The 143,389-nt window shown below is 49.3% G+C and overlaps 1 protein-coding gene and 1 pseudogene across 1 annotated transcript; both read left to right on the top strand.

Moving 5' to 3' along the window:
- Window positions 1-56,997: 56,997 nt before the first annotated feature.
- On the top strand, window positions 56,998-113,804 carry LOC134434770 (cytochrome b-like; annotated as a pseudogene).
- A 10,375-nt stretch (window positions 113,805-124,179) lies between these two features.
- On the top strand, window positions 124,180-124,783 carry LOC134413652 (olfactory receptor 14J1-like; the record flags this gene model as incomplete). Its single annotated transcript, XM_063147714.1, has 1 exon — window positions 124,180-124,783. A coding segment is annotated over one exon (552 nt), but the record flags the coding sequence as incomplete, so codon positions are not given.
- Between the last annotated feature and the right edge of the window lie 18,606 nt (window positions 124,784-143,389).

Below are 143,389 nucleotides of genomic sequence, written 5' to 3'. Positions count from 1 at the left end.
AGACCACCTCAGCGTGTCGCCGTTGCCAGCCCTGCGCCTTTCCCCTCAGCACAGCAGTACCCTGGGCAGCAGCGGAGACCAGCAATGGTTGAGCCCACAAAACCATGCCTGCTTTGTAACAACCTAGGGCACTGGAGTAACCAGTGCCCCCTGAAAAGGGAATTTCATGAATTTAGAAATGGCAGGGGAGGAGAACTCCAAGCCCTCCCTGGGGGTCAACAACAACAAAAAAACTGAAGAGCCAGCGCCGGCCTGCCAGGCGCGCAGACACAAAAAGAGCAGGCCAAGGGAATAAGGGTAGCAAAACAAATCAAGCGCGCGATAATATTAATGTTTGTGTAAGTGAAGCAGGTGCTTCAAAGACTGTGTATGATTTAAGTGATCCTGTGTTAACCACGTCTTCTGTCAATGAGCCTTACAGGTTGCAGCTGACTGAGTCACTCCATCTGGAGGACACTGATTGGCATTTTGTGTCTGTAAATCCTGAACAGAAAGGTACTTGGAACCGGATTCGTTGTAAGTACATCGTCATTGGGGACACCAAACACACACCACAAGAGATCGAAATTGCTCCGGGAATGACAACATCAGATCCTGAGCCATTCGTTCTCGGCCTGCATTGTTTCCACCCACCCCTGTTTCTTCCCAAGGGACAAATTGTTGCACAAGCTATCCCTGTGCCATCTTTACCTGAAAATATCAAAAAACAAGGGCCCACAGTCGCCCGGGTCCAAGTTATTGGGAAAGACAAACCCAAATTATGGTGTAATGTCAGTGGGGGTGGGGAGTCTAAACGCATTGAGATGCTTGTAGACACAGGTGCAGACTGCACAGTAATTCCAGTACAAGACTGGCCAGCACATTGGCCTTTGCAAAATGTTGCCGGTCACCTTCAAGGTGTAGGAGGTCTGCAATTGGCAAGACAATCCAAAAGCATTATTCAATTTGAGGGACCAAACGGACAATTGGCTAATATCCGTCCATTTGTGTTGGATTATTCAGAACCTTTGTCAGGGAGAGATTTAATGGCCCAGTGGGGTGTCACAATTGATATTCCAGACTCTCCACAGCATATTTGTGCAGCAGTCACTGAACAACAGCGCCCCACCCAAAAACTGAAGTGGATAACAGACAAACCAGTTCAGGTGAAACAGTGGCCGCTAAGTAAACAAAAAATAAAGGTGCTTGAAGAACTAGTGGAAGAGCAACTAAAAAAGGGCCACATTGTGGAGACCATGTCCCCATGGAACTCTCCACTTTTTGTCATCCAAAAAGCTGACAAAAAGAGATGGCGGCTCCTCTGCGACCTCCGACAAATTAATAATGTAATTGAAGATATGGGTTCTCCCCAACCTAGTATGCCATCCCCAACAATGCTTCCCCAAGATTGGAAATTAGCTGTTATTGATATTAAGGATTGTTTTTTCCAAATCCCCTTGCACCCTGACGATGCACCGCGTTTTGCATTCTCAGTTCCTTCTATTGATATAGAATCTCCTATGAAAAGGTACCATTGGACCGTTCTTCCTCAGGGATTAAAGGTCTCTCCAGCTATCTGCCAGTGGTATGTGTCTTCCCTGCTTTCCCCAGTACGTGCAGCCGCAGAGAAGGCCATTATCTATCATTATATGGATGATATCCTTGTGTGTGCCCCCAATGATGACTTACTCACACATGCGCTTGACCTAACGATTGATGCATTGATTGTTGCAGGGTTCGAGCTCCAGGAAAAGAAAATTCAAAAGATGCCCCCTTGGAAGTATTTGGGCTTAGAAATTGGAAATACGACCATTGTTCCTTAAAAATTAGAAATCAATCCAAAGATCAAGACCCTTGCGGATGTCCACAGGTTGTGTGGGTCTTTGAATTGGGTAAGACCATGGCTCGGTCTGACTAATAAAGACCTTGCCCCTCTTTTCAATTTATTGAAAGGGGGAGAGGACCCAGGTGCTCCTAGGTCTGTTACCCCAGAGGCACGGAAAGCTCTAGAAAAGGTTCAGATTGCAATGTCCACAAGACAGGCCAACCGATGCCGGCCTGACCTGCCATTCAAATTTATCATCCTCGGTAAGTTGCCACACCTCCATGGAATTATTTTCCAGTGGGAGGAAAAACAAACACCTAAGGCAAGGAACATACCAAAAAAGGACCGGGACCAGAGGGACCCTCTCTTGATCATAGAATGGGTTTTCCTCAGTCACAAAAGGTCCAAGAGACTGACAAAGCCTCAGGAGCTGGTAGCAGAACTGATCCGGAAAGCAAGGACCCGGATCAGGGAGTTAGCAGGATGTGATTTTAAGTGCATTCACATTCCAGTTGAGTTAAAATCAGGTCAAAATACTATGAAAATACTGGAACAATTGTTTCAAGAAAAGGAAGTGTTGCAGTTTGCTCTGGATTCCTACTCAGGACAAATTTCGGTAGCGCGGCCCGCTCACAAATTGTTCGAACAAGATGTTCAATTTACCTTAAAACTGAGAAGTGCTCTAAGTAGGAGACCTTTAAAAAGGGCTCTAACTGTCTTCACAGATGCATCTGGGAGGTCCCACAAGTCCGTTATGACTTGGAAGGATCCTCAAACCCAGCAGTGGGAGACAGACATTGCTGAGGTGGAAGGTTCACCTCAGGTTGCTGAATTAGCTGCGGTTGTTAGGGCCTTTGAAAGGTTCTCAGAACCATTTAATCTGATTACAGACTCTGCATACGTGGCAGGAGTAGTATCCAGGGCAGATCAAGCAATACTGCAAGATGTGTCTAACATCGCACTTTTTGAATTGCTCTCAAAACTGGTAAAGTTAGTCACTCACCGAGAGCAACCATTTTATGTGATGCATGTCAGATCACACACTGACTTGCCAGGGTTTATCGCTGAAGGCAACAGAAGGGCAGATGCTCTTGCTGCACCTGCAGTGATGGCCACTCTCCCAAATGTTTTTGAACAGGCAAAAATCAGCCACCAGCTTTTCCACCAAAATGCACCTGGCCTGGTTCGTCAGTTTAACATCACTCGAGAACAGGCCAAAGCGATTGTGGCCACATGCCCAAATTGCCAACAACATGCACTCCCTACAGTGAGTACGGGAGCAAACCCAAGGGGACTGAACAGTTGTGAACTGTGGCAAACAGATGTAACACACATACAGTCTTTTGGACGGCAAAAATATGTTCATGTTAGTGTAGATACCTTTTCTGGAGCGGTCTATGCTTCTGCCCACACAGGAGAATCATCTATTGATGCTATTAAGCACCTCTTACAGGCTTTTTCTTTCATGGGCATCCCCAAGGAGCTGAAAACTGATAATGGGCCTGCTTACAAATCCAAGGAATTCGGGAGCTTCCTGCAGCAATGGGGAGTAGAGCACAAAACTGGCATCCCCTACTCCCCTACAGGTGAAGCCATTGTAGAAAGAACTCACCGTGATATTAAAAGGGTCCTGGACCAACAACAACATGTTCTGAAGGTGGAACCTCCCCACATCCAGTTATCCAGGGCGCTATTCACAATCAATTTTCTGAATTGTTCTTTTGACAGCCTGAACCCACCCATCCTACGCCACTTTGGGGGGAGCAATCATAAGTTAATGAAAGAAAAACCTCCAGTTTTAGTAAAGGACCCTGAGACTTGGAAAATGGTGGGACCCTACAAATTGGTTACTTGGGGACATGGATATGCCTGTGTGTCCACCCCCTCTGGTTTAAGGTGGGTTCCTTCCAAATGGGTAAAGCCCTATGTTCCCAAGGTCTCAGAGAAATCTACAGAAGCACCCCAGGTTGCTCATGCTGCCTGGAGAAGAAAACGCCGCACGTGTTCTCTGGAGGAAATTCCATTTAAGCCTCCTATCTGGAACAGTTTGTAATATATGTTTGTTTCAAGTTTTTGTACCAGTTTAGATCCCACTGTTCGTGTGTAGCCTCGAGACACCATGAGACCGAGCCTGCTTCTCGTCCTACTCGTGATCATCCCACCTGCGATCTCCTGCATAGTGCCTCAGCCCAAACCACATATGGACTACCTTGACAAAGGCTCTCGGACATCAACAGAGAAACTGACAACGGGCTGAATGGACTGTTCAAAGGCTGGGGACTCTCGGGCTGGTTGGGATCTATTCTGAAAACTGTGTTTTTAGTGCTGTTTATTTTAGTTATAGTTATTGTAGTTGTCAGCATTGTTTTTGGACTAATCAAACGCCTGGTTCTCAAGTTAATTTCAAGCTCATCTCCCCTCCTGAGGTCTACCATTTGGAAGCCCTCAGTGCTCCAATGGATGACCTAGAAGCCTCAGTGGAAAACACTGACCCTCCTGTAGAGGAAGAACTGATTTACCAACCATGGTTTGGCAATCATTCTGCACCACAAACACAGTCCTCTTCTTTTTAAACAAAACTAGGGGGAGATGTTGTGGTGTGCTGTAATGTCCCATTTTGGCCTTCCAGGTCACTTTCCCAGGTGTGCCAATACCTCTCTCCCTTCCCCCTTGCCCCCATGCTGAGTGAGTCCTGTCACTCAGACTTAACATTCCAGCAAGGCGTCGTGTGGTTGGTCAAGTTCAAAGGATGCCACTCAGGCCCAGGGGTCATTGGCCTGTCTGGGTGTCATCTTCCCCTGAGACCCTGCCCCTCTCACCTGGTTGGTGGCTCACCTGTACCTCCCCTCCCCCTGTCCCTGAGGTAAAAAAGGTCATCAGACCATGCGGTCGGTGTTCTGTTGGAGCAGGTCCTCACGTTCAGACCTCTGTAACCATGGAATAAACCTCTGGACATTAAACCCTCCAGCAGAATCCTCTCCTTTTTCTCTTCACCATCGCCTGAAGCTATCCTCCTGAGGTAATGGGGTCCCTTACAAGCCTGGACTTGTTCAGTGCCCAGCTGCAACCACCAGCAAGCTAAGGGATCTCTGGGGTGACACACCGCAGTTGCTGCCTTTGGCCCAGCAGCGAGGGTCAGACTGGCCCAGGCACATAATAACTGGTAATATTGGGAGCGTTTTTTTCCCAATAGTACACTTTCTAGGATTTGGTCATGGGTAGTGGCAATTGCTAGGGGATCACCCCTTTCCAAGGGATTTATTCCCCCAGCTCAATAGGCTGCATGTTGTGTTAGAGACCAGGAGTCACGCTTATCTCCTGTTGTTAGGAAAACACCATGTCCCCAGTAACCACTGGCTTCTTGTTCAGTTAACTTAATCTGGTCTCCGCCAGTGAGGGACACACGGAACACATATTTCATTTCTGATTTGTGGCGAAGGCGACTGAATTCCTTTTTCCATTTAGCTAATTTGGTAGCGCTGAATGGTGTTTGTTTGGTTGTTATGTGGGGATCTAGGTCTTCATCATTAATATAATTATATTCAATTTTAATAAAAGGTCTCAAATGGGGACAACAATTTTCCCCACAATTTTTAACTGTTTCAGATTCTTTGTAAGAATAGTTTTGTTTTTCTGCCTCGAGCTCTTTGTATGGATAAATTTTTTTAATGCAAGGTGCTCATTTTCCTTCCTCCTCTGTAGAGGAGTTAATTTTGTGTATGGTTTTGGTTTGTTCTTCCCTAAGGGCAGCTCGCAGTGTGTAAATTTCATTTCTGTCCTCATTTAATTGTTTTTGCAAAATTTCAACGAAATTTTGAAGGGAATCTATAATTACCATTTCCTCAGTTCTCCGTTTACAGCGACTTTCTGTGGCTGCAGTAAGACATGCTCCGAGGACTGAGCAAAGAATGTTTTTATTTTTACCCATTTTGAATTTTGATTCATGTTGCAGAGAACATATTCTATCAATGACATTTTCCAAATTAAACCAATTGTTCTCTGCCCAAGTTTCTCCACCAGATGACGGTTTGGCATTGTGTTTACCAAGCAACGAGTAAAAGTCAGCTTTTGCTTTAGGATTGAGATTTTCATTCATTTTGTGTGAAGGGACTAGGACTATACCAGGGAGCTGATTTGTGAACTCAAGTTACACAATCATACACACCTTTTGTTCTCCTTCGTCTCCCTAGATAGCTGAAGAAAACAAATCTGTCTGGAAGGCACTGTTTTAATTGCTTCAGTTTGTCCCTTCCTTTCCAGCCAATCCAGATACACACACTCACACACAAATGTTATCTTTGTGAGGGGACCAGAAACCTAGAATAGGGAAAAAGCCACTCAGCCTTCCCTGGGCCGCCCCTCGCTCCCTGTGTAGGTGAAGGGACAATATCTGTCTAAAAGGCACAGCTTAATTTCTTCAGGTCTGTCCCTCCCCTTTTAGACAGTCTAGGTACACAAATACAGCAGTAACAACTGTAACAGGTTCAGGTAAAACTCCAAGACAACAATAACAGCATCAATTCCAATATCAATATCAGGATTAGGAGGAGTATCAGTGTCGGTGTCCGTGCCGGTATCAAATCAGTAACAGAAATGACAGTAACAATTTCCCCTGCTTTTGCACTGAAAAATCTTTTGTGTCAATTCCGGAGCCTGTGTGCTCAGTCGAGGGTGAGATTTGGCTTTGGCGTATGCAGTCTGTGGGAGATTACAGACTACACAGTACCTGCAAAATCTCACTGGCTACCAGAATCCTGTCCATGACGCCAGTTATGTGAGGGTCCACCCCAAATGAACGGGTGATGAATGATTTTTTGGTGCAAAGAATAACCAACAAAGGCACAGGGGTTTTGCAGTAACAAATCAACAAAATGCAATTTTATTGATGATAACCACAACTGAATATGCGTTTGGTTAGGGAATCTGGGGAAGAGAAGGGTAAGACAAGGGAAAGAGGGAGGAAAGAAGGTTAGGGAGGGGCTTATAGCTACCAAAACGTGATGTATTTGGCGGTCCCACTGCCGAAACTTGCTGGTGCACGCTTCGGAGAGATCTCAGAGGACAGTCGAAACCGAACCCCAAATATACTGTTCTTGGTTGGGGGAAGGGTGGCCGAAATTAGGTTTCCATGGAGGGGAAAAGAATGGGAACAGCAGGAGGGGGAAGTTATTCCATTGTTTTCATGGCCGAATGCTCGCAGGTACATTTACTCTGGGCAGTTTTTCCCCCTTCCCCGAGCTGGGAGGGGGTGCAGTCCCAGTCTCTGGAAGGAGGTTGCCAGGGGGGTGCCAATAGGGTACCATGGGGGTGCCAATAGGGTGCCAGGGGGATTCCTTGTCTTGTCTTGGTTCCTTGATGAGGGGACTCGCATCTCTGTTTGTCTGTCATGATGGTTGAAGGCAGGCGAGAGGGGTCTTCTCTTGGAGGGGGGGAGCCACCCCAGAGCTCAGTCCAGCCAAGTCAGGAGGTTGGAAGAAAGTCCAGTTCCATTGTTCAGAAAAGGGCAGCATGCCCCTTCGAGTTTAGCATGGCATGTTCTGCAAACACCACCTGTGAACACACAGAATAAGCATGAGAATTTCTTTCCCAACTGGCTCAACAGTTTTTAACCTTTCGGGGGTCTTTTCTCATGACAATTGTGAGGCAAAAAATGAAGGATTTTCGGATGGACTTTCACAACCAGAAACTGCTGCTCCATCCCACGGGCTGCAGGCCCCCATGGGCAGGGCTGGGCCCTGGGGGCTGCTCCCCTGCACGGCCTCCCCTTCACATCCCTGCCAGAGCCATGGGCAGCTGCCTGTGGCCCCCGAGCGCGCTCAGGAACTGACCACTGCTGCTGGAGGCCTTGGTGCTGAGCCCCTGAATCATCTCTCACTCGGACATGCTCACAAACAAAGGAGGAACAGGGCCTCAGTGGCCCGAAGAGCTGCCCACAGAACCAGCAGGACCTGGACGAGTGGGATTGCAGAAGCGGCACAGGGAGAACATCCAGGCAGGCTGCCAGGGGCTGAGGCTGGGGCAATGGAAAATCTGCAGTGGGAAGGAAACAACACAGCATCTGGTATTTTGAAAGAGAGCTAGAGATTTCCTGTGCATTCTGACTGAGTCACCAATGGTAGGCTATGAAATTCCTAATACCTGTCTGGCCCTTGGGACTGAGCTGTGGGATGAAGCTCTGGGAGGAGACCTGGGAGAGATCCTAGAGCGAGCCAGGGTCCCCCACGTCAGAGCAGAGCCCGGAACAGCGTGAAGGGATCCATGGCAGCCTCGCTCTCCCTCTGCCCTTTCCCCACCATGGGGTAAAAGACATCCTGAAGCACATTGTGAGAGAACCGCTCAAAGGGAATGGTGGGTGCATTTCCCTCAGCCTTGTCCTGGGGCTCAGCAACCGAGGGCTCTGGCTGCACGTCTGGACACGGCAAGCCCGGCAGAGCAGGAAGGGATCCATGGCAGCCTCGCTGCCCCGCTGCTGCTTCCATGCCCTGCAGGGCTGTTTCCCAGCCTGGCCTGGCTGCAGCTTCTCCCCAGCCTCTGCAGGAAGGCATTGGGCATCAGCTGCCACGCAGCCCCAACTCACCAAGGATCCCCTGCATTTTCTCGGTCCCCAGGCACATCCTGAGGTGTGGCTGCTTGGAAGAGGGAGGGCCATAGCCAGCCCCAAACGCCTGGAGGGATCAGGATTTTCCGGATCCTTATCCATGTTTTGGAGAAGTATTGCCTCCTGAAGAGGCCACCTCCTGGATGTGCAATGATTCCATCTGATCCAGCTGTGCCTCTTCCTTTCTCAAGGGATGGACAGAGGGGCTCTATGGAAGGTGGCATTTCCTGCAGGAAGGGATGAGATGCCAGGCACAGCCACAAGCACATCACAGCAAGGAGGTACTTGCTGTGCCTCTGGGCCTGAGCCCTGCGGAGGCTCGAGCTGCCCTCTCTACTGCTTGGAACTGCGGGCACAGCCCGGACAAGATGGGCACAGCCCAGAGGAATTATCCCGAGCAGGCTCAGGGCACGCGGGTACTGAGCTGTCCTGCTGGGCTCCCTCCGTGGGAGACACGTCCCGAAACCTGGGAGCGGCTGCACGTGGTGCCCATGGTGGGGAAAGGGCAGAGGGGAAGAGCAAGGCTCCAGTGTGTCCTGAGAGGGCCTGGCTATGTGCCCGTGGGCTGTGCGAGCTGTTCCATGGGCAGGTGGGCAAGCAGGAGGGAGGGACGGAGGTTGAGAGCGACAGCTGTGGCCCTGCAGATTTCCCCAAGCATTTAGTGAGGGTTTCCTGTGTGGGAGGGAGAGAGCCCCAGGGCTCTGGGCTTCTCCAGGTGCCCCTCCAGGCATGTTGCACAGGACCTGCAAAGAGCGTGGAGAGTGACCAGGAGGCACAGGCTCCCACAGCCTTACCCCACCCCCTTGCAGTGCCCAATTCCCCAAGGGAGAAGGGGATCCCATCACACCATGGAAATGGTTCTGTAACATCTGTGCTCCCTTCTCGACTGGCACGTGACTTGGATTACTTGGAAATGCTGATGAATGGTGCTTTGAAGACCTTGCCAGATGTTGGAGGCATGTTTTGAATGTACTTTTCCTGACAGAATAATCCGTGTCAGTGTGGCCCGCTGGGGCTGCAGCCAGTACTGGCTCCCACTGAGGCTGCCTGGCCAAGGGCAGTCTCAGGGGCACAGGGCAGAGACAAAGCACGATGGGGAGGAGCAAGAGCAGGGACGAGATTGCCCTTGAAAGGCAGAGGCACTTTGGGGCCCGCTCCTGGCCAGGGAGCCTGCCCAGAGCCGTGCCCTGCTGGCCGGGGCCTTGAGGGACAGCTGTGCAGCTGGGCCAAGCTGTGCCAGCAGCTCCAGCCGTGCTGGGGAGCCTTGCCAGCTCTGGGCCCATCTGTGCAGGAGGCTCCCTGTGTGCCACTGGCAGCTGGGGCCTCAGCCACTTCCTCTTTCCACAGTTCCACCTCTGGACAGGAGTTGTAAGACGGTGGCTGCACCTCACACCCAAACAGCAGGAGCAGCTCCTTCCGCAGTAAGAAGGGCCTGGGCATCCCTGTCAAGAGTTTTGAGCTGAAGACTCCAGAACAGCCATCTATGAGGAAACCTCTTAGGCCCCTGTAAATCCCACTGCCACCTCCTCTCCCCATGTGTATCCCCGAGCTGCCTTTATCTCTTTTTTGATCTTCCGCTGTCCAATCCCAACCCTTTCCCGAATTCTTTTAGACACCCCAGGAGCAGCCCAGCACCCTCCAGCCCTTCCTGAGTCCAACATGTCGTGTCCTCTGCCCCCGAGCGCCCTGGCCATTCCCTCTAAACAACACAGACATTGACCCACCTCTGCAGGAGTAGCTGATGGCCCCTTCTTCTATTGCAATAAAGAGGTGGAGCTGACAGATAGTGTCCGGGTGGCAGCAGCAGCAAAGCCCAGCCGGCAGCAGCACTGGCTGAGCTCTATGGCCAGGAGTAGCCGTGGATGCCCACGGTGTGGGCAGGCAGGAGCCAGGCAGGGGCTGCTGTGACCAGAGGCGGAGTCCCTAGGGCTGGGGGAGCCCATTGGTCAGGCAGCAGCATGGAGCTCCCGTGAAAAAGCAACCCCATTTGCTTAGTTTTTCAGTTTTAGAAATTATAAATTGGTAGAAATATTTCAAAATATTTTTTCTGTAGAGAGACATCCCTAAATATTTCTTCTTATTTCCTATAGTCATTAAAGATTTTTCTGAGTAGTTTTAGAATCCAGGAAAAGTGACCTCATTTTGTCTTCACTTTTCATCTTTAGAAATATTTAGAAATATCTTTTATAGAGAGAAATCCCCAAATGTTTCATTCCTGTTTCCACAACACATCTGTATTTTTGAAACTGGTTTTAGAGTTCTGGAAAATGTTTTCCCCCTAATACAATAAAAATAAAATTGCATTTCAGTGGTAATCTTTATTCTAGGATTAAGTAAGGCCCCTTCATCCACCCAGCCTGCTGCAGAGGCTCTTTTCCCGCAGGAGCTTTGTACCTAGTCACAACAAACATACATAAAACCTTTTCCCAGGTATTTTCTAGGATTTTTGACAAGCTCCTGTCTTAGTCTTCTCAGACAAACTTTGAGCATGGTGGGAATCTCTTCAAGTTACCATCTTTGTTTGCTTCTGGTGGAACTCCCTCGGTTCTAGAGCAGGGCCTTCTCTCAGCTTCCTGCTGTCCCCAGGCTCTCCTCCTGGCCTGCTGGGCTTGGTTGGGTGGCACAGCCTGTGACGTTGCTCCCACATGTGACTGAGGGCACAGCTTAAGCAGAACCTATCCATCCTCTCTGCAAAAACATTTATCACTGAAAGACACCAGGTTTCTGAAATAATTTGAGGAAAGTCTTGGTCATGAAGCTTCTCCACCAAAGGTGGGGCTTTCCAGGTGATATCAGCACGCCTTTCAGGGTGGGCAGGTGCCTTACTGCACAGAGAACTGTCTCCCAACCCACTGGGCCTGAGGGGCATTTACTCTACCACAATGCCAAGATTTCGGCTGCAGCAGGAGGAGGAGCTGTGCTGAGTGAGAAGCTGAATCAGAAGCTTCAGAGTGCTCAGAAAGTCCTCACAAATAGATACATGTCAGTGGGGATGTGGATCATTCCTCTTGGGTTCAGGTGCAAACAGGGCATTTTGAATAATATTTGCAGCCTGTACCGGCTCCCTCAGGCCTTACACAGGCCAAGGCAGCAAAGGAAACTTGGAAAAAAGCATTAATTCCATAAAAGTGGTGTTGGGAAAGCAGGAGATAGCAAAGCACTGCTGAAAGCACGCAGTGTATATGATGTAAAATTATTGTTTATTGATATACTGCAACATATTGTTCTAATGGTGGGAGGGAAAAGAAATAATGATCAGTTATTTCATTATTAATGTTCATTTTCTCTTCCAGTATTGCCAGCGGGTTGAGTTAATTGTTAAGCATGACAGTTGGGCTTTAATGTATCAGCTGTAGATTCCAGTCACAGCAGTCTAGTTTAATAATTGGGTTTCTTTCTCCCTCATTTTGACTATAGCATACTTACAGCAATTAATAAAATTCAGCATAGCACAAAAATAAACCATTTGAAACCTCACCAAAAATGGCAGCACAAAAGAGGTCTTCTAAGCATTTAGAGGAGAATTCAGAACAGTTTCTTGGAAAACAAGGAACAGCTTCTCTGATAATTCAACAGCCACAATCTGAACATGGACACTCAGTGAAAGCCAAGAGTGCTTCAGGTGAGCCAAGGCAGTGTTGAATAGGCTGCTGTCACTAAAAAAGCGCATTCAAACTTCACGGAAAATTCCCTCTGAAAATGCAAATTCCTATGTGGTTCTTTAGCTATAGGTAGTTCAGCCAAGCCATGGCAGTTCACCAGCACTGGCAGAAATTTGTTTTAACACTGCATCATCAAACTGTTCTGGAGACTTCACAGTCTGCCTTGGAATGGCTGTAGGTGCCAAGTGGACACAGCTTCTGCTGTGAGGAATTTAAAATCCTCCTTACTGCTCTTCCAGATTCTTTAAAGACAAGGTTTACCTTCCAGCATGAGCACAGCTCTGCAGAAGCTCATTGACCCCAAAACCTATAGGCATCAAGGCACCCAGCAGAAATCCTGCACATTCCGAGCATGCCAGAGAGAAATGGGACTTATTCAAGGACTGACAAATAGGCAAGACTTTGAGGGGTGAGAGTGGAATGAAAATAGAAAACTTGAGAAAAGCCTGGTGTTTATAGTTTTGGGAGAAAGGGCAGCAGGACTGTAAGCTGCATGCTCACCGTCTCCTCCTCCAGGTGCACACAGGAACGGAGCAGCCCCAGTGAGTGGTTTCAGGCATTGAAACCACTGTAGACTTGGAAGCAATTCACAAGTGAAAATAAAGACAGAAGAATCACAGAATCCCAGACTGGTTTGGGCTGGAGGGACCTCAAAGCCCACCCAGTGCCACCCCTGCCATGGCAGGGACACCTTCCACCGTCCCAGGCTGCTCCAAGCCCCGGTGTCCACCCTGGCCTTGGGCACCGCCAGGGATCCAGGGGCAGCCACAGCTGCTCTGGGCACCCTGTGCCAGGGCCTGCTCACCCTCACAGGGAGGAATTTCTTCTCAATATCTCACCAAGTACCTGGTTACACAGACACCAGGAACTGTCTCACTCTGCAGCAGGCTGCAGTGAATGTCTGCTGAAATACGATGCACAGAATCCACCCCAGGTTCCGCCTGCACGCATTGCCTGCACTCCTCTCAGGACACAGCTCTCACAACCAGTCCCAGAGTGCTCCTGCTGCCCAGGAGGAGATGGGAAAGGGCTGTGCCCTGGCTACAGCCTTGGCAAGAGCTCAGCAAGAGCCATCGGTGTCACCGCAGCCCGAGAGACAGAACAGGGAGAGAATTTCTATTTGCCCTTTGAAGCTGAGAAGGGACCAGTTTGTGTCTGAACAGCATTCCTCCCCATATTATCTAAAAGTAGGAGACTTAGCAATTAAGCAACCCTCAGATGAATAATTGAGGAAAACTAAAGACTGGAAAGATACCAAAGGCTTCCCTCACAGGACTGCAGAGTGATGCATTGCTTTGGAACTGCAGATAAGCCAGGCCACAACCAACCTCATCCTCTGGCCACTATTTAAGAGCCAGGAGGAAAAGACTGGAAGCAAGAAAACACCAGCTTACTACAAGTTTTGCCCTGAAACTCTATTGGCACAGGAGCCCCAGGCTTTCCTGCATGATGCTTCGTGACTCCACAATGCTGTTACAGCCTCGCTCAGCTGCTTCACAGCCCATGCATCGTTCACTTGAGCAGCCTGAGCCTGGGAACACCAGAGAGTATTATCAGAGCACAGGGAATGCTGCTCTAATTGTTGGTTTGCAATGTTATGTGGATAAATTATCATCCGGGGAAAGAAACATGGTGTATGTACAGCTAATCTACTTAGATTTTGTTGTAAATTAATCATATTGAATATTAAGACTATTCCCTATTCTCACGTTAAAATGACTCCTCAGTATTTTCATCTGATCTTACCAGAAATTATGAAGCTGGACTTTGCTGTCCACCTCTCCCATTCTTACCTCTTGCATTATTTAGCCAGGAAAGTGCTAAATAGATGACTTGCCAGCTCCCTGCACCAGAGAGCGGATCTTCTGGGCCCTGTGACACACAGATGAGGGAGTTAAACCACAGAGGTCTTTGGAGGCTAAAATCCTGTGTCTCTGTGGTGCTCACAGCAGCTGGTGCCAGGCAAGAGGTCAGCAGCTGCACAGGGAGCGGGCGCTGCCGGACGGGCGCGAGCTGCGCAGCCCCCGGCCCGGCCGCCTCCAGCAGCACCCCAGGGAGCGGCCGCTGCTCGCCCGGCGCCCGCCCTGCGGCTTCCACCTGCTGCACAGGGAGCGGCCGCTGCCGGCCCGGCGGGAGGGGCCGAGCCACTTCCAGGAGCTCTACGGGGAGCGGCCGCCGCCCGCCGAGCGGGAGGTGCTCGGCATCCCGCCCTGCCACTTGCTCGGGCTCCACGGGGAGCCGCAGCCGCTCGGGCGGGAGGGGCCCCGCAGCCGCCTGCAGGAGCTCTACGGGGAGCAGCTGCCTCCGGCCGAGCGGGAGGTGCTCGCCATCCAGCCCTGCAGCTTCCAGCAGCTCCACAGGGAGCAGCAGCCCCCAGCTACCTACGCACGAGGTAGGAAAAGAGTTGTAGCCTTGTTTTTCCAAAAGGTCCTGAAAAGTGACCGTTTGAAGTATTTTCCCACAAGGCTCTGTCATTCTCGGCCAGAAGTTGTCAAGCCTACTAGGAAGGGGCACCTACGAGGCCAAAAGATTCTCTGCCTGGTTTTGCTGTGTGCTTCCCGTGATGTTTGATCCACAGCAGCACTAGAGCTCTGTGTCCCACAGCCACGTTGTGGAGCCTGACCAATGTGTTTGGATTCTTGCAGCCACCCCGGGCACTTCAGGGCCCAGCACTCCACCCGGCAGTGCAGCTTGTGCAGCATGGACGGCCTCCAGCTCAGCACAGAACGCACCTGGGGAGGAGGAATGGCCACCAGCAGATCTGGGCCTTGCCGTAGAGAAAATGATTCGGGAGATCAGGAGGTCCCTGTCTGAAAGATCTCCCTCTGCACAGGTAATTCCATTGGATGGGGATAAAAGGGGCTGGACTGAGAGCTTTTGAACCTTGTTACACGGTTGAGAAGCAAAGGCTTCTTGAATTGAACTTATTTCATTATTATTTAGTTATTGAATTATTCTTGGTAAATAAAGATTTCTAAAAGAGGAGATGAAGAAGAAATGAAGAAGAGGTTTTACTTGCTGGGAAAGAGGAGAAGAGTGTTTGGAGAAGTGGCACTGAAGGCCAAGTGTCCCGTGCAGGGAGGGGCATGCCAGAGGTGCCTCTGCCCCAGCTGCAGCAGATGTGGGCTGTGCCTCTTTTGGGTGGGAAGGCCAAGGCAAAGCAAGGGCTGGGCTGCAGCTGCAGCTCTCTGTCCTTTGCAGATTCTTACACGTGTTGGCCAAAGAATGTCTCTCTTTTTGTTGATGTGCTGACCAATTGCCTGCAGTACATTTGTGATTATGACTCAAGGGGGGAGTGGGATTTTTTTGATTTACCAATACCTTATTTTCAAGTGGCATGACTTTTGTCTTCTGTAAAGTCACACATAGCAGTTTAGAGAAGCATTTTATTCCATAATAAAAGGAAACATTGCAGGCTTGGAACCATCTTTAGAATCTTTAGGGTTCTGATGGATGGGCTATGGCAGAAGAGATGAATATTCTGAAACTGGTCATGGGGAGAATATCTTTGTGTCCAGAGGTAATTTGCTTAATTGTGGACATTTGCTTTCTCAGTGGAATAGAAACACTACTTGGTTGTCTGGCTTTTCCTGTCTTTTGGGTTGGTTTTTTTTTCCTACCCTAATGATTTACCGATTTTTGCCACTGATCACAAATGTGATCCTGGAAATAGCCTGGGTGCATCAGTGTTTGCCTGGATGACACACGCGGGGCAGCAGCACAGGGCTCGGAGAAGCAGCACCTTGTGATGGGTTGTGTGAGCGCTTGGCTGGGGGTGCTGAGACTGCCACGCAGAAATGTGTGCTTTGCCTGTGGGTTTGCAGCACACAGCCCTGAGCAGGGCTGGGAGCCGTGCTGGCAGCAAGGAGAGCCCCTGGCTTTGTGCTGGCTGATTTCTCACAGCTCTGGGATAAGGCAGGGTCAGAGCGTGGGGGCATGTCCCCTCACTTGGTGTCTTCTGGTTTTCTGTGTTCATGTTTTGTCTCAAAGGTCATTTTGTAAGAGCTTCAGTTTCACCTTGGCCCCCTGAATCCTGAGTTTAAAAGGCTTGTCATGTGAACCATGTGGGCAGTGTTCCCTCCTCTTTTGGGAGTGAAGAAGGACAGTTATTGTATCCCTCTTATGATTCCAACAAAATAGTGAGTGATCTTTGGGTTCCTTTCTTTCTGTTTTTCTGCTCAGGGCAATGTTGGTGTTGCCCCTGATTCTTCAGGAGGGGAGCCTGTGAACAGAGCTGCAGCAGAGGAAGCTTCATCTGGCACTGAGAGCTGCAGGAACAGTTCCCAGGAGCCCGAGGAGCCTGGTAAGGACAGAGCCCTCACTGGTTTAGAGAGCTGTGAGATGGCTGCTCTGAGCAGGGTTGGTGCTTCCTGGTGCCTTTAGTTCAAATCCTGCACTGGCACAACCTGCCTGAGCCCTGCCCTCCACGCTTCTCCAGAGGCTCTGACACGGAGTCCTCTGCTGGGGCAGAGAGCAGGGAATAAACCTGACCTTGTGGGAGTTGTGTCACCAAGCCGTGTGTCCCAGTTTTGTGCTGAAGTTGGTGGATAAATTTACTGCAGGGTGCCAGGGGAGGCTAGGCTGAGCGACTCTTAAAGGAACAGGGGAAAAAAAGAGCAAAAAGTCAGGGTAGAAGTCCAAATCACTGACTAAATGTAGTACCAGTCTGCTGGTATTGGTCCTGACCCACAAGAAAAACAAGGAGCACAACATCAGAGGCCAACCAATTGAAAAATCACGGTAACTCCAGTATCAGAAGGAAAAGCTTGAATGACCCCTGATTAGGGAGGCCTAAGAGGTGAGAAGGAGCACTGTGGATCCATTCCTTAGCCCAGCTGGTGCAGCCTGCAGGCCTTGTAGGGAGCTCTGTCCCTCCCAGCCCTTCCTGCCAGAGCTGATGATCAAGTTGGAGCAGCTGCTGCTCACTGCAGAGGGCAGTTTGTAGATGGCAGGTAATGGAGCTGGTTCAGGACTCAGCTCCCAGCACCTTCAGCTTCAGCCATTTCAGTGAGGACTGAGGTGTCTCTGTCAGCTCAGAGAAAGAACAAGGCTGGGCTTCCTTGTGGCAGCTGGGACTGTCTGTGTTTCAAGCTCTTCTGGGTGCCCTTTGCACTGTGGGGGCTGAGACTTTATCAAGATACTTCAGTGTTTTGAAACACACTTTTGAACACTTGGAATGGTCCCTGTTCTTTTAAGGACAGATTGCTTTGAATTGCCAAGTGAGAGTCTGCCTGTCAGGCCATCTTTGACAGCCCCTGGTAGAAGGACAGGGCCAATATTGACTGAGCATTCCCTTTGCTTCCCAGATGCCATCTGACCAACATCTCCAGGAGGGCTGCCCTGCATGGCAGGTAGAGACAGGGGAGAGCCTGTGACCATCGGGCAGGTAGAGCTCCTCTGTTTGTAGATATGTTTAAAAATTTCTGTGGTTCTATTTATTAGTGGTTATAATTCCATTTATAGATGATAGTGTTCTATTTATATGGGCATATATTGATGTGTATATAGTTATAGATGGGATATAATTATATTTTATTATATATTTACATTTATAGATTTTCAGAGTTAGATTTTTATATGTGTAGAGTAAAAAATATATATATGTATGAAGTTGGATTTATAAGTGTGTATAGTTATATAGTAAGAGGAATAGGAATGTTTAGATGGAGAGATTAATGGAAGGATTGCTGTTTGTGTAGGCCTAGGCTGCATTTGTAGCTCTTTCCCTCCTCAGCTGCCTTTTTCACCTCTTGCTTTTCACCCGGTGCCCGCTGTGTCCCCTGTCCCTGTGCTGGGTCCGAGCTGGCGGCCGGGCCGGGCGGAGCAGCACTTCCAGCCCCGGCTGTCCCTGGAGCGGTGGGAGCTGCCGCTGGCCCCAGGCACTGTCCCTGAGGAGCTGCTGAAGGACGGTGAGACTGAGGAGGCTGAGGGGGCCGTGGCGCTGAAGGGACGGTGACCCTGAGCTGCTGCTGGGGCTGAGGGCTGTGGGGCAGCCGAGCGCCTTGGTGGCACTGAGGTGACAGGGAAGTGGCACAGGGTGGCAGGTCTCAGGGGACGGGATGGCTCAGAAGGGACTGAGGCGGGTGAGAGGACTGTGAGGGGCTGAAAAACTGAAGGTGGCTGGGGCTTCACCGAGAGCATGGTGGGGATGAGGGGATGGAGGGGGCCAGCAGGGAGCACAGAGGGCTCCAGGACTGCAGCTCTGCCATGCCTTGGAAGCAATTCCAGAGCCTCCACTTTTGCCACAGCAGCCATGAAGACCGTGAGGACAGCTGGAGACTGAGAGGAGCCAGCAGGGAGGAGCTGAAGGCCAGCAGCGAGAGCAGTGAACGGGGCCCTGCTGCTGCCAGCCTGGAGAGAGCCCGGCTGAGGCCACAGGCCCAGGGAGGCAGGTGGGTCTGAGGCTGCCATGGGCTGTGGCCGTGGGCGCTGCCCGGCGGGGCAGGAGCGGGCCCTGCCTGTGCTGGGGCTGCTCAGCGCAGCTGCCCCGGCTGGCACAGGGGCTGTCCTTGGGCAAGGCAGCTGTGCCGCAGGGCCCGGGAGCTGTGCCGGCTCTGCCGGGCTGCCGGGGCTGCGGGACAGTCCCGCTGCGGCTGCGCTCACCACAGCCCGGCCCGCCTGGCTGCTTTCTCTTTCTGACCCCCTGGGGAGGCTCTGACATTTCCTCTGCCCTGATGGAAGCGCAGCTGCTGCCAAGGGAAACGTCCCCACACTCACTCCGTGTTCCCATTGCTTGCCAGATGTCCCATCTGCTGTCCCTGTCCAGGGGAGCTGCTCTGCACGGGAGGAGGAGACCGAGCGAGAGGCTTTGAAGATGGGGCAGCTGGGATCCCTCTGCCTGATGTTCTCTTTACAGATACACGGACTTGAATGTAGACAGGGATTATTACATGTGTATTTCCATATGTGGCTTGCTATTTGTATGTGTTTATTTCCATGTGTATATTCTTATATTTATGTATATTTATTTTGTTATGAATGTATGCTATGTATATATATTTGTTTTGAAATTACATATGTGTTTATAAATTTATCTGTGTATACATGGATATTGTTATATCTGTATTAATTTCTATTTCCTGTGGGTAAACTTGTGTAGGTATCTCTTTTGATATAATTTTTGTTATATGGCTTTTGAAATAGGAATATTGGTATTTGTATAGGTATATGTCTATTTTTATATGTATATTTATCTGTTTCTATATATAATTCTCTTTACATATCTATGGAGATATTTTTGTATTCCTAGATGGGCCTAATCCTTGTAGTAATAGGTAATAAATTAAGTTGTTAAACACCTTATTGATATTTGTGTATAGTGAGTTGCTGTGGAGGTTGGCAATAAATTAACTGAAGTTGGTATTTATATATTATTACATAGACAGGTTGTAATAATATAATAAATTCCTGTTTTTAACCTAAGTTGAGATTTGTATAGTTCTGCATTGTCGGTGTGGGTGTAGCACTTTGTAATAAATGACATTTTGCAACTGAAATTGATTCTCGTGTATTTGTGGATCAGCAGCGTGGCTGTAGCAATCTGCAAGAAATGCCATTTGTCAGCTATGATGGGTGTTCTGACATTTGTGCTACCCAAAGCCATGGGCAGATGTAAATGCTGGAGGATTTTGGCCATGCCAATCTCCGGCCATGCCCAGCACATGCCCCACCTGCACTCAGGCTGGGCAGGGGAAGGGCAGATTTGGGCTGGCAGCAGAGCCCCACGTTGGCTCAGAACTCGCTGCAGAGGCTGCTGAGCAAACTCTGGGGCTCCACTGAGAGTAGAACTCCAAGCAGGAGCAACCCTGGCAGGAGAAATCATTCACAATGAAAAAAAGAGAGAAAATGTGGCAAAGCAGATGTGGGGATACTCTGTGAGGCTGATAAAATGCTCTGAATCACCCCTGCCTAGGCACGTCTTCTGCAAAAATGTTTTGTTAAAAACTGAACACCTCCCATAAAATACAGATTGCTCTTTCCCCTTCACTTACCTTGCTGTGTGAGTGGAGACACTCCTTATCAATGAGAATTTTTGCCCTTCAGCACCTCACATTTAATCAAAGATGATATACTACCTTGGCACCATCAATGAAAACAGCCCTGCCCTCGTGGCAGTGTTTGCAAAGTCTTCCCTCCTCCAGTCTCCAGGTGTGACAGACGGAACCATCCCCTTCTGTCCAAACTGTGCCTGAGCTGAGTGAGGGCTCCAGGAGCTCAGGAGGGTGCAAGAGCACTGCACGTGGGAAGGTTTTGCAAAGCTTCCTAAGCACCAGTAAACTCTGGGTTTGCCAGTCTTCCCCTGCAATATTATCCTACTCAAGAATGATCTTGGAGGACACTGTGCCTCCAGCTCACTCAAGTAAAGTTTGTTTTTTTCAAGGCTTGAATAGAGGAAAATGAAAATTGTGGTTTTTAGAGTGAAATTTGGGGGTTGGTGCAGCTGGGTTTTGTTATGAACAAAAACTCGGTTAATATTTTTTTTATGTGAAACAGTTTCAAAAAGGCAGCCAGACCACTGGCCCTGCCCAAGTTCTGTGTGTTTTGTTATTGTAATCACGGGTCGTTGAGGCTAATCGCTCCTTTTGTATCAGCAGAGCCTTGCCCGAGGCTAAGTTTTACCTTTCTCAAAATAGAGAAGACACCTGAGAAGGTGGGGGGGGGTTATGCAAAGTGACTCCAAGACCAATGCAGCATGGTCCTCTACTGTACTGAGAAGACCCCAAAAACAACGAGCCAAATAAGAGTTGAGAGACTAGAGTGATGTCTGGATGTGAGGAGCAGAGCGCTGGGCCTGCAGAGATGCGGGAAACCTTCATCGTTCCTCACCCTGTCCTCGAGATCCCCCGGGCCAGGACTGGGAGGTCTGGGAGAGCCGGACCGAGGTACCATCTTATGGGATCAGGAGACCCTGAAGGCTCCCAAGAGGATCTGATCCCCAGCTCTGCCCCTGGTGGACAGAGCTGTGCATATCCTCCTCCTCTGAGTCGCCCTGGGAGAGACGACGGACGCTGCAGACCCGTCGAGCTGCCCAATCCTGAGCTGATCACTTTTTAATAAAGGCATTACACAGGAGAAGAAGTCTCCTGGCCCTTTTTGTTTATTTCAGCTGGGGGCTCTCGTCTGGAATAGCCACGCCGCAAGAGGACTCAGGACTGGCCATCTTGGATCTTCAGAGGACAGCTGGCTACCAGGACCAGAGGGACCAGCTCAGGACAGCGACGCAGAGGAGCACTGGAGCACTGGACTGGTGAGAAACTCAGTGGCGGGAGTGGGAGACGTGCGCATGTGTGTGTGAGTGAGACGAGGGCCGGCAGCCGGACCTTCGAAGCGAGAGTGGACCCCTCAGTACTGCGGTTCCGTCTTTTCGCGAGAAAAGCGGCCAGGAACAGGGGGACGCGAGTGGAATTAGCGTGAGCGAAGTCGTCTCTCAAGGGGGAATAAAGGGACCCCCCACTCCGGGCGTGCGGAGTGAATTACTGTGTATGAGTGGCACGCACCCCAAAGTCCTGACAAAGGGAGGTCAGGCACTTTTGTAAGTCTCGAGAAGGATCCGAGTAAGATTTGTCAGTCCCGAGAAGGATTCGGGTGTTTCACAAGCCCTGCAGGCAAAGTAAGTCCTGACAAAGGAGTCAGACACAAACCCCAGCCAAGGAGGCTGCGGTTTGCTTTTAAGTCCTGATACGGCGAAGCCTAAAAATCGGCAGGTTAGGCAAACTAAAAATCAGGCAGTTGTTTTTCCTGACTGAGGGTGTCAGGCACAACCCGGATTCTTGGCCGGGGCTTCGTGTGTTCAAGTCCCAATAGATGTAAGACCTGACGCTGGGAAGTTGGGCAATCAAGAGATTGGGCAGTTGTTTCAGTATAAAGTCCTGAGCATCAGGCAGAAATTTGAAGTTCAGTGGAGGAGGCTGGAGCTCCTCAAACAAGGTTTTTTTTAAATTCCCGGTCAGTAGAGGCACCTTTGGGACTTTTTTTATTGAGACTTGAAAAATGGGATGTTGTAGTAGTAAAAAGACCGGCAAGAGACTGAGGTATATACATCCCAATAGTCCCTTAGGAGAACTGTTAGTAAAATGGGATTCTATAGAGGCCACGGAGGGATTAGATAAAGTGAAAATGATCCATTATTGTATGGAAGTCTGGCCAGAATTAGAGGTGCAAGGAGGATGGCCTTGGTGTGGGACAAAGGATAAGTGGATGTGCCAACAAGTAAATAATTATCTGACAGCTCGAGGTGATACTGATCCTGAGCAATTACTCTATGTATCTTGCTGGGTAAAGAGCACTGTTGAGGATGAAGGGGTGCGAATTTGTAAGGTACAGAGGAAGAAAGAGGGGAATGAAGGAGGGGATGATAGGACTAGTAAAAGATGGAACCCCCTGGATTATTTGCCTCCTTCTGCCCCTCCACCTTATAATCCTCTTCTTCAAGCACTTCAAATGGCAGGTCCGGTTCCTCCCCCGGCTGCCATCTCATTGCCACCTGCTCAAACTCCTCCTCCTACCTCTTCAGCTTCTGCTATGATGAACCCAGTATCTCCTCCAGTTCCTTCTGCACCACCACAAGTGCCTACTCCACCTGCTGCATTCTCCACCCCTTCTCCAGCTCCGCTTAATATGTACTCAGGTCCCTCTCCCCCTCCTATTGCTGTCCCTTTACCTCCTTCTACCTGGGACACAAATGCCTCCTCGCCCGATAGACAGCTATCAGCAAATACACCTGCTGATGGGCAGAAAGTTCAGGGTAACCCAGATGTCCCTCAAAGTAGTTTGGCATCTGAAGATGGGCCGTACTGTAGCACCAGATCCAAGACCTCCAAGGCAGAGAGACTCTTTCCCCTCAGAGAGGTTCCTATGGGAGGAGTGGCGGGAGGTGTTGGCTTTGTGAATGCTCCCCTAACTGCTTCTGAGGTGAGAGGATTCAAGAAAGAGTTGGGGCATTTAGTTGAGGACCCAGTTGGCATAGCCAACCAAGTGGATCAATTTCTAGGTCCAAATATCTACACTTGGGGGGAGATGAATTCCATTCTGAGTATATTATTTTCCCCAGAAGAGGTCCAGATGATAAGGGCGGCTGGCATAAGAATATGGGAGAAAGATAACAGTCCAGGACCCCAGGTGCCAACAGGTGAACAGAAATTGCCACTAACGGATCCCAGCTGGAACCCTAACCAGGAAGAGGGCCATGAGGGAATATAGGTCTTTGATAATACGGGGGATCAAAGAGTCAGTTCCCAAAGGAACTAATACCCAATTGGCATTTGAGGGTACACAGGAGAAGGATGAAGCTCCTGCTGCCTGGCTTAATCGCCTAAGGCAGAATTTCCAGTTGTACTCTAGAATGGACCCAGACACCCCGGAAGGTCAAATGCTACTAAAAATTCAATTTGTTACCAAATCTTGGCCTGATATACAGAGAAAACTGGAAAAGATGGAAGATTGGCAAGAGAAGGACATTAATGAGTTATTAAAGGAGGCATTGAAGGTGTATTTAAGGAGGGAGGAAGTAAAAGTAAAGGCCAAGGCTAAGATCATGGTTGCTGTAGCTAGAGAAAGTGCAGGGTGGGCAGGTCCACCACCAGGAGGAGGCAGAGGTAAGCCAGTACTGACCGGTGCACGAAGGGTTGAGAGACCTCAAGAAGTCCCTTTGAGAGGACGACAGTGTTATTACTGTGGGGAGGCAGGACACACCAGGAGGTTTTGTAAAAAGCTCAGTCTCGATGAGGCAATAGCCAAGGAACAGGACAATTTAGGAAGGATTCTTAAGGGGGAGGACTAGGGGTGTCAAGGGCTTTTTACTATAGGGGACCCGATGAAACATCTAGAAGAGCCCTTGGTAAATTTTGAAGTGGGACCCCTAAATGAGGAATTTGAATTTTTGGTTGATACAGGGGCAGATAAGTCCTGTCTCAACAAAATACCACAAGGTATGGAAATTGGGAGACAATTTTGTGAAGTATTGGGTGCAGAGGGGAGACCATTTAGAGCATCGGTGATTGAAGAAGTGAAAATAATTGGAAACTCAAGGCAATGTAAAGCTAATTTTCTTTATCTGCCTAACTTAGAAAAAAGTTTGTTAGGAAGGGATCTGCAAGTCCATTTGGGGGTTGGGATTGTTCCAAGGGAAGGGAGAATGGTAGTACAAGTGATGAATCTGTCTCAAGGAGATGTTGCAGAAATAAACCCTGAGGTATGGGCTGAGGGGGGAAAGAGAGGCTTATTAGACATTCCAGCGATAACAATAAAAATGCAGGATGATACCTCACCCATACGGGTTAAACAGTATCTGATTTCCCTAGAAGGAAAGAAGGGGCTTGCTATAGTCATGGAGCAACTGTTGCAGGAGGGAATTTTAGAACCCTGCATGTCACCACATAATACCCCTATACTGGCAGTTAAAAAGGCTGAAGGGAAATATAGGCTGGTACAAGATTTGAGGGAAGTCAACAAAAGAACCATTGCCAGACATCAGTTGTGCCCAACCCATATAGTCTGCTAAGCAGAATTCCACGAGAACATGCTTGGTTCACTGTCATAGATTTGAAGGATGCTTTCTGGGCATGTCCTCTGGCAACAGAATGTAGGGATTGGTTTGCCTTTGAATGGGAGGACCCGAGTACGAAAAGGAGACAACAGTTAAGGTGGACCCGATTACCACAGGGGTTCACTGAATCCCCCAATCTCTTTGGACAAGCTTTAGAGAGTTTGTTGGAACAATTTGTCCCTGAACAAGAAGTGCAGATCTTGCAGTATGTTGATGACCTGATGGTATCAGGAAAGGAAAAAGATCAGGTCAGACAAACTAGTATTAAACTTTTGAATTTTCTGGGGGAGAAAGGACTAAAAGTTTCCCAAGGGAAACTACAATTTGTGCAATCAGAAGTAACATACTTGGGGCACATAATAGTGGGGGGGTATAAGAAACTAAGCCCTGACAGGATTTCAGGTATTTTAGCTCTCCCGGCCCCAAAAACGAAAAGAGATGTGAGAAAACTCCTGGGCTTGTTCGGGTATTGTAAGTTATGGTTGGATCAATACACACAGAGTGTGAAATTTCTGTATAATAAACTAGTAGATCCAGAACCCCTAATTTGGACAGCTGAAGATGATCAACAATTGGAAAACTTAAAAAACAAATTGTCTTCTGCCCCGGTCCTAAGCTTACCAGGCCTCAGGAAGGGCTTTGACCTGTTTGTGAGTGCAGAAGGAGGTATTGCCTATGGAGTATTAACTCAAGAGTGGGGAGGGTGCAGGAAACCCGTGGCTTACATATCCAAATTGTTAGATCCAGTGGCTAGAGGCTGGCCAGTTTGTATACAGGCAGTAGCAGCAACTGCAATCCTGATAGAGGAGACTCAAAAATTGACCTTACAGGGAAAAATTAAAGTGCATACTCCTCATGATCTTAAGGCAGTACTGAGACAGAGAGCTCCGCAGTGGTTAACCGATGCTAGACTATTAAAATAAGAGATAATACTAATGAATACAGAGGACTTAGAATTTATCACATCAAATGCCCTCAATCCAGCACAATTCCTAATGGGAGAGCCTATAGAGAATTTAGAACATGATTGTCTAGAATTGGTTTATCTCCAAACAAAAGTAAGAGAAGATTTGGAAGATCAGCCTCTAGCAACTGGAAGAAGCTTATTCATAGATGGCTCTTCGAGGGTAGTAAATGGAAAAAGAGCTTCAAGTTATGCCATTATAGATGGAGAAACATTACAAATTGCAGAAAAAAGGAAACTATCCCCAAGCTGGTCAGCCCAAAGTTGTGAAATATATGCCCTGAAAAGGGGACTGGACTTACTGGAGGGGGACCGGGGAACCATTTATACGGACTCCCAATATGCATATGGGACAGTTCATACATTTGGGAAAATACAGGAGGAATGTGGGTATTTAAGTTCAAAGGGAAAGAGCTTAGCCCATGAGAACCTAGTCCGATCAGTACTAGAGGCCCTACAAAAACCTATAGAAATAGCAGTGGTCCATATAAAGGGGCACCAAAGAGGAGACAGTTTAGAAGTTAAAGGAAACCGACTGGCTGATCAGATAGCCAAAGAAGCAGCTCTAGAACCAGGGGATCCAGTAAAAATTTTGAAGACAAAAATGACACCTGAAAAAGGGGAGGAACCTATATTTAGTGAAGAAGAATTAGAAGCAATAAAAGATTTAAAGTTACATCAAGGACAACAGGGAGAGTGGTTAACCTCAGATGGACGGGTGTTTTTGAATAAAGCACTGGCTCGGACAGTGCTAACAGAACTACATAAATTAACTCACTGGGGAGTCCAAGGACTATGTGATCATTTCCTAAGAAATAACCTATGCATCGGAGTATATAGCCTGGCTAAAGCTGTTACCAGAGGGTGTATCATTTGTCAAAAAGTGAACCAGAAAGTTATGAGAAAAGTAGCACCTGGAGGAAGGGAATTAGCCTTGAGACCCTTCCAAAGCATACAGATAGATTTCACTGAAATGCCCCCAGTGCAAGGATACAGATATTTACTGGTTATAGTTGATCATCTCACACACTGGGTAGAAGCCTTCCCGACCAGGAGGGAAACAGCTCAAGTCGTGGCAAAAGCAATCCTAGAGAATATTATCCCCGGATATGGTATTGTGAACACCATAGACTCAGACCGAGGTCCACATTTTGTGTCCCAAACATTACAAAATATAATTGAGGCTTTAGGAATGAAATGGAGGTTGCATACTCCGTGGCACCCCCAGAGTTCTGGGAGGGTGGAGCGAATGAACAAAACTCTCAAAAATGTAATAACTAAATTGATTGAGGAAACAAAGATGAATTGGCTGAAGTGTTTGCCCCTAGCACTATTGCGCATCAGAACAAGACCTCGGGCTGACATAAGAATTTCACCTTATGAAATGATGTTTGGGCTGCCATTCTTGTTAACACCTTATAGCACAGGAGACTATCTGGAATGGGAAGAAGCTACCAGAAAGTATTTAGAAATAATTGGAAGAACTCTGGAGGGACTTAGAAAGAAAGGATACCTTCCTCAAACTTCCCCTCTCGACACAAAAGTTCACAACATTAGTCCAGGAGATTGGGTTTTGATAAAATCATGGACTACGGGAACATTAATGCCTAAATTTGAAGGCCCCTTCCAGGTGCTCCTGATCACAAATTCAGCTGTGCGGACCAAAGAAAAAGGTTGGACTCATATCACAAGAATAAAAGGGCCAGTCTCACCCCCAGGTACAGGACTGGATCCAACATCAGCTTCCCCGTCTGGCATTGGACCAGAGTCTACACCACTCTCACCCCCCGGCGCTGGACGAGATTCATCTGCTACACAAGCTAAATCACCTGAGTACACTGTGGTAAAAGGACCAAAGGATTTAAAGTTGACTCTCAGAAGGAAGAGTCAAAAAGACTGAACTGTGTGGGAAAAAAAATGTTTGTTAAGAGTTCTAATATTGCTTAAAATGTTTTAAGACTGTTCTGTGTTAATTATGTTGGTAAAAAGTTTAAGACTGTAAATAAGTAATTCTGGTTAATTCTCCAATTTATTTCTAAAGACTCCAGGTTAATCCTCTATAGAACACTCCCCTGGGAGGGGAAACCAAAATTGGTAGGGAACAGACCAAGAGAGGTTTAACCAGAGAAACGGGTAGAAGGGACTCTGAAGAGCTTGGAAGCTTCTTCTCAGTAAAATTCCCCAAGAGGCAAGGCCGGGTGGGCAGGCTGTGTGAGATGACCCATACCGGACTCTTGGGAAGGGTAGTGCTGATGGCTCTGATTGCTGGTAGTGCTCAGGGGAGCCCAGCTGAGCCGTGCAATGAATGCTACCAACCCCTCTATGAGGAGGAAGTGAGCTCCTTGTCGAGAGTCCACATCAGTTCTAACCCTGATTGTGTTAACCTCTCCCAATTGGTCCTTTATCAAAAAAATAAGAGAGTGTATTGGATAGTATACAATACTGCCGCTTTTAGGCAGCCACTCCTAGGAAAGTGCCCTATAGGGGAAGCCTGGTTGTGCTTTGAATGTGATGCTGCTGAAACAAGCTCAGCAGATCTAGTAAAAAGCAAAGAAATGGTGAAAATGGTAAGAAAAATTGTTTGTTACAAGTATTTATATGAGTGTACTGGAAAAGAGATAGACTCCTCTTGGAACACATTTCAGGGGAGCCTTAAACCCCTAGATTTGATCTCGTCTGGCAGCTGCACCGCTGGAGTGATAAAACCAATTTTCTTATTACCCAAAGAAACTGGATCAAGTTTGGGAGTTCCTATATATAATGATTTAAGAGAAATTAAACAGAACAGGCACAGTGAAATAGAAATTGAGAAAATCCAAAATTGTAAAAGCCAAATTCGGATCCCAATATCTATGTTAAACAAAGTTATCCGGCTCCAGGCAGTATTAAAAATTAAGAATTCAATTATTAGGAACATTTCAAACGAAATAAAAAGGTGAGCATGTGTAAATAATGAAGATCAAACTCCTACACTTGATCCCAGTGGGTGGGAGAACCTAAAGATTTTCAAAAAAGATGTATGGGAGAAGGTAGTTTTTCTCACTGTGTGTGTACTTGGAGGATTGCTCTTTTTACTATGCTTGTTTATCTGTTTTAGTAAAATAGTACTGGCCGTGCAGACCAACATGAAGAAACCAAGGAAAGTAACAAGGTTAAGTAACCATGACCACCAAAGTGCACAAGGGATTTATAGTAGATTCAAAACAAAACATTGGGAGTTGATGCGAGCTTAGAATTTAAGCTCGATCAAAGAAAAAGAGGGGGGACTGTTATGAACAAAAACTCGGTTAATATTTTTTTTATGAGAAACAGTTTCAAAAAGGCAGCCAGACCACTGGCCCTGCCCAAGTTCTGTGTGTTTTGTTATTGTAATCACGGGTCGTTGAGGCTAATCGCTCCTTTTGTATCAACAGAGCCTTGCCCGAGGCTAAGTTTTACCTTTCTCAAAATAGAGAAGACACCTGAGAAGGTGGGGGGGGTTATGCAAAGTGACTCCAAGACCAATGCAGCATGGTCCTCTACTGTACTGAGAAGACCCCAAAAACAACGAGCCAAATAAGAGTTGAGAGACTAGAGTGATGTCTGGATGTGAGGAGCAGAGCGCTGGGCCTGCAGAGATGCGGGAAACCTTCATCGTTCCTCACCCTGTCCTCGAGATCCCCCGGGCCAGGACTGGGAGGTCTGGGAGAGCCGGACCGAGGTACCATCTTATGGGATCAGGAGACCCTGAAGGCTCCCAAGAGGATCTGATCCCCAGCTCTGCCCCTGGTGGACAGAGCTGTGCATATCCTCCTCCTCTGAGTCGCCCTGGGAGAGACGACGGACGCTGCAGACCCGTCGAGCTGCCCAATCCTGAGCTGATCACTTTTTAATAAAGGCATTACACAGGAGAAGAAGTCTCCTGGCCCTTTTTGTTTATTTCAGGTTTGCTCCACTATTTGCTATGGAAAGTAGGGTAAAAGCTTTAAATTCCCAGCAGAAGCTGACTACCAGCCCAGACAGACCTGAATGAGGCCCAGGTGGGCTTGCTGCACGCTGGTCCAAGGGAAAAGCTGGAAAAAAGTCCCCTTGTATTGCAGATGGGCTGTCTGTGGTACTACACGGCAATCCAGCCAGAAACTGTGGATATGAGAGTTCCAACAGCAACCTGCTTCTCCAGGGTGAGGGATGACGCCGGTCCAAAAGCCTGGAAGGTGCTCTGGGCACTGGAGACCGCCAGGCTGTCCTTGTGCAGGGATGGCCTTCAAAGGGTACCTCACACCTTGTGCTGCTGACCAAGGGCAGCTGGTGCCCTTCCACAAAATGCTTCTTTTGTCCAGCTCTTGGAATAGTTCCAGCCAGCAACAATTCCTGCTGCTCACACCAGCCCTTTCCAAGCAGGAGGAATTTCAGCAGCAGCCTGACAGCTTAGTGGCAGGAGAATAAAATACTCAGCTGAGTGTTATCAACTCTCTGTCAGAAGCCACATCCTCAGCCCCTCATCTCCTCCAGTTGTCTCAGACGTGGAGGAAGCAGCAGGAAATCTCTGATCCTGGAAGGGAAAGCAGAAGGAGGAGAGGCAGTGGCTGGTCCCTGGGGCCTTGGGAGCAGTGAGAACCATCCAAAACAGGATCTCTCCTGGGCTGTGGAGATAAGAGTGGCCAATCAGCAATGCCCTGTGTCAGACTGGAGCCATCTGTGTCGACGGAAGGGAACCAGGACATCAATTTGATCATCACAGGCTCAATTTTATTGATCAGTACGGCGGGTTAAATACAGTTAATAATGAGCTTCATACATATTGCAAAAGTTGAGCTCAGGATTGGTCAGCTTGCATATCAGCACCTATGCCTACTTCTACATTCCTATGGTTCTACTTTTGATACTTTCTACATATTCTTAGGATGTATTCAGGACTAATCTCAACTCCCTATCCTCATGTTGCAGCAAGGTCGCTGCTGACTCTTCCTTTTAGCTTGCTGACTGCTGACTTTTCTCCTTCAGTTTAACCAGTGGCATTATATCAGTGTGGCCTTTCTCAGCCAACCAATTATTAATAATGCTCTCCACATTTCCCCCGTTTTCTTCTTGTGCAAGGAGATTAGTTTGCCATGTTTTTGCTATTGAACGGCTGACCATGTTTTGGATACAGTTAAAGATACAAGGCAAAATAAGCAAAAACAGTAAAATTACACCCAGCAATCCTATAGCATAGATCACAAGGTTCCTCAGCCACGGTCCGAGTCCCAAGCCTTTAAGCCATTCGTCAATTCCTAAACCGTCTTCTTCTTTAAGTTTGTGAAGTCCCTGTTGTAATTCTTTTATCTTAGTGTGAATGGACACTGAATGATCAGACAGATTCGTGCAACACATTCCCTCGAACTCTTCACATCCATGCCCTTGTGCCAAGAGCAAAAAATCTACAGCAGCTCTATTTTGCAAAACAGCATGGTTAACACTTTGCACATCTGCAGTTAACATGTCTAGAATTTGTGATGTCTTGTTCAGCTCATCCCTTGCCCAGCATCCTAATTGTTTTGCCAAATTCATGGCTTTATTGGCAGATCCTCCTGGTAAGATAGTTGAAACCACCACCTGTTTGAATGTGCCCCAAAACCGTGGATCTCCTATCTGGCTGCAGTCTAAGTCATGTATGCTACGTTTTCTCCTGTTTGAATTTCGACTCAGCTGCATTAGCAAGGACACATTAGGATGAAACAATGACAATTTTCCCAAAAAACAGGGTCCACCTTGTGGTTTAGCTGGTATACCATTCCATGCCCTGTCTCCACAAATCAAAAATATTCCTGTGGGTAATTTCATTGGTGCTGTGATATTTGTGCTGTTACATTGACTGTAATGCTGTGGAGAGAATTCACTCACATTCAGGGATGAATCTAGGGTGGCCCATGTTTCTTTAGGTTGGTTTAAATTCTGAGCACCCGAAAGTTTGAAGCTAAACCATCCACCAGCTGTAGTGTTAGATATGCTGGCATTTGTACTTCCAAAAAGATCCAATTCTTCAGGAGGAGAATGCAAAGAGGTGTTAAGTGATTGGATTAGTAAGCATTGACGATAGCCATCACTCTGACCTGCAGTATACCCCTGTTGCACTGGCAATGTGATGTTTAACATGTTAGACATACATAAGGTTTGATTGTTTATCAAACTGCAAAATTCTCCAGGAGACCACACCGGAAGTCCCACCAGGCATGTTCGAAATGGGTTAGTGACTCCTCCAAGACTAAGACAAAGTGATGATTGGTTAGTTTGATTAGCAAGCGTTACCCATAAATTTTCCCTTAGTTGACTAAAGTGTGTTACTCCTACTGCTTCACTTGCTACAGCATTGAGCAGTATTACAAAAACAAACCTCATTTTTCTTTCTGCTTACTTTGCTTCTCCTTTTCTTCCTTCTGCTTACGTTGTTTTTTCTTTCTTCGCTGTCTTTTCCCTGGTTTGCTAGATTGTCTATTGTAAGGCTGAGTCAATTTTTGAATATACTGATCTAATTCTAAATCAGCATCCTTGCTCACAAGTATAGCACGAGGTAAGTTTGAAGGCAAATCAGCTTTGCAGCGAGCTGCTATGATGCGTGAGGCTTTAGTAATTTCAAATATTCTAAGGTTTTCCTGTAACTTCCACCTAAGATATGCTATAACCACCTGTTCTGCACTCTCAAAGAGCTGTAATCCTGTCCGTCCTGGCAGGCCAGTACTTTGTTCAAGAGCTCTAACCCAGATATGATTTCGAATCCATTTTCCAAAACAAGATGTACACCATAAATATCCCAATGACTTCTGTGAATACCAATAAACCTGATTACAATCTGCACAATGCAAAGCTACCCATGCATAGCATTTATCTTTATCCCTTTTGCAAACATAACAAGGAAGCGAATGTAAGTAAGGACCAGTATAAAATTGTGTATCTTCAACCCAAAGCAACCAATTCAATGGTGGTGATCGCAAAGCCTCTTCAGCCTTTTTACTATATGAGGCTAACAGCTCAAGGTCTTTCTTTAACACAAGGCGTATCTTATTTCGTAATCGTAGTTCTTGTTCGTTATCCTCCTCAACAACTATATCCTCCCGAGGGTCCCACAACAGTAAAATTGTTCTAATCATAGAAAATTAATTAGCAATCACTGATACCCCTTTTCAAATGAGACCATTCCCTTTTTTGCCTTCTTTTTCTTATCTGTCTTCAATCTTGCTGCTCCTAATTTCACTGGTCCTGCCACTTTCAAACTTAATTTTTTCAACTTATCAATGCAGCAATCTAATGCTCTATCAGGATCCCCTTGGAAGGGTCCTACAACTGAATGCTGTGTTAAAGGCACTAATTTCCTACACCTTATAGAAAATATACGTGATTTACTTTGAACCTTAATTCTGTTTACAATACATTGTATTTCCCATCGATAATAAGCAAGAACCTTCTGTTCAGGAGACTCATAAAGATTTAAAGCTATATATGCGTTTTGCCCCGTTTGTCTCCTTAATTCATCTTGCCAGCTTTTTCCCCACGTATGCTCGTGTTCACAAGTATGACACCACAAATCCCGTAATAATGATTGTTCTATCCAAAAAGTTCTTTTACAACCCCCACAACGTAGAGCTATCCAGGCAGCACAATGTGGATTGTGACAGTCAAGGCAATGTAGTTTCGCTGGATCTGTTAAGTGAAAAGTTGATAATGAGTCAATGAAACCAATCAACTCCTGGGCTGTCCGATAGTGACGTGTCAGTGCTCTGTCCACCGCTTCCGAGTACCCCTTCAATTGTAACAGTAGTGGTTGTAGGACTAGAAGCAGTTTCTTCCCCAGTCGCTCCTTGTCCTCCTCCGTAAGGTGATCCACCAGAGGCTGCATCAAAAACAGGTTTAGTCCACTTAGCAGGCACCCACAAAGGCCCTGTAGGTGAGGAAACACAAAGATACCCCCGACCCCAATATAATACTTTTGCAGGTTTTTCCCATAATCCTGAACTTGGGTTCTTATACTTAACCCAGACCTCTGTTTCCTTAGTATTTTCCTGACCTGACCTCGGATGATGTTTCATTGCAGGGGGGGTATCATCTTCCCCAAAAATGCATAAATGATTAATCACATACAAAACCTTAGCCAAACATGCTTGTGGATCTGTCAAATCCTGATGTTTCTCAATATACTGCTTAAGGGTACCATTTGCTCTTTCCCGTAAAGCTTTCCTTAACTGTATCAGTAACTCATACAATCGTTTATTATTCACTTCCTTAATTGCTGCTTCCTTTATTCGTTTGACTACTCCTTCAACATACATAGAGTCTGTGACCACATTTAAAGGCTCCTGTAAGTTGGACACCGCCCATACTACTGCTAACAATTCCAAAGTTTGTAAGCTATCTGCAGGGTCTGCTATGAGGAGTTGATGCTTCCATTGTCCTTTTTCTTGCCAGGTAACAGCAGCACGCCTTGATTTCTTTCCTGCATCTGTAAAAACTGTAATAGCTCCTTCTATGGGGTTTTCTTCTCTCAAAGGTCGAGTAATCCAGTTCCATTCTGTCATCCATTGCAAAACTCTAGGCACTAATTTACTAGTCTCTACTTTAGCAGGTGACATCAATAATGCTTCTTGTAAATTCTTTGAATTTATCAAGTACCAGTCCAAGGTTTCTTTTTCCATAGGCAATCTAATAGTAGCAGGTTCTCTACCATCCACTTCAAGAATTCTGAGACGCCCCTTTTTGATTAATGCAGCCAATTGTTCAATTTTTGAAGATATTGTTTTCTTATGCTGTAGTGGTGGTGACAACCATTCCAACACCCGTATCTCCCCCGTTTTCTTTTGCAACTGAGAGAGAGCACCAAGCAAGTGGCAAGGGCTATTCCAAATAGTAAGGTCAATGGGGTGGTCGAGTTGTCGACGAGACACATACCCTTGCTGTACACAGTTACTAATTTGCTGCAAGGCAAGATGATGCTCCTTTGTCAGGTGTACAGGAGTAGTAGGGTCCACACCTTTTAACAAAGGCCGTAGGGCTTCTAATAAGTGATTTGGTATTCCCACAATAGGCTTCAGCCACTGTAAGTCTCCCAGCAACTTCTGTGCATCATGTAGAGTTTTAATGTCCAATTGTAATTCCAATTTTTGTGGTATCACTATTTGATCCGCCAAGTCCATCCCAAATATTTCCAGGGCTTTGTAGTCTGAATTTTCTCTGCAGCAATAACAAGTGAATACGCAGCAAGAGTATTTATAATGGTGTTAATCTGTAAAGAGGAGAATGGCTGTTGCTGTGCAAACAAAATATCGTCCATGTAATGATATATTATAGTTGCTGGCCATTTACGACGTAGTGGCTGTAATGCTGCATCAACATAAAGCTGACATAAAGTGGGAGAGTTGCGCATGCCCTGCGGAAGAGATGTCCATTCAAATCTTTTATCTGGTTCCCCACGATTTATTGCTGGTAAAGTAAAAGCAAATCTCTTCATGTCATCAGGATGCAGGCCAATAGTGAAAAAACAATCCTTTAGGTCAATAATTAAAAGTGGCCAGTGTTCTGGGATCATAGCTGGATTTGGAAGACCAGGCTGTAAGGCCCCCATAGGTTCCATTTGGTCATTTACAGCCCTCAAATCATGTATCAAACGATATTTCCCTGATTTCTTTTTGATTACAAAAATAGGTGTATTCCAAGGGCTTGTGGACAGTCGCAGGTGTCCCTTTGTATATTGTTCCTGTACCAATTCATGGGCATGCATAAGACTCTCCCCTTTTAATGGCCATTGCTTAACCATCACCGGTGTATCCGTTTTCCAGGTGAGTGGAATGGGGAAAGTCCAAGCAATGGCAATTACCCCAAAGGGTGCTGATTAGTTAACACCACTCCCAATTGTGTTAAAATGTCCCTTCCAATTAAGCAGGAAACTGTAGGAGGCAGTTGAACAATTGAAAACACAGCAGATATTTGTTGATTCTCAATGCACACAGACAAAGACGGCGACCTGCTTGCCAATGTAAATCCTCCCACTCCTGTGAGCATGTTTGATGAGGGAAATAGAGGCCAATGTTGTGGCCAGGCTTCTGGAGAAATGATGCTAGTATCTGCTCCTGTATCCAATAATCCATAAAGGGTTATGCTTTGATGCCCATAGGTAATTTCAACTTTTTGTTTTGGTCTATTTTGTAAATCCACAGTTAAAAGTGTAACACCAGTAGAGCCAAAACCCTTTTCATCCCGTGCTTGCCCAGTAAATGATTGTATTCCTGATGTCATTTGTGACAGTGGTACCAATTGTGCAATGCGTTGTCCTTTTGTAATTTTAATCGGAGGATAAAGGGTGTAAGCCATAATTTGTATTTCCCCTGTAAAGTCCGCATCGATAACACCAGGCAAAACAAATAATCCCAACATAGTTATAGAGGAACGTCCCAGCAATAATGCTCCACATGTTTGTCCATTTAGTATAAGAGGACCCTTTATTCCAGTGGGTATCCTCTCAGGCCGGTTCGTCATTAGTGTGACGTCTACTGCTGCTGATAAGTCCAAGCCGAGGCTCCCGGTTGTTGCAGGTTGCAGACAGGAGGTAGCAGCGATGTCACGGCAGCAGCTGGTGTCTCCGATGTCACGGCAGTAACTTGTGTCTGTCCCTCATTGCCGCATCGGTAACACTTGATGAATGGTCTCGAGCCTCTTTACGTGACTGCCATTGAGCCGCTTTGGAGAGGAGCAAGAGCAGCTAACACCTGATTTTGAGTAGACTATGCTTTTGCAACCCTAATCCTAATTCCTTTAAGGCTTCTGCTATAAATGTCTGTGAAGCTGTTGGCATTAATGCCATTCACTCTAATGCTTCCTCAATAGTCCAATTTGCCCCTAAAGTAGCTAACACTCTTTGGGTTGCTGGATTGCTATTTTGCAAGGCACACCTGCTTCAATAGCGCCCTGCAACACCAGCCCGATCTATAGCAGTAGCTGTTCTATCGATAAAATTTCCAAATGATTCTTCCCTTCCTTGCTTAATACCCATATAAGCCGGTAACCCTCCTGGCTCTTTAACCATATCTATTGCAGCACGCACTAACCACATAGACTCTCTAAGTTTATCTTCTCCCGATATCATCTGTGCCTCTGTACGTAAAAATGCCTCTAAGCCCATCAGCTCCTTTACTGTTACTCCATGTAATGGGTCGTGTGCATTAAACAATAACTGCTGATGCTGAGTGAATATCAACCGAACTATTCCTCTTAAATCATTAGGACATAAAACCTGAGTATTAAAAAGATAATCTAACATTTGCTTAACAGGTTCACTTTTTACTCCAAACTGACTAACCGTAGAACGTAGCTGAGTTAACAGCTTCCAATCTAAGGGAGTATATTCTGCTATATTATGCGTAAGGTTCCCCTGTGCATCATACTGTGGTGTGTATGTAACTGGACATGCAAGACTAGAAGCTATTTCCACCGCCTCACCATCCCCCATTTGCATTACTTCTTTCGCCAAAGCAGCCCAAGCTTCCCTCCTCTGTTTAGCCATCTCCCCCCATGGATCACGGTGTGCCTCTGGGATGGGATCTGGCCCTTTAAGGGTGCTATGCTGCTGGCGCTTCGGTGCAGACACCGAGGTTTCGCGCGGGGGGGGCAGTGAAGCAGAGGCTGGCTCGTGCGGGGGAAGCGGGAGCCCCCCCTCCCCCGCTGGAGCTGACAGTGAAACCGGAGCCGGCTCACGCGGAGCCAGCCTGCGAGGGGGAACCAGCCCCCCCGCTGGAGCCGGATCGGGCGGGGGAGGTGACCCCCCCACCGAAGCTGTAACCGGAGCCGGCTCATTGAGGGGTAGCGGCGAAGGCAAGGCTGGCGGCGGAGGCGAAGCTGGCTTGCCCCTCCCCCCACCATCCGACCCGTCTGAAGCTGGTGGCGGAGGCAAAGCTGGCTTGCTCCTACCTCCACCATCCGACTCGCCCTCCCCCTCTGACAGAAAAGGTGCAGACGGTTCCACTGCGCCTATAGAGAAATCCTCCACACCACTTTGCTGGGGACTCTTAGGCATAAGTACTTTAGTTACAGAGGGTGCCAGGAGATCATCTTCACGACCATACCCTATATTCCTCTTATGAGCTTCTGTTGCCCTTTCTGCTGCCTTTCTCTCAGAGACCTGCTGAAGTAACGTGTTATACACCACCCGCCATAACTTCCCGAATTTCTTTGCTGACTTATCATCGTCTAGTACTGTATCCCACAATATTTCCCCAAACTTTCTCCACTCTGATAACTCATGAACTGTATGAGGATTAGAAAAGATACCCTTAGCATGGCCATAAGCTAATAACCCTGGTAACTCCTTTTTTAAATCTAACCCTTTTATCCCACGCCGCTCTAAATAGGCGGTAAATAAATCATATGCCGCTTGCCTATCCATACCTATTAATCAGCGCGCGCTGTTGCAGCTCTCCAGGCTCCGGCGACACGTATTGGCTTAAGTCACAGTTGTGAACCTTAAGGGTGCTTCAAATTCCGGCACCGTCCCGGCTGCTGGGACCCAAACCCAACTTCCGGACCGTGGCGTAATCCCTTTTTCTTTTAATCTGAGAAAAAGGGCAGAGATTCGGTTATGCCCGCATTCTCCACCATTTGTCGATGGAAGGGAACCAGGACATCATTTTGATCATCACAGGCTCAATTTTATTGATCAGTACGGCGGGTTAAATACAGTTAATAATGAGCTTCATACATATTGCAAAAGTTGAGCTCAGGATTGGTCAGCTTGCATATCAGCACCTACGCCTACTTCTACATTCCTATGGTTCTACTTTTGATACTTTCTACATATTCTTAGGATGTATTCAGGACTAATCTCAACTCCCTATCCTCATGTTGCAGCAAGGTCGCTGCTGACTCTTCCTTTTAGCTTGCTGACTGCTGACTTTTCTCCTTCAGTTTAACCAGTGGCATTATATCAGTGTGGCCTTTCTCAGCCAACCAATTATTAATAATGCTCTCCACACATCTGTGAAAGTGAGCATGGAAATCTGACCTTGCAAAACAGAGGAAAAGGTGTCCTTGGGTATTTGCCAAAGCTTGCAGGGGCTCTGAGCCACCTGGTCTAGTGGAAGGTGTCCCTGCCCATGGCAGAGGGGTTGGATCTAGATGGTCCTTAAGGCCCCTTCCAACTCAAGTCCTTCTGTGAGTCTGAATTACAAACCCACAATGACAAAGAGAACACAGCAAACCTGGCCTCCACTGCATTATTGGAGGTTGCTGCAGTCACTTGTGTCACCTGGAGACTAGTTTGGATCTGGAGACATTTTCATGGTCTCACAGTATTTCAGTGTGACTTTCCTGGTTCAGGGCCCCAAAAGATGCCAGAACAGATTATGTGCAAGCACAGAATTGGTTAAGCTGCCCGTGAACCTGATGGGAGAAGTGTATTCATGTTATTGCAGCATTTACCCTGTACAGGTGATATTTGGTTTCCATTTTGAAGATGCAATGTTCTTGCACAATGCTTGTATATGCAAAAATACTGGTTTTAAATCCTAATTCCATCTTCACACAAGGATGTGTAATCCATCAGAAATGTTTAACATGGAGCCATATAAGCTTTGGGCTCGGTGGTATGGGTTGTTTAAAGTGTGTGATGAGTAATGGCAGCTCTTACAAATACCCCTCTTGTTAATTTGGGTCTGCCCTTTATCAGCCCTGTTGCATAGAAATCACTTCTTTACAGCAGAGACTAAATGAAATTCCTTCATACAGATGAGAATCATGCAATTCAGGCTGATTAAAGGGGAAGTTTCCTGTTATTAAGAAAGGACAATCTAGATAACCTGCTTGCTGTTCATCCTGGAGGGGCTTTGCAGTTAAGAGTGAAAAGGAAAAAGACATTTCTCTTAAGAAGTGTCTTGAAGGAGCTTTTTGTATTACCAGAAGCAGTTACACTGATATTGACCTCCACAATTAGAAATGCACAACAACCACTTAGGTGACTAAATCTGGCCATGACTTTTAGCTGCAATTCCAAAATCTCATCAAATATGTTGCTATCCTTTAAACAAGGAAGGACAGCACAAATACCAACAATTCTCATCAGCCTTCTGGGTTGGAAAGACCATTTAATTTACGCTCCCTTAGCTGTCAGCCTAAACTCTGCTGTGCAAACCTTAGGTCTATGTTGGACCTTATAAACTTCTTGAGCATCAACTTAGGTGCAACCCTGCTACAAAACCCTTCAGGTACCACACTGATTTAGAGTGGCAGGACTTCACTGTTCTAGCAGAGAATTTTATTTACTTGCTCCTGCAAGTCATTTCCAGAGTGGAAGTGAAATCAGTGCCTTGCTATCTGGATGTGATAGGATGTTCCTCCTGTCCCAACAGACAACAGGGGAAAAGATTTGTTTCTATTATACCATTACATCTAAATCTTTGGTTTGAGAGCAAAAGGAAAATGCTCCTTTAAGAAGTAAGTTCTGCCTGGACTTTTTGGCATGAAGACAAACTGTGGTGTGTTGGCAGGAGCAGCACTGTCCCTGTGGGTGCAAACCCCCTGAAGGATGAACAGGCTGCTGTCACTGGGGCCACACCTGCAGCATGAAAACCCACCATGCCATTAACTCGATGCAAACTAAACACAAGTGACTCAGCTCTGCATCCTCTGCAAGGACTTGCCTCTGCAGAGATGTTACTGACAAACTCAGCTCTTGTTTGCAAGGGCTGTTAGATTGTCACACAAATCAACCACCTCTCCCTCTCTTGTCCTTCTTGGCGTCCAGCTGCTGAGCTGCTGCTGAGAAAGAAGAGGCAGAGTCCTTCAGGGCAAACGGGGACTTTCCAATGGGCAGAAACTTCCTCCTTTCTTTTGGTTTCAGTGACAACAGAGGGGTTTGTCATCAGTCCCTGTGTCAGCAGGGAAATTGTGCCTGCCCATCACACCTAGGTGTCGAAGGAAGGAGAACAGGACACAAGATTGTTCCTCACAGGTCCAGTTTATTGAAGAAAGCATCAAACACTTATACAGCAAATAATAAGCTTATGAATATTCTGTAAGCCAAGCAATCTATTGGTTAAACTATACCATTAACTCTTCCTCATTCCTTAGGGGCTACATCTCTCTTTTCTCGTGTATCTTTCACTCTTTGTTATCCTACTACAGCTAGGCCCAAGGACACACTATCTAGCAGGTGCAGAACTTGGAATTAGCCACGGCTTTGTACTTTTCCAGTCTCTAGTCAGCTAAATTTGCCAACACCTAGGATCTGAACAGCCTGGATTTTTATTGGTGTAAAACCCACAGTGACCTGACCTTCTGCAGGAATATGGAGAGAAGAGTCAAAAGGGATTCCTGGAATGTTGCAATAAGCAGATAGTGGTATTAAACATATATAGATAAAAAGGCATAAAAGCTCATAAAAGCTCATAAAAGCATCTGGAACTGATGTAAACCTAATAAAAAAAAGCATTTTATTGTAATAAAGAGTGAGGGTTGCAGACCACAGTGTGAGAAATAGCTACCCACTTTTCATAGTTTAGGAAGGTTTATTAAAGCTTATCAAAAATGCAACAGAAGATTGAATGAAGAAAAAAGGTTACAGCACCAGGAGCAAAAGATTTTCCTCGCCGTGTGCTCAGCCCCCTCACAATGGAGGTTTTCCCTTTTTAACCCTTTAACCCCTCCTGAAGTTCTGTCCATCAACCCCTTCTTCGCTGTCCACTGGTGGAGATCTCTTCCTCAAATCCTGACTGGGGGTCAGGTGTGGCCATAGCGACACGCCAGCCCTCCCAGATGTCCCAACCCCAGCTGTCCCTTGATAACCATGTGAGGGGTACAGCACAACTATAAATCTATAAACTTTTCTTAACCTATATACATTGTGAAAAATGCCAATCACTTGTTTTTAAAATTTTAAAAGTTTAATAGTAATAAAATGGTTCTAAAAATAGTAATGTGATTAGAATAATTTGGCCGAGTTGAATTAGGACAATATGAGACAATAGAGACAAAGAGTTACGGATGTCCAGGTACCTTTTTCTGGGCAGCAGGAGCCTGAAAAAGGACCCCCGTTAACGAAGGATTAACCCTTAAAAACAATAACCCATTGCATATTCATACACTTCACACATGATGCATAAATTCCATTCAAATACAGGATTCTGTCTGGTCATCATCAACTTCTTCCTTCTAATCCTTACACTGCCTTCGAGGCAGGAAGAAGTTCGTTTCTTCTGATAAGAGAGCAATAAATTCTTTTTCTCTGAAAGATTCAGGTGTCCTGTGGCTGCTATCTGGTGCAAGTGCCTCATTCCTTCCTTAAAAAACTCCCACTGACATAGTTCTTATTTTAACTACAAAAGCTACCTTTTAATTACAAGACTACATTTATCATATTATTAAAATGTTAATACAGCACTACTAATCAATACATCAAAATACATATGGTAAATATCTGCATAGAGCCATATAATATGCGTTTTTCACACACATTATCTTTCTCTATTAATTGTGAGAGTCAATCATCACATGACTCAACTGCCACAACAGGAAAAGAAGTTTCTGGTGGGAGGAACACTGGTTTTTAAGGTAGGACCTGTTCTTGAGGTTTGATTTGTTCCCTCTTTCAGATTATAAGGAAGTCATGGTGTTCCAGAGTAGAAGCTGGTGCCAAAAGTTTGAGAACAGGGTGAGATAAGATCACCAGAGTATTTTATCTGTATCTAGGAAGAAGCCCTGCAGAGCTTCTTTTTGCCTTTTCCTGAAAGTAGAAGTCCTATTTTTACCAAGAATTTTGATCTCTTGGTGTTTTGAGGAAGGAAAAGAAAACAACAAAGTACCTGAAGTGTGCATTGAGGTGAGGTATATCACAGAGGGCTGAGGGCTCACCAAGGCAAGAGAGACCCTCCTGTGACCGTGGTGACAGGGGTTTTCAGGTGAAGGGAGAGACGAGAATATTGACTCCATGTTCAGAAGGCTTTATTTATTATTTTATGATATATATATTACATTATAACTGTACTAAAAAGAAAAAGAAGGTTTCCTCTCAGAAGCTAGCTAAGCTAAGAATAGAAAATGATAACAAAAGGCAGCTCTCTCGGACTCTGTCCAAGATAGCTCGGTCCTTGATTGGCCATTCATTATAAAGATCCAAGATGGGCCAATCACAGGTGGACCTGTTGCATTCCACAGCAGCAGATAATCATTGTTTACATTTTGTTGCTGAAACTGCAGCTTCTCAGGAGGAAAAATCCTAAGAAAGGATTTTTCATAAAAGATGTCTGCAACATGTCACCTTTTTTATTTAGTTAAATTAAAAAGAAAAGTGTTTGTAATTTTCTCTGCTGGGCTCATGCAGAGGAAAGGAACAACACTTGACAGGTTATCTGTTGCCCATCAAACTTCACTCAAGTGCTCCTGTGGAATGAACAGGGAATTTCTTCACCTGTAGAACATAAAATTCTATTATATCACTAAAACAATTTTACAATATAAGAAAATGCAAAAACAATGCAAAGAAAATCCAAGTCCAAGGAGCTAAGTTTCAGGAAAAGTCCATGGACGGAATATGTTCCTCTTTGCCATCTCTGAAAGTCCCTTTTGGTCCTGAAACAGGCTTGCTACAGAAAAGTCCATTAATAGTTATCAAAATCCGAGAAAATTTCTGGAACGTGGAATGTCTTAGCCATAGCCCTTTACTGAACAACTTGGGCTGAAGCTCATTTTTGGCCCCTTCAATGCCTTTGAGCTGCTGCCAGCTCTTTCAACACTTTTTATTTAAATTTTTTTTGTTTTGTTTTTTTTTTTTTTTTTGGTTTTTTTTTTTTGGTTTTTTTTTTTTTTTTTGTTGGAAAGAGCAGCAGCAGAGCAGCCAGAGAAAGACCCTGGGGGCCCTGGCCCATGTGGAAGGATCAGGAACCCCAGGCCTGGCCCACAAAACGGTGTCCCAGGACCAGAAGGGGGAAGCAAAACCCCCAACCCATCAGGAGGCCGGGAGGTGGCCCTGGCCCAGGGACCCGAGCCCAACAGCCCAGGCCCAGCCCACGAGGCAGGCTCGGCCTTGCCACAGGCCTGCACCCTGCTGCCAGGACGATGGCAGAACGGATGGGGAGACGCTTCTTTTCCCCAAAATCACCAAGGCATGCCAGCAGCGGGGGAATTGAAGCTGCCCCAAGGATCTTCATCTCGGGTCTGGAAATGTTTGTTCCCCACAATTGTTCTTTTTATGCTTTTCTGCAGAAATATTGTCATCATCTATTCCTTCCAAAGAATCTTTTCCTACTTTTTGGAGAACTCCTTTTGCTGCCCTCCCAGATCAAGCCAATTCCCAGGGTTCCTTCCCAAAGTGAGGTGCAGCCCATGGCCTCCACTCTCCAGCTAGAACAGAAGGAAGCACAGAGTTTGCTGTTGTGGGAGAGGAGCTTCTCTTTCCTGCCTGCTTTTCGCTCTGGGACAGGTTGGTGTGTGCTCATTTGATAAAGGCAGGTTTAAACCCTGAAGCAGTTGGGTTTCAAACTGCTCACTTCTCCAGCTCTTCTGTGGGTATCCTGGTTTCTGGAGGTGTCCAGAACTGGAAGTGGCTCCTTTTCTCACCTGCCTGCAGAAAAGGAAGTTGCAAAGTGGGAATTTCATTTGTGGAGATGGCCACCAGGGGTGTGTGCCAAGAGATGGGCTGGCAGAGAGGCAGGTCTCATGCTAAACTGGCTGTGTGTTTGTTTTGATGGTGGAGAGGGTCAGAGATGCAGACACACCAGCTGAAGGAAGAGTGTGATTTCCTGTAATGCAGAAGTGCAAAAAACAGTCAGGAAAGGATAAGCTAAGCAATGCACCTCAGCATTATTACAAAAGGGTGCCTCTGGTGATTAAGTAAGATCCACCACCAGGTAGCCCAATGGTTTCCCCTTCATCCAGAGCTGCACATCAGCTGGGGGAAGCTGTCCCAGCCCAGCCCTGCAGAGCCACGGCCGGGAACCGGGAAATCCTGCGGTGCCTCCACCTTTGGCGGCCACGAGGCTCCCGAGTGCGCTGTGAGAGTAGCCCGGCTCTGACAGTGCTGGACGAGCAATGTGCCAGAGCTTCTGCTGGGGCACAGCTGGTGTCAATCTCCTCTTGGTTTTCTCCCCGAGCCTGCCCAGGGCTCAAGGAGGAACCAAGGCCAGGTGTGGCCTTGTCCATTTTCCTCATGCAGAAAGGTGAAGACGTGTTTCACCAGTGAATGGATGCAACATTCCTTTTGATAATAACACTTGGTTAAGGAGCAGGTACATAGAACATTGGGTTGGGAAGGTGATCTAGAGGGCAGCTTTGGCTCAGGTCCTGTTGTTGAGGCTTCAGTCAGGAACTGTTGTTCAGGCCTTAGTCCTTCAGTATTTTGTGGTGCAAATTACACCTGTGCAGAGCTGCAAACAAACAAGTCTGTCCATAGCACATTTGAGACAGGAACAGCATTAGCCCTGCAAGGCCAGGCTGGGGCCAAGAGCAGAAGGCCAGCATCCTGCTTTGCCCACAGGCAGCCCTGCAGAGCAAGCAGCCCCTCCTGCCCAGGGGCTGAGGTGCCCGAAGCTGCCTCCCCGCTGTGCAGCTCTGCAGAGCCCGCGGGGCGCAGGGTCCTGGGCAGCCAGGGCAGCCCGGCTGCCTTGGAGCACAAGGAGTGGCCCAGAGAGAAGCTGCTGCCCTTTGCTTTGGAACTGTTCCTCAGAGTCTTGCCATTAATCCACAGTGTCTGATGTGTTTTCCTTTCTTCTCCCAAATTTAACACAGCTTTTTGAGAAAATTGAGTGATGTAGCTGGTGCTGGTGGTGGTGCTTTTGTCTGCAGGTGAGGGCAGGTGATTTGGACCAAGGACAGAGTCCATTGTTAACACCCCAGCTTTGCCAAGTCAAGAAAACCATTCACAATTGGGCTACCACTACTGAGCTGTTTTCCTAGGTTTTGGAAAGCTACCACCTTAAGAAACCCAACAGATTTTTTTCTCCAGGAGGACACCAGCAGTAGCATGATGCCAATGTTTTCCACCCTTTTCTGTGTCTTTTAAGAGTTCCGCAGTGCCCAGCAGGAATGAAATGACCTGTGATAATGTGATTTGAGATCTCTGTGTTGTTCATTGCCACATGAGTGTTCATGACAAGCTGGACATCCCACTCGTGGCTCTGTTGAGTTAAATTGATCCCAATTGTGTGCAAACAGCAGCCATGAGATGCTGAGAAGAGCAAGCACAGTGGGTGGGTGTGCATGCACGCCCCCGGGGGCTGACTGCTCTGTGGGCAGATGGTTTTGCACTGTTGTAAATCTTCACTCTCCCAAGCTTAAAGACTATTTCAAATATATATCTTTAATGAAAATATATATAAAAATATGAAATTGTCCAAAAATACATGTGCATTAAATTTCATGCATATTATATATTATATATTTTGATTAATATAATAATAACTTAACATAACATAATATAATGTAATATAATATAATAAATGCATGAGATCATTTTTGAAGCCATTGCTTGTGGGGGATATTAGATGATCTCCTAGTGTTTGTACATTTTAGTTTCTGCTACTGCTGATCCTAGCAGCAACTCCCTGTCAGTTCCTCCAGGTCACTTGACACATAGGGATTCCATCATTTCAGTGCCTGTGAGAGCTTGGCACTGAAATGCCAAGTTGATTCCCAACTCTCCAGCCTCCCTCTGGATTTTGGGGCATCTCAGCACTTGGGTCCATGGCCCTTCCTTCATCCCCAGCCTGCAGCAGTCACAGTCGCTGCTGCCTCCCCCTTGCTGCAGCTCATTTGCCAAAGTGCTGCCAAAGGCAGCAGGGCTGGCTCAGGATCCCTGCTGGCTTCTGGTCTCTGGGATGAGCTTCAGGGGGACACTTGGAGCACTTTCCTAAAGAGCTGCCTGTGGGATGAGAGATTTGTCCTCCCTGGGTGGCTCCTGCTTGGATTCTGTGCTCAGTGGAGCCCCGGAGTTTTCTCAGCTGCCTCTGCAGCGAGTTCTGAGCCAACGCGGGGCTCTGCTGCCAGCCCAAATCTGCGCTTCCCCTGCCCAGCCTGAGTGCAGGTGGGGCAGGTGCTGGGCATGGCCGGAGATTGGCATGGCCAAAATCCTCCAGCATTTACACCTGCTCATGGCTTTGGGTAGGATAAATCTACACTTACTTCAGCTGAAACACTGCATTTATTGCAGATAGTTACACCCGCACTACTAATGTACAAATACACAAACATTAACTTACGTTTAAAAATGAAATTTATTTTAAATTAAAACACCTGTGTTACCAATATAGAAACACAGAAATATCAATTTATGATTAAAACTTAATTTATTCTGAGAATTGTGCTATGTAAATATATAGAGATATCAACTTCAGTGAAAAAAAAATTACTTCATTGCAACCCTCTGCAACAACTCACTGTACACAAATATTGAAGTTACTGAATTGAAGTTTAACAAATAAATTTATTACATATTACTACAACTGTACAGCCCATATACAAATACAGAAACATCAATAACCCTCTTTAAAGAATCTCAGATTCAGAACTAAATAAATAGAATTTTAGAACTATACAACTCCATACATAATAAATAGAAGTAAATGTATATATAGGCATAACAATATAGAGATGTAAACATGCATTACATATTTCATGACATATAACATGACAATATAATACAAACATAACAAACCTGTCTATAAGTACACAAATATCAATGGACCAATAGAATATTCTATACATCCCCAGCAATAGAAATGCACAGCTACAGAGCTGTACAAGTATGTAAACAGATGAATATACACGCATCAATATAACAATATACACACATACTATCCCTACACAAATATCAGTCTGTGTATATAAATATCCCTATACTTGTAACTATCCAAATCTAGCTACACATCCATAAACAGCGCTAGATCAGGAGGGATTGCAGCCGCCAATGTTCCCAGGCTCTTGCTCGGTCTCCTCCTCCCGAGCAGAGCAGCTCTCCTGGGCAGGGACAGCAGATGGGACATCAGGCAAGCACAGGGAACACTGAGTGAGTGTGGGGACGTTTCCCTTTGCAGCAGCTGTGCTTCCATCAGGGAAGAGGAAATGTCAGAGCCTCCCCAGGAGGGTCAGAAGGAAAAGCAGCCGAGCGGGCCAGGCTGTGGTGAGCTGTTCACTTCTTTCTGGCATCCCAGTTGCTCTGAGGGAACTCCCTCATGTCAAGTCATTGAACCACCTCTGCACTTACCAAGACTGTGGCCCCCAAATCAATCAGCATTTATGTCTCCAGCTGCTTGCACCAATGACAGGGAATGTCCTCTAACAGTGCTGGGGCACAAGGTTACCTTGCACAGATCATCTGACAGGGCCTTGTTCTTTCTCTGCTTCCTGTCTTTCTCCCTACCTTCCACTTGGAATTTCTACAGCATTTCTTTTTCTTTCCCCTTGATCAGTGCTGAAATGCGTGTTTCTCTTCCAAGTTTCAGATTGTTCAGTGATCCTGTCAAGCCTTTTCTCAGAAACTTTTATCATGGAATTGTGTGTTAATTTCAGCAATTTTGGTGATTTTCTGTGAGATTTATGCGAGTGTCCTGTTCATTGGGCACCATTTAGGAAGGTACAAAAGAGAAAAAGGATGCTCTGTAGGTCAGTTCACTAGTGGAATATCCATGGATAGAGAGAGTGATTAGCTGAATTTTACATCTACTCCTAACCTGAAAGTGCAACAGGTAATTTGGGGAGAAATTTAAGCCCGATTTCTGCTTCTACCAGCCTGTATTCAAATGTAAAATAGAGCAGGGTGAGAAGGTCAGTGTTCAGTTCCTGAAGTGCCTTATTAAGGTGTTCTTAAAGTAATGGAGATAAAATCTGGGTGGGCATTCCTAATTTCCAGCCACTCATTGTCAATTTCATTGACTCTGAAAACAGCAGAGATGAGCACATCATACCTTATCAATCCATTTGGGGATGTTTTAGGTTCAGATTCTCTGAGGCTTTAGATTTTTAGATCTCTAGACAATGCTTCCAGCAATCTAAATAGCATTCAGAAATTGAACTTTTTTCCTTTTTTCCTCAGTCTTTGCACTCATGTGCACCAGAGACCTTCAGTGAATGGATTCCACTCTAATCCATCTCCAAGCTGGATCTCCCAGCTGTGTTCACACTGGTGGTTCGTGTGTCTCTTCTGTACAGCGCAATTTTAAAATCTTTGTTCCTTATTATCTCTGCCCTTCTTTTTCTGTTTTAGCTTGCAAATGCATGCAGATGTATCAGAAATGATACATCTAATTTCTGATGCATCAGTTCCTGTCTGGCAATTTCATTTTGTCCTGTTCTGATGTTCTGCTAGCCTTATATGTTTTATTCTAAGTGGACTCCTGTTTTCTTGCATGTGGAAGTTTTACAGCGCAATGCTCTCATTCACCTGCTTTCATGAAACCCTTCATTAACATTAGCACAAGTAACTGTGTGGTTCCCTTCTGCTTTGTAGAAGATTTGGGAAACTCAAGTCCTGCTCAGCTACAGAAAAACATACATGGTGCTTGGTCATTCCCCTAAGGGCTTAAGCTAATGGTAAACAACTGCAGCTTATTCATTTCACAGAAATTGGGAGAAAAACATTGCAAATATTGAGGAATGTAGTGCAATATTGATGGGCATCCCTCAGTTATCCAGACAGACTGATGTCACTGGCAAAATTCTCTCTTTTCCAAAGGTTTTCATTTGCTTTGGCTGTACTTCGTATGGCTGCAGGTCACATTTCCCTTGATTTAAGGAAGTATCTTGGCAGGTATTCTTGGTGATATATCTTGCTAATTCTGCCTTGGAGGAATTATTCAGTTCTGCAGTCCTTATTACACGCCCTGTTCTGTTTTCCCTCTCTCTGTGTTTTCACACTTGTTCAACAAGGTTTTCTTTCTAAGAATATTAATCACAATATCCCAAAGGATTAAAAAATGCTTAGGTATTTTTTTCCTAAGTATCTACTAAAGAAAAATAATAATAATAAAAAACCCTGTATCCATGCTGGATGTAAAATACAAACAGAAATAAACTTGAGAGTTCTCCCAAAAACCCTTAAGAAAAAAACACCATGTATTCTATAAAATCCAGAGTATTCATCTACAGAATACAAAAATGGGCATGCTCTAGAAGAGAAAATTTGTGCAACGGTTCTACACAGAATTCTATGCTTTCAAGCTTTTTGCCCTTCAGGGGCAGTGCCATTCTCTGAACTGCAATGCTCTGAGCATGTTCTGCTCACCATGGCAGCTTCTGCTCTGCCCTGGTACAGATCATCCTCCCAGCAAAGGGGGAGTGCAGCCACCACAACTCGCAGCACCTTCCCACACAGCAGGAACCTGAAGGAGAGAAATGGCTTTCACCAGCTGCTGCGGGATCTAATAGTGCCACCTCTCAGCTGCTGAAAGCCTGAATTTCTGTGTTGCAGTGTATTAGTTTATTGAGTCAAATGTTCTGTTATATAGTGGTATGTTCAAGTGTTCCCTGAGATATTACAGTTAGCTTCTCCCCTGTGTTGTGCCCTCCTACCCAAGTGTCCCTCAAGGAATCCCCTCCCTCCTCACCAGATTTTTCCCTGTCTGTCAAGACAACCTGGCCCCTTTGCCCCATCCCTCAGCCCAAACCCTACCCTTTGTTCCAGAAAGTTTCCTGTCCCTCACCCCAAGATCCAATCCCTATCCCAACGCTCTCTTTTCCCCTTGTTCTGATTTGTTGTAGCCCTCAAAATCACACCCCAAGTGTCACTTATTGGTTACTATATGGTGTCCACCCCCTGTTGTGAAAGATTTTAAAAATGCATGCACAGGGGTGGTGGAGGTTCTTTCAACATCTGTTCTGTTTGGGAATTCTCTCCTGTGAACCTTTGCCCCGCCTCTCCTGATGAATTTGCTGCACTTTACGCCGCAGAAGAGCCTCCTCTGCTTCCTTCACTCGGCCCTCCAGGGGTCTCTACTGCTCGGCATTTGGCCTAGAGGTTCTGGCTCAGGCAAAACCCCAACCTAGCCAGTTCCCTGCTCTTGCCATTGTCCCTGGAGCATCACAGAGCTAGCCAGGGCTGCGGAGGGCAGTGACAGTGACCCATGCCCTGGCATGTCACAGCCGCCAGAGCCACACCTGCCAGGCCACAAGCCCCAGCCCTGGTCCCCACTGCCGGCCTCAGGGGCTCCTGGGCATCCTCACCCTGAGTGCAAAGGCAGCCTCAGGAGCCCCCTAGGGCACTCTGGATCCAGGCTGCAGACACCCTAAAGCCAGCACTGAAACGGACATGGATGGGGACTGCAGCTGGATCTTGCAGTGCTCACCGCTCCTGACTACTCTCTAAGTGAACCCAAACCTCATTGGCAGCACCTTGAGCACATTGACCCTGCTCGCCCCTCCTGGAATGTGTTCTCACATCATACAGCAGCCCTTTGCAGGGAGTGACCAGCTCCCAGCTGCTCTGCTACCCTGGCCTTACTTTCTGTTTGCCAGCAATGAACTTAACAGATACGCTCCTGAGAAACCTAGCACAACATTTGCTTCTCAGGAGCTCTTTGGCAAAAAAACTCCACTAATCCCTAGTTTTGCACTGAGAAGGAGGTCCTGACATAAGGCACAGGCACAGGCAGGGCTCTGGCATACGAATTCCTGAGCCACAGGATTCCACCCATTGTTGTTCCTAGCTGCTTTGCTGATATTTTAGAGCCAGTTCTGGACAGGGGCTGCTGCTGACAGGGTAGGAAAATTTGGAGAAGAAAAGGTGCAGGAGACAACTAAAAACAAACAAGGGGGAAAACCCTTAGAAATACAGAGCACAACAGAAGTCCTTGGAGATGGTTCAATAGAAAATGCCAGCAGCAGTGAGCAGAGCCCGAGGTTGCTCACTGCCACCCCAGGGACTCCTCATTCCCCGTCTGATGCAGCCCTGCCTGGAAAGGGCTCCAGGCTCTGGTGTTCCCAGCTTGCTCCAGGCTACATTCTTAGCAGCACTGAAAGAAGAGGTGAAACAAAGAGACATTTTCTGTGCTGCCTGCAAACTCTTCTCCTTCAGTGCCACTGCCAGAGATCATCCCTCTGTCAGCTTGGCACTGTGCCTGCTGCATCCTCGTCCCTGTCCCTTGCATCAGCTCCTGCACCTCATCAGGACTCACTGTCCCACATCATGAACAGAGAGAGCTGTGTCAGAAGAGCAAGGAGTGCATTTTCTTGGCCTTTTTAACAGACACAAGAAGCATGAGTCCAAATAACTTTGTTGTTTGTTCTGCCCTCCTTTTCTATAACTCTTTACTCTTTTTTGCTTTAATGTAAAAGCCTCTTTTCCTGCATGGATGGAATGATCTGGAATTGGCAGTTGCCTCAGGCTGTCAGGCACCATGGGAGTTTTCTCTTGTCTCTGATGAGGATTTGGTGAATTTTCCATTGGTCCCTTGGTGGTGTCACCATGGGCTGAGGTCAGCGGCCAACTCTGCTGTCCCCAGGGGATGCATTGGAACGCCAAGCCCCTCAGGGCTGGGATTCGGGGTTGGGTGTGTTATGTTTTGCCCAATTACCCCATCATAAAAAAACCAAACAATATTTAAGGTAGCAGCAATTTTAATTGAATAGTTTAGGAAATATATAAATATGGGAGAGTTTGGTTCCAATAATAGCGCATAAGCAAAAGATATTGCGTGGTACGGAGGGCAGAGTTCAATGACCCTTGCCACTTCACGTACAAGCTTGCCAAGTGAAAATCACCCCTTATATGCCATATGTGAATACCATTTCCTCCTATTTTCGGTTCGTCACTTTTCTGTCTCTGCCCTCCTCACCACTTTACCACACATGCGCCATCACTCGGTATGGTGGTCGCACAAGTCTTTGCTGGTCATCACTGATGAAGGCCCTGTAGTCTTCTTCGTTGTCCTTCAATTCACCTTTGGGTTACACATGTGCACCAAGCCAGTATAATGTAAGCCAAAACTAACGTATCACTGCATCTACATATCAAGGCAATAAATCCCTTATAATTAGCATTTTTTGGGACCGAACCAGGTTCTTGGTCATTTTTAGCAATTGTATCTTCAGCTTCTTTCCTGTGGTGCTTGATGAACATCTGCTGGGAAGGGGGGGGGGTGGGGTGGAGCCCCTCCTCTCCCTCTCCTCTTTGGCATTACTATTTTTGACTTATTTTATTATTTCCAGATATTAGTTACTGTACCAATATTGATTACTGTTTCAATTTTTATCAGCATGAATCATACCTCTTTACCACAGGTGGGCTCGGAGCGCCTGGAGCCTGGGCCCGTGAGGAGCTGCTGCTGGCGTTGGCTGTGCTCAGCCCACTGTGCCGAGCAGCCGCGGCCATGGAGAAACAGGCGGGAGCTGTGGCCGAGGCCGGCAGGCGGCCCGGGCCAGCTCTCAGCTGCAAGGACGCCGGCAGCCTGTGCCCTGAGGCCGAGGCTGTGGCGGGCGGTTTGCGGGCAGGGCTTTTCCGAGCCGGCCGAAACGTGCTGCCTCCCGTGTGGGCCTGGCTGCGGCAGAGGCAGGCGGGAGCGCGGTGGGGCTGGCAGCGGTGGGCAGAGGCCGCAGAGAGCAGCAGCCCGGCCGGGCCCGCTGAGCAGCGGCAGGGAGCTGCCGGGCAGCCCTCGGCCGTGTCTGTGCGCACAGGGCAGGAGCAGAGGCCGCAGCAGAGGCAGGAGCCGCGGCAGGAGCCGGCCATAGCGGCAGCTCACCGTGCCCAGGGCCGCAGCCGCAGCTCTCCCCTGCCGGCCACAGCAGCAGCCGCTCGCCTCCGAGGCTCCAGCGCTTCCCGAAGACGAGGGGCCCGGCCCAAGCATGCCCTGGAGCCCCACAGCGAGAGGAGCCGCCAGCGCCGCAAATGGCAGCGCAGAGGGTGCAGGGTGAGGAGGAGGACATGAGGCTCACTCTGGGCTGCGCTGGGGCAGTTCTGCCCTATCAGCCTTTGCCTTGAGCCCTTTGCTTCTTTGTCATGAGCCCTGATCCCCGTCCTTGGCCAAGGGCCCCCACAGCCCTTTCCAGGGCTGCAGGAAAAGCTGCCTCAGGCACAGAATCACAGAATCACTGGCTTGGAAGACAGACACTCTCAAGATCATCGAGTCCAACCCATGCCCTAACATCTCAACTGAAGCACGGGACCGAGTGCCACATCCAGTCGTGTTTTAAAGGCTTGCAGGGATGGTGAGTCCACCAGCTCCCTGGAGGGGTCTGTCCCAGAAAGAACCAGGATAACACTGGGGCCTTCTACCCCTTGCCACTTGGAGCTCTGGAAGTTTGTCTTTCTGCTTAGGCAAAGGCCATGGAAAAGGACTGGGAAAAGTAGTCACAAATCGAGTAGCCTACAGAGCTCTAAATTTATGTGCAAGGAATACAGAAAAGATAGAAAAGAAAAAATGGCCAAACCCAAATGGCATCAGCAAAGTCTTGTGCATGAACACATAGCTGCAGAGGGTCTTCTCCGCCCTATTTCTTTGTATTTCTGGGAACCAGAGAAATCCTGCTTGAGCCTCTGGGGAGATGGGTTTGGGAGGTAAAAGTTCATTTCTTTTTTCTCCTTGGGGCAGCTCCTGTTCCTAGCATCAGCTGAGCCTCTCTCCAGCCTGATGCCTGTTCTGATTGTTGCAGCAAAACAACTGATGTCAGACAGAAGACACTGCCGCTTGCAGAGATGTGACTTTTTCCAGTGCCAGCTGTGAGTGGGAGTCAGAAGAAAAACTCCTGAAAGCACAACTCCATTGGAAGATTGCCTTCCTTTTCATTCCCATGCTCTAGATCCACTTCTGAATTGTCAGTTGTTCGTTAAGGATTGGAAGTTCTCTTTCATTATTTTTTTCATGTGGTTTGGAAGTGGAGGAAGCTCTCGTTCATTCACAAACTCCAGACCAAAGTGCCTTTGGAAGATGCCCCTCGTGGCAGTTTTTGCCCAGCCATGGTACTTGTGGATATAAGAAAGAAAGGGCAATGGTATTTGCAGCCAAAACCCAGCAAAGCTTGGCTCAGCCAAAACATCCTGGGGAGATAGAGGCCTCCAGCTGTTCCTAGAAATCAGCAGAGTTCCAGCAAATGGTTGTGTAGCACTAAGTGCAATCTCTTTGCCTGGATCAGAGCCTTGCTCAGCTGAAGAAGCAGAAAGATCAGCAAGGAGCTCCCAAAGGCCTCTCACATCATTTTGATTTTGCTCATCTTGTGTAAGTTCGCAACTAAACGTGCATTTGCATTTGAGCTAACGAGAGAAAAAAAAAAAAGTGAAATGAGGCTTTATGGCAGGGCCATGACATTGCACAAGAGGAATCACTGGTGTGCATTTCATTGGACCTCTCTCAATCCTATAAAAGTATTGTAGCCCTGATTTGAAATAGGCTGGTATGAACCAACTTGGAGAGACAGAGACTAAAATGGCGTATGGGTTTTTTTTTTTAAAGTGAGAAAAACTACCCAAAGGGTGTTGTTTTGTGACATTTTAAAATATATTACCTCAAAATTACAAACTGCAATAAATTAAGAATTTAAAAAGGTGTGTTTTGGTATATGAATAATAAAAACTACAAAAATGTGCAGATATGAATGCATGTTTTCATAAAAATAATGAAATTCTAGACAAAAAAAAAATACATGCCCTGAAATACAATACAAAGGCAGATAGAACTGTACTTGAATGATCTCTTTTTAGATTGCTGGAGTTTATTCCTTGTGAAGAGAAGCTAGGGTATTGCTGAAGAAAAGTGGCACAAGCAGGACGGGGCAGCGCACCGTGCTCCGTGCAGAGGCTGCCAGGGGCTGCCCGAAGAGTGCCCTGCTGCAGCCAGAGCCCTCCTGGCCTGGGGCCCGGGAGCAAAGGGCCAGGGCAGCCACCTCCTCCTCGTCCTGACCCTGCCACCGCTCCCTGCTGCTGCTGCTGCTGCTGCTGGGGGAAAGAGAAGACTCTCCTAAGGCCCCATGAATGAATGCACTTACACAGCCCTGGGGATGCCAGCGAAGGAAACCATGTGTCATGTAATGCAAATGTGACCAGAGTCACCAAACACCACCTAAACATGGAATTGTTGCACCTCTCTCGGACAGGCAGAAATTTAAAGAATTAACTGGAGACTTCAGGGCACAAGAGGCCAGAGGAGGGAAACAACTCTGAAGGGAAAAACCATCATATCTGGAGGGGAAAACATCTCCGCCTGCTCAGAATTGGTTGAGGGAACATGTCTCTAATCCTCTCCAGAAAGGGATGCTTTAGGTGACCTTTGCACCTCCAACTGCCTTGGACCAGAGCCAGGAAGATTCAATTATGTAAATGTTACATAGATAGATAGATAGATAGATAGATAGATAGATAGATAGATAGATAGATAGATAGATAGATAGATAGGTAGATAGATAGATAGATAGATAGATAGATTTCGTTACTGAAATCTCTCTTTACTGTCCTCTCTGTTGCTACAGATATCAGAACTTGGTAGCCAGTGCCCTGCTCAACTACAATCCTGAGATTGCTCTCCTGTTGCTTCAAAAAAGCACACTCTTGGGGAATGTGGAGCATGTAGGTCCTTACAGAAAGGGATCAGACCCAGAGCATTGCACTGGGAACGGCACTCTTTGTGCATCTGTGCTCGGGCAAGTTCTTTTCTTGGACTTGACCACACTGGTAGAGCTAAACTGGCTGGAATCAGAAATGCAGCCCAGCCCCTTCCAGCTCCTGTGACCTCTGAGGAGCAGCTGGAATGCAAGGGCATTGACCTCCTGCTGAATTCCCAAACACTGATTCCCTGGGCTGCAAAAAGGCATGAGCACTACTAAGCTCAAAGTGATCTGTAAGGCCATACTGGCTGGCCTGGAACCACAACAGTTCCTTCTGCACCAAGGTCCCTGCACAGAATGATGTGTTCTCATGCAAAACTACTGCATTCTCCAGAAGTGATACCTTGGAAATTAAAATTCTAGCAGACCCAGTCCCAGTGCTATAAAAGGGCAGAAAATAATGATGAAAAGAACTTCAGCTGGGAGAAGAAGAAAATGAACAGCCTCTTCCTCCAAGCAAACAAACAAAAAAAAAAAAAAAAAAAAACAAAAAAAAAAAAAAGAAAAAAAGAAAAAAAAAGGGAGAAAAGTCATTTCCAAAAGTGGCTCAAATATTTGGATGCACTGAGGAGATGCTGAAGGCCCCTCATGAGGCTCCTGCTCCTGTTGTCCAAGCTAAAGCTTTCTCATCCTGACCAAACAAGCCCCCTTCTCAAACTTCTCAACATCCCTAGGATACTTTAACCCCCTATCCCACCGCCTAAGTATAACCAACTTCCTCAAAGGAGGACAGAACATCGCATCCCACCTAATTGACCTCTCCTGATACAAAACAGTAGGTCCAGAGGGGCTAGCCAGCCTACAACTTACAGCAACCAAAACTGCCACCACCCTCCACTGAGGCCTAATCAAAGCTTACTTAGGATCATTCACCTTATCCATTCTCAATATCCTCGTAGCCACATACAGAAATAACCAATGGCCCTCAACCTTCGTAAAAACCACCAAATCCTCAAAATCATCAACAAGCCCTAATCGACCTCCCAGCGCCATCAAACATCTCAACATGATCAAACTTTGGGTCTCTAGTAGGCGTTTGCTTAATTACTCAAATCGTCACAGGTCTTCTGCTAGCTATGCCCTACACAGCAGATACCAATCCAGCCTTCTCCTCTGTCGCTCACATATGCCAAGACGTACAATTCGGCTGACTCATCCGCAACCTCCACGCAAACGGAGCCTCCTTCTTCTTCATCTGCATCTACCCACACATCGGCTGAGGACTCTACTACGGCTCATACCTAAACAAAGAAACTTGAAACATTGGAGTCATCCTCCTCCTAACCCTTATAGCAACCGCCTTCGTAGGATACGTCCTACCATGAGGCCAAATATCATTCTGAGGAGCTACTGTAATCACAAACCTATTGTCAGCCATCCCTTACATCGGGCAAACACTAGTCAAATGAGCCTGAGGAGGGTTCTCTGTCGACAACCCCACACTGACCCAATTCTTCGCTCTCCGCTTCCTCCTTCCCTTTGTCATCGTAGGCCTTACTCTCATCCATCTCACCTTTCTCCACGAAACAGCCTCAAACAACCTGCTAGGCATTCCCAGAGACTGTGACAAGATCCCCTTCCACTCATACTACACCATCAAAGACATCCTAGGATTCGTACTAATGCTCTCCCTACTCGTCTCACTAGCCCTATTCTCCCTCAACCTCCTAGGTGACCCAGAAAACTTCACCCCAGCCAACCCACTTGTCACCCCTCCTCACATCAAACCCGAGTGATCTTTCCTATTTGCTTACGCCATCCTCCGATCCATCCCAAACAAACTAGGAGGCTTACTAGCTCTAGCCGCCTCAATCCTCGTCATATTCCTCACCCCACTACTACATACATCAAAACTACAATCAATACCCTTCCGCCCCCTATCACAAATCCTGTTCTGAACCCTAGTCGCCAACGTCCTCATCCTAACCTGAGTAGGCAGCCAGCCAGTAGGACACCCCTTCATCATCATTGGCCAACTAGCCTCATTCACATACTTCACAATCATTCTAATTCTGTTCCCTCTGATTGATGCAATTGTCAGTGGGCTGTTGCACACTCACAGGAGCCTTGCTTTTTCCACTGTGTGAGCACAGCCTGCAAACTTGCAGGGCAGTGTTAAAATGATTGAGTGAATTGCTCCTTTGCTTTTCGCTGCCTATGCCATTACTTATGGTGCCTATTTTATGACACATTTCACAAGTAAGTAGATGTTTCCTCTCTACTTAGGTTAGGGTGTATCCTTACCTGGCTTTTGTATGTCTTCCTGCTCTTTCTTAGTGACTGAGTTTCTGATTTTGAAAGAGAAAGAGCATTAGGATGCCACTGGTTTGGTAAAGCTCCTGTCAAGGCGTTCAGCTAAAACGGGGGTGTCTGTAGCCACAGGGGCAGCTAGGTATATACATGCAAGTATCCGCGCTCCAGTGTAGGTGCCCTGGACACCCCAGTCAGGCAGATAGGAGTGGGCTCTGACACTCAGGGCTTCCGTGCACCAAGGCAACCTTCTGATGTCACTACAAGAAGGTGGCAACCTTTAGGTTTTTAAAGATTTATTAAACCTTAAGAAAAGACTGTAAAAGGAAAGATTGCAGCACTGGGAAGTCTCCATGATTAGCAGCCACATGCTCATCTACAAAAGGGATACCCTGCTTTTTTTACCCTTAGCCCCTCCCAATGTTTTGTCAGTCAATTCTTTCTCTGCCGTCCAGTGGTGGAGATTACTTTCTTGCATCTTGATTGGAGGTCAATTGTTGTTACACCCCGCCTGCTGGTCATAAGCCAGCCCTCCCCAAATGCCCTGACTACCGAGACTATTACAAGGGGGATAAGAAAGAGGACTATGGGAGGACATATTACAATAACAGCACTTTACATTTGAACATAATATCTCTCCACATAATATCTGTCTCTTAATTGTGAGAGCCAACTATTACATTACTCACCTATAATGCACAGAAGCAGGAGAGAAGGCACTGGCTTGGCATAACAGCTGAAATAATTGCTAACAAATCTCCCCACATATTTGCACCTTTATTGGACATGACCTCCTGTGAATGTACATCTCTGCCTTTCTTCCCCTTTGGAAGCAGTCAAACTGGCAACTCGTGGGGAAACCAAGGGCTTTCTGGGGGCTGCATTGCTCTGCACACACCCAGGCCACCCGTGGAACAGAGCTTTGGTGCCTAAAAAGATCAACCAGAGGAAAACAGCTGAAGGAGGTTTCATTTGGACCTTTCTTAGCCGCTAACAGAAGTTGTCAAAATGAAAATGACCAAGCAAGGCCTGATCCCTGCTGCCAGCTCAGGGTTAGAAAGGAGGCATTACTTGATTTCAGTGCTGGGTGCGCAGGGAATCACTTCCCTAAGCCCTGCACACCCAGCAATCTCACCTAGTAGTTTGTATCCATGGAACTAAGACACATTCAATACTTTGCTGAAACTTACTGGCTAAACATTACCTCCAATTTTTTGACATATTTCAATCACTTCTCAGAATTTATTGACATCAGAGTAGGAGTGTCCTGTAGCTCCCTGCTGGTCATTGTCACAGGTTCAGGTGACCCATGCACAAAATAACCCAGGACAAAACTGGGCTTGCAAAGCAAATTCATTCTATTAGTTGCAGTAGCATATAATACATACTGACCTCTGGATTCCCAAAAATCCACTGAACAGGAGAAGGAGTTGGAGCGTGGTGCTTTGCAGCAGGAGCAGGTAGGCAGTGCACTTCCAGGACATCCCCTGGATCAAAACGCTGTGCATCTCGTCCTTCTCAACCCTTCAGCCCAGAACTAGGCCTTGTATCTCCTGCTTAGGAGTGGAATTTTATAGCAGGAGTTAGAGCAGCAGCTCACACATGCCTGGCGTGTGAGATGAGGCCATGATGGCTCAGGATGACTGCATGACTCCCTGCCACCAAGGGCTGCATTGTGCATTGTTCTCCTTTCAAAGCTTGACTGCTCACCCATTGACCAATCCATTGTTTCTCTTTCAAGGGTCATGGTCCCACCTGCTAAACAAGACACTTTTCTTCATTGTCTTGTCAACCTGCTCAAACATGGATCAAATATGGCAGGGCCTGGGACATGACTCCAGTTCCTGACACAGTCATTTGGGAAATATTCCCATTCCTCAAAGTCTCCTTTGGTGGTCAAGAGCCTCCTAAAACACTTTCTTCCTTTTGAATGCATTCCAGCTACCTTCTTAGCAGGACCACTCTCCTTATTCTCAAGGCCAAGATAGCCACTTGCACACAGTAAGCACTGCAGTGGGGGAATACATGGTTCAGCACTCCTGTTAAAGCTAAAGGAATTCAAAAGACTATGCCCTGTTTGTTAGACTAAATGCCTCTCCTTCCTATTCTGAGAATCAAACATCAGTGTTTCATCAATACACCCTGCAGGTGCTCTTGCTGAGTGAAGCCACATTGCTGTGTCAATAAAGCAGCCGGGACTCAGTTTCTTCATGCAGGAAAAGCCAATTCTTTATTCACATAACTAATTTTTATACTGTTTTCACAGACTTGTGTTCAACTTCAACTGGCTGGTAGTTTCCTTGCCACACAATTTATTGCTTAGAAGGTGTATTAGTGTGTACATGTTAAGACTCTCTCTTTTTAAGACTCACTGTTACTCAGGTGATTACATTTTTCTTTCGTGGATGCTCATGGGACAGGTTTCTTGTTTATTACAGATGCAAACAGTTTTCTTAGCACAATAGCTTGTGCTAACTGCACTCATGACTGTTCCCATGGGAAGTTAGCTGGCTGCACGTAGAAGATGGAACAGGCCAGCTGGGAATTTACCACAGTGTGGTAAATAGGTATGATTCGTGCTGATAACAATTGAAACAAGAATCAATATTGATACAGTAATTAATATTTGTAAATATTAAAACAGGTAAAATTATTAATGCTGAAGAAAAAGGGAGAGGAGGGGAACCATGCCCCCCCCCCCCCCCCGCAGATGTTCAGGAACAGGAGGAAAGCAAGAGATAATGGTTGCTAAAAATTAACAAAGAAGGAACTCTGGTTGTGTCCCAGGAAAATGCTAATTATAAGGGATTTATTGCCTTGATACTCTGTTGAAGGAAGGAGGCCAGGACACCAGATTGTTCATCACAGGTCCAGTTTATTGAAGAAAGCATCAAACACTTATACAGCAAATAATAAGCTTATGAATATTCTGTAAGCCAAGCAATCTATTGGTTAAACTATACCATCAGCTCTTCCTCATTCCTTTGGGCCTACGTTCTCTACTTCTCACGTCTCACTGTCCATTTCTTTATCATACTCAGCTAGGCCCAAGGACACGTTATCTTGCAGGTGCAAGATTTGGAATTAGCCACGGTCTTGTACTTTTCCATTGTCTAGTCAGCTAAATTCCCAACAGACACCTGCCTGCAAAAAGGCCTCTGCCCTAGTTAGGACATCTTTACCAAATTAATTCAGCTGTGTCCTCTCTCCTCAAGCCACTCTTTGACAAAACTCTCCAAAATACTCAGATGTAGTAATTATGTTAGTTTTGGCTTACATTGTATTGGCTTGGTGTAACCCAAAGGTTAATTAAAGGACACAGAGGAGGACTACAAAATCTTCATCAGATGACCCCCAAAGACTTGCGTGACCACCAACCAAGTGGTGGCATATGGATGGTAAAGGTGATGATGAGGGCAGAGGTAGAAGTGTGAAGAATCGAAAATGGGAGGAGACGGCATTGACACATGGTATATAAGGATGAATATTCACTTGGCAAGCTTGTATGTGATGTGGCAAGGGTCCCAGAGGCCTGCACTCCGTACCCCGCAGTTATCTGTTGCTTATGCGCTATTATTAGAAACAAATTATCCCTTATTTTAATCAAATTCTATTCTATCCAATTTTAGATTTTTATATTTTAAATATTCAATTAAAATTGCTACTACTTTTAATATTGTTTGGGGGTTTTTTTATGATGGGATAATCGGGCAAACATAACAATAGGTAGGCCTGATTTTATAAGGCCTTTCTTTTCTAATAACCCTACCTGTGTGCAACACATTATGACTTTCTTTCAGAAATTAATGAAGAAAATGCAAATAGCCTGCTGAAACCCTTCTGCTCCCTTCCAAATCAGTTTACTCCTCAAGCACATGCCTCAGGCACATCCCTGATGTGCCTCTCTCCCAGCAGCTCAGAGCTGCATTGCACAGCGCTTGCTGTGTGCCACAGAGCACAAAGCAGGCTGGCCTGGTGGGCCTGAATATTTCTGCCAAACACTCTGCATCTCTCACCTTTGCTTTGGCTCAGTGCAGAACTGCAGGGTTGCAGGCGCTTCCTCCCAGAGCTGCGTGAGGCACTGGCTCCTGCAGATGGGCCCTGCCAAGCTGTCCCTGCCTCACGCTGGCCTCGCTTCCCCTGGCACAAGTGCCGGGCCTGAAGGAGCTGCCCTGTGTTCCAGCCTGCCGAGCAGCCCGGCTCCCTGCCCCGGTGCCCAGAGTGCTGCACACACTGCTGGCCTTTGCCAGGAGTTGCAGGGCAGCCAGCAGAAGAGGAGGAATCCTCACCCAGCCCAGCGGCCCGCGGCTGCCCTTAGCCTTTCTCTGCTCCTGGGCACATTCCAGATGGCCATGGCCCCCAGGCCGGGCTATGCCCAGCACGGCTGCGCTTCCCCTCGGCAGCAGCCAGCTGCCACCTGGGCTCTGAGAGCGGAGGATTCGCCCGCTCCCAGCAAGAGGCACCCAGGTCTCGGCTGCTGCCTCTTACAGCTCCAAGGGCCTCCTTCCAGCCTGCCTCTGCCGGGGCTCCAGCCTGGGCAAGGCCGGGCCCGCTCTCGCCTCACAGGCGCTGACAGCTCTGCACCACAGGAGACCTCCCCAAGCACCCTCTCTGATCTTTCTGCTTTCTCACTTGAGCAAGGCTCTCCTCCAGCCAAAGAGATTATTGCATTTAGGCAGCCCAAATGCTCTCCAGTCACAGCTGAAGGCCTGCATCTGTATAAGATGTTTGGGCTGCCCCATTCTTCCTGTGCTTTTGCCTTTAAATGCCATTGCCCTTTCTGCCTAAAATAGAAGTACCAAAGATGGCCGAAAACAGACCAGTGGGCCATATTCCAAAGGCAGTGTGGTCTGGAGAGGATGAATGAAGAACATCCTTCCCCACTTTCACACCATGCCAAAGACACTGTTTCACTTTCCACCTTTAAGAAACAACAGACAATTCAGAAGGAATTCTCGAGTTTATTCGCAGAGTGAGAAGGAAGGGAATCTTCAAGGTGAGTTGTGGTTTCAGAAACTTTATTGATTCTCAATCCTACTCTGCAGTCCTATTAGACAATCCTACTCTAACCCTAACCCTTACCTTAACCCTAATCCTTATCCTTATCCTTATCCTTATCCTTATCCTTATCCTTATCCTTATCCTTATCCTTATCCTTATCCTTATCCTTATCCTTATCCTTATCCTTATCCTTATCCTTAATCTAATCCTAATCCTAATCCTAATCCTAATCCTAACCTACAATCCTACTCTAAACTGATTGAGGAATAAATGGTCCTGATGTGATTATCACATTCTTGTCTCCCTCCTCTTCTTCACTGAAACAATCAGTGGCACCAGGCTGGACGCAGGCTCAGCAAATCTTACAAATGGATGCTGCCCAAAGGGAAAAAAAACAGATCAACAAAAAACAATGAACAATGACTTTCCAAACTCAGTGCTTCACAGGATTCCTCCTGCTCCTAGAAGGATGCAGGAAGAAGAACAATGGGACTGTCTACACCTCCATCTTTATGTGCAGACTTTTCCATCACAGGCAAACCTGGCCCAGAATCCCACTCATCCATTTATACAGGTGTCTTCATCTTGCTGAGATTTTAGCCCTGCCAGTGCTCTAGAAATGGTGCTTTCTGTCCTTGGAGTTTCTTCTTTTCAGGAAACTCCAAAGCCTCTCATTGGTCCCTCTCTTTGAAAGACAGGCACTGTGCTGATTGCCACAGGGACAGAAAGCAGTGTCTGCCTTTCCATGCCCTGCCCCTCGTGTGCTGGATGGCACCTTCCTTCCCAGCAGGGCCAGCCCAGTGGCACTGGGCCCTGCAGTTCCCTCTCTGCCACACAACCTGCCAGTAACCCTGGCACAGTTCCCGTCTGCTTGAGCGTGCCAGGCCGCAGATGGGGCTGGGACAAGTCCCTCCCAGCTGTCCCTGTTTGCATGGCAGAAACCTCTGAGGGTGGGCTGGGGGGCACCAACCAGGGCCCCTCAGAGGCTCACAGTGAGCCCCCCACAGCCCCTCCTGCCCACAGCCAAATCTCTGACTGCTCAGCTGGGACTGGCTTCCTTGGGTTCCTCCACCACCATTTCATGTCTCTGTACCCTGCATTGCTCTACTTCAATTCTTTTGCCATTAGATAAAACTGAACACCCCACCAAATTACAAAAGAAGGTGACAGAAACAGCCAGAGGACCTCTCTGACTCAGGAAATTCAGAGAGAGGTGGGGTTGCTCAGTTTTGTGAAGAACAGGCCCCAGGGAGACTTTATTGCCACTTTCCAAAACTTCAGAGTGGCTTTTAGGAAAGTAGAGGACATCTTTTTTAACAGGGCCAGTTACAATAGGATGTGGATGAATATTTTTTAACACAAATAGGATCTAATCAGAACTTGTTTACTTGGAGCATGGTGTGACCCTGGCACAGCTTGCCCCAAGAGCTTGTAGGTGCCCCATCCCTGCAACCATTCCGGCTCCAGTGGGAAAGGGCTCTGAGAAACTTGATGTCTTTAAAGATGTCCCTGCTCATTGCAGGACACTTGCACCAGAGGACATTTACAGGGCCCTGCCAGCCCAGCCCAGTCTAGGATTCCTCACTGTTTTCATTTGAAGAGCACCAAGAGTGGAGGTGAGGAGGAAGGGGGCTCATCTGCTGCCTTGGGCTTGAGTGGAGGAGGAGCCCATCCCTCAGAGCCTGTTTCACCTGCAGCCCCTTCACATTTTACCTGCAGGAGCTCCTTGGCAGACCAGCGCCGCGCCTCGTCTCTCTGCAGGCAGCAGCTCAGGAAGTCACGCAGGCAGGATGAAAATAGGTTGGGCTGCTTCAGCTTTTGTCTTCCTCCTGTGGCTATCAGGAGTTGGGGCTGGGGAAAAAGGAGACACCAGGCTCCACCTGCTTCTTTCCCATCTGTCACTGCTCTCCCAGATCCCACTGATTAAGCTCCACTCTGTAGTGGCAGTTTCTGCCCTGGCAGAGACCCAGAGATGACTTTCCTTTACCAACCGAAAAACCCAAACCCTGATGCAGCCACAGCCTCTCCAACATCTCACAGATCTTGCCTTGGCAGCTGATTACATTGACTGACCTAATTAGTGGGAACTACATCAGCACAAGCACATTTCCTTCCCTGAGGATTCATACCAGCTTGAGAGGCTTTTTCGAAGAAGGACTTTGCTATACTAACTCTACTGTATCCAAGGGTTAGCACATGGAAAGTATTTCTGCAGTGCTTGTTGGTCCCTTAAGCACCGCTGCCACAAAACAAACCTAATCAAGCTTTTTGCTTTGTTCTTGAAAAGAATGGGAATTGGAGGGAAAGAAAGGAAATCCACCAGGTATTCCTCAGGTAAGGAAACAAATCTTTGGAATCTCATCTTCAACACAGACACATTATGATCCATGCACAAATGTACTGGGATGAAAACGCCTGCTTGGACACACAGGAGCCAGCTGCAGCTCTGTTTCTCAGCAGTCTGAAAATTTCTGCTTTCCTTACATGGAAAAGAAAAACCTTTCATGGTCAAATCAGAAGGAGAGGTTCCATCCCTATGATCACCCTCTACTCATTTGGCTACTCAAGTCAATGCATGAATGGTAGGCCCATCCCAGAAAGTGCCAGGAAACAAATGGGAGGTTTTGGCAGGCTCTCCACATCACCAGGCTCTGGCTTGGTGACGTGCAGAATGTGGCTTGGGCTGGGAGAGAAACACGGTCACTGAGTGTTTCAGCAGCACTGCACAAGAAGCAGAAGAGACTCTGTGGCTTTTACACCCTCATGCCCAGGTTTCAGGCACGTTTCCCAGTGAGAAGAAACTGCACAGGGGGTTAAGTTCCTCTCTAAAAACCAGTGCCTTAGCAACTTTCATGTGTTTGGGCTTCTTTTCTTCATTTCTGGAAATGTAACACCAGTTCTGAGAGGCTTGCCTTGTGGTTTTAGGGGCATCTTCACAGACAGACAAGTGGGAACAACTTGAAACCCAAAGCAAATGTTGCCTGAGAAGAGCTGGGGAGTGTTTGCCTGTGGTGAGGCTTGAGCTGTCTGGCAATCCCCTTCCATGATGTGCAGAAACATCCAGCTGCTCCCCAGAACTCAGTCCCTCTGGGCACGCAGGCCTCTGGAAACACCTGACGATTCCAGCCTTTCTCCTGCTCAAGAGCATCTAACCTAAGCTGAGCTCCAGTTTCTTCAGCAAGGCCAAGGATGCTCACTTCCATGCAGCTGACAGTGTCCATGGAGCTCAGCAGGTCTTTCTGATACTCCTCAGGCCAAGGAATTACAGTGTAGATTGGCAAGACATTGGCTGATCATTATCCAGTGTGGTTCATGTGGAACCAAGCTCTAACACGCTGACAAGTCAGAAGGAGAGAGCTCATTCTGCTTTTGCAAGATGGTATTTAGAAACATAAGACACCGACTTGGAACTATTCAAACCTCAACTTGCAGAATCCATCTCAAATAGACAAAAATAACAATGGCAAGAGGCCTTGGCGTCTCCATAAAAATGCCCACCACTGTCATGATAACTCTGTGCTCATGGCACTGAAATAGATGGTGACCAAAGAGACTTTGCTATTATCCTCTTCAACCCAAAGGAGAATTTCAAAGCCAGAAATGGCAATGCACTCCCCTTGTGTACAAATAATTTATGCGGCTTTCTGTCCTTTTCCCATAAAACCCACACGAGGGTTTTATCCTGACTCTCAGCTGAGCTCAGCCACTGGCCATGGTGGGGAGCTGGAGCCCTCCCTGTCATTATAACAGTGCAGGCCAGGGATGGCCCTGCTCCTGAGGTAAAGAAACACAGTACTGGTGTCAACTGTCCACGCTGGATCCCAGCCCAGGCACCTCCCTGCAAGCTCATCAACTTGTTAAAGTACCAAGAAACAGCCAAGGGTTTGGCAAACAATTCTAACTGCAGTCGGAGAAAAACACATCCAAAACTTATCCAGGCCACCCACACATGTGACTGAACAATGTACAGATGACTTGAAAGCCTGAAAGTTTCAACAACCACAGGATTTGGAAAAGATGCTACAGAATGGAAGAGAAGAGCTGCATTTAAAAAATGAAAAAGCAAGCAGAACTGCTTGGGCATTTCTTTGGTAGTAGGTTTTTTTCTCTTTTCCTTTTTTGTTTACTTTTCTTTTTCCTTTTTTCCTATGTTTTCTAAAAAATTGAAACTGGGAAGGTCTAACCTCTATTTCTCAGGATATTTATCACATGTCTACCCTGTCCACTGAAAAATTCTTGTCCTTCAGAAACAGAGTTCCAACATTGTTCAAAAAACAAGTGAGAAATGCCAGGCATGGCTGGAGGCCAAAATGGCAGGTTTCTGAACTGGTTAGGTATCTGAACCGCCACTTCCCTTTCTGATACAACCAAAGCTACAGCAGATGCTGGTGTGTTGCAGGGGCATTTTTAGAAGGGGACCTTGGTGGAAGTGGTGCCAGCAGATGGCAATGGGATTTTGTCCAATGGCACACAGAACACGGGACAGGTGAGAAAGACAGTGGGATCAGTGAGTATTTACACCTTACCAAGACAGGAGTTGCATTCCAGGAAGGAACTTCTTGTTCCACCATTTCGATGCCCACAATTCCCAGAGACCATATGTCCACTTTGGGGCCACATGGTTGACCTGTCACCACTTCAGGCGCCAGCCACCCAGCAGTGCCGGCCACGGAGCTCCATCTGCCCTGCTCAGGGCTGAGCTGAGCAAAGAGGCCAAAGTCAGCTGTGGAGAAAACAACAAACCATGAAAGCCAGCTCCAATTAGGAAACCAAGCAAAAGAATTCCTCACTCTCAGGCTAAGAATGTGCTGTTGAATCTCCTGGAGAACTGTCCACGCTCGATTTCCTTGGGGCTTTAGCCAAGGGAGTATGGAATTGGGCACTTCCAAAAAAACCCAGGTTTCTTAATGCTGCTTACAGCAGTGGACTTCATTCCCCTGAAGCTTTAGATTGTAGATCCCTCTGTCTAGAAGGGACACACACAGAGCAAGGCCACTCTTGACTGCTTGTGGTTCCTTATACCTCTGTGCACGTTCCAACTGTGCCCTCAGCTCGCAGCAGGGGTCCCTGCACTGCCACCAGCACCATTTTTCGGGAGCTGGCAGTCACGCCAAGCAGCCCCACACCCACATCCCTGGAAAGCTGCACCTGACCAAGAATATACTGACCCAGCTTGACAGAACCGTCCGTTCTGAGAAGGATGTTGCTGCTCTTCACATCTTGGTGGATGACATGGTTTGAATGAAGAAAATCCAGTCCTTGCAGGCACTGAGCGAGAAAACAGAAACAGGAGGGCAAAAATGAGTGATGTGATTTCATCACACAAGAAAGGAGACAAAGAATCGAATGGGGGAATGGGGAGTAATGGCAGAACAGTCATGGCCACTGAGAGGAAGAGCTTGCTGCTCCAACACTTGCAGAGCAGGACCTTTCTGAGGAAAGGCACATCAGCTTTTGAAAGAGCAACAGCACCTGCTGTTGTAGGCTGTCCCCTGCAAACCAGCCAGGACGACTCCTGCTGCAGTGGACCTGCTTTTTCCATGCAGAGGACAAAGGAGGGGTTTGGAAAGGAAAAGTCCCTCCCTTTGGTGTTTAGTGGATCACTTTTGTGTGGGAGGCTGCATGGAAAAGATTTTCTTGCTGGCCTCAGCACAGGCTTGGAAGTATCACACCAGTCACTTTGCGGAAGCAAAGAGCATTTTGGCTGCAGTTCTATCCTTTTCAGCTGAGGACTGTGAGAAATGAGTCTTTTTTCTTTGCTGGTCTTTTCAAATCCTGCCACCAGCACTTTGCTTTTACAGGCAAGGAATGCAGCGAAGACAGACTCCAGGCAAACATTTAGAGAGGCAAGGTAGAGAACAGAAAATACAAATAAAAATACAAGAGACAGAGCGAGAATACAACAGCAGGAGATAAGAGTACTGGCACTGAGTACAGGGAGTGCAGGGGCACTGGCAGGCCTTTCCCTTGAGATGCTTTTACTTGCCCATAGCATACCAGCAACACAGAAACAAAACTCGGCACAGGAAATCACTGCAGCTCTGAGCCCGTTTCCCAGACAATCCTGCCGAAGCCCTTGGAAACACAGGTGGGATTGCTGACCTCCCGACTGATGGCTGCCATCTCATCTTCCGACAGGTAGGTCTGGCTGATGACATTGCTCAGAGTGCCTCCATCCATGTACTCCATAACCAGGGACAGTTCCTCACCCACAAGGTAGCTGAAAGAAGGAAACAAGGGCATGGAGATGAATGTACATGGCTAAGTTGCTGTTTGGAAAAGACAGGTTGGTTCTTCTTTTCAGGTCCCTTTGAGACAAAGACAAAATAAAGGAAGAGACATTCCCTCTTGGCTGTGCATTGTTTGCCATCTGTGCAGTCTCAAGGAGAAAGGCGCAGCTGCAAAAAAGGAGATGTCTTAGATGGGCAGCAAGCAAAATGTGCAGTTTAGTAACAGCCCAGATAAAAAAACCTGTCATGCATGGTGTTTCTGGAAAAAAAGTATCTAGTCTTCCTGGCATGCATAGCAATGGAAAACAGTGGCAACAATCCAAGGGAAATCCTTGTTAGTTTAGAAGACACTTGAAAAAAATCAAGCTCCAAAACAAAGTGGTGGCTGTGAATGTAGAGATCATTGATTTAGTAAGACACAACTCATCCGGGTTTTTGAACAATTTTCAAATACCATGTGCCAGCGAAGACTAATGCAGACAAAATGCAATCTCTTCCCATCCACTGGAGATGAAAAGAGCAATAATAATTAGCCAATAATTACAGCTCTATTTTCTGCCAGTGACCAAAGTGGGATTTTACCTTGCATGTTTGCAACATGCAAACAAACATTCATGGGACAAAAGCACAACTCACCTGTCTAAACAGTTGACCAGGTTGGGATTTCTATTCACCTTCATGACCATGAGTTCGTTGACTTTTAGTTCCTTCTTCCTCAGTCCTTGAAGCTGTATTTTCTTGATGGCCACCTAAAACGACATTGAAAATCAGTAACTTGAGACGTTGGTGGCATGAGACCACAAGGCACGTGGAGCAAGTGATTTTGCAATGACACAGCTGAGCTGTGCCAAACTGCCTTGTGATTAGGCACTGCAGTAATCAGGAACTGACATTCCAGCAGCCCATTTCTCTGCTCCCTTGGGAGCCAGTTACAGGACACGTGGGGCCACTGACATTTTGCCTTGACCACTTGGTAACAGCAGTGTCTCAGTTATCACCCACAAACCTCTGACCACACTCTCTGCTGCTTTGTTTGGGACTCAGAACTTAATAATCTGTGGATACATCTTGGGCTATGGGCAGGGCTTAGGGCTTTCAGGGACACCTTGCAGATCTCTCCCTATGTGCAGTTCCCAAGTGCAGCACTGCAGGTGGCTAAGGAACTACCAGTAACTTTCAGATGGATTTGCTGGCAGCCAGAAATGAGAATTCAGGACTCCGAAGCTGTAGCCCCAAAGAGCAGTGAGGTGCTTGCAGGCACCACCTTTGTTTTAGCAATGGAGAGCGAGTGAGCGCGTCCTTCTCTGAAAGGAACTGCTGCCCTCCGTGCCTTCCTTCCAGCAGCTGAGGAGGACAAAGTCCCAAATGTGTTCTGTGGGCTGGCACCAGTCTGTGCTTCTTGTGCCTTTTCAGCACAGCTCTGCCCAAAGCTCCAGCCACAGCTCACACCAGAGGGGAAAGCCCTCAAGTGCAGCAGAGTCTGCAGGGGCTGTTGACATTTACCTCTCCTCCTGTGGCAGTGTCAAGTGCTTTACAAACATCTCCAAAAGTCCTAGAAACAAAACAGAAGCAGAGAGAGGAGAAGCCATTTAGATCTTGCAGTGAAAGCCAGCCCACACAGGAGATCTGTGCTGTAAATACCGCAGACCTGCAGGACACTGGAAACATTGAGATGTGTTTGACAATGCCTTCTGAGCACACTTAGAAATTCTGATCAGCACTGACAATCTAAGCCCAGTGCCTGAACACATTTGCAGCTTGTCTGACTTCACACTTGATACCTATTCCGCCAGCAAAACATCTGATGCATAGTTTTGTAAAATTAACATTGCTTGGACTCACCCACTGCCAATATTTTCCAGTTCAGTGTATTTTAGAATAGGATTTTCCATCTTCACCATTCTCCCTGAGGGAAACAAAATGCAAGATGTTCACTTCAAAGCAGAGATCTCACCTTCTAGGAGATACAAAAGGCAGCCCCACTGTCTGGAGCTCTGAGCCCTCCCTTTGTGGACAGCTGGCTAACAACAACAGGAACAGCAACTGGAACAACAAGAAAAGAACAGCAGGCCCACAGCACAAGTGGCTGGCACAGAGACTGATTTCCAGCATCCTTTGAAGGGAGAGACCTCTTGACAGCAGGCACACAGGGAAGCACAGGGAGATACATTCAGAGGAGACTGAGGCCAGAAGAGAATGCCTACCAAGGCAAGTAAGTTGGTCATCTAGAAACATTAAGGAGAGCTGGAACTAACAGTGCCTTTGTTTTCTTGGGAATAAACACTGTGAGATTTATAAAAGGTTTCCTACTTGCTAAGATTAAGTGCACCAGGACATCTAGAATCAATTCCTCTGAACAGATGCCAAGTTCAGGACAGGAGGAATATTGCCAAGTGTTCCCATCTTTTCCACCTTGCAGCAGTTTGCCAGAAGAATGCCTCTGTGTTTGTAAACCAGAGCAGCTCATGCTAGAACCAATCCCCACGGGGCTTTCAGCATCAGGACCCTCGCCCTTTATGAGCAGGCTGAGCTCAAAGACGCCCTTGCCCGTGCCCCGCATGAAGAACCGCGCCGCTTCTCTTCACCCTGACAGCGCGGATCAGTCACTCCCATTGCACTCGCCCTCTCGGCACTGCACACGTCCCCATCTTCCCAACTCGGCACGGCGGGCATGGGCACAGAGGACAGCAGAGCTCCTCAGGCATCCCTGTGACACAGAGAGCTGCCCAGAGGAGATGCTGACCCTCTGGTGAGTCCAGGCCGTGCGAGGCAGAAGCCGGCCCAGAGAAGCGGCTGCAGCCTCAGGCAGCTCCGCGCTGCAGCAGCCGGGCAGCAGCGGGACCCTCCCAGCTAAGGAAGGCTCCAGCCTCTGCATTCCCACAGCCCTCAGGGGCAGGGCAGTGACCACAGCAAGGCTGGCAAAGCCCAAGCATGAGCACTGACAGGCACTGATGGGAAGAAGCCAGAGTGAGCCTGAGCCCCAGACAAGCTGTTACCCCCATTCAGGACACAACAGGATGGGCTTTGAGATCAGCCACACCCAGGCACAGATCAGTGCCCTTTTTGTCCCAACAGGTGATGGTAGACACAGAATCCACTGGGCTCTCTTCTCAACCCTACCAGATCTTATCTGAGAGCACAGCACTGGCAGCTGTTAAGGGCAAGAAGCAGATTCATTGGGTTGTGCTGCAGAATCACAAAGGGCTTGATGTGTTCTCCTAGAGACTGATCTCAGCAGGGCTTCTGCCAGTGGCTAGGACTCAAGCAGTCACCGCCTTCTGCTGATCCAGGAACAATCCCTGATTCTGCCTTCGGCAGAGAGGGAAGCTCAGGCAAACTCCAGCCAGTCTAAGCTGCCCTCAGAGGCAGCAGGAACACCCAGAGCTCTCTCTTGCTGCCTCGGAGCACTGCCAGCACTTCTGTGACACTAAACTGATCAGAACCCTTGGTACAGCTATGCTGACATGTGCACACAACACACTGTCCCTCAGATAAGAAAGACACCAGATGTACTCTGCTGCTCCAGGGAGTCACCTGCCATCTCCTGTTGCTGAGCAGCAGCTGGGTCAGCACGGGAGGTGAACCAAGGGCTCAGGCTCCACTTCTTCAGCTGGGGAGCAAAGGCTCCTTGGGACGGCACTGTGGCTTCTGCAGCAGCTTCAGTGTCAGAGTCGGTGTAGATCTGAGACAAGAAATGAGTTGATGTCAGGAAGGTGTGACAGAGATTGCCCTGAAATGCAAGAGAGATTGCCATTTGAAATGCAAGCTCTTAGGAAGCTGCTGTCAGCCACATGCAGAGCTCTTCAACTGGATTGCTTTGGATGTCCCCTTGTGAAACCAAATGGTCAAAAGCAAAGGCTGGTTTGACTCGAGTTCATAGCCAGTTTCTTGTTCTAAAGGATGACTGCAGCAACGACCGCTCCACTTCTCTCAAAGACTCCTTTCCCCCTCCTAGGTCTGCAGATACATTTGCAGCTCCTCATTCTAATATTCTACCTCCTGCCATGAAATTCTCTTTTTCTGCACCTTCCTCGGGACATGCTTATCCTGCAGCATCTCTGGGTGGGTCAGTTCCTGGGCCTCATGCCAGCCTCGGGGCTCTTGGTTGCCCGTCATTTGCTGGAACTCTCTGCAGGCTGCCAGGTAGGATGGTGACACTTCCACCTCAAGTCAAACAGAACAAAGCAGTCAGAGACTACAGCTTGTCCCCGTCAGCCAGGAGTCATCGACTGGGAAGAAAGTAAAGGCCAGGAGCAGATTAGCAAGGAATACAGACAGCTTGTAGCTCGTATTCCAAATCTATGTGAGTGACCATGTTCACCTGCAAAAACACCTCAAGAAACAAGGCCACCTGGAAGAAGCCAGCAGGAGTTCATTCGGATGACTGCTGGCTAAATGGCCAAGGGAGTAATGCCACTGCCTAGAGCATCAGCTGAGATCCAGCAGAGCAGGAAGTGTCCTTGAGAGCAGCTCTGACAGAGGCCTCATCAGGATGGCACTCAGAGGCATCACCCACCCCTGCTGCTCTGCACTGGAAAGGCAAGGAGGGCAGAAACCACTCCTTGGGTGACTGCAGTGCCTAGTGCTATTTCACTCGCTTTTCAAGAGCCTTTTGCTCCTGAAGGAGGTGATTCATTTTCTCTTTGATGATTTTAATTTTTTCATCTAGCCTCTTCTTCCTTGTCTTTATCCTAGTCTCAGTTTCTTGCAGCTGTGCCTCCATCTGTTCGTCAATTTTCTGTAAACAACAATGGAAAGCACTCTCTTTCATGAGTGGAGTGGCTGCCATTCCTTCATTCACCTGTTTTTGTTGATTGCCCCTCTGCATAGGGAGATTCTTCTCCTCTTGGATGTCTTCATTCCTCCTCTTCACTGCCATGATGTCACTCTGAGCTTCAGGCAGCTCTGCTTGTGGCTCTGCCTTGATGTTCTGTGCACACAAAAGCAGAGCAAGGGACTGAGAGCTGCCATCAGGCTCAGCTTTTCCCTCTTTTAGCCTCAAAATCACATTTATTCAGCCCCATCTTTCTGCTTTTCCACTCAGCTCTGCTTCCACTGTAACCCTCCTGTCCTGGTGCTGATCTCTGCAGATTCCAAGGCTCTGTGCTTCCAGTGCCTGTGGGACTCCTGGCCTCCTCAGTCCCAGGAACTCTGGTTTGCACCCCTCTTCCTGCCCTTCCCTCTGTCCCCTGGCCAGTCAGGCTCACCTGGCCATTCTCCTGTGGCTCTTCCACCTGCTGCCTGAGCTGCTCTTCCTGCTCTCGGGCAGGGAACAGCTCTCCCTGAGTCTGGCATGGCAGCTCAGATGAGGCAGTGTGCTCCTGCTCTTTCTCTAGAAGCACCTGCACAGAAAGCAAGAGAAGATGGGTTTCAACTTCCCATACGGCCTTTGTGGGCCAAGACTCACAGACTGCTGGGCTCACACGTTCCCAAAGCACTGTGCTGCTGCTCTCCTGGGTCGTTCTCTGCCCGAGGGGAGGCACAGATTCCAAAGTGACCCTGGCCCTACAATCAGGGGCCATCTGGGACTGAAGCTCCAGCAGCCTCTCAGGCAGCTGACAGGGAAGGGGTGGCATTTCTCAAGGGTCTGGTGAGGGCCTCCCTCTGCTTCTGCCATGTCCTCCTTGTCTTTCAGTAGTGACTGACACCCCGCCCTGTCCCACAGCTCCATCCTGGCTCTGCAGGGGCTTCCTGGGTGAGCTCACTCCTTGTGAGAGAATCTTCTGAAGTTCACGTTCTCTTCAGGCCTGCACCAGCATTCCTCCTTGCTGACATCCACACTCTTGTTAGAAAACCGGGTCATTCAGGAGATAAGGATGCACGCAAAGATCTCTGATGGAAGTCAGAGAACCCCTATGGCCACCTCAGTATATGGAAGAGGACCAAGGTGTTTCTTCTCCCTCTTTTGTCAACGGAGAATTCTGACCAGCACTAACAGAGTTTCTCATAAGGCCCCATTAATGAATGCACTCACACAGCCCTGGGGATGCCAGCGTAGGAAACCATGTGTCATGTAATGCAAACCATGTGTCATGTATGAGCAAAGTCACCAGACCCCAGGTACAGCATGGGATAGTTCCACTCCCTTAGGACATGCAAAAATTTAAAGGATAAAAAGAAGGCTTCAGGGCACAAGAGGCTGGAGGAGGAAAACATGAGGGGAAAAAACAACCATCTCTGGAGGGGGAAACATCTCTGCCTGCTCAGGATCAGTCAATGGAACTTGTCTCTACTCCTCTCCTGAAGGGATGCCTTTAGGTGAGCTTTGCATCTTCCACTGGTTTGGAGCTGAGCCAGGAAGATGCAATAGAAAGATAGATAGACAGATCTCACTTTTTAAATCTCTCTTTACTGTGCTGGGGCATTTACATTCTTTGAATACAGAGAGATATAGTTCCTCTCTCTCTCCTAGGTTTTTTTAAGGGAAGGTAGTGAGAAACTTAGAGAAGAAGAGAAAACAATTATCTCTACTGGCTGTTCTTTTTGTTTACTACATGTAGAATGTGTTATAGTGATTGTTTACTGAAAGTGATTTGTTAATTGGATTTTAGTGGTAGTTGTTTAGCTTGATTAGCTAATTAGATAAAATCTGTGTTGTGACTGTCTGGAGACAGTCACGAATTTTTCTTTTGTAGCTTTTTAGTATAGTATCTCAATAGTATAGTTTTAATATAGTACTAGTGTAATATACCATAGCTTAAGAAAGCATTTCTTTAACCTTCTAAATCATAGAGTCAAAGCACATTATTCCCCACGTGGGGGTCACCCTGAATCAATTCTGTCCTTTCTGTCGCTACACACATCAGCACTCGGTAGCAGTGCCCCAATCAGCAGCCATCCTGAACTTGCTCTCCTGTTGCTTCAGTAACCCACACTCTTGGGGAATCTGGAGCGTGTTGGTCCTTATGGAAATGCAATCAGACCCAGAGCATTGCACTGGGAACTGCACTCTTTGTGCATCTGTGCTTGGGCAAGTTCTTCTCTTGGACTCGACCACACTGATTGTGCTAAAGTGGCTGGAATCAAAAATGCAGCCCAGCCCCTCCCAGCTCCTCTAATCTCTGAGCACCAGCTGGAATGCAAGGGCATTGATTTCCTGCTCAATTCCCAAACACAACACACACTGATTCCCTAGACTGCCAAAAGAGACGGGAGCTGTTAACCTGAAAGTGATGTGTTTCTGCCAGTGCTGGAAAAGGGCAGGAAAGATTGAGTAAAAGCTCCCTTGCTCCCTGGAGAAGGAGAAATTGCACAAGGCTTCTCCTTCTAGCAAACAAATAAACAAAATATGCAAGTGTTACCTACTCCAGTGTCTAAAGCAGTTGGATGCCGTGAAGGGATGTTTGGCAGGGAAACAGCCCTTGTGCTGAGCATTGGCTCTATGGATCTAAGGCAGGGATCTATGGAAGTCTGCCTCAAGGTCCCTCATGAGCCCCCATTTTCCAGGCTAAAGCTCCCTCAGCACCTCCTCACTGGCCTTGTGCTGCACCCCTTGCCCAGCTCCCCTGTCCCTCTGTGCCCACGCTGCAGCCCCTCCATGACTTTCTGCTTCCCAGGGCCCACAGCTGCACACAGCACTCCAGCTGTGGCCGCAGCGCTGCCCAGCACAGGGCCACGCTCCCTGCCCTGCTCCTGCTGCCCCACTGCTGCTGGCACAGCAACCATGCCCTTGGCCTTCTGGGCCCCCTGGCCCCACGCTGCCTCATCTTCAGCTGCTCACGGCCGCCAGCCCTGCGTCCTTTGGGCCCACGCAGCTCCCCAGCCACAAAGGTGCCCATTGCACTTCAGATACTGCAGGCACCATTGCAAGATGGCCTTCCTGTTCTATAACCACATCTTCTAAGTAGATATCATAAAGTTTGATAGGAATAGAATTCTAAGGGACTCTGACTAAATTAAAATGGTCTAATTCAACTGTACAGGAAATTGCTCCTAAGTAAATATTCCACCCTATCTGTCGTCAGCAAGCAAGGTTCTCTCTTCAAAACTAGGTTTGTAGTTCTTCAAAGCTCTGATATAGAAATTTAAAATATCCATTTCGCACTTTGTTATTTTTCTTCAGGCATGAAAATGGATTTTCTTTTGGCCTTCCTAGCTGGCCCTCTACGCTCTACTGCTACTGGCCCAGCTCACATCATGTTCTACAATTCTTAAACACCAGGAGCATGAAATGTTCCTTTCTCACTCACCTCAGGATCTTCAGCACTGCTGAATACACGCTTCAGGTGACCTGTAGTGGGAAGGGAAAATGAACCAGATGCTGTCAGAAAACTGCCTGGGCTGCTGAATCCCACAGAACAAGTCAACCCAAACAGAGATGATTTCCCGTTTCACAACATCCCTCCAGCAGACACATTTCATTCACACAGCCAGCAAGGGATCAGGACAATATTCTTGCTTGTGCGTACAATTTGGCCTGTTTTGCCAGTAAATGAATACAAATATGACCAAGAAAATGCAAATTGTTCTTTAACACTCAGTGCTCCTGTTCTACCAAAGACATAAAACAGCTTCTGAAATCCTCTCCTTGAGGTTCTTTTTTTTTTTAATCAGTTGCATGCACCGGTTCTCATTAACTTGCTTGAAACAGTTGCTCAGAAAAGCTTCCCTAAAATCCCCCTGAGCTGTGGCAGACACTCACTGCTTTGGAGTTTGCATTTCCTTGCAAAGGGAATCACTATTTTAGTACTTTGAAAAAGGTCAATTTAGACAGTCAAATCCTTTCATGACAAAATTTAAAAAGAAATAAGCTTTCTCTGATATCTGGGAACAACTGCAGAGTTTTTAGAAGGCCTTCCAAGAAGCTCTGCCAGTCTACAATCTCAAAGGTGTCCTGCTTGTCCCAGCAAACTGAGGAAATGACAGACTCTGCTGCCACAGACTCTCCCCTGGAGGGAACGGAAGCCCTGCAGGTTCCCCTGCAAATGCTGCCCCTGTGGCTACAGACACCCCCTTTTTAGCTGAATGTCATGACAGGAGCTTTACCACACCAGTGGCATCCTAATGCTCTTTCTCTTTCAAAATCAGAAACTCAGCCACCAGCAGGAAGACATACAAAAGCCAGGTTAGGATACACCCTAACCTAAGTAGAATGGAAAACTCTACTTACGTGCAAAGTGTGTAACATAATACGCAGAGAAACAAACACCATAAGCAGCAAAAGCTGCTGTGGCCAGATGGTGGATCATATTCCCAGAGCTGTGCCAGTCTTCTCCAACACTAGAAAAACAAATGGCCTCTCAGAGTGCAACTACCCACTGACCAATGCTTCAGCCAGGAGGGTTCTCCTGATGTGAGCAAGGCTGCTCTGACACTCAGGCCTTCTGTGCACCAAGGCAACCTTCTGATGTCACCACAATGATGTGGCAACCATGCCGTGACATCACAAAGCAAAGTATGACAAAGAAAAGCATCACAAAGCATGTTGGTCTGTGAATTTATGCAAAGCAATAATCAACCTTCCCTACAGCAAACACAAAAGAGCCTGGGAAGTTCTTCTCTGTCACAAAGCAGCACAAATTCCCCTCATGTGTAAAACCCTGTTGTTGAGGGGATCCAAGGGGAACTCCAAGGGTGCCCCAAGCACCTACAGCCTGTACCCCAGCTGAGCACTCAGATGGGACCCAAGCAAAGGAAACCAGACCAAGATAATGGCCCATAGTATTGCACATGTGAGAAATGACTCTCACTTTTAACATTTTAAAGGTTTAGTAAACCTTAACAAAGGACTGAATAAAGAAAAATTGCAGCATTGGGAGTCTCTGTGACTAGCAGCCACGTTCTCATCTACAAAAAGGGGTCTCTGCCTTTTATACCCTTAGCCACTCCAAAATTTTTGTCAGTCAGCTCTTTCTCTGCTTTCCACTGGAGGAGATTACTTTCTTGCATCCTGACTGGAGGTCGGGTGTTGTTACACCCTGCCTGCTGGTCACAAGCCAGCCCTCCCCAAATGCCCTGACTGCCCAGGCTGTTACAAGGGGGACGGGAAAGAGGACTATGGGAGGATATATTACAATACCATCACTGCACATTTGAACATCCACATAACCTCTACTTCTTAATTGTCAGAACCAACCATTGCATTACTCGTCTAGAACACACAGAACCAGGAGAGAGGCCACTGTTGGCATCACAGCTGAAATGTTTCCTAACAAATCTCCCCACATATTTGCACCTTTATTGGACATGCCCAGGGCTCCGGTGCCTGTACATCTCTGCCTTTCTTCCCCTTTGGCAGCAGTTGAACTGGCAGCATCTGCCCGCCAGCAGCAGCTGCTCCAAGCTGGGAACGCCACTGGCGGTGCTGATTTCCAGAGGCTTCTGTGTGCCAGGGGAAGCCAAGGCAGGAGCGGGTTGAACGGTGCTGGCACTGCTGCTGCTCTGTGCCAGAGAGCCCCGGCTGGGCAGGGCACGGTGCCCACTGCGCTGCGGGCTCCTTCTCCTGCCACAGCTGGGCACACCTGGCAACAAGGCATGACAACCTGTGGGCAAGCCAAGGGGTTTCTGGGGCTGCACTGCTCTGCACACACTCAGCACACCTGAAGCACACAATTTTAACCCTCAAACAGGTAAACCAAAGGGAAACAGCTGGAAAATATTTCATTTCAACCATTCTTTATGCTTCAATAGAAATGACCAAAATGAACGTCACCGAGCAGGGCTGATCCACACTGCCAGCTCAGTGTGAGAAAAGAGGCATTACTTTATTTCAGTGCTGGGTGCATGAGGAATCACTTCCCTGAAACATGCACACCCACGGGTTAGTATCCATGGAACTAAGACATTACTTTCATTAATTTTATACATTCCTTTGCTCAAACTCACAGGCTAAACATTCTCACAAAGTGTTTGACATGTTTAAATCACTTCCCCAAAATTACTGACATTTAGAGTAGGGGTCTCTTGAGGGTCTCTGGTGGTCATGGAGTGAACATCCCATTCCTCAAATTCTCCTTCCATGGTTAAGAGCCTTCTTCTCCTTGAATGCATTGCAGCTACCTCCTCATTAGGCCCACTGTCTTTATTATCAAGGCTAAGACATCCACTTGCACACATTAACCACTGCTGTGAGGGAAGGTACGACTAAGCACTGCCTGTTAAAGCTTACAAATTCACAATTTGTTGCAGGTCAACACTTCCCCAACATCTCTCGTTCCTTCTCTGGGAATCAAACACAAGCATTTTGTGATCACTGAGCCCAAGGCCGCCTCCAACCCTCCCGTCACCCAGCAGCCCTTCTCTCCTCACAAACAGCAGGCCCAGCAGTGCCTTCCCTCACTGGCTCCGTCACCAGCTGTGTCAGGAGTTCTCTGTCACACACTGCAGGACCATCCTGGACTGTTTGCTCTCCGCTGCACTCTGTTGCCAGCAGACATCCCCACCCTGTTCCATGCCCCTTGCAGAACCCTGCACCTGCTGTCCATGGGCACCTGGCAAGGGGAGGCACTCACGGCAGAGATGCACCAGCTGCACTGGGCAGGAACCAAAACCCTCTGGGGCACAGCTGCTGGCCTGGGTCTGGCACAGCTCTGCACGCCCCACTCCTCACAGGCTCTGGGCTGGAAATGCAATTGCACTTTCTGCCTCATGGAGAAACACCAGGGCTGCACAAACAACGGCCAGCAGGCCACATCCCAAAGGCACTGCAGCATGGAGCTGAGAAGGAAGAAGACCCTTCCCCAATTCCTAACCATACCAAAACCACCATCATTGGGACTTTTAATCTTCTGAATGTAGAGTTGATTCACAGGGTGACAAGGGAATCTTCCAATGGAGTTGAAGCTTGGTAGAGTTTATATTCTGAGTCCTACTCAGACTGTTGACTTGAAAATTTATTTTAAAATATTTTTTAAAAGTCTGTGCAGTCATATGGTTTTGTTCTAATACCAAAATGGCTAGATGAAATGTACTGGCATTTTAATTGCATCCAAACTGATTAGTCTGTAAAAGCTTTCCTGCAGAATAGCCACTAAAAAAGAAATGAAAATCTGTGGACTGTTGACTTTGCAAATTTCTACTAAACTTTTCAGACAATGAGGCATTTTTAGGTAGATCATTAAGCAAATTATTTCCTATGGATAACTTCATTTGGATAAACCTGTTGATTTCAAATTAAATTCAGCAGCATCGAGTGAAAAATCCTTTGTTTGTTTGGAAGAGGATTTTATATTTTTTTTATCGACATTACAGAAGGGAGCCTGCCTTTGTGCAGGCACAGGGAGAGTGAGTGTTGAACCAAATTGACTTCCAACACAATGGGCCAACCCCCAAAAGAGTCCAATTTTTTCTGTTGATTCCTTTACAAACACTTGTTGCCTACCAGTTTGCATTATTCCCATTTATGGTCAAGACTAAGGAATTTGGGATTTTAGATTGCTGCTCAGTCTGGTAGCACCCATAACCTGCCTTGGGCTATTGAAAACAAAGAGTTGGCATCACTGAATCTCTGGTCGGTTTCCATTTGTAAGTTAGGAAATGTTCCCCTAAGCCTTGGTAGCAGTGATCCTGGTTCTAACTTGTGTTTTAAACAGGGAATTTCCTGCTTTATATTCTAAAGATTGATGAGGTTTCTCTATGTCATTGTAGGGGATGGAAAACCAGAAGGCTGAAGGCCCATCTGTCAAGGAGCCGGTGAAGGAGAGGAAGGATGGCTCAAAGGAGCCCCAGGCCACATTGTCTGCTGGCAAACGATACTGAGCGCTTTTATCAGATGTGACAAAGCACATGACAGGCTTTACATGTCTCTTCCTCAGGAAAAACTTTCTGGCAGAAATGACCATTGCCACAGATTGTTTCCTTTCCCTACTCTAGGATATGCTCTGGGATAAAAAGTGCCTACTTGTGCATTGTGCTGAACACAACTTCTCTGGAGGGGTTTCCACAAAAATGGAGAGACAAAAAGACACCCATTGGCTGCAGCTCAGACGATCCAGTGCAGTGGCAAGGGCAGTGTTGTGGAGGCTGGGAGAGGGCCAAGTTTCTGCTACCTGACTTGGGACAAGTAAATTCAAACAGTGTTGTAATCATATTGTTGTATATCATATTTGCAGAGTCTCATACCTTCTGGGTGGTTTTCCCAGAGCAGCTCTTCACAGCAGTGTGGTTGTTGCTTCCCAGCCAGGGCTCCTCTGCAGCCCTCCCTGAATGCCTCACCCCCTTTTATCCCAGCTACCTCCACGGGCCAAAGCTGCTGCCCAATCAAGGACATCACAGCTGCAGCCCATTTACAATAACTAGAATCAGGGCAGGGTCACTTATACAATACAGAGATCTTTTACTGCCATACATATATTTACTCAGGCCCCTATAAAACAGGGCTTTTTTTTCATCTGAGTAGAGTCATTTTCAGATGGGTGTTTTGATGAGAAATCTCAGTCTGCAAGCAAGATGCCATTCCACAAAGATGCAGTTCTCATCTGTGAGGTTTGGCCTGGCAGAATCATGGTTTCCTTACCCTCAAACAGCACCAAGTTTGAGTAGTAAGGAGCAAGGCAATTCCTGAACAACTTCAGTCAACAGGTGTCTGAATGTGGACTTTATGCCTTGATATTCCTGTCCTTCATGTAATTTGCTTGATGGACAGCATGTTTGCTTTATTTCCCCCTGTGCTGCAATCAGCATTTAAGACAGGGATTTGCTCCTTGCTGTCTCTTCATGGCAGTGCAGAGCTACTTGTACCTGTTCTCCTTTGATAGCAGAGGGGATTTATTTAGCTCTGTCCTGCTCAGCAGTGGCAGGAAAGTGACCACATGCCTCAGTAGCACAGCTGGCATCTTCCCGTGCTCATGGAAGAGACAGGTTGATCAGGAGAATTGCTCCCAGTGGGGTTGTGAAGCTGTGCATCTGGTCTCCAGGGAAGCAATTGAAATGTGAGCGTAGTTCTGGGATGTTTGGCTTCTGTTTTTATCTCTGTTACTGATTTTCTGAATCCTTCAAATATGGCCCTGTTTATCTGTTCAGATGCATCTGAGCTACTTTTCCAGATTGTCATGCCTGGTTGTAGAGACACTTCTCCAGAGTGATGAGTTTCCTTATTCTAAGACACACATGTCCCATATGAGGAGGCATTTAAACTTGGCAGTAGTGTCTCTCTTTCTCCACAAAGCAATGTGACCTGTGTGCCCTGGCAGCCATCTGAAGATAGATCAGATGCATCTCATCCTTGGTTTTCCTGAGTGAGCACTGGTGAGAATGTCACTTGCAGATTGTCTGCCATAATGATTATCATGAGGTCCACGTTGTTCTTCAGAGCCTCATGATTTTCCAGCTTGAAATCACATAATTAGAAAGCTGCTCAAGATGTTTTGCTCACAATTATTTGAAGGTATTGTCTGTGGCTGCAGCTCTCTCCATAGAGAGCAGCAGGCACAACTTTGCCAGGCATTTTCCTGGGGAAGGATGTTAGAAGATCAGAGAAAAGGATGAGAAACAATTCTTATCTTCACTTGCTGCACCTGTTGTTGTGAACATGTGCAATGTGCTATGGAGATTTGTTTACCAAAGGGTAATTTCTTAATTGGCCACTGGTGATGGTGTTTTGGATTCCATTGACCAATCTGGTCTGTCTCTATCAGACTGTCTGTAAGGGCGATGAGTTTCAGCATAGCATAGCATAGCATAGCGATTGATCAGCCTTCTGGAATCATGGAGTCAATGCTAATTATTTCCTCAACGAGGATGCCATGCTACGATAATTATAACCACCAGGTCCTCATTTGGTTTTATTTTCCAGGGTGAAATCTCCCTCTGATGGACACCTCCTACACTGTGCACAAGCCCAGGTCACGTCACCTCCAGCTGTGGAAGAAACGGAGCTGCTCCAGAAGCTTTACCATCTCCTGGAAGCCAAGGGGTTTCAGGCACGGATGGAAGGAGTGAAACTCCTCCTAGACCTGTGCAAAAACAGCCCCCAGCTCATCTCCACTAACAGTGCCCAAGTATGTAGGGTATCTTCACTGATCCTTTCCTTTAGCTCCTTTCCTAAGCCTGTAGCAGTAAAGTTGATTCAGTTTGTCTTGGCACTCTGTCCTGGCTGTTTGGGACATCTGGTCCCTCTTACCCAGACAAATTTTAATTCAGGTCCAGGCTTCAGGACAAGTTGTTTCAGTCCAGCTGTATTTGTCTGGCAGGTGCCTATTGATGCTGTTCATCAGATGATGGCAGAATTTTCTGCTGGTGTAACTGCTGCTCTCTCCTACTCCCAGCTGGGTGAAGTGAAGGGAATCCAGCCCCTGAAAGCATGGCAATTGTTCTCTAGACCAAAAATGGGTTTGCAAAGGGAAGAGAAGTATCAGGCTGGGTTGGTTAAAACCCAGTTTCTTTTTTTAAGAACACTTCTATATACTCCATCTTGTCTTACACAGGCACAGCTCTGGCTACTCATTTCCATCCTTGTTCCTATTCTTCTTGGTAAAGACAGTGCTCGCCCTTCTTGGGGGTCTTTTTTTCTCTTTGGAAAAGGAGGAAAACAGCTAAGGACTCATCTCTGCCTTCTCCTCCCAGTAGCTGCTTTTTCCCTTTTTCCAGGGAAAGGGGCCTGATAATGAGGCTGTCAAGGGACTGAACCTGCTCTAATGAGAGCTGTACAGCACATGACATTTTAGAAGTCCACCTGTTACTTAGAGAAATGGTCTGGATCCTGGAAGAGCTGATCATAGCCCTGCACTTCTCCAGACACTGGCTCAGAAACAAACAAAAGAAAAGTTAGATCTTCTCCAGCCATAGTTTTGGCAAAATCATAATTGCCCTCAGTACTTGAGGCAACTGTATAGAAAACCGGGCATTGTAAACATCTGCTTCCATTCAAAGCAAATGTACTCTTTAGCATTAATAAATGGAATTAATTTAATGATTTATAGATGGAGAGAAACACCATATGAACTATTCTGTCCCCAGCCAAACCTCTTAAAAACAGAAGAAAATCTTTCAGCATGAAGTTGTGCCACCATCCCAGCCAGTGGCCCACAGGAAAACAGTGAAATTGTGCAAGCAAGTGCTGACCTGACAGAAAGAATCACTTTCATCTTTGATATTGCTGACTGCTACAGCCACTCTTCAAACAAGGACATTTGAATCCAGCTTTCACGTTGCTTGTTCTCTTCACAGATTTTTGAATATTTTGTCCTGAGAATATCTGACAGCCACAAGAAAGTGAAGCAGAGGGCACTGGACATGCTGGCTGAAATCACAGGAGCCCTGAAAGATGCCTTGAACCCGGTGATCATTGGATTGGTGGAGGGAATAACAAAGAACCTGAACTCAAAGGATCCCAGGGTTGGTGGGGCAGCTGTGAAAGCACTGGGAGAATCCATTGCTCATTTGGGTAAGGCTGAGCCCTGGCAGGGACTCTCCTCAGCTTCGTCTCTGTCTCTCCTGCACAAGAGAGCGCTGAGTGCCTCGACAGCTGCTCTTGTCTGTGGAACACTCCAGCTGACACCCACCAGAGGCTGTGCAGGTGCAGTCCCTATGCACCATCCCCAACAGGCTGGAATGGGATCAGCATTTCCCAACAGTCCCAGGAGCCCTTGGCTCTGTGCTGCTTGTCTGAAGAGCAAGTCCTGGACTGCAGCTCTGCAACAGTTCAGAGGCAAAGGCGGTTTGGAGTTTGCTTGGGCCCCGTCTGACTTCCCAAATTAACAGCTTTGCTGTTGGCATGAAGGGACACTGACCCATCAGAGCTTCTGCAGAGCAGCCACCTGGGAGGCTCTACATTAGAGGCATTAACTGCCTATTTTCCACTTTTCTTCTTTGTCTTCTATTTTCAAAGGGGAACTTGTGATTCACCAAGTCCACTTCTTTAGAACAAACAGGTATAAACCCAGCTGTCAATGATGCCTTGTTCCACCTGTTGTTTTGCATGGGGCAAGATGGCCACAGCAATTAACTACATAGGCAAGGGCTGCTCTAAATTCCTTTGCCACACACATTTATGTCAGCTCTGAAAATTCCATAATGGGGGAATATGCCGGAACAAAGGAGTGTTGAAGAGGCAGGTCTTCAAGGGGAGTTTCCACTTTCTCCTCCCCAGCTGCCCTGTGAGCTCAGGAACTGCCTGACTCAGTGCCTTTCTGTGTCCCAAGTATGGGGCTCTTCCTTTTTGCTCTGGGATGCAAAACCTTTCACTGCTTCCATGTGACTGAACTCCTGTTGTCCCTGATGTGAAATGTTTTAACACAGCTCCTGCTACAGCAGGCAAGTTTGGATTTACAACTGTGAAAGGAGAGCTTTTCTTTTGGAATTTAAAACCCTGCCAAGTCTGCTGGAAGGAAAGAAGAATAGGATTCAAACATCTGCAGAAATGTGCTTGATTTTATAAAATAGGGTTGGCCCTGCCCTTTCTCCTATGACCTGAGAAAAGTGAGCAGAAACGTGTGTTTCCCTTGTAGATAAAGTGTCCCTGCTGAAAGTTCAGCTACCAATGGAATCACCTGAGTGGCCAAGCCCTGCTGGATGTCACCGAGCGTATCACAGGCATGGCCTCCCCTTCTGAGCCCAGAGCTCTTCCCAGGGAGCATTTACAGGGAATGCCTGTGAGCAGACAGCAGAGCAGCTCCTCCAAACCAGGAGGTGCTGAGCGTGTCCCTGCTGCCCCATAGCCAAGGCAGGTGGGTTTGGCACGTTTTCCCTGGCTGCTGCAGAGCTGGGCAGCACCTGAGATGGGGGCAGCGCTCGGCCTGGGGCTGAGCTCTCACTGGGGCATCTCAGAACCACCTCCAGCAAAGGGAGGGCTAAAAATGCCCCAGCTGGCTCCTCTCTGGGGAGCTCAGGGACATCTGTGATCTTTGAGGGGAAATGGTGGTAAATGCTGTTTCAGGGCATCAGTTTGTTTTGTCCTCACAGAATTCTTGTTTTCCTCTTGGAAAGTTTTGAGGCTGAACCGTGCAGGGCCTGGGGGTCACAGCTTAGGCCAGAACTCAACAGAGGTACCAGAGGCACAGGTTTAGTGCAAGGCAGCCTCTGGGGCACAGGGACAGAAGCAGAGTGCTGAGGCTCCCTGCCTGTGCTGTCAGAGGGGCCTTGGACTGAGCCTTTCAGGGTGTGCAAACAGTGTCTGCCTGTGTCAGCGCTGCCCAAAATGCTACAAATGCAGCTGATAATTGATTCCTCAGAGGAGCTTGCTGGGTCAGCAATAGCCAAGGAATGGAAAAAGGATAATCACAATATATAGTAGAGAGGATGATTGATAGCCTTGCTTTAACGGGCTAAATCCACTGCTAATTATGCCAACATCTTGAAATGCAAGGTTTAATACACTTTGTGTCTTCATTAGGAATCTGAAAAGGGCATGTTCAGCAATTGGGAATGTCAAAGGCCCTTTAAAGAGCATTTGAAAAATATAGATCTCCAGCAATAGGGCATTTAGTTTAGCACTTCTTTTGATCTCTTTTTCAAATAAAGGAATTAATCATAAATTAGGACTACTTTAGAAAAAGCAGATGTTCTCTCTGAGATTTAGCAGGACCGGACAGCTGTTCCTCACATTCAGTAGTCAACGATGTCTTTAATTGCATTTAAATTCAAATGAATTCCCATTTTAAAATGGGTACCATAACCCTTTCCTGCTTAGCAGAATTGGTTTTGAGTACTTGCAGGAGGTCTTTCAATGTTGATGTCTGCAGGTGGATTAACAGCATAGAGAAAATCAAGTCTCTTCCGCCACAGAATATTAAATTGCTGCTGAATAACATTTTGTCCAATCAGAAAATAAGAATGGTCTCCAGAGCATTTCAGGTTTTCATCTCTTAGCCAAATCTGCCTGTTGCAAGGAGCCTGTGGGTATTAAACATTTGTCCATGTTTGATACAGTTCAGTTCAGAAAATGGGCAGAGAGATTTCAGAGACAATATGAGAAAACACTGGTGTTTTGGTTACATTTCAGTCCCCTGTGTAGCATTTTTCTTTCTCTATGCCCCTATTTCAGTGGACATATAAGAAAAAGTGCCATTAACATTGGGAGGGGAAGTGGCATTAAAATGTGGAGATGCCCAAATGCCAAGGCAATGGGGTCTGGGTAATTCTCTAGAGATGCCCTGAGGTTTGAAACAGCTCTTTGTAGGAAGCCCCAAAAGCATTCTGCCAAAGACACCAGCTGGTCACTGATATTTCTCATCCAGCTGTCAGGCAGCAGCCATCTCTGGTGGGCTGGAGTTTTGAGGTGTGTTCTAATCCTGCCCTTTGCTGTGTGCCACTGAGCAAAGGGAAGAGCCAGATGAGGCATCTGGCACTTGACATCAAAGTTACAAAAATGGAATCATCCCTTTTATTAGAAATCTCTCCATTTCCTCTCTATGGTACATTTCCAAATCTTCAGTGCGGGTTTAGACAACTTCTTAATGGAAATCAAAGGCAATTGGACATTTGATTCATTGTTCATGCAGAGACTGTGAAATAATTTAGTAAAGGTAGGAAGTCTGCCGCAGGGACAAGGCTCTGGTTGGAGCAATTAGTGCTGAGGGGTTGGTGGTTCTGTTTCCAGGATGATCAGCTGCTTTGCCCGTTTCTGGACCAAGGGGCTCTGGGTGCTATTTTGCTGCTCTTGGCCAGAGAGGCTGGCAAGAAGCAGAAGCAGAGGTAGATCCTTGTTTGCAGTGAGGCTGGTGGGTAAGGAGCTGTGTCTCTGTCCCGGCAGTGCTTGTGCAGGGGGTTCATGCCAGGAGCCCTGAAGTCGCCCAGTGTGATGTCCTGCCCGTGCTCTGGTCCTGCCTGGGTGTGGAGGATTTTGTTAACAGTTGGTTAGCTGAGAAAGGCCATGTTGACATAATGCCGCTGGTTAAGCTTGAAAGGGAAGTCAGCAGTCAGTGACCAATGATAGGCAAGGACATGATGCCCTTGCCGCAACATGAGGATAGGGAAGAGAGATTCTTGCGGAAAATATGCAGAAAGTATCAAAAGAATAACCATAAAAATGCAGAAGTAGGCGTAGTTGCTGATATGTAACTAACCAATCCTGAGCTCAGCTTTTGCAATATGTATGAAGCTTATTATGAACTGTATTTAACCCGCTGTATTGATCAATAAATCGGACCTGTGATGAACCAATTGGTGTCCGGGTCTCCTTCCATCGACACAGGAGGGTGCATGTGCAGCTGAGCCATTCCTGGAGAGCACAGGGCTCTGGGCTCCCTGCTGTCCCAGGGCAGCCCAGAGGCCAGGCTGGGCCTGTGCCAGCTCTGGGCAAGTGGCTCAGGGTTTGCCCTGGCCTGCCTCAGTATCTGCCAGCAGGAGCATGTTTCCCTGTGCAGCTGTTTGGACATTTCCAGGAAATGTGTCCCAGGAATTATGGAGCTTCAGATGCTTTAGGTTTACATGGTGGCCTCCGTTAAACTTTGCCTCTCTGTTAAACTTTGTGTCTCCATTTTGCAGATCTGGCTGGTTACAGTCTTAAGGCGAAGTTTTCTCTGGACACTTCTGATTTTCCCTCACCCACAAAGTCCTCGCCTCCCATCCAGAAGAGCTCTCTTTCCTCCAAGCTCAGGAAGAAGCTGCCGCCTGTGTGAAGAGTGTTTGAAGAATAGGATTGATGTGTTAGCCTTGATAGTTACAGCTGTACATATGTTCTGATCTTTAGATGTAGTTTTGAACTAATGTCTTTTGATTCTGTCTTTAAGTTTTGATGACATATTTTTAATGGTATATATTTTATTTTGATGATGAAAAACAAAAATAAATAAATAACATTTAAATAAATCAGGAGGAGAATGTGAGACCATGACCTGCTAGCCTAGAGATTATGGGAGTGCATCTCATTCAGTGTGCCAGTGTCTCACCACATCCTTTCCTCATTGGGCCTCTCCTCTTCCTCTTTGGCCATGGTTTCTTTGTGTCATTTGTGCTGCTGTTTTCAACTTGTCATTGTAACAGGGCCACACATTGACATGTTTGGGGGACAATAGATCCAAAAGATCCTATCTAGTCAAAGGTTTTCTACCTAGGTGTGTTCTGTGCTCACCAAAGGCCTGAGCAAAGAAACCAAGAGAAGTGTGCCCAAATCCCAAAGCTTTGCTCCTTTGCAATCTCCCACAGATCTGCCTCACAGGTGTCTTCAATCACAATTCCATAGGTAAGAAGAGGTCATGGATTTCACTGGGAAATGATGCACTGCTTTGGCAAAGTCACCTGTATGTATATTTACCCAGGACAGCAGTGCAGCTGTGTTGTTTGCCCCTTGTTTGCAGAAGGATGAGTGCACTGGGAGGCCAATAACAAGTGACAAGGGTTCCTCAGATCTGCACTGCAGCCTGGGTGCCATTCAGCCCAGAGCTAGGGGATCATTTGTTCCCATGGACCAGTGCTTGCCAGTGGAATGAATTCCTGCACAGCTGGAAGAAGCAATTCTGGATTCAGCTCCAGCTCTTGGTAGGCTGCATGATCATTGACAATGATGCCCTTCCAGAAATGATTCTGCAGTTTCCTTTCATAGTCATTTGAAGCTTTTAAACTTCACATTTCAATTTGCTTTGCCTTAGGGAAAAACACTTCAGGGCCCAGTGCAAACTGTAACCTTTTGGCAGCAAAGTCCTCAGGGTTGCCAGCTTCTGATGTTACAGAATGTCACCTGGCTGCATGAGTTTGCTTAGCTCTGGGTCTAGTCCTGGTCTAGTATAACAGTTGGTAGCTCTATACCTTCCTTTCTCTTCCTCCCTCTTTTTCCTTATTTTTCGCTTTTCCCCCAGTTCCTCCTCAATGCATTTTGCTGTGGTTATTCAATAAAGGTACATTTGTTTTGGTTATTAGCAGCAACTCCCTGCACCGTGTCGGTGTTTTTTGCACTCTGAGATCAACCCACAAACTACCACAAAACCCGTTTGTAAGGATGGATCATGACATTTTTATACATACTATAAAAACCTTCTATCAAGCCTTAAAAATTCTCTACAAATTCATTTCCAACATTACTGGGCCTGGCACCGCCCAGATCTGGTGTTTGCTTCCACCACCAGTGCCCAGATCTGGAAATTCCCTTGTTCTGGCAGAGCCAAGTCCAGCAATTTTCTGGTAAAGAAAGCCAAAATCTGGCAATTTCTGCTGCCAGCACCGGCAATGCCAAGATCTGGTGTTTGCTGCCACTGCCCGTACCCCAGTCTGGACATTTCTTATTCCAACACAGACCAAGTGCAGTAATTTTTTGGAAAAAGAAGACAAAAGGCAGCAATTTCCTGGTGCCAAGACTGTCTCCACCCAGACCTGGTGTTTGATGGCACCGCCCATGCCCAGATCTCGAAATTTCCCTGTGCCAGCACAGCCCAAGTGCAGCAATTTGCTGGCACAGAAAGCCAAAACCTGGCAACTTTCTGCTACTGGGTCTGGCACTGACCACATCTTCTGTTTGCTGCCCCAGTACCCAGATTTGGAAAATACCTGGTGCCAGCACAGCGCAAGTCCAGTGATTTGCTGGCACAGAAAGACATAATTTTGAAATTTGCAGGTTCTGGCTCCAGCACCATCCAGCTCTGGTGTTTGCTGGGACCGCCAGTGCTCAGATTTGGAAATTTCCTGATGCCTTCACAGCCCAGGTCTAGCAATTGGTTTTAGCTAGCTTAGGCAGAGAAGTTCCTTTGGACTGTGACTTTCCTTTCTCTTGGAATTGTTTAAACCTGCTCTGGACTCAAAACCCAGAAAAACACCGGCAGCAGCTCACACCTGTGGCCCCCCAAGCTCTGGGACACTGCATTCCAGCACCAGAGGGACTCAGGAGAGACCAAGTGAGCCAATTACAACCCACAAAAAGAACTTTTTGAATTTGCCATCTCTTCAGCACTGTCAGAGGTTTTATTTAATATTATTCATTTTTCATGCTTGTGAATACTTTACTTGTGAAATAAACTGGGGATTTTTCACTTTTCTCAAGGGAAGTCTTTTCCTGAACTAGTAGGGGGACAGGCCGCTTGAACTTGCTTTCTATACGGACTCCTTTTGGAGATTTCCTCCCAAAATTTGCCCTAAGCCAGCACAAACAGTCGCAATGAAAATTTCACCAGTGGCATAATTTCCTGGTGGAAAGTCTTGTGACCGAAGCTCGACCTTGCTCTCCATGACAGATTCTTGGGAAGAGCAGACAGGAGAAGATTCCTGGAAAACTGAAACAGCTTTCCGGAGGGAAATGAAAATGGAACAAACAATCCAAGATGTTTTCCTCTATTAATTTCTATGCTCTCCTTTTCCATGTTGCACTACTTCTCCACCCTAGTAATTCCAGATGCACTGCACCTCTAAGATCTGTGACTTAGTGATTTTTAGATGGTCTAAAATACCATGAGCCACACACAGTTTTCCTTCCCCTGTTTTTACAGGAAAGCAACACTGGAGGTGTAAATGCAGTCCTGGGGTCAGGTAGGAATCCTACCCCAAGGGAAGGTGGCCCGACAGCGTTTGCCCCTCAGCAAGGACAATGCCCAGCAGCAAGCGAGGGGATCGCTGTGCCAGCGTGCAGGAGTCAGGGCTCTGCATCCGGGCTCAGCACTGCAAAGTTCCCGTGTTTGGGCAGACGGAGGGGCTGTCCCCGGGGCGCGCGGGGCTCGAACGTGGGGCTCGTGGGGCGAGCGGGGAACGGACACGGGGACGAACGGCCCCGGTGCTTCAGTTGCAGCGGCGGCAGCGGCGGCAGCAGCAGCGGCGGCAGCAGCGGCGGCAGCAGCAGCGGAAGAAGCAGCAAAAACAGATTCGTTTTCTCGCTTTCTTTCTCTTATTCTCTGTCTTTCTCTCTCTCTCCCTTTCCCGCTGTCGGGCACCCTTCTCTCGGGGTCCCTTGCCCGGCGTCCCTCCCCTCTCCCCGCCTCCCTCTCCCCGTGATGGGCCGGGCCATGCCCCCGGCCCGCCCCCGGCCCCGGTCGGGGCTGCCCCGTGCCCGGCCCCGGCCATCCCGCCGCGGTCTCGCCTCCGCCCGGCTCTGGCCGTGCTGGCGGTGGCGTTGCCGGGCGGGCATCGGTGCCGGGGGCCGGGGCGGCACCGCCGCCCTTCGGCTCCGCCTGGCCCGAGCCCGGCCCCGGCCCCGAGGCAGGCTCCAGTCCCGGCCCCGGCCCCGGCCCCGGCTCCTCCCGGGGCCCGCGGAGCACACCCGCGGCGCGGCCGCTCCCGCCGCCTCCGCTGCGGCTTCCCCGGCCCGAGCTCCGCCGCTCGGCAGCGCGGCCGCCGGCCCCGAGCCTCCCGTGCCGCGTTCCGGAGATGGAACGCCGGGGCATGGCCGGCCCGGGGCGGGTGAGGGGCGCTCGGGGGCCGTTGCTGGCCCCGGGCCGAGCGCTGACCGCCGCGTCCCGCCCGCAGGTGAGGCGCAGGAGGCCCTGCAGGAGCGGCACCGGCTGGGCTCGCTGCTGGGGCGCGCTCCAGGCACAGCCATGGAGCAGAGAGCCCCGAGAGCGCCCAAGCTGGCCTGGGTGGAGAAGGAGGAGGAAGAAGGCCCTGGAGCTACCCCAGCGCAGGAGATTGAGGAGGTGGTGCCGTTCATTCCACCGCAGGAGGGTGAGTGGCAGGGCTGGAGCCTGCAGCCAGCTTGGCCCCATCCCACCCCATCCCATCCCATCCCACCCCATCCCATCCGATCCCATCCCCTGGGGAAATGCCCACAGACAGGACAGAAAAGGGGCCAGGCAGACACCCCACTGTGGCCGCGCTCCATCGCCCTGGAGCATCCCAGAGCTCTCCCTGCCGAGGCAGCACAGGGCTGGGCTGTATTCTCTGGCCTCTCCTGCAGCCCCTCAGCTCTGGCTGTGCTCGCTCTTTGCCAGATGCAGCCCTGGAGCGCACACAGGAGCAGGAACGCACCCGTGGCCTCTTCCGCAGCACAGCGCAGGTACCTGCAGCCACCCCCACCTGGGCTGGGCTTGTTGTCCCTGCTCAGCCCAGCACCATGTGTGCAGCACTCCATGCAACATCCCTGGCTTCTTGCCCTTCTGCTACAGATTGTTGGCAAATTCATGAAGAGGATTCGGAAGGAGGAGACCAGCGTCATGGGCACTGTGCTCAGAGCATACCCTCCCATCTTCAAAACCAACACCAGTGCTGCCCTGCTGGATATGCTTGTGGAGGAGGGTCCTTCCAGTGCAAAGCAAGTAAGCAGCCTGTGGCCTGACTTCCCAGCAATTGCTTGGCCTCCCAAGCCACGCCTGCTGCTTACTGTAAGCCTTGAGGCCATGGCAGTGTGGTGGCAAGGGAAGCACTTCTCTGGGGCAGCTGGGCACATGACTCCCTCTGGCAGCTTTCCAAGTCTCCCCTGCCTTCTCCAGGTGCCTGCCATGGTGAGGTACATCCACCAGTGGCTTGTGGCCAATGATTCTGCCGAGCACAGGCTGGACAAGGCCCTGCTGAATCTCACCAGAGAACACCCGGATGACGCAGTAGTGACGCTCCTGCGTGTGGCCCCGTCCTGTGACAGGTATGGGGCCCACCTGCCCAGAGGGCTCAGGCCTCCCCTGCCCATCAGCCTGTACAGCCTGGCCCAGGTGTGTGACCAACAGAGAGTTCCAGGGCCCTCTGGCTGCTGCTTTTCCCACCCCTGGCACATCAGCCCCCAAGCCTGCTGCCTTGCTGCCTTGCTGCCCCTCAGGGCTCTGTCCCCACAGGGCTGGGCTGCCTGGCTGCTGCTGGCCAGGGCCAGTGGGCAGAGGCAGCGCCGGTGGTCAGCCCAGGCCCCTGGGGATGCCCAGGCCACGGTGCTGTGTCTGAGACCCGCCCTGAGACAGAGCTCTAACCCTGCAGAGCTGCCATCACCATGTGGAAGACCATCCTGTGCTCGCCCAGGACTGCAGAGCCAGTGCAGCTGATACTCCTGGATGTGCTGGGGAGCTGGCCAGAGTGCAGCACGTGCACCTCCGATGGGGACAAAACGGGTGTCTTTGGCCTGGCTGTGAGTTTCTTTAACTGGCCTTTGCTGGCCCCAAGGCTGCCTCTCCAGCAGCTCTCCATCCTCCTTCCCCCACTGCATCTCCCTGCCTCAGGCGCTGGCCTGAAACCTGGCCCAGGGGCAGCTTCAGGCCCACCAGGCCCCGTGCTCCCCCTGCCAAGGTCTCTCCGGGTCTCTCCCTCCCCTGCTCGGGCCCTGCCACACGGACACCTGGGCACTGAGCGCTGTCTCGTGGGGCTTTGTCCCTTGCAGGCAACCGTGGTGATGTGGAAGATCCTCCAGGAGCCCCGTGTCCCACGTGTAGTGACGCTGTATTTCCCCCACCTGTTTGTGCATCTGCTCTTCCAAGTGTTCTTCAGCACAGAAGAGATGCCAGAGGAGGTGGATACCTTCTGGAAGAAATGCCAGGAAGAGCACGGCCTTGCCACCAGCCCCAACAGGTGCTCCATCCCACTCCTCCTGTCCCTGCCATGTGGCCTGCAAAGGAGCCAGTGCTGCCAGTGTGACCTGGGCTTTGCTCTCTGCCCACAGGTTTGCAGTGCAGACCCTGCAGTCCCTGCTCTGCCTTCTCCAGTGTGAGCAGGTGGTGGTTTCAATGGAAGGCAAATGTGGCTGGGACACGCTGCTCTGCGTCGATACCCACCATTCTGCCGTGGCTCTGCTGGCCGGGTGAGACCCCCCTTCTCCCCATTGCTCCTGGCATTTGTGCCCTGTGCCCGGGCTGTCCCACACAGTCCCCGTGGCTGGGGCCAAAGGGACGAGCGACAGCCAAGCAGACTGGAAAAGGCTGGGAAAGGGGGTGCCCAGGAGCGGCCACACCTCAAAGGGCCCAGGTCCCCTGGCAGTGGGTGGTGGGGAAAGACAAGAACCATGTGAGTCAGTGCTGGGAGAGGCTTCCCCCCCCTGCCCCCTGGCTCAGGATCTTAATGCCATTTTCTGCCTTGCAGGGAGATGTGCCATGCATCCAGGCCCTTGTGTAAAAGCATCTTATGCTGCCTCCTTGACATGCTCAGTGAAGAGATGCCATACTGGGATTTCCCTGCCCTGGCATTCCTTGCGGAGGTGAGCCTCAAGGCCAGCATGACCTGGCTGAGCTGCCTCCCAGCTCTCTGCCCTCTCAGATGCCTGGGACGGTGCCCGTGCCCTGCGCTGCTGCCTGGGCCCAGCCCCGTGCGGCTCCGGGCTCCTGCCGGCCGGCTCCCCCGTCACTGCCCTGTGCCTTGCAGGTCCTCGAGTGCCTGGACTTGAGGGACTGCAGGGACAGCATCATGGATGTCTTGTCATGGCAGCTGGGGAGGGAGCGTGCAGACATTGGCAGCCAGCTGCTCAGGGTCCTCCTCCCGCGCAGGGACCATTCCCCACTGGTGAGAAGGGGGCAGTGGCAGAAGCCGTGCAGGCAGCGTGGGGCTGGGCAACGCAGTCGCTTGGCCCTGCCTGGGCTTTGTGCGCTGGGGCAGCTGCCCCCAGCTCTCCTGCCTCCCGCTTCAGCTGCCCCAGTGCTTCAGGACAGGCCTTTGGCCTCTGGGCCCTGCGGCAGCAGGGTGGCCTTTCACAAACTTGCCTTCCACGCAGGCCGAAAGAATGCGGGGCCTGACTGAAGGGCTCGTGGAGCTCCCGCAGGTCAGGGTGACCACCATGCTACTGGACTATCTGTTCCTGGATAATGGTGCCCCAATACCCAGCCCCATGGCCCTGCAGCTGGCTAAGGTGTTCCTGCCACTCTTTGACAACGTAAGGCTCTGTGCCCCCAGCCACGGCCACTGGCTGCTGCCCGGACACTTGGTGCCCTGTGCAGATGCAGGCCTGTGCCAATGTGGTCCAGAATCAGCTGCTGCAGAGCTCTTGCTGCCTTCCTGTTCTACAGGGTGACAGCCAGGTGCAGCAGCTCTCCATGACTGTCTTTCAAAACTTGATGTCTGCTGTAGAAGAAGAAGGAAAAACGCTCCTGATGACACAAGTGTGTGAGAGCCTGCTGCCACTGCTCTTCCATTGCCATAATGAGAATCTGCTTGTGGCACAGGTGAGGACTCGTGGGCTGCTGCTGTCCCCCTGGCAGGGGGCTCGGCTGCCTCCTGCCCTGCGCCTGTTGGACTGCAGCCTCCTCCAGGCTGCAGCTCCTGTGCCCTGGGCTCTGGGGCCATCTCCGCATCTCTGCTGTTCTCCAGACTTCTCGGGAAACGCTGCTTTGTGCGGTCAAGTTCCTGAAAAGGAAAGCTCTTGAAAAAACTGTGAAGAAAGAGAAACTCTCCAAGTTCACTGAGCTCCTGGTAAGGATGGCCTGCAAGCCCCAGCCTCAGCCGGAGAAGCCCCCCGAGCGCGGTGCTCAGTGTGCGGGGCTGGCAGCTGTGCCGCGTCCCGGTACTGCACGCAGAGGCCGCGCGGGCTCTTCTCCAGGCTCCCGTGGGCCCGAGCCGGGTGCCCATGGAGCCCCGGCCCGGCGGGGCTGCGGGGCGGGCCGGCACCGCGGCTCCCCGGGCAGCAGCCGGCCCTCTGCCCCTTCCCCTCGGGAGCCCTTGGCCAGCGGCTGCTGGCCGCGCCTCAGGGCTGTGCGGGGAGGGGGGGCCGGGGCTGGGCGCAGGCAGCGCCTGGCCCAGGGGCTGAGCCCGCGCCAACCCTTCCCTCCTGCCGCTCTCTGCAGCTGGCAGAGGACAGGAGCCGAGCGGCCGAGCACCTGCGCCAGGCCATGCGCTACCTCGAGAGCCCACAGGAGCCCCAGCGAGAGGCGGCCGTCAGGTTCATGGGTGAGTCCCGAGCCTGGGCTGCCCCTCCCCTCCCCGGCCCGCCGCAGCTCGGCCCCAGCCCCACCTGCTGCCCCGGCAGCGCCAGCCGTGCCCTGGGGCGCCGTGGAGCCCCGCCTGGCCCGGGCAGTGCTGCTGCCGCCCTCTGGCAGCCGTGCCCTGGGGCGGCAGCGTGCGGCAAGGGCCCGGGCTGAGCTCTGCCCGGCCAGCAGCCCGTGTGGCCACAGCGCCGGCAGCGCCGCTGGCAGGGAGCTGTGCCGCTGGGGCCGTGACAGGCTCTGTGTTCACAGGCATGGCCGGGCGGCGCCTGAGAGGGCAGCAGCAGGAGCTGCAGCTGATCTGCACTGGTGAGTGAGGGCAGCCGGCTGACAGCGGGGGCTGCCGGGGCAGCTGCAAGCCCTGCCCCGGCTGCGGAGGGCTCTGCTCCCGTGGGCAGAGCACACGGAGCTTTCAGGGCCACGTGGGCCATTGGTGGCCAGCAGCTTTGGGCTGATCCCCTTGCTCCCTGCTCCCTCCTGGCCATGGCAAGACCCGGCTGGGAGCCCTCCTGGGCTCCCCGCAGATCCGGCTCTGACTGTGCCTCTGTTCCTCCCTCTTGCAGCCCTGGAACCCCTGACAGAGGACACGAGCAGTGCCGTGTCGCAGCTGGCACTTGAAACACTGCATGTCCTGAGGGAAATACAGCGTGGGCGATATTCCACCATCTGGAGGCTGCATGATCAGCTGCGCAGGGCATGGCAGAGTCGGCCTCGCCTGTCGGGGCTCGGCTGCTGCACTGCCAGATGACTGAGGAGGAGAGCTGATCTGGGAGGCTGTCTTTGCTGGGGCAACCTGAGCCAGGGGTAATTTTCCTTTTCTTGAAGATTTTTCTTTTCTTCTTTTCCCTTTTTTATCTAGTTTGTAAATAAATAATATAGAGTATATGTCATGATATATATTTGTATATATTATAGATTATTGTAAATAATTCAATTCTAGAATGTGTTATGATACACAGACTGCCGGGAGCTTTTCTTTGCTGCCCAGGGTCTGCAGGGCAAGAGGCAGGAAAGGGTGAAAAGGGAGCTTGTGCTCAGCAGCACAGCAGGCTGAGGGGTCCTGAGGCCCTGCAGGGGGAAAAGGGTGCTTGCGCTCAGCCAGCTGCCCAGGCGTGCAGTGGGCAAGGGAAAATGGCCAGAAGCCCCTTGGCCTTTGGTGATTCTGCTGAAGCCTTTGTGCTGCCCACAGAGCGGCTGGGCAGGGCCCGGGGCTGCGGGGATCCCAGCCAGAGCGGTGCCTGGAAATGGCCACAAGCCCTGTGCCAGGAAGGAACCACCCTCTGTATCCTCCTGCCCGTGTGGTGCTGGCTGCCTTGCTGAGGGCTCCCAGGTGTCTCTGGATGGGGCTGCTCTGGAGCTGCTGTGGGGCTGCGGCGCTGCTGCCGGGCAGCTTGGCTGGGCTGGGGCAGCCCCTGAGGGGCTGGGGCGCTGGCAAGCCCTGAGCAATGGGCTGTCAGAGGCCATAAGCAGCCCTTGTTTGCTTTGGGATCACTGTGATTTTGGGGGGCAGTGCAGGGGGGAAGAGAGAAAATGTGGGCTTTCCTCAGCCATGGCTGGGTTTTTCCCTACCATGTAGGAGTTGGGCCTTCCTCAAGGCACTGACCGAGATAAGAGTTTTTCCATTTTTCCTTGTTTTCCCTTTTTGCATCTAATCTCTTTTCAATAATGTGTTGTTTGTTTTTCCAGAGGAAGCATTCCAGGTGGTCCAGTGTGGATGGGGAAGTGCTGGGGAGCAGCTGTGGCGTGGATGGGCCGTGCCCTTGGAGAAGGCTGGGGCCATGGTTTGGGAGCAGCTTTTCTTGCAGCTGTGGCTGGCGTGAGGTGGGTCCCTGTGTGCTTGGCAGGGTGGGATCAGAGCTTTTGGGAGATGGCAGCGAGCACAGGAACATCCTGCTCTGGGCAGCTGCTGAGGGCTGGATGTGCCGTGGCTGGCTGCAGGCTGGGCACATGTCCTGCCCTCCTGCTCTGTGCCAAAGGCAGCAGGGATGGGCAGCTCTGGGCACAGCTCTGGGCACAGCTCTGGGCACAGCCAGCATGGCCTGGGCACCGCAGACCTTGGCACAAGGGCACAGGAGCCCTCAGCTGACGGGCGCTTTCTGCTTTCTCTCCTTGCAGCCGGGCTCTGCGGGTGCTGAGGCTGCTCTGGGCTCTGCCAGGGCTCTGCTGGGCTCAGCCCTGGGCCCAGCTGGGCTGGCTCTGCCCTCACATTGCTCTCACAGCTCTGCATCAGACGAGCCCATTGTGAGCACAGCGCCTGAGCTTTCTGCTTTGGCAGGTGAGTGAGACTCTGCTGCAGGCCCAGAGATTGCAGCTGGGGACACACATCCAACTGGCAAGGACCCAAACTCTCCACAGTCCCAGCTGAACGCCTGGATCTGCACAGGGTGTTTTGTCTGTCCCATTCTTCCTTCTTGACTGGCTGGAACTGTGCAATTGCAGTTTGTTCCTCCTCTAGCAGTGCCACGAGTGGGCCAAAGCTGGCGAGTGGGCCGTGCTCCTGAGGCAGTGCAGTCTGGAGCTGGTGGATGGAGAATTGCCCTTCTGCACTTCCAAACCAGAGCAAAAAGCTGTAAGTGGGATTTTGTGACTCTAAGAAACTCTTGGCAGTTTCAAAGGGAATGTGCAGCTCATTCCCAGGCTGAGAAGGAAGGTCATCTTCTAAAGGATTTGGGCTTTGACAGAGTTTCCATTCCCAGTCCGGCTTGGAGCTGGAAGGGCACAAAGCAATTTCCTCTTGCTTTGACCACAATTTCAAATACCAGTGTTGGGAACAAAGCCCAAAATCTTTTAAGAGGCTGCTGAGGTCAGTAAGATGGATCCATGCCATCAGCACATTTACAATGTAAAGAACTGAGTTCTCTTTTGAAAAAGATCATTTACCTCTTAATGCAAAGAATGTATCTTTGCATTTATATTGTGGTTTTTTCACTAACATTGTGTTATGTTTTTTCACTAACACTTGGATTTTATTCTTATCTTTTACAATTTACCTATTTTTTTCCTTTTTCCTTTTTTTTCCCTCTAAATAGAAAACATGTCCTACAGAAGAAATGTCCTTTGCTCCTGGTTCCCGTGTGGAGCAGCTCCCTTCCTGCTGGCTGAGCTGCTCAGGCAGAGCCCGGCAGCTCCTGGCCCTGCAGCGCTGAGGCTTTTCCCCGTTGCTGGGCACAGACTGATGGAGCAGCACTGCTGAACACGGGCACACAGAGGGACCAGCAGCAGCTGCCTTTGGCCACCTGAGGCTCCAAGGCCCAAACTCTGAGCAGCCAGGGCTGGAAGAGACTGGCAGGATCGGATCCCTGACTCTGGGCCAGGGCTGCACAAATGACCCCACAGCAGCAGCAGCAGCAGATGGAGCTGACTTTGGGCACAGCCCCTGCCCCTCTTCCCTCCCGTGTGCAGCGGTGTCACAGCAGCCTGAGGCACCTGGGAGCCCCCAGTGCCAGCAGGGACTGGAGATGGCAGCCCTGGGCTCCTGGAGGCTGTGCAAGGAACGGAGCTGGGCACTCCCTGTGCATGGGGAGCTTCCAGATGGAAAAGGCTGCTGTGCCCAGGCAGCTGCAAGGGCACAGAAAGGAGGCTCTGGAGCACTGGATCTGTGCCAGTGCCACAGTCCTGGGCAGCAGCCAGTGAGCCCTGGGGGAACAGAGGGCACAGCACGAGGGACAGAACCAGGCAAGGGCAGAGACTGGAGAAAGCCAGGCCCGGGAGCAGGAGCAGCTGCTCCATTGCACTCTTGGAGAAAACTCTTGGCTGGTTCAAAGCGCTGAAAGGCGTAAAGGGCAGAGAGGAGGCCACAGCAAACAATGCTCCTGTTTGCACAGACTCCCCTCTCTGTGTCCCAGAAGGAATTGCATGGACTGTGTTCTTCTCTCCAAGCCGTCTCGTTCAGCATGAGCAGCTCAGCACCAGGAGCTGAAGGAGCTGAAGCCTCAGGCCACAGGAGCTGGGCAAGAGGGAACTTTTGGAGCAAAGGAATGCTGCTAAAATAGCCCCAGCTGTATGCAGTGGATATAATCATGGAATCACAGAATCCTTTCTGTTGGAAAAGCCCTCTGAGCTCACCCAGTGCAGCCGCTCACCCAGCAGTGCCAAGCCCAGCACTAAACCACGTCCCTGAAGTGCCAAGGCCTGGACAGCAGCCCTGAGTGAGGCCTGGACAGCAGGCCCTGAGCCAAAGGTGGCCTCTGGATGAACCTTCCAAGCAAAGGTTATCTTTGTATCTGCTCCCTGATGAAATATGCATGGTCATTAGGCCCTGTAATAGATGTAGCCACTCATTAGTGAGACATGTATTGACCTTTGTGTATTTAGAAGCCAGACAAGGCCATGAAATCTGACATCTGGCCTTGTTTGGGGCTGAAGGATCAAAGTCAGCTCCCTTGGTTCCTCCTTGAGCCCTGGCCAGGCTTTGGGAGGGACCCAAGAGGAGGGTGAAAGCAGATGTTGCCACACTAGCAGTGCTGTCAGTTTGTTCATTCAGCACTGTCAGAGCTGGGCCCTCTCCCAGCGGGGTTGGAGCCTCACCTGGGGCTGGAGGCACCTGCAGGAATTCCCAGTGCCCAGGAGTGGCTCTGCAGCCCTTGGCTGTGACAGCTTCCCCAGCTGCTGTGTGGGTCTGGGGGATGGTAAAGGCTGAGGGTAAATGCTGCTGGACCTTTCTTAATCACTGCAGGCAATCTGTGGTGGGGATGGTTGGGTGCATTGCTGAGCTGCTCCTTTTGTGATTCTTTGCTGCTTGGAGCTGCAGTGAATGACACTGATTCCTTCAGTTGGAGTCAGTGTCTTTGGTGCTGACTTTGCCCACTGGTAAAACAAAACTGGCACAGTCTGGCCAGATCCCAACAAAATGTCACTTGTTCAATGTAAATGTGAGGAATCAGTCCCATCAGAAATTCCCAGCTGGGAAGCCCTTCCCTGGAGTTCCCTGGCTCTGGAATGGGCTGAGGTTGGAGCCCTGTGTGGGCAGTGGGGCAGTCGGGTAAAAGAAGCTGCACCCCTGGATGGCTTCAAATGCACCCAAAAATTGCAAATGGAAAAGGAAAAGACCTTGTGGGTTTAGGCAGACAAAGATAAATTTGTTAAGAGTCCATTGGACACAGCACCTTCAGAAGGAACAATTATTGTTGGAATGCTCCCACATGGAGCAACAGAAGAAGGTTTTAATCTTAGCTCATATGCACCTGTGCAAGTGAAATAATAATATAATAAATAAGTATATACATATTTATAGGATAATAAGACCTTCATGTTTATATTTATGGATTTATATATATATGTGTCTATATCTACATATCTATATCTATATTTCTATAACAATATGTACATATAAAATAAGAATAATGTGAAATAGTGCTGACAATACTAATTTGGTATCTTTGGCTGCTCAAGGATGTAACACTAAATACCCTACAGAACAGGATTGGCCAGGACCTTAATGTCAGTTGCCAACTTTGTGAGATTGTATACAATGAAAAAGGAGGAAGGGAGGAAATTGGCTATTTTTGCAGCGTTTGCTGATACTGTGATGCAGAGTGCTTTGTCTGTTCCTATGAAAAATACAGTGATTAAGCCTGCAGGGTTTTTCATGTACCAGATTATGCACAAGCTGCAGGATTGGTTGCACGGGTGAAGGGGTAGTTAAAAGAGCAGTTGGAAAAATGAGGAGATGGGAACCTTTGTCCATGGAGAACCCATCTCCCAGATGTGCTCCATGCCCTTCACAATGGCCCACTGGGGAAATGGAACCCCCTGGCTGTGCACGGCTGCCCCCAATTTGCAAATCCAGCCATGGGCAGTGAGACTTGGGCTGCCTGGGAAATTGTTCTGGCTGTGATGGCCCCTGGCAGGGCCAGCCCAGAGGCTGCAGGGCTGGGCCTTCATGCGTTGGAATTAATGTCGAGAAATTCAAAGCAAATGAGAGCTATCAGTACTGAAACAGGAATTCAGATTCCTCCAGGACACTTTGCTTTGGTAACTGCTCCCTTGGAGCTTGGCCTTGCAAAGTGTTCCTGTCATGGCAGGAGGAATTGATGCAGAATATCAAGGAGAAATTACAGTAATTCTGTCAAACTATAGTGACCAGGATTGGATTATTCAACCCCATGACAGAGTAGCACAATTACTGATCTTGCAATTTTAAGAACGATTTTGAAAAAAGGAGATTCCGCTCTAATCACCACCGTTTGTGGAGATAAAGGGTTTGGATGCAGCAGCCCTGATAATGGAGCCAGAGTGTGGGTCCAGAGGCCAAAAGGCCCTCCAAAGGCAGCTGAAGGAGCAGCTCCTAGGAAAGACAACTCTGAGTCCTGAACCCTGGGCAGGAACAATGGGAATGTGTCCCTGCAGCCAGGGATTCTGAGTGAGAACAAGGAGATTTGACAGGATTTTTACACATCCTGCCAGACCAAATCTCCTTGTTTGCCCCAAGGGCCCTTGTGGAAAATGCTCTGATCCACGGGGCTCCATGTGAAGGCTGCTGTGACACTGAGGGACTTGCACAGGAATTCCATCCAGGAGCCTGGGTGTCCCTCAGGGCCTGGGACCCGGCCCCTTCCAGCCAGAGGGGAAAGGGCCCCCCAAGCCTTGTTAGCCACAGACAGCATGGGAAAGCTGAACAGCAAAGGGCCTCGGGGCATTATTCTGGAATTAAAAAGGTGCCCAGCTCCATGCACAACAGAATTCTTGTTCCTAATTGGATTGAGAAAAATGAATGAAGAACAGTGTCACTAAAGTACTCCTGATGTCTGTAAGGTGTACCTTGATAGTCAGCCAGAATCTTTGTCTGTCACAAACACCTCCAGTGTTTCACCAAGGGATTGGTCATCAAAATGTAATGATGAGTTATGATGGATTGCTGACTTATTCTTTTGTAAATCTTTGCTAAAGATCATGTGCTTTGCTGAGCTTATCCTTTTGTAATTCTTTGCAGCTGAGCATGATATAAATGACACAATTCCTTCAGTTGATGTCTGTGTCTTTGGTAGTGACCCTGCCCACTGGGGACACAGGGGCCCCTCTTGCCTAAGTGTTCCCTGGCAAGGCAAAAGCCCTCCCTCCAAAATTCCCCCCTTCACACCCTGAGCATGATGTGCCCTGGTCTGGGCTATGCCCGGGCTCAGTTGGGGTCCCCTGTCCTGGCTGTGTCCCTGCCCAGCTCCCCTGCAGCCCCAGCCCCTCCCCAGCGTGGCTGATGAGGGGCAGGACAGGCCTTGGCTGTGCTGCAGCTCAGCAAGAACAAAACCATCTCTGTGTGCCCAGCCCTGTGCTCAGCACCCGGCCCAGCAGTGTCTCAGTGCCAGGGGCTGTGCCCTCAGTCCCTGCCAGGGGTTTCCATGGCAACTGCCAGGCCAGGTGACCCAGGTGTCCCCCCAGTGCCGGTTGCCATGGAAACAGTGCCCAGCCCTGCCCCTTTCTGTCTGGCTGACCTGGCCTTTGGCCCTGGCAGTGCCGGTGGCTGCTGGTTCCTGGTGCCTGAGCGGCCAGCGCGGCACAGGGCAGGTGGCCATGGCACAGTCCCCAGCAAGGGATCCCCTCTGGCTCTGGGCACTGACACCAGCCCTGAGCAAGGGCCCAGGGCAGCTTTCCATGGCCACCAACCATCACAAGGGGGCCGGGCATTGGTTGCCATGGCACCAAACCAAGGAAGGGGTCCCTGTGGCCGTTGCCATGGCACCTGGTGGCACCAACGAGTGTCACTGGAATTGTACCTGGAACAGCCCTGGCACCGCTTTGTCCCAGGGTTGCCATGGCAGCTGGGGACAGCATGGCTGGGGCTCTGCAAGGGCCCTGGGGCAGACGGGAAGGAGCAGCAGAGCAGGGGCTGATTCATCCCCAGTGCGCTGCACAGCCCAGGGCAGCATCCCAGAGCGTCCTCATGGAGCTGCCAACAACATCCCCCCTCTGCAGCCCTGGCCTCTCCCCCAGCTCACACAGGTGCCACATCCTTGCAGGCACAGACACGGCAGCACTGGCTCAGCAGCCCCTGTTTGCATTGCACAGAGCAGGGGGAGCACCCCCATGCTGTTGCTGTGGGGACATGAACCTGAGGGAGCACAACTGCCATCAGCCCCTGGGGCCAGCAAGGGCTGGGGGACACCAGGGAAACCACTCAGCTTTGTCCTGGCCTCTGCAGTCAGCCAGAAAGTTTGTTCCCATCAGCTGGGAGTGCCCTGTGAGTGCCATCCTGTGGGTGTCCTGGGATGGCACTCAGGGTGATCTGTTCCATAACCTTGCTGGGCACCCAGGTCAGGCTGACAGGCCTGGAGGTCCCCAGATCCTCCTTCCAGCCCTTCTTGGGGATGGGCTCACACTGGCACCTCCAGTCCTCTGGGAGCTCCCTGCTGAGCCAGCACTGATGGTAAATGATGGAGCGCAGCCTGGGGAGCTCATCTACAGCTCCCTCATTGCCCTAGGATGGATCCTGTCTGCTCCCATTCACCTGTGAGCATCTGAGTAGCTCAGCAGGTCACCCACTGCTTCCTCCTGGATTCCAGGGGCTGTTCTGCTGCCTGTGCCCATCTACCAGCTCAGGAGAACACTTGTCCTGAGGATATCCTCCCCTAATATTGAAAATTGAAACAAACTAGGGGTAAAGTAGCTCAGCCTTTTCCTTATCTTGTGTTACTATATTCTCCTCTGCAACCAATAAAGAGTAGAGGTTCTCCTACTCCTCTTTTTTGCAATTATTTTTTTATAAAAACATTTTTATTCTTTTTGCAGAACCCTCCAGGTTAAGTTTTAATAGAGTTTTCAACTCTCAGCTTTTCTTTCTGTATGACCCAGCAACATCCTTAAAGACTTCCTGAGTTGCTGGTCCTTTTTCCAACCCTGAGTCTCCAGAAAAGCTCCATGGGCAGCCAGGCCAGTCATTTTCCTCACTAGCTCATCTTCTGCCGCACTGGGACAGGCTGCTTCTTCCCCCTTATGATTACTTTCTTGAAATGTGTCCATCCTTCCTGGATCCCTTTGTTGTTAAGGGCTGTTTCCCTTAAAGCAATCAGTACCTTATTTGGTATTCCCCAAATCTGCAGCCTAAACAGGCCAAAGTCTGCCCTTCCTATTTCCAGTGCAGAAGTTTTGTTACTGCCCCTCCCTCTTTCACAGAACATTGAACACTTCATTATTTCATGGTCACTGTGCCCCAGGCAGCCCCACATCTGCCACCAGCCCTTCTCTGTTTGTGAACAGCAGCAGACAGAGCTTTCCTTGGCAGTGGGAGTGTTACCAAAAATTTAGTAAAACAGAAAATTCCTTAACCCCAGTGTAGCATTAAGAAGCAGCATTCTTTATTCAGCTGGATGCACAGGGGAGAGCTCCTCCAAAAGATGTGCAAGCTGAGTACAGGAAAGTTTCTGTTTATATTCTGTATTTTGCATACATATTCATTGATTGTCCTGGACTAAAAATACATATGATAATCATTTCCCCAAAATCATTAACATATTTCCCCTCCCCTTTACCCATGCATTCTCCTGTCCTGGGGGTCTCCCTGGTGGTCCCTGGTGGTCGTGGATCCCAATGTTCCAGTGGCCCTGGCTGAGCTGGCAGGACACTGAGGCTGCTGAACTTGCTGTTCCCCTTCTCACACAATGGGCATTGTGTGGTTTCCACAGGCCTGGGGTTGTGGAGAACAAGCTCCAGGCGTCAGCTCACCTGGTGGAGACAATTTATCATCTGGTAGCATGTGGTCACAGAGTGGGCTATGACATCACAGAGTGGGTTAGGTGAGGTCATCGAGCAGCCATGGCATCATAGTCTGCCTTTGTGACATCAGAGATCCAGCTGTGACATCACAGGGCAGGGGTCTGACATCACAGTGCAGACTATGGCATCACAGACTCTGGTGTGACATCAGAGACCAGCTGTGTGACATTGGAGAATGGGCTGTGACATCCCAGAGCAGGCTGTGACATCCCAGAGGGCCTGTGTGACATCACAGAGGGGCTGTGTGACATCCCAGCAGGTTGTGTCAGGTCACTGGGTTGGTCACTCTGCCCGAGCTCCCCCTCACAGTTTTTCCCAACAACTCCAATGCTGTCCATGCCCAGCAGGGTCCCTGTCTCCCAGGATCCCCCCAGCCCACCTGGAGCCACAGCCTCCACCAAAGGATGTTCCACAGGATCCACCCTAGAGCTTGACAGGGGACAAGGGGCCAGGGCTGTGTGACCAGGACATCAAGGACTGGGATTATCCAGGTCACTGTGGCCTGGATTGGGCTCCCCAGGGCAGGAAAGATGTCTGGCAGCTGGAGCAGGGTCTGGGAAGGGCCTCCAAGGTGGGGCTGAAGCCCTTGGGCTGTGAGCAGAGGCTGAGGGAGCTGGGCTGTTCCAGCCTGGAGCAGGGAAGGCTGAGGGGCTCCTCATCCCAGCCTGGCAGTGCCAGCGAGGAGGGGATGGAGAACACAGAGCCAGGCTCTTCACCAGGGGGCCTGGTGAGAGACAATGGGTGGAAGGGTTGGATGAGGGAAATGTTGGGGAGGGGGTAGGGACAAAGTGTGATTGATTGTCAGCCATGAGGAGTCTTGATTTTCATATCGGTTCAAAATGCATTAGAAGGTGTTGGGGGCCAATACAAACTGGACATTGCTGATATCAACCTAAACTGGAAAAGACAACTGAACAGGACAAAACTGTTCTCTCTTCCTTGTTTTCAATATAGTATATTCATTTTGAATACACTTCTGAAATGTCACTAATTAACCACAGAAGAATTAGAAACTTAAATGATTCCCTGAGACGTCCCTTGTTTGGTTATTTTCAACAAATATTTATGAGCTTTTCTAACTGAATTCCTGAAAAGCTCAAGAAAGAAGAGGCCTCTGGAGCAGTAAAAATCATCATCAGCCTCCAAGTGGCTGAGGATCCATCCTGATCAGAGCAGCAATGAACAGAAATGGGCACAGCTTTGTGGCTGCCCCAGCTCTGGGATGGGCCCTGGGCCTGGAGCAGGAGCAGCACTTGAGGGCCCCAAGGCCGGGGCTCTTGTGCTGCCCTGGGCAGATGGGATGGCAGCAGGGGCTGCAGAGCTCTCAGCACCTCAGCCCGAGGGGAGCCGGGCAGCCAGGGAGCCTCCTTTGGCCTTGGCCAAGCACCTTCCCCCATGGCTGGGGCTGAGTCCTGTGGCAGCTGCAGCTGCTGCTGTGCCCTTGCCAGGGGCTGAGGCTGTGGGCAGTGCCCAGAGCAGCCTAGCCTGAGCAGAGCTGTGGGGCCAGAGCTGGCTGGGCTGGGCTGGGGAGAGGCCCTTGGTGCTGCCCAGAGCTCAGGGCAGCTGGCAGAGCTTGCAGGGAGCTGGGCTGGGCTCAGAGAGCCTGGCCCAGAAACCATCAGTGTCCATCCCAGCCTGGCTGAGCGTGCAGGGGCAGGACTCAGGCCAGGCCTTGTGGGGCAGGGCCAGCACCTGTGCAAGGCATTGCAAACAGGCAAGTGGCCCAGAGAGGAGGCTGCTCTGTGCCCTTGGTGGCATGGAGAGAGCAGGGAGGGGGTGCAGGACATTTGCCAGCACCAGCCTCTGAGCCCATCCCTTGGCAACCCTGGCTGCTGAGCTCAGCTTTGGCCTGGGCTGAGTTTGGCTGTGGCCCAGCTCCTTTGTCTTGCGGGGTTCAGGGCCTGTTCCCAACCATGGCCAACCCTGGCTGCTTCTCTGCTGACCTAGAAGCAGGCAGAGCCTGGGGCAGGGCTGTCTGTGCAGCCCCACAGGTGCCACGGGCTCTGCAGGAGCTGGCAGAGGCTGCCTAGCAGGGAGGCCATGGGGCACAGAGCCCCAAGGCTGCTGTGGGCACCTCGGCACAGGGGCCGTTCCCACCTGCAATGCTCCTGGCCTGGGCCTGCACAGGGGCCGGGCCACCATGGCTGGGCCAGCACAGGGCCACAAAGGGGCCACGCAGCCGCTGCCAGGGCTGACAGCAAGGCCAGGCAGACACAAGCAATTGCTGAGCATGGCCTGCGCTGGCCAGGCCTGACTGTGCCAAAGGCAGAGCTCAGCTTCCCTGGGGCCTGCAGGAACACTCCAGAGCCCAAAGAGCCTCCATGGCTGTGCTGGAGACCAAGGCTGCAGGAGGGAAATGCAGGGCTGCTGTGGGATGGGCAGGGCATTTATTTCCAGCACACACCTCAGCTCTCTGATGATCCTGGCACCATGCTGGGCCCTGTTTCAGAGTGGAACAGAGCAGATGTTGATGGGACAGGAGCCCCACATGTCTCTCTGTGATCTGCAGCTTGCAAGGTGCTCTGCTGTCCCTCAGGTGCTCTCAGAGAGATCCAATCCCAGCTGGGCACCTGAGGCCACAAGTGGCACTGCCTGCTCATGGGCACAGAACTGATGTCTGCCTGGAAAGAGGCACAGGTGTTAATATCTGTTAGTTTCAAAATAAAAAGGAAATTTTTATTCTCTGAGTTGTTTGAGTACTTTTAAATAGTGATCACCAATGATCAGTCTATTATTTCCTCTTTCTCTTCCTTCATGTGTTTCCATCTCTCCTGTTTAAATGGCCATGTCTAAGGACATCTCTTCACTAGACTAGATGGAACTATGCCTTTTCCATTGCTCTCAGAATTCCTCGTCCAGATGCTCTCTGGTCATTCAAGTGCCTCTCAATTGACTGGTTTCATGCTTTGAGCTGCAGGGAGTTGCGAAATCTTTCTGATGTTCAAATAAATACCACATTAGTCAACATCTTAATTGTGCTTATCACAGAATTGATGATCATATATGTCTTTGTCTATAACTGCTCCTGTCTGGAAATCTCTCTGGGATGGTTGACATGTCAGATGCTGCTGGGACATCCCAGAGAGCTCAAGGAAGAGCTGTGATGTTTATTAAACTGTATCATGTACAACTTGTGTTTGTTGGCAAGAAACCTTCCTGTGCCTCTGAGTATCACCAGTCCCTGAGCCCAAAGGACACAAACCTGATGTGTTGTGATTCCCAGTGCAGGGGCTGCACTTGGACCTTGGCTCTGCACAGGAGAGCTCTTCGTCCCCTTTCTCTCTTTTCCTCCCCCTGGTCATGGAGGGAGCTCCTGACTTCAGCCTGTGACGCGTGTGTGCAAAGAGCAAATCTGGGCAGAATCGGGGCAGGGAGGGTTTGGGGGATCTTGGGACCTGTGCTGGTCACAGAAAGTGTTTTCCATTGCTCTGAGACTGTCTGCTGGGGAAAGTGGATTTAATATCCTGCAGAGGAATGACTTTTGCATTTGATGGAACTTTGACTTCTCTTGGCTTTGTTGGCTGACAATAAATGAACAGCCCTCTGTGTCTCGGGCAGCTCCTTCTCCAAGGAAAGCAGGTGGGAGTTGGAACCAAGGAGCTGAAAGCTGCAGGTGCAGCCTGGGCTGGAGGGAGCTCAGATTTGCACAAGGCTGCTCTGAGTGCCAGGGCTTGGATGGGGGAAGTGGTGGGGTGGGGGTAGGGACAGAGTCTGATTGATTATCAGCCATGAAGGGTCTTGATTTTCATATCCATTCAAACTGCATGAAGAGGTACTTGGATTCAATGTCAATTGGAGACTGCACATATCAATTTATTAACAGGGAAAAGAACTTAAACAGGACCAAAAAAAAAGTTTGCTCAATGTCTTTGTAAATATAATACATCAACTCTGACTACTCTTCTGAAATCTGTCCAATTAACCACAAAAGACTTGGAAACTGAAATATAATTCTTCCAGAGGCTTGGCTTGTTCAGGTGTTCTGAATGTCAATAAGCCTTGGGACACTGAATTCCTGCACTGAAGAGCTGAAGGCTGAACAAGGCTCTGCAGCAGGAAAATTCAGCAGCAGCCTCCAAGGTTGATGCTGAAGGATCAACCTGAGGATGTCAGCAGCCCCCACTGAGGCCATCCCTGCCCAGAGACCGTGGGGGAATGGGCAGACAAGGAGAGCGTCCCTGGCGCTGGGGCAGCACAACTCAGAGGCACCAGGGGCTCCAGCTGGGAAATGGAGTGGGGAATGTGGCTGGGAAAGCCCTGCCTGGGCTGGGCCAAGCAGGACACACAAGCTCTGACTCCCCCCAGAAAGCTCACTCAAAGAGACATTTTAGAGGAATTACAATTGTTTGTCTCCTCTGAGTTCAACTCACTGGAGAAATACCAGCAAGAGATTCTCAGGGGCTCAAAAAAACAAAAAAAACAGCCTTTACTGAGAACTTTAGACAATGAGAGAAAATTTGGCAAATGGTTTATTATGACATTGTAGTGGTTTTGGTTTGGTTAATTTAACATTTTTCTAATCTTGAGATTTCTTAATTAATGTATTGATGAGTGTAATGGGTTTTAGTGTCAGTTTGTTATTTATGTATTTATTTTGTTGTGAGATAGGATTAGGAGAAAGGTAAAGTAGGCCTAACATTTTAAAAGGCTATCAAGAAATTTTTATTAAAAGTAAATTCAAAAAGAAAAAAGTAGTAAAAATTAAAATAAATTCTTTAGAACACTGTTTTTTCTTTTTAAAGTTTTATTTTTACTGCCAATGTACAGTAAACTTAAAATTTCTAGGTATTTACTATTTCTAGAATAGTCTTCTTTAAATTTACTTTGGGAGAGAAGTTTTTCTTGTAAATGTATGGAGATTTTTTTACAAGAAGAAAAATTGTTTTTTTTTTTGATTCTTAATTCTGACATGGATAACATTTGTCTGAGGAACTCTTTTATTGTGAAGTTTTTGTTGCTACAAGCCTTTTTGAAGCTTATAGATGGGCCATGTTGACTTATGGGGTATTTTTTTAAAGATGAGTTCTTTAAGTGTAAAAGTTTTTATTTTTTACTTTTTAAATTATTTTTATCTCTGCAAATAGAGATCTTCTCTTGGGGATACTGGACTACTTTTTATTTTTTTTCCCCCTGTTTTAATGTACTATGGAAATATTGCTATTTTAACATTTGTTTAATTTTAGCATGCAGGTTTCTGTTTGATATTATTTTTTAATGTTTTTTTGTACTATAAAAAAAAGTTGTTTTTCTTTATAGTTATAAAAGGATTTTAGTTTTATGATTAAGGTATTTTTCCTTCTTTTTTATTTGGGATTTAATTTCTTCATTACTGACTTGGATGGTTTTTTATTGTTTTTTTAATATGCATGCATTTTGTTGGTTTTTTTTTTCTTTTACTTGAAAGAGGATTGAAGCATTGAAAGGACTAACACCTGACCTGCCGGTAACTTGTGGTGGAAGTTGTGGTTGGGTTGTGTAAGGATTGGTTTTATGGTTGGTTTTTGGCTTTTTTTATGTTTAAGTTTTTAGTTGTAAGGTTATTTTGTATGGGTTGTAGGTTGTAGGGGTTTTTTGTTTTAGTTGTGTTGGGGGGAGGGGACTTGGTAAGATTTCAATAGCTGTGTCTTGCTTTGTTCTGGTTGGGGTTTTGTATCCTCTTGTTTTCCTGTTTGGTAGTTGTTGGGGTTTGGTTTGGTTAGAATGGGGCCAATGTGGAGAGGGGCAGCCTGGGGAGGGAATAAGGGGCTCAGCCCATGGCAGGGTTGCTTGATTTGGTTGGGTTGGGTTTAGTTTGGTTTGGTTGAGATGGGGGCCAGGGCCAGGGCCTGCTGATTCTTTGTTGACTGGCAAAGAAAGAGGAGGTTCCTGGACTTTTTCATCTTTAACATTTGTGTTTCACAGAGATGTGTTCAGTATCTCAGCGGTGTAAGAGATTGTCACTTATACGAAAAAGTTTTACTTTTGAAAATTCTTCTCATCTCAAATCACAACAGACATTAAGTCAACATAAAACACTTCTCAAAGCATTGACTTGAGCCATTCAACTTCACAAATTCTAAGCCTGTTCCATTTCATATTAATCAAAATTTGCCGTAGCACAGAAACAGAAGAAGACACAGAAAGAGAGCAAGGCAAAAAGATGCAGAGAAGCACACACACAGTTACCAACTCCTGGATTCCAGCACTGTTCAGGTGGAAATTCCAAGAGGAGGTAGGGTCAAGATGTGTGCTTGCCTTGTGGTCAGTCTTCAATACCACTTGGTCTTCCTGGGCCCTTCCTTCAGGTGGGACTTGGGGTCATTTGGTCCCTCAGGAGCTGGGCTGGGTCTGCAGAGGTGGCTGTGGAGCATTGCCTGTGCTGTGCCAGGGACTGGCAGACACTGCTGGGCTGGGATAGAGGCTCTGGGGGGATTGGGGCTACAGGGCAGGTCAAGGCTGGACCTGCCCCTTCCTCCCTCACACAGGAAATGTTTTGAGCCAAAAATCTCCTCCAGTCTGACACAACAGGCAATGTTGGAGGTGGAACCCCAGTTCTGGCCATGGGCGCCTGGAAGGGAACGGCAGTTCTTTTCCGTAGGAAGGAAAGCACAGAGCCCCAGTGTTTGGAAGGCTGGTGAGAGCCTCACAAGGCCAAGGCCAGCCAGACTTCTCAGGAATGGTAGATTTTGTCTGGGAGCAGTCTTTGGATTTAGGGAATTTTGGAGGTGAAAACACAATCTCGGCCATGGACACCTGGAGAAGCAGGACAGTCCTTTCCCATAGGAAGGAAAGCACAGAGATTTCCCCAATGTTTTGGGGACAGATGGGAAGTGACCCTTGTGAAACCACTGCAGCCAGATTTGTCCTGGCAATATTCCTTTGGGAGCAATCCCTGGATATAAGGAAATTCGGAGGAGAAATCCCAAATCTGACCATGGGTTCCTGGAGGAGAAGGAGAGTTCTTTTCCATAGGAAGGAAAGCATGGAGTCCCTGTGCTTCAGCAGCAGATGAGAAGAGATCCTCAACATGCCAGGGTCAGCTGGACCAGTCAGGTGGCCCCTGGGAGGCCAAACCAACCAGACCTGTTCTTTGTTCCTTTGGTTTTTTGGGGCCCCACACTGCCACAATGGTGCCTTGAATCTATGAGGCCCCACAGTGCCATAATGCTGACCTGTTTCTATGGGGTCCAGCAGTGTCACAATGGTCCCTTGATTACAAAAGACCTGCAGTGTCACAATAGACCCTTGGTTCAATGGAGTCCAAAGTGTCACAATGGCCCCTAGGTTTCAGAAGGCCCCACAGTGTCACAATGGTCCCACTGATTCCATCAGGCCTTGCAGTGTCACAATGGTCTCCGTGGTTCCCCAGGTCCCACAATGTCATGTAACTCTTCTTTTCCATGAGCTTTGCAATGTCACAATGGACCTTTGGACCCTGGGGTTTGCAGTATCACAATGGTCTCTTTGGTTCCACCGCGTCATAATGGACCATTGATGACAGGAGGTCACTCTGTGTCACCCTGGAGCTTTGGTTCCATGCAGGCCTGCAGTGTCACAATGAACCCTTGGTTCAATGGAGTTCCACAATGTCACCATGGCCTCGAGGTTCCGTGAAGCCCTGCAGTGTCACAATGCTTTGCTTATTCCATGGGGCCTCATAGTGTCACAATGATCTCCATGATTTCATGAGTCCCCTCAGTGTCACAATGGCCCCTTGGTTCCATGAGGCTGTCAAGTGTCTAAGTGAAGTTAAATGCTGCTAAGAGTTGTTTTTTTGCTAAGTTTTAAGTTTAATATAAGATATAAGCTAAGTTAAATATTGTTAAGTGTTAGTCCTCTTTTAAATTGCTAAGTCATAGGTTATAATTTAAGTTAAATACTGTTTAGCAGCATTTAAATTCACTTAGACCTTGTGACTTAACCTTACCTACAGGCCTGACTGATTCAGCTATCCAAGGCACTCAAACCCCTCAGAGAGCAGCATTTCTGCCACATTTCCCCAGCACAGGCACTCCTGTGTGCACACAGACACAAAGAGTCAGTGCAAGGCACCTGTGAGAAATTCCCCTGAGGGCAGGCAATGCTCACTGTTGATCCATTGGCATCTACCCAGGGGGTGAATGGTTGAGCCTGGAGGAGTGGGGGGATCAGCCCAGGCTCCGTCGTTGTTCAGGATCCCCGAGTGCAGCAAACGGGAGAGTTCCCAGCTGGGAGCGGCCCCACTCAGAGGGAGTCGCTGGCCCAGGAGTGTCATTATAGGACACAAAAGAACACAAGCTCACATCGTTGTTCTCAAGGTGAAGAAAAAAGGGCAAGTTTCTTTTCTGACTCCAACATTTACAGTTTTCCAAAAGTGACAGTGGATTGGAGGGTGACAGTGACACCTCTCCAATGACACTGGACAAACCAAAAGTCCATCAACTGTCTCCTCCTCCATAAAGGAATGCGAAACAATGAGTTACTTACAGAAAGTGTGTGAGAAAGTTCACTACAAGAATGTCAACACGAGAAGGCTTAGAAAATCTTAAAAAACCAGGATGACACAAATTGGGCTAAACTTGACCTCTGCTGACTGCCTCTCTGGTGACTGCCCCTGCACCACTGGGGCTCACTTGTTTCCTTCCTATGGAGACCATTGTGACACTGCGGAGCATTGTGGAACCAATGGGCCATGGTGACACTTAGGGACTTGTGGAACCAAGAGGAACATTGTGACCCCGCAGGGTACCATGGATTCCAGGGGCCACTGTGACACTCTGGGGCCTCGTGGAACCAAGAACATCTTTCTGTTCTCATCGAACCAAGAACATGTGGCCCAGTTGGGCCTCACAGTTCCAAGGGGCCAGTGTGAAGCAGCAGGACTTTGTGGAACCAAGAGGCTATTGCTGCATTTCAGGGCCTTGTGGAGCCAAAGGCCCATTGTGATCCTGCAGGGCACTGTGGATCTATGGAGACCATTGTGGCATTGCAAGGCTCCATGGAATCAGGGAGACAATTGTGACCCTGCAGGGTCTCATGGAAGGAAGGGGCCATTGTGAAACTAAGGGAAGTTGTGGAACCAAGGGAATCATTGTTGCACTACTGGGCCCCAATGGAACCAAGGGGCCATTGGACACAGCGGGACTTCATGGAACCTATAGACCATTATGGCACTGTGGGGCCTTGTGGAACCATGGAGTCCATTAAGATCCTTAAGGACTTGTGTAATCAAGTGACCGTTATGACACCTGAGGGCCTCATGGAAGCAAGGAGCCATTGTGACACTGCAGGGCCCTGTGGAACCAAGGGAACATGAAATAGATGTGGCTGCCTTGGCTTCCCAGGGGTCACCTGACAGGTCTGCCTGACCTTGGAATGCTGAAGGCCATTCCCATCTGCCCCTGAAACATTGGGGCTCTGGGCTTTTCTTTTTATGGAAAAGAACTATCCATTTTTTCCAGGCATCCATGGCCAAAGTTCCGATTCCACCTCCAAATATCTGTGTATTCAAGGATTGCTGCCAGACTAAAGTTGCCAGGACAGAAAAGTCTGGCTGGTCATTGACTCCTGAGTGGCAGCACTCATCTATTTTCCAAACACTGGAAAGGGCTCTGTGCTTTTCTTTGTATGGAAAAAAAAATCCCTCTTTTCCAGGCACAAATGTTCTAAATTAGGACTCCGCATTTGTAATTTCAAATATCCAAGGGTTGCTCCAAGCAAACCTGCCAGGACAGACAGGTCAGGCTTGCCTTGGCCACTGATGGCTGCCGTTCATCAGCTCCTGAAACACTGGGTCTCTGTGGTTTCCTTCCTATGGAGACCAATGTGACATTTGAGAGCCTTGTGAAATGAAGGGGCCATTGTGACACTGCAGAGCTTTGTGGAACCAAGGACAGCATTGTGGCTCTGTTTGGCCGCATGGTCCCAAGGGGCCAGTGCAAAGCAGCAGTGTGGGAGTTAGCCCAGCTGTAACTCAGAGTCAGACAGATTTTACCCTGGAAGAACTGGGCGTGAGTTTTAAGTTCTGGGAATCATTCAATTTACTTAGTGAGAGCTTGAGACTTTTCCCATAAGCCTTTAGTGTTGTTATGCTAAGTTGTCCAAGTTCTACTCCCCTATTGGTTTATTGGTTACTTATTTCTTCTATATGATTATTGTTCTAGTTTTCTATCCCCAAGTTGTTGCTGCTTCCCCTTTGTCTCAGATTTTAGGATCCTGCCCCTTGTACTGTGCTGGATTTCTCCATGTTTATTATTTTTCACCCTGTTATTAAAGTTCCTTTTAAACAGCTCCATTGATCCTGCTCCTTTTCATTTTCACCACACTCACCCTGAACTCAGGGAGCCAGGGATGTTTGTCACAGCCACCCTCATTGGGACATTTGGCGCCCAAATAGGGACCATGACATTCAGGGATCCCTGTGTCAGTCACGTCAGCTGGGGTTAGCTGATGGATAGGCCAGTGCTCCCTGGGATTTTAGATTGTGCCGGGCCTGGCAGATTCATCGTTGCTTCAAGGGACCTTGCCCAGGATCAGCAGGGACAATGACGGTTTCACCTGTATAGGATTGCAGGTGGGTTTGGGGAAATGCAAGATATTTATTGCCCATTTTGCCACTGTGTTTTTACAGTATGAACCCATGTCCCATAATTAATTTGAGGTGTTGCGGTGGCTCTTCTCCATAAGGCAAAGAAAGAAAAATGGCCAGCCAGGTGTCCACAGTAGAAAGGAGTGTATATGGATGCTTTAATTCTCACTGGTCATGATGAAATATTTTCAAAGAACGAATAAAAATCAATCACGAGGTGGATCATTAAAAAATTTCCAGACACCTCTGGTGTTGAAATAATCCATACCACTGAATTTTGAGACTAAGTGGAAGTTAAATTGTACAACCTTTTGATCAAAAGGGACTCCATTGCATCCCACATACTCCCCATAATCCACACCACCCTTGAGACCCTTCACCAGCCAGCAGTGTGTTGAAAACTCAATCCATTGGTCACTCCTAACTCGGGACCTCGCCCCAAACCTGCCTTTATCAGACTTTCCACGATGGTCCAAGATGGTGATGGCCATGCCCTCTTGGAGTATCATGCCCTGGAGAGTTAAGATGGAAGGAGCCTGAACGTGGCTCGAGAGCCCAATCATCCTCCCTCCATCTTGGCTCTTCCATTTCCTGCTCCCACAACCTTCTCTTCTGCCCTGAATGAACCTCCAGACTCCACCCCCACAACTGTGGGTCACACCCCCACGGTCAATCATTCCACCTCCACCCTGGGCCATGCCTCCAGAATGCCAGCCCAGTTGTTTGCCATCCTAAATCAAGGCCCTTCCTCCCCAACACCTGACAAAATGGCAGTGCCCTTTGCCTCACCCTCCGGCAACAATATGACCCCATGGTGAAAGATACTAAAGCCAACTGTCACACTGTTTCTAATCCCAATGTTTCTCCTCCAAGTTATTCTTCCTCCTTAGAAAATAGTTTGCATTCTCCAGAGCCACCTCACCCCTTTGACCTCAGAAGATCCCTGGGAAATGATCTGGAAATAAGCAGTTAAGGAAGGAGACTGGCAAATAGTCTCGAAACTACTTGTTGCCCCGGTATGTTATGAAAGAAGGGGGCAGAATCCCAGGTATCAGCCATTGGTTTGAGGGGAAATCAAGGATCTGTGTAGGGCAGCTAAAGGCCATAGGAGGGACTTCCTTTGTTTTAATGGCCTAATGAGGCCCATGTTTACAGCACATGTCTTAACTCCCTATGATTTAATATATATTATGACTATGTTGGTGTCACCTACAGAATACAGAATACTGTGAAAAGGGGGATGGAAGTGTTTACTAAATCGATTAATAGCGACTATGCCAATAATGAGGCAAGAGCAGAATCAACCATCTAGCTGGAGAAGGACAACACAGCCTACCAGATGACCAAGCAGCAGGTATCCCTAGAGAGGTATTGGATGATATCAAAGACATGGCTTTGCAAGCTTTAATCCAGGTATTTGATGGTAGCATTCCCAGTGTGGACTACCTTGGGTGGCTGCAGCTAAAGCTTTAGGACAATTAGACCATCTTGGGTGCCTGTTAAGTAAGCAAACCAATGCTACCTCCCTCACATTGAGTGGCCTGCTCTCAGACATAGAGACCATCAGACATGCCACCTTGCAGAACAGTGATAGAGTTTTTACTCTGGGCACAGGGGCATGGCTGTGTAGACTCTGAGGGCATGGGTTGCATGAACCTCTCCACCCACAGTGAGTCAATCCACAAGAGCATTCAGGTACTTGAAGGATTCAAGAAGCTTCAAGTGGAAAAAAAGACTGGTTCAATAAACTCTTCCAGTCCAAGAGACTAAAGGGTTGGATGATGTCTATCTAAAACAGGACATTTATTTTCTTAGCTGTTGTTGTATTGTTAATTGTCTCATGTTTGTTTGGATGCTTTCAGAAAGTCTTACAAAATTCTTTCAGTTCCATCTTGGTTGTAAAACAGAAAGGGGAAAGATACCCAACACAGGCTCCTCATGGACTCCTTGGAGGAGAGAATTGGAGGCCAGGATGGCACAAAAACCTCTCAGAGACTCAGGAAGGGAAAATCCTTAAAAGTACCTAAAAGTATTCTTAAATCCATAAAGTACCTTAAAAACCTTGAGTATCTCAAAGCATTAATGAGCCCTGCTAAGTTTCAGTACAAAGCTCTCAAGGGACTCGTTAAAGCAGATAATTGGGGCCATGATTGCACAAACCTCTCACAGAGTCTGTATCAAAAGGGAAACACCAAGTACTTTGAAAAAACTGAAGTACCCTGAAGCATAAATGAGCCCCACTGAGTGGTGTTACTGACAAAGCCTCTCCAGGGACTAATTATAGCAGTAATTGGAGCCCATGATTGCACAAACCTTTCAGAGACTCCAAGGCAAAAGCCAAACCCAAAGTCCTTTCAAAAACCTGCACAGAGGCTCCTGGCACAGAGGCAGCTCCTGGCAAGGGCAGCGCTGCAGAGAGACAGCTCTGCCCAGGAGCAGCTCCTGTGCACAGCGCAGCAGGGCTGGGGCACTGCCTGCAGCCACCCCGGGCACAGCACAGGGGCACAGAGGGGTTAAACTTAGCCTGGGCTGGGAGCACAGAGCAGAGCTCACTCAGGGCTCACTAGAGCAGAAATCAGCCCAGGTTTGAAGCAGTCATTCCCTGGCTGTGGGAAGAGAAGCTGCCGTTCCTGTAGGGATCTCCTGGAACTGGCACATCCCACAGGTTTGAGGACCTTTCAGGAGGACTCTCAGAGCTGCTCCAGGGCAGGGCTGTGTGTGGCCCTAGGGCAGGGCTGGCTTTCCCTGCTGCCCCAGCCCAGGCACAGCCCAAGGCGGCTCCTGTTGCCAGGCTCTGCTGCAGGGCTGAGCAGCCGGGGCTGCAGCCAGGGGTGCCCAGGGCTGTCCTGCAGAGCAGGGTCCTGCAGCCCAGGGCGCTGTGCTGGGGCAGGGACTCTGCTGCCTGCCAGGGAACGCTCTCAGCCAGCCCTGGCAGCTGCTCCCAGTGATGGGGAGAAGCTGTGGGGGGAAGGAGCCAGCTGAGAGGGGCTGGGTGGGGCAGGGCTGCTCCCAGCTCCAGACCAGCCTGGGCACAGCTCCAGAGGACACTTCCCAAAGAAGGTAAGCCTGGGATTGCTGGAAAGACCAGGACCTTTCCTGAGAGTGTTTTCAATTACCTGCTTGGAGAAGGATGGGAATGTTGGGGTAATTACAAAAAGATTTTTCCATTTTATAATTTTTTATATATTCATAGCTCTGTAAATTACTATTATATAGTTATGATACTATCATCCTTACTTAATTCTATTAAACTCCTAATTAACTATATTAAACTACAATTATATACTTATATAACTTTAATCCTTCTTTAACTCTAGTTTGTTTCCTTATCTTTCTCTTAGATTTTAGAACACTAAGCTGACTGTCTTAATACATTCCTGGAATACTATATAGTCTTATTATCAGGAAGAGGACCTACAAGAACATTTTGTTTTTTCACCAGAATGTGAGCAGTCATAAGCAAAAAGTGAAGGCAAAGAAACCCTTGGACCTACTCCAATGGGTTGAGCCAGGGGTGTGTAACTGGGGCGCCTGAATCTCCTATTGGATGCTCCTGTTAAATATCCTAATTAATCAACCTTAATAAATCATTGAAATCAGGCCCCGGGTGTGCCCCATCCCCACTGGGACACCTGGAAGCTTCCAATTAATGTCTGGTTTTTACTTTACTGTTCTAACACTGTTGCAAGGGTTTTGTTTTTTTCTGTCTTGATTATAGACAACAGGGGAATGAGAGAAGCAGAACAGGAATTGTAATCCCAGAATCCCAGGACATTGGACATTCTGAGTTGAAAGGGACACACAGGATCATCAAAGGAATGTTTGAGCATTTACACAGACTCCAGAACTGTAACTTTGGGTGGTCCGTCTCTCTGCTGGGAGCCTCCCAAAAGGCCACCAGCCTCTCCTCAGCCCTGGACAGCAGCAGCATCACCTCTGCAGGGCCCAGCAGGGCTCTCCTGAGCTGCCCTTGCCCAGCTGCATACAGAGCCCGCCCCAGTCAGGGCCCTGCACACAGGCAGGTTTCTGTAGGGCCCTGGCCAGGGCACACAGGCTGGGATGGGCTCTGTGAGCGCTGGCAGGGACAAGGCTCCTCTCAGGAGGGAATGTGCAGGCCCAGGGAGATGCTCAGGGAAGGAGAGGGGGCTGAAGAGAGCAGAGCTGGGGCAGGATGAGGGCACGGTTGGTGTGTGGGAGGTGCCGGGCACAGCTGGGCACGGGAACACTGTCCTGAGTGCCCGGCTGTCTCTGCCCTGCCCTCTCAGGCAAAGCACCACAACATCTTCTCTTGGTTCTGCCCTGCCCTGATATTGTCACTGTTTTCTGCTGCTCTCAGGGAGGCTCTGGCATTTGCAGCAGCTGAGTCAGGCACTGCCCTTGGCATTCCTGCCAGGCAGGGGTGTGTCCATGGGAATGGGGTGTCCAAGCTTCCCTGGCACCTGTGGGGCTGTGGGCAAAGCAGTCCATGGGAAAGGGGAATGAGCTGAGCCCCCTCCCTGAGATCCCATCATGGGCACAGCCAGGGATCTCCTTGCTGTGCCCTTCCAAGCTCTGAGCTGCCCTCCTGGGTGCAAATCTGTGCCAGAGCCTCTGGGAGTTCCCTGAATGTCCCACAGGGAAGGGCAGAGCTGCCAGAGCTGAGGAAATGCTGTTGGGTTTGCCAAGGGAGCCATGAGTGTCCTTGGCACAAGGAGGTGCAGAGACCTTTCCCAGAGACCTTTAGAGAGGGTGAGACATTCAGGGATCCCTCTGCTCTGGGAAGGGTCTGGTTTATCCCAGGCTGACCCAGGAGTGTGATTGTGCTCTGGTTGCAGTCAAAGGTGCAAAGCCAGGGCAGCTGGGAACAAGCCCATCCAGCCCCTCACCTTCCCTCAGCCGCAGGGAATCCTTTGCCTCTCTCATCTCGCAGTGGCAAACTCTGAGTGCAGCAGGAATGCTGGGGATTTCTGACCTCAGAGAGCCAGGAATGATCTGTGGGTAGGAAAAATATCCTTAAAACAGCTCCTGTAATTCATGTCCTAAAAACCTAGGAGTGCAAATGCTACCAAACCTATCTCCATTCTGAGTGATTCCACTGAAAAATCCTGACTATCCAGGCTTGTCCCTCTGCCACATGGCCACAAACCCAGGGCAGTAGGGCAGGGATGGCTCCTTGAGGGCCCCCATGCACAGGCCTGGCTGCTCCTGGCACTCTCAGGCAGCACAACTGGAGCTCAGGCAGGAACCTGGGTGAAGGATTTCCCAGAGCAGGAACAAGAGTGGGTGAGTCCCAGTGGGAAAGGCTACAGGGAATGGCCCAGGTTTGGCTCCAAGCAGCTTCTCCTGACTTGTCACTTTCCTTTCTCCATGAACAGGTCCCCATGTTCAGCCCCAGCAAATGTCCAACAGCAGCTCCATCAGGCACTTCCTCCTGCTGGCATTGGCAGACACGCGGCAGCTGCAGCTCCTTCACTTCTGCCTCTTGCTGGGCATCTCCCTGGCTGCCCTCCTGGGCAACGGCCTCATCATCAGCGCCGTAGCCTGCGGCCACCACCTGCACACGCCCATGTTCTTCTTCCTGCTCAACCTGGCCCTCAGCGACCTGGGCTCCATCTGCACCACTGTCCCCAAAGCCATGCACAATTCCCTCTGGGACACCAGGAACATCTCCTACACTGGATGTGCTGCTCAGCTCTTTCTTTTTTATTTCTTCATCTCAGCAGAGTTTTTCCTCCTGACCGTCATATGCTATGACTGCTACGTGTCCATCTGCAAACCCCTGCACTATGGGACCCTCCTGGGCAGCAGAGCTTGTGCCCACATGGCAGCAGCTGCCTGGGCCAGTGCATTTCTCAATGCTCTGCTGCACACGTCCAATACATTTTCCCTGCCCCTGTGCCATGGCAATGCCCTGGGCCAGTTCTTCTGTGAAATCCCACAGATCCTCAAGCTCTCCTGCTCAAAATCTTATCTCAGGGAACTGGGGCTCATTGCAATTAGCGCCTGTTTGGTATTTGGTTGTTTTGTGTTCATTGTTTTCTCCTATGTGCAGATCTTCAGGGCTGTGCTGAGGATCCCCTCTGAGCAGGGACGGCACAAAGCCTTTTCCACCTGCCTCCCTCACCTGGCCGTGGTCTCCCTCTTTGTCAGCACTGGCATTTTTGCCTCCCTGAAGCCCCCCTCCATGTCCTCCCCATCCCTGGATGTGGCAGTGTCAGTTCTGTACTCAGTGGTGCCTCCAGCCCTGAACCCTCTCATCTACAGCCTGAGGAACCAGGAGCTCAAGGCTGCAGTCTGGAGACTGATGACTAGACAATTTAAGAAACATTAAATTGCTGGACAGTTTCTGAAAATAATTTCTAATAAAAGTTGTCTTGATACTTCTTGTTGGTTTCATTTTGGAGCTTTTATTTGGTTGTTTACCTTTTTTAGTGTTGTCCCTAAATGAAAGCAATCAATTTTGCCATATCTCATTTTGTTTCTCCACACGTCCACTGTGACCTGTAGACTGTGTCAGCGAGGAGCTGTGCTCTTGATACCTTTAAATGAAAAAAAGGATTTCTTTCATATGAAGCTATCAAGAACATAGCTCCTCACTGCCACAGTCCAGCAAAGTTTTCTGTAGAGATGCCCTTTTGTTTCCTTCTCTGGAGCTGCAGCAGCAATGTCTGTGTGCAGAGCTGGGGGCAGATCAGTGCTGGCACAGCAGCTGTGCCCAGCAGCAGCAGCACTTGGTGTTGCCAGTGCTGCTGCCGTGGCCCTGCCCCGCTGCCCTGGTGGCCCTGGTGTTGCTGCAGGGCCTGAGTGCTCTCGGGGCCGGGCACAGCCCTGGGGGTGGCAGTGCCAGGGCTGCAGCAGGGACAGGCCATGGGCACTGCTGGGGCAGCGCTGACGCCTCAGGCCAGGGCCTGGGGGCTCCAGGCTCCTTGCCCAGGCTTTCTCAAGAACATGGCCAGGCCAATGCTCAGCACAGAAAAGCCCCGTGAGCAGCCCCAGGCTGGCCGTGGGCAGGCTGGGGGCAAACAGCATGGCTGGGGCTCTGCAAGGGCCCTGGGGGAGACGGGAAGGAGCAGCAGAGCAGGGGTAGATCCATCTCCAGTGTGCTGGCCTCTGCAGTCAGCCAGAAAGTTTGTTCCCATCAGCTGGGAGTTTCCTATCCCACTGCAGATGCTGTTGCTCAGAGCCAGGGCTTCCTGGCAGCTGCCCCCAACAGCCCTGAGCATTTCCTCTGCTTCACATTTGCTTTCTTTGCACCTCCTGCTTCACATTTCTTCTAATTGCCCACCCCAGGGGGCCCACAACTGGACACAGCACTCGAGATGCTGCCCAACCAGTGCCCTGCACAGGGGAAGAATCACTGCCTTGCTCCTGCTGGCCACACCATTCCTGATGCAGGCCAGGAGCCATTTGCCTTCTTGCCCACCTGGGCACACTGCTGCCTCATGTCCAGCCTGCTGTCCATCAGTCCCTGCACGTCCCTTTCTGCCTGGCTGCTCTCCAGCCGCTCTGTCCCCAGCCTCTAGCACTGCAGGGGTTGTTGTGGCCAAAGTGCACAACCCAGCACTTGGTCTTCATAAACCTCACCTTTTTGGATTTGGGCCCTGGATCCAGTCTGTCCCAGGCACTGTGCAGAGCCCTCCTACCCTCAAGCAGATCAACACTCACACCCAGTTTGGTGACATCTGCAAAGATGTCCTTGGTTCCATGGGGCCCCAAATATGACAATGGTCTCCTTGGTTCCATGGGGCTACACAGTGTGACAATGTTCTCGTTGGTGCTGCAGTTTCACAGGAGTCCCTTGGTTCCATGGGCCTCCGCAGTGTCAGAAAGGCCGTGGAGTGTCCCAATGGTCTCCTTGATTTTGCAGTGTCAAAATGGTGAAACCCCTTGGTTACACAAGGCCCTGCAGTGTCACAATGGCCTCTGTGGTTCCATGAGGACCCCGAGTGTCACGGCGCACTCCCTGGCTCCATTTGGCCCCAGAGCACCACAGTGGACCCCTGGTTCTGTGGGCCTGCACGGTGTCACCATGGTCCTCTTAGTTCCATGAGGCCTTGCAGTGTCACAATGGCCCCAGAGCGTCCCAATTATCACAGAATGACAGAATCAAATAGGCTCGATAACACCTTTGGGATCATCAAGCCCAACCAATACCCTAATACTCCCTTGTCACCCAGATCATGGCACTAAGTGCCACTGGAGAGGGACAGTGACTCTGCCACTTCCCCCCTGGCCAGCCCATTCCAATGCCCACTTACCCTTTCTGTGAAGAATTTCTTCCTATTGCCCAGCCTGAACCTCCCCTCGTGCAGCTTAAGGCTGTGTCTTCTTTACCTGCCCTCCGGCAGATCCACACTCACACCCAGCTTGGTGCCATCTGCAGTTTGTGAAAGGTGGACTCGATCCCCTCAGCCAGATCATCAGTGAAGATATTAAAAAGGACTGGGCCCAACACAGATCCCTGGGGGACAGCACCAGTGCCTGGACACCAGCTGGGTGCAGCACCATCGCCACCACTCTCTGAGCCCAGCCTCCAGCCAGCTCTTAAATCTCCCAGCGAGGAGGGAACCTGCCCAAGCTGTGGGCTGCAGCTTTTCCAGGCAATGCTGTCAGAGAGTGTCAAAATCTTTGCTGAAATCCAGGCACACAACATCCACAGCCTTTCCTGCATCCATAGGTGGGTCACCTGGTCATAAAAGGAGACCAGGTTGGTCAGGCAGGACCTGCCACTCCTAAATCCACGCTGGCTGGCTCTGATCCCTCGGCCATCCCGTGGGTGCCCTGTGATGGCACTCAGGGTGATCTGTACCATAACCTTGCCGGGCACCCAGGTCAGGCTGACAGGCCTGGAGTTCCCCAGATCCTCCTTCCAGCCCTTCTTGGGGATGGGCTCACACTGGCACCTCCAGTCCTCTGGGACCTCCCTGGTGAGCCAGGACTGATGGTAAATGATGGAGAGCAGCTTGGGGAGCTCATCCACAGCTCCCTCATCCCCCTGGGATGGATCCCATCTGATCCCACACACCTGTGAGCATCTGAGTGGCTCAGCAGGTCACCAACTGCTTCCTCCTGGATTACAGGGGGCTGTTCTGCTCCATGTGCCCACCTACCAGCTCAGGAAAGCACTTGTCCTGAAGACAGCCTGCCCTAATATTGAACATTGAGACATACATGGTATTAAGCAGCTCAGCCTTTCCTTATCTTTAGTTACTGTATTCTACACTGTGTCAAAAAAAAGAGTAGAGGTTCTCTTTATCCCGTATTTTGCTAAAAATTTATTTGTAGAAACATTTACTACTATTTTGCACAGAAGTGGCCAGGTTAAGTTCTCATTGATCTTTCACCTCTCAGCTTTTATTTCTGCATGACCTATCAAGATCCTTAAACTTTTCCTAAGTTGCCTGACCTTCTGTCCAATGTTGATGCTCTTTCTTTTTTCCCCTGAGTTCCCACAAAATCTCCACGGCCAGCCAGGCCAGTCATTTTCCTCACTAGCTCATCTTTTGCCACACTAGGACAGGCTGCTCCTTCCCCCTTAAGGTTACTTTCTTGAAATGTGTCCATCCTTCCTGGATCCCTTTGTTTTTAAGGCCTGTTTTCCTTAAAATAATCAGTACCTGATTTGGTATTCCCCAAATCTGCAGCCTAAACAGGCCAAAGTCTGCCCTTTCTAATTCCAGTGTAGAAGTTTTGTTGATGCCCCTCCTTCTTTCACAGAACAATAAAAACTTGGTTATTTCATGGTCACTGTGCCCCAGGCAGCCCCACATCTGCCACCAGCCCTTCTCTATTTGTTGACAGCAGGAGACAGAGCTTTCTTTGGCAGTGGGAGTGTTACCAAAATGTCACTAAAACAGAAATCTCCTTAACCCCAATGTAGCATTAAGAATCAGCATTCTTTATTCAGCTGTATGCACAGGGGATAGCTCCTCCCAAAGCTGTGCATGCTGAGTACAGGAAAGTTTCTGTTTATTTTCTGTATGTTGCACACATATTCATTGATTGTCTTAGACTAAACACACATATGGATAATCATTTCCTCAAAATAATTAACACATTTCCCCTCCCCTCTACTCATGCATTCTTCTATCCTGGGGGTCTCTCTGGTTGTCCCTGGTGGTCACGGACCCCAATGTTCCAGTGGGCCTGGCTGAGCTGGCAGGACACTGAGGCGGCTGGACTTCCAGTTCCCTTACCACACAATGGGCATTGTGTGGTTTCCAGAGGTCTGGTGTTGTGGAAAACAAACCCCAGGTGTCAGCTCAGCTGGTGGATGCAATTTATCATCTGGTAACATGAGGTCACAGAGTGGGCAATGACATCACAGAGTAGGGTAGGTGAGGTCATGGAAAAGCTATGACATCATAGACTTCCTCTGTGACATCACAGAGCCAGCTGTGAAATCACAGGGCAGGGGTCCGACATCACAGAGCAGATTATGACATCACAGAGTGGGCTCTGACATCAGTGACCAGCGGTGTGATATTAGAGAATTGGCTGTGACCTCACAGAGCAGGCTGTGACATCACAGAGGGGCTGTGTGACATCCCAGCAGGGCTGTGTCAGGTCACTAGGTTGGTCACTCTGTCCCAGCTCCCCCTCACAGTTTCTCCCAACAAGTCCAATGCTGTTCATGCCCAGCAGGGTCCCTGTCCCCCGGGATCCCCCCGGCCCACCTGGAGCCACAGCCTCCACCAAAGGATGTTCCACAGGATCCACCCCAGAGCCTGACATGGGGACAAGGGGCCAGGGCTGTGTGACCAGGACATCAAGGACGTGGGTTCTCCAGTCACTGTGGCCTGGATTGGGTTGCCCAGGGCAGGAAAAATGTCTGGCAGCTGGAGCAGGGTCTGGGAAGGGCCTCCAAGGTGGGGCTGGAGCCCTTGGGCTGTGAGCAGAGGCTGAGGGAACTGGGCTTGTCCAGCCCTGAGCAGGGAAGGCTGAGGGGCTCCTCATCCCAGCCTGGCAGTGCCAGCGAGGAGGGGATGGGGAACACAGAGCCAGGCTCTTCACAGGAGGCCTGGGGGGAGACAAAAGCCAGTGGATGGAAGGGGAAAGAGGAGAGATCAGCCAGGGCATGAGGAGATGAAATGAGTCAGGCTGCTTTCAGCATTTCCTCAACAGCAAGAGCAGCCTGACCTCCCATCTCCATCCACCACTGACAGCTTGGCAAATCAGGAATTGTTTGAGCTGTTTTGCACCCAGTCCAGGATGAGCATCCTGATACAAGAACTTATTTGTTCTTTAGTCTGAAATTAATTTTAGTAAGGAAATCACCTGTGAATGGTGGACTCATCAGATGCTGCTGGGACGTTGCACATATCTCAGGGAGGATTGTGATTGGTTTGAAATGGTGTCCTGTTCAACTGGAGCCTGTTTGCCATGAAGAGAAATTTTCTGTGCCTCTGAGTGTCACCGATTCCACACCCCCCAAAAGAAAGAAACATGATGAGTTGTGGTTCCCACTCCAGTGGTAGCACTTGGACCTCCCTCCATAGCCAGAGCAGAGCTCCCTTATCCCACAAAGTCCCTGGCAATGCAGGGATGAAGGAAACAAGACAGGCTGTAGGGATCAGGGGCAGGGTATGGTCAGGGATTTGGGGTGGTTGTAAGCCCAGGGTAGGACCCGGCCCTTGGCTGTGGTGAACCTCATCCGATTGTCCTGGGCCCATGGCTCCATCCTGTCCAGATCTATCTGCAGAGCTTCCTGCCCTCCAGCACAGCCACACTCCCACCCAGCTTGGGCTCACCTGGGAACTGACTGAGGGTACTCTCGATGGCCTCATCCAGATCAGCAATAAAGAGATTGAACTGACCTAGCCCCAGTTCTGAGCCCTGGGGACACCCCTGGATGTGACTCCTTTCCTCAGCTGCTCTGAGTGCCCGGGGTTGGATGAGGGAAATAGTGGGGAGGAGATAGAGACAAAGTGTGATTCATTGTCAGCCATGAAGGGTCTGGATTTTCATATCTGTTCAAACTGCATGAGGAGGTGCTGGGGGTCAATATCAATTGGACATTGCTGATATCAATCTATGAGCAAAATAAGAAAACAGGAAAAAACAATTCTCTCTGCATTGTTTTAAATACAGTATATTCACATTAAATAGACTTCTGTAATCTGTCTAATTAACCAAAAAACACTTTTATTATTTCCAAGGGCTTTTCTTGTTAAGGTGTGTTTGGAACAAATATTTATTAGCCTTTTACATTGAATTTCTGAACAGAAGACCTCAAGAAAAAGGAAGCCTCTGGAGAAATAAAATTCATCATCAACCTCCAAGTGGCTGAGAATCCATTGCCATCAGAGCAGCAATGAACAGAAATGGGCACAGCTTTTTGGCAGGCCCCAGCTTCGGCATGGGCCCTGGGCCTGCGGCAGGAGCAGCTCTTGAGGGCCCCAAGGCCAGGGCTCTTGTGCTGCCCTGGGCAGATGGGATGGCAGCAGGGGCTGCAGAGCTCTCAGCACCTCAGCCCGAAGGGAGCAGGGAAGCCAGGGAGCCTCCTTTGGCCTTGGCCAAGCACCTTCCCCCATGGCTAGGGCTGAGTGCTGTGGCAGCTGCAGCTGCTGCTGTGCCCTTGCCAGGGGCTGAGGCAATGGGGCAGTGCCCAGAGCAGCCTGGCCTGAGCAGAGCTGTGGGACCAGAGCCGGCAGGGCTGGGCTGGGGAGAGGCCCTTGGTGCTGCCCAGAGCTCAGGACAGCTGGCAGAGCTTGCAGGGAGCTGGGCTGGGCTCAGAGAGCCTGGCCCAGAAACCATCAGTGTCCATCTCAGCCTGGCTGAACGCGCAGGGGCAGGACTCAGGCCAGGCCTTGTGGGGCAGGGCCAGCGCCTGTGCAAGGCATTGCAAACAGGCAAGTGGCCCAGTGGGGAGGCTGCCCTGTGCCCTTGGTGGCATGGACAGAGCAGGGAGGGGGCCCAGGACATTTGCCAGCACCAGCCTTTGTGCCCATGCATTGGCAGCCTTTGCTGCTGAGCCCAGCTTTGGCCTGGGCTGAGTTTGGCTGTGGTCCAGCTCCATCCTCCTGCGGGGCTCAGGTCCTGCTCCCAGCCATGGCCAGCCTTGGCCAGCCTCTCTGCTGGCCCAGAGGCCAGCAGAGCCCGGGGCAGGGCTGTCTGTGCAGCCTCACAGGTGCCAGGGGCTCTGCAGGAGCTGGCAGAGGCTGCCCAGCAGGGAGGCCATGGGGCACAGAGCCCCAAGGCTGCTGTGGGCACCACGGCACAGGGGCCGTTCCCATCCACAATGCTCCTGGCCTGGGCTGGGCCCGCACAGGGGCTGGGCCACCATGGCTGGGCCAGCACAGGGCCACAAAGGGGCCACGCAGCCGCTGTCGGGGCTGACAGCAAGGCCAGGCACACACAAGCAATTGCTGAGCATGGCCTGTGCTGGCCAGGCCTGACTGTGCCAAAGGCAGAGCTCAGCTGCCCTGGGGGCTGCAGGAACAGTCCAGAGCCCAAAGTGCCTCCATGGCTGTGCTGGAGACCAAGGCTGCAGGAGGGAAATGCAGGGCTGCTGTGGGATGGGGAGGACATTGAATTCCAGCACACACCTCAGCTCTCTGATGATCCCAGCACCATGCTGGGCCCTGTTTCAGACTGGAACAGAACAGATGTTGATGGGTGAGGAGCCCTGTGGGGTTGTCAGGGACCTGCAGTTTGCAACGTGCTCTGCTCTCCCTCAGGTGCTCTTGGAGAGATGCAATCCCAGCTGGGTACCTCAGGGTACAAGTGGCCCTGCCTTTTCACGGGCACACAGCTGATGTCTGCCTGGAAAGGGGCACAGGTTTTAATACCTGTTAGTTTCATCATATACAGGCAAAACTTTATCATCTGGGTCATTTGAGTACTGTTAAGAAATGGCAAAGTTTTCCCACCACGAACAGGGTTTTCCTGGAGGTGTACAGATAGCAGGAGAAGAAATACTGATCTTGCTTTCTACTGGTGTCACCAGTATCCATTCTATTATATAAATCTCTCTTTTCCATTTGGGGTTTCAAGCTCTCCTATTGAAATGGCCATGTCTAAGGACATCTCTTCACTAGACGAGCTGGATATTTATGCTTCCCATTGCTCCCAGATTTCCTCATCCAGATGCTCTCTGGTCATTCAAGTGCCTCTCAACTGACTGGCTTCATGCTTTGAGCTGCAGGAAGTTGCCCAATCATTCTGAAGTGCAAATAAATATATCAATAATCAACATCTTTATTGTGTTTATATCTATCACAGAACTGCCTTTTCTTATGTCTTTGTCTAAAACTGTTCCTGTACAGAAATCCCTTGGGGATGGTGGACATGTCAGATGCTGCTGGGACATCATGGAGAACTCTGTTTGCTGCAATGTTAAACTGTATCCTGTTCAAATTGTGGTTTTTTGGCAAGAAACCCTTCTGTGCCCCTGAATGTCACCAGTTCCTGAGCCCAAAGGACACAAACCTGATAAGTAGTGGTTCCCACTGCAGGGGCTCTGCACAGGAGAAATCTTCATCCCCTTTCACTTTTTTCCTCCCTCTGGGCATGGAGGGAGCTCCTGACTTCAGCCTGTGACTTGTGTGTGCAAAGGGAAAATCTGGGCAGAATCTAGGCAGGGAGGGTATGGGGGGACCTTGGGATCTGTGCTGGGCACAGAAGGTGTTTTCCACTGCTCTGAGACTGTCTGCTGTGGAAAGTGGATTTAATATCCATCAGAGGAATGACTTTTGCATTTGATGGAGCTGTGCCTTCCCTTGGCTTTGTTGGCTGACAAGAAATGAACAGCCCTCTGTGTCTCGGGCAGCTCCTTCTCCAAGGAAAGCAGGTGGGAGTTGGAGCCAAGGAGCTGAAAGCTGCAGGTGCAGCCTGGGCTGGAGGGAGCTCAGATTTGCACAAGGCTGCTCTGAGTGCCAGGGCTTGGATGGGGAAATGGTGGGGTGGGGGTAGGGACAGGGTCTGATTCACTGTCAGCCATGAAGGGTCTTGATTTTCATATCTAATCAAACTGCATGAGGAGGTACTTGGATTCAGTGTCAGCTGGAGATAGCACGTATCAATAAATTGACAGGGAAAAAACCCCTAAATTTGGCCTAAGTAATCTTTTCTCACTGTCTTTTTAAATAGAATTTATTCACCTTGAATAGACTCCTGGAATTCATCTAATTAACCACAAATGATTTGAAAATTAAAATCAAATTATTCCCAGAGGCTTGGCTTGTTAAGGTGTTCTGAATGTTAATGAGCCCTGGGACACTGAATTCCTGCACTGAAGAGGTGAAGGCTGAACAAGCCCCTGCAGCAGGAAAATTCAGCAGCAGCCTCCAAGGTGCTGAGGATGTCAGCAGCCCCCACTGAGGCCATCCCTGCCCAGAGACCATGGGGGAATGGGCAGACAAGGAGAGCGTCCCTGGGGCTGGGGCAGCACAACTCAGAGGCAGCAGCGGCTCCAGCTGGGAAATGGAGTGTGGAATGTGGCTGGGAAAGCCCTGCCTGGGCTGGGATAGAGGCTCTGGGGGGATTGGGGTTCCAGGGCAGGGCAGGGCTTGGGTTCCAGGGACGGGCAGAGCTGGACCTGCCCCTTTCTCCCCCCCACCCCTGACAAAATGTTTTCAGCCAACAATCTCCAGTCTCTCACAACACGGAATGTTGGAGGTGAAATCCCAATCTTGGACATGAGCACCTGGACTAGAAGGACAGTTCTTTCCCAAAGGAAGGAAAGCACAGAGCCTTCCCCAGAGTTTTGGGGACAGATGAAAGGTGACCCTTGTGAAACCATTACCAGCCAGATTTGTCCTGACAATCTTCCTATTGGAACAATCTCTGGATATATGGAGTTTTGGAGGTGAAATCCCAATTCTGGCCATGGGTGTCTGGAGGAGAAGGCCACTTCTTTTCCATGAGAAGGAAAGCACAGAGCCCCAGTATTTCAATAGCAGATGAGGAGACTCTCAATGTGCCAAGGTCATCTGGACCAGTCAGGCACAATCGCCTGTTGATTACAAGAAGACCTGCAGTGTCACAATAGACCCTTGGTTCAATGAAGTCCAGCATTGTCACAGTGGTCCCTAGGTTTCATAAGGCCCAGTGGTGTCACAATATTCCCAACAAATCCATGAGGCTTTGCAGTGTCACAATGGTCTCCGTAGCTCTCCAGGCCCCACAATATCACATGACTCCTCTGTTCCATGAGCCCTGAAATGTCACAATGGCCCTTTGGACCCTGGGAGTTTCTAGTGTCACAAGGTTCTCCTTTGGGTCAACAGTGTCACAAGGGACCAATTATGACACGAGGCCCCACAATGTCACAATGGTTGGTTCCATGCAGCCCTGCAGTGTCACAAAGGCCTCTTGGATTCACAAGGCCCCACAGTATCACAATGGTCCTCTTGGTTCTGTAAGGAACCCCAGGGTCACAATGGTCTCACTGGTTCCATGAGGCTCCTCAGAGTCACGGTGGACCCTTGGTTTGATGGGGCCTGCAAGTGTCACAATGATCCCTACATTCATGGACCACACAGTATCACTACAATTCCCTTGGTTCCATGAGGCCCAGCAATGTCACAGTGGTCTCCATGATTCCATGAGGCCCCACAGTGTCACAATGGTCCCTTTGTCTCACAGGGCCCTACAGTGTCACAATGGTCCCTTGGTCTCACAGGGCCCCACAGTGTCACAGGGGTCCCTTGGTCTCACAGGGCCCCACAGTGTCACAATGGTCCCTTGGTCTCACAAGGCCCCACAGTGTCACAATGGTCCCTTGGTTCCATGGGCCCTGTGCTGCTGCATTCCCCCCTCCCCTTCTCAGGCCTCCCTGCCAGCTGAGAAATGCTCCTTGGGCCTCGGCCTTGGCCAACAGCCCCTGGGCTCAGCTCCTCTGCAGCTCATCACAAACACTGTCTGCTCCAGGCACTGCTGCTGCCCAACCAGCTCCTGCTTTCTGTAGGAGTAGCCCTGGGAACTGTGTTTGTTCCCTCAGTGGCAACACACACCCTGTTCTCATCCTGCCAAAGAAAGCTGGTGGTGCCAAGTGCGGCCAGGATGAGCCATTGCTGGGACTGAAGGCCCCTCCTTGGGGCCCTGCAAACAGCGCTCCAAAAGGAGCCCTTGGAGCTCTCCTGGGCCAGCGACTCCCTCTGAGTGGGGCCTCTCCCAGCCGGGAACTCTCCTGTTTGCTGCACTCGGGGATCCCCAACAACAACAGAGCCTGGGCCGGTCCCTCCACTCCTCCAGGCTCAACTCTTTGCCCGCTGGGGAGATACCAAAGATCCACAGTGAGCATTCCCTGCCCTCAGGGGAATTTCTGACAGGTGCCTTGCACTGACTCTTTGTGTCTGTGTGTACACAGGAGTGCCTGTGCTGGGGAAATGTGGCAGAAATGCTGCTCTGTGAGGGGTTGAGTGCCTTGGATAGCTGAGCCAGTCAGGCCTGTAGGGAAGGTGAAATCACAAGGCCTAAATGAAGTTAAATGCTGCTGAGAAGTTTTCTTTTGCTAAAGGTTACCTTTAGTATAAATTATATGTTAAGTTCAATATTGTTAAGTGTTATTCCTCTGTTAAGTTGCGAAGTCATAGGTTTAAGTTAGGTTACATGCTGTTATACTCTGCTCTTTTGCTAAACTGTGAGGTTGAAAGTATCAGTTAAGGTTAATGTATTAGTAAAGTCCTGTTAAGTTTGAGGTCTGTTAAGCTTTCAGGCCGTGTTCCTTTTATCCTTGCCCTTGCTGTCCTTGTGTCACACACACACACACAGGGACACTTCTAGGTTAATTTCTGGTTTGATTGCCTAGATTCTGTTTGGTTTTGTTTTTGCTTTGTTTCCTTGGTGTGCCTGAAGTGCCCAGTCAGGAGCAGAGTGACTCTTGCGGAGGAACTTTGTGCTGCTGTTGGTTAATATTAAATCTGGTTTTTGCTGCTCCCTTGCTGGGGATTTTTTCAGCCCTCTCAAGGCCTCGTTGGTACCAGGGTGAAGGAGCCCTGGCCCAGGGTCTGGCCTGGGGGACATGGAGACGCTGCCCGGGGGTCCCTGTGCTACCCCCAGGGCCCGGCCCCCCGGCCCCGATTCAGGCTCTGGGGTCGATCTCGTGGAACATCCTCTGGGGGAGGCTGCGGGGCCGGGGGCAGGGGGACCCGGGGGGAGAGGGGACCCCGCTGTGCACGAGCAGGGTTGGACTGCTCTGGGGGAACTGTGAGGGGGGCCACAGCAGAGTGACCTCCCCAGTGACCTCACACAGCCCCTGTAATGTCATACAACCCCTGTGATGTCACACTGCCCCCATGATGTCACACAGCCCCTGTGATGTCACACTGACCCTGTGATATCACACTGACCCTGTGACATCACAGAGTCAACTCTATGTCACCCTGTGATTACAGCTGTGCTGTGACATTGCAGAAGACTGATGTCACAAAGTCACCCTGTGATGTCACAATCTGTTCTGTGATGTCACAGCCTCCTCTATGACGTTACACAGCCACCAGGTGATGTCACAACCCATTCTCTGATGCCTCAGAGCCACCCTCTATGATGGCAGACACTGCTCTATGGCCTCCCAGCCAGCTCTGTGATGTCACAGCCAGCTCTGTGATGTCACAGAACCCTCAAGAACCTTCAAGAACTCAGTTCTATTGAAACACTGAAGTTTCTTGTACTGTCGTGTACAGGGAAACGACAGAGAAAGTGTCCCCAGGCCCCAGGCAGAGCAGAGATCTGCAGGCAGTGCTGATGGGTGGGGACAAAGAGAAGCCAGTTCTTGGTGCCCTGGAGCACAGCAGCAGGGTCTGTGCCACCAAGGGCTGTGAGGAGACACCTTTTCCTGAGGCACTAGGGCCTCCTGGCACAGCCCCAGCCAAGCTGGGCACTGTCAGTCCCTTGTCCTGCCCTCAGCATCCCCCCCTAGACCACATCCCAGTGGCCTCAAGGATCTGCTGGAAGGAGTCCCTGGAGAGCCTTGCTCAGCAATGGCTCTGGGGGCTCCTTAATGCTCCCAGGGCCTGCCGGTTTTTGAAAGGGCTTTGGGTTTTGCTTTTGCCTTGGAAACTCTGAGAGCTTTGTGCAGCCATGGCCTCCAATTATGTGCTGTAATTATCCCCTGGAGAGGCTTTGTCAGTAACACCACTCAGTGGGGCTCATTAATGCTTCAAGTTACTTCAGTTCTTTTAAGGTACTTGGCGTTTCCCTTTGGATACAGACTCTGGGAGAGGTTTGTGCAATCATGGCCCCAAATATCTGCGTTAATTAGTCCCTTGAGAGCTTTGTACTGACACTCAGTGGGGCTCATTAATGCTTTGAGACTCAAGATGTTGAAGGTGCTTTGGATTTTCCTTTCCACACTGTCTGAGAGGTTTTTGTGCCATCCTGGCCACCAATTCTCTCCTGCAAGGAGTCCATGAGGAGCCTGTGTTGGAGAGGGACCTCAGTGGGAGCCATGAATGCCTGGAGATACTTTGGGTGTTTCCTCTGCCTATGACTCCTGGCAAGGTTTGTGCAATCTCCTCCCAGGCCCTGAGGTTCCAGGGCTCACTCCAAATGCACAGTGAGGCTCATGAGGATCAAGCACGTCCTGACAAACCCTAGCTCTGCCTTGATTTCCCTCTGCTCCAGTGTAGTTCATTAGGAGGTTTTCCTTTGACAGTTATGGACTAATAGTTCAAAGAGCTTCCAGGAAATATGTAGTCCTATTTTAAAGGGTGTCTTTTATTGCTGTTCCTATTACACAAGAGGTGATTGCAGCATTCAGTGATTGATATTGATCCAGGGACTCTCCTAAGGAGGTCTGGCCTGCGCAGAGAAACAGTGCCTTGAGCTCTGAGCCAGTGTGGACAACCTTGCTCCACTTTCCCCAAGCCCATTGTGTCTCTCCTCACTCACCTGGAACCTGCTTTGCTTGGAGAAGTGGCTGCACACAGCCAAAGAGGGATTTGCCTTCTTTGATTTTTGAAGCAATCTAAAACTCCTGAGTTTCCCCATTGCAAACAGACATCCTCCTCAAGTGTGGGCCAAGCCCGAGGTGCCACCCAGAGCACTCCAGGCCTGCCCTGGGCCAGCTGTGAGGGTGGATCATCATCCCAACACACAGTGGTGCCATTGCAAGGGACTGTTGCCATGGACACTGCAATGACCCCACTGCTGGGTTTGGGTGCCATGGCAACCCCCATCAGTTCAGGTTTCCTTGGAAACAAGCCCAAGGAGCCATTTCTGAAGCCAGGTTCCATGGCCAATTGCCTGCCGAGCTGTTGCTGTCCTCAGCGGCCATGGCAACCCTGGGACAAAGCGGTGCCAGGGCTGTTTCAGGTACAATTCCAGTGACAATTGTACCTGGAATTGGTGCCACCAGGTGCCATGGCAATGGCCACGGGGACCCGGTCCTTGGTTTGGTGCCATGGCAACCAATGCCCGGCCCTGTTGTGGTGGTTGGTGGCCATGGAAAGCTGCCCTGGGCCCTTGCTCAGGGCTGGTGTCAGTGCCCAGAGCCAGAAGGGATCCCTTGCTGGGGGCTGTGCCATGGCCACCTGCCCTGTGCCGCGCTGGCCGCTCTGGCACCAGGAACCAGCAGCCACCGGCACTGCCAGGGCCAAAGGCCAGGTCAGCCAGACAGAAAGGGGCGGGGCTGGGCACTGTTTCCATGGCAACCGGCACTGGGGGGACACCTGGGTCACCTGGCCTGGCAGTTGCCATGGAAACCCCTGGCAGGGACTGAGGGCACAGCCCCTGGCACTGAGACACTGCTGGGCCGGGTGCTGAGCACAGGGCTGAGCACGCAGAGATGGTTTTGTTCTTGCTGAGCTGCAGCACAGCCAAGGCCTGTCCTGCCCCTCGTCAGCCACGCTGGGGAGGGGCTGGGGCTGCGGGGGAGCTGGGCAGGGGACATAGCCAGGACAGGGGACACCAACTGACCCCGGGCATACCCCAGACCAGAGCACATCATGCTCAGGGTGTGAAGGGGGGAACAAGGAGGAAGGGGGGAATTTTGGAGAGAGGGCTTTTGCCTTCCCAGGGAACACTTAGGCAAGAAGGGGCCCTGTTTCACCAGTGGGCAGGGTCACGACCAAAGACACAGACATCAGCTTAAGGAATTGTGTCATTTATATCATGCACAGCTGCAGAGATTTACAAAAGGATAAGCTCAGCAAAGCACATCATCATTAGCAAAGAATTACAAAAGAAGCTCAGCAATCCATCATAACCCATCATTACATTTTGATGACCAATCCCTTGGTGAAACACTAGAGGTGTTTGTGGCAGACAAAGATTCTGGCTGACTATCAAGGTACACCTTATAGACATCAGTAGTACTTTAGTGACACTGTTCTTCATTCTTTTTTTTTCAATCTCATTCCAATTAGGAACAAGAATTCTGTTGTGCCTGGAGCTGGCACCTTTTTAATTCCAGAATCATGCCCCCAGGCCCTTTGCTGTTCAGCATTACCATGCTGTCTGTGGCTAACAAGGCTTGGGGGGCCCTTTCCCCTCTGGCTGGAAGGGGCCGGGTCCCAGTCCCTGAGGGGCACCCAGGCTCCTGGATGGAATTCCTGTGCAAGTCCCTCAGTGTCACAGCAGCCTTCCCATGGAGTCCCGTGGATCAGAGCATTTTCCACAGGGGCTCTTGGGGCAAACAGGGAGATTTGGTCTGGCAGGATGTGTAAAACAATCTCCTGTCAGATCTGCTTGTTCTCACACAGAATCCTTGGCTGCAGGGACACATTCCCATTGTTCCTGCCCAGGGTTCAGGACTCTGAGTTGTCTCTCCTAGGAGCTGCTCCTTCAGCTGCCTCAGGAGGGCCTTTTGGCCTCCGGACCCACACTCTGGCTCCATTATTAGGGCTGCTGGATCCAAACCCTTTATCTCCACAAACGGTGGTGACTGGAGGTGGATCTCCTGTTTTCACAATCGTTCTTAAAATTGCAAAATCAATAATTGTGCTACCCTGTCATGGGGTTGAACAATCCAATCTTGTTTGTTATTGTTTACAGAATTACTGTAATTTCTCCTTGATATTCTGCATCATTTCCTCCTGCCATGACAGGAACACTTTGCAAGGCCAAGCTCCAAGGGAGCAGTTACCAAATCAAAGTGTCCTGGAGGAATCTGAACTCCTGTTTCAGTACTGATAGCTCTCATTTGCCTTGAATTTCTCCACATTAATTCCAATGCATGAAGGCCCAGCCCTGCAGCCTCTGGGCTGGCCCTGCCAGGGGCCATCACAGCCAGAACAATTTCCCAGGCAGCCCAAGTCTCACTGCCCATGGCTGGATTTGCAAATTGGGGGCAGCCGTGCACAGCCAGGGGGTTTCATTTTCCCAGTGGGCCATTGTGAAGGGCATGGAGCACATCTGGGAGATGGGTTCTCCATGGACAAAGGTTCCCATCTCCTCATTTTTCCAGCTGCTCTTTTAACAACCCTTTCACCCGTGCAACCAATCCTGCAGCTTGTGCATAATCTTGTACGTGAAAAACCCTGCAGGCAAGATCACTGTATTTTTCACAGGAACAGACAAAGCACTCTGCATCACAGTATCAGCAAACCCTGCAAAAATAGCCAATTTCCTCCCTTTCTCCCTTTTTCATTGTATACAATCTCAAAAAGTTGACCACTGACATGAGGGTCCTGGCCAATCCTGTTCTGTAGGGTATTTAGTGTTACATCCCTGAGCAGGCAAAGCTACAAAATTAGTATTGTTAGCACTATTTCACATTATTATATAATTTTATACATAGATAGTGATATAGAAATATAGATAGATACAGACATAAATAAATATATATAAATAGATATATTGAGGTCTTATTATACTATAAATACATATATAATTGTTATGTATATAGATATTTCAGTTGCACAAATGCATTTGAGCTCAGGATTAAAACGTTGTTCTCTTGCTCCATGTGGAAGCATTCCAACCATAATTGTTTCTTCTGAAGGTGCTGTTCCCAATGTACTCTCAACAAATTCATCTTTGTCTGCCCAAACCCACAAGGTCTTTTCCTTTTCCATTTGCAATTTTTGGATGCATTTGAAGCCATCCAGGGGTGCAGCTTCTTTTACCCGACTGCCCCACTGCTCACACAGGGATCCAACCTCAGCCCACTCCAGAGCCAGGGAACTCCAGGGAAGGGCTTCCCAGCTGGGAATTTCTGATGGGACTGATTCCTCACACTGACACTGAACAAGTGACATTTTGTTGGGATCTGGCCAGACTGGGCCAGTTTTGTTTTACCAGTGGCCAAAGTCAGCACCAGAGACACAGACTCCAACTGAAGGAATCAGTGTCATTTCCTGCAGTTCAGAGCAGCAAAGAATCACAAAAGGAGCAGCTCAGCAATGCACCCAACCATCCCCACCAAAGATTGCCTGCAGTGATTAAGAAAGATCCTGCAGCATTTACCCTCAGCCTTTACCATCCCCCAGACCCACACAGCAGCTGGGGAAGCTGTCACAGCCAAGGGCTGCAGAGCCACTCCTGGGCACTGGGAATTCCTGCAGGTGCCTCCAGCCCCAGGTGAGGCTCCAACCCCGCTGGGAGAGGGCCCAGCTCTGACAGTGCTGAATGAACAAACTGACAGCACTGCTAGGGTGGCAACATCTTCTTTCACCCTCCTCTTGGGTCCCTCCCAAAGCCTGGCCAGGGCTCAAGGAGGAACCAAGGGAGGTGACTTTGATCCTTCAGCCCCAAACAAGGCCAGATGTCAGATTTCATGGCCTTGTCTGGCTTCTAAATACACAAAGGTCAATACATGTTTCACTAATGAGTGGCTACATCTATCACACTGCTAATGACCATGCATCTTTCATCAGGGAGCAGATACAAAGAGAACCTTTGCTTGGAAGGTTCATCCAGAGGCCACCTTTGGCTCAGGGCCTGCTGTCCAGGCCTCACTCAGGGCTGGTGTCCAGGCCTTGGCACTTCAGGGACGTGGTTTAGTGCTGGGCTTGGCACTGCTGGGTGAGCGGCTGCACTGGGTGAGCTCAGAGGGTTTTTCCAACAGAAAGGATTCTGTGATTCCATGATTCTATCCACTGCATTCAGCTGGGGCTATTTTAGCAGCATTCCTTTGCTCCAAAAGCTCCCTCTTGCCCAGCTCCTGTGGCCTGAGGCTTCAGCTCCTTCAGCTCCTGGTGCTGAGCTGCTCATGCTGAACGAGACGGCTTAGAGGGAAGAACACAGTCCATGCAATTCCTTCTGGGAACCGGAGAGGGGAGTCTGTGCAAACAGGAGCATTGTTTGCTGTGGCATCCTCTCTGCCCTTCATGCCTTTCAGCACTTTGAACCAGCCAAGAGCTTTCTCCAAGAGTGCAATGGAGCAGCTGTTCCTGCTCCCAGGCCTGGCTCTCTCCAGTCTCTGCCCTTGCCTGGTTCTGTCCCTCCTGCTGTGCCCTCTGTTCCCCCAGGGCTCGCTGGCAGCTGCCCAGGACTGTGGCACTGGCACAGATCCAGTGCTCCAGAGCCTCCTTTCTGTGCCTTTGCAGCTGCCTGGGCACAGCAGCCTTTTCCATCTGGAAGCTCCCCATGCACAGGGAGTGCCCAGCTCAGTTCCTTGCACAGCCTCCAGGAGCCCAGGGCTGCCATCTCCAGTCCCTGCTGGCCCTGGGGCTCCCAGGTGCCTCAGGCTGCTGTGACACCGCTGCACACGGGAGGCAAGAGGGGCAGGGGCTGTGCTCAAAGTCAGCTCCATCTGCTGCTGCTGCTGCTGCTGTGGGGTCATTTGTGCAGCCCTGGCCCAGAGTCAGGGATCAGATCCTGCCAGTCTCTTCCAGCCCTGGCTGCTCAGAGTTTGGGCCTTGGAGCCTCAGGTGGCCAAAGGCAGCTGCTGCTGGTCCCTCTGTGTGCCCGTGTTCAGCAGTGCTGCTCCATCAGTCTGTGCCCAGCAACGGGGAAAAGCCTCAGCCCTGCAGGGCCAGGAGCTGCCGGGCTCTGCCTGAGCAGCTCAGCCAGCAGGAAGGGAGCTGCTCCACACGGGAACCAGGAGCAAAGGACATTCCTTCTGTAGGACATGTTTTCTATTTAGAGGGAAAAAAAGGAAAAAG

The sequence above is a fragment of the Melospiza melodia genome, unplaced genomic scaffold (assembly GCF_035770615.1).
Source record: "Melospiza melodia melodia isolate bMelMel2 unplaced genomic scaffold, bMelMel2.pri scaffold_47, whole genome shotgun sequence".
Lineage (NCBI taxonomy): Eukaryota > Metazoa > Chordata > Aves > Passeriformes > Passerellidae > Melospiza > Melospiza melodia.
The sequence above is the reverse complement of the archived record's forward strand: the minus strand, read 5'-3'. Positions and strand labels throughout refer to the sequence as shown.